The following is a 144,179-nucleotide window of genomic DNA, read 5'->3' on the forward strand; positions in this document are numbered from 1 at the left end:
TTAGAAAATTGAAATAGAAATACACACACACACACACACACACACACACACACACACACACACACACTTCAACTTCACCAGTCATCAAGTGAATTCACAGTATAACTCTTCTCAGACTATAACCAAATCAGATAGATGTTATAAAGAAACCAGATAAAAGCAAATCCTAGTGATTCTTCATGAAGAAAGCAACTGCAATTCACTGTGAGTAGGAATGTACATTGTTCCTGTTACTGGGGAAACTAGTCAAGAGCACCTTTGACAAACCTAAAAAGAACTACTGTATGATCCAGTTATGTCCCTCTTATACTGTACTCACTTTGTGCCCTAACTGCTTTTTTCAACAAAGTTTCTGATTATAAGACAATGTCACCTCAGAACATTGTAAATGTCTTCCTAAAGCCTATTTACCATCATTTCTCTAGGTGTATGAATGCTACTTTATTGCTAGTACAAAAAAACAAGACAGGAAGATCTGAGTTATTCCCACATTAAATAAAGACTAAGTTAAATTATTGTAAATGAGCTGACATCCTAATATTTGGACCTGTCAATTAGAATACTCCAAACTTTGTTTCTTACTAATGTAAACACTGTCATGGAGTTCCAACAGTGTGAATTAATTTTCTTTTTCAGGACACAGACACACACACAGACACAGACACACACAGACACAGACACACACACACACACACACACACACACACACACAACACACACACACACACACACACACACATACACACCGCCCTCTGCTGCAGGACTCTACTCTCTATTTTTGAGTCAAGCATTACTTTATACTCAGAGTTCACTGAATGACTTGTATCTAACCCATATTAAAAGATTGTTTCAAATGTTCGAGAAAATGTCACATTGACCTTGGAAAGCATTTATACAGTCTTATTCCCTGATGGAATAACAATAATGGATGAAAGATTTACCCTCAACTTTCTCCTGTACCTTATGTCAGTGCTTAATATATGCAAATCTATTAAACTTAGACTAGTGCCTAGGAAGGAGAAAACATACTCGTAAACTAGCATATCTTTGTATGGCAGACATTTATACTGCAGTAAATTTCTTTAGCTGGAGAGAACATAGCTGAAGCCTATTCTGAAACCTGACCTCCTCCTACTTCTTGGAGTTCTGTTACTATCAACTCTATTTAGAGCTTTAGAAAAAAAGTCAGATTTTGCTACAGTTCCTATTGAGTTAGAGGAGCTAAAGGACAAGCATTCTCAAGGCAAAATTCCTATGAAGCCTGGGTGGTTAATGTTTGAAAACAACCCTTCAAGAATCTCCAGTGTTCCCACTGTTCTTCAAAAGAAAGACATTGTTTTCTCAAATGTGTTTTCAAGGTTATCTGTATGAAAGACAATTTAGGTGTATAGCCAGTAGTCTACCCCACCAGAAGGAAAGTGGGCTCCTTTTCCGAGGAAGCTAACGAAGATAATGCTCCTTTCCTCGGAAATGGCAGGCAGCTCTTCTCATAGCTTATTTGTAAAATTTAGGGCTTCAAGGATAGGATTACGCAGGTCTGATGCAAACTTATGAGGTGAAAATTCCACCTAGGACATTCCATATCACCCTTGTTGAAATTGGAGTCAATGAGAAAAGACTGAACAATCATTTCACATTTTCTGTATTTAGTGCAGTAAATACCTCTATTAGAATAAGGAATATTTTTTCCAGTATTAAATATCACAGCTACCTTGGTTCCTTGTAAGAAGGTGTATTGTTCTGAATGAGAACTATCCTCCATAGGCTTATGCATTTGAATAGTTGGACTTTAATTGCTGGTATTATTTGGGGGAGATTTTGGAACTTTTAGAAGGTAGAGGCACGCAAGAGCAAGTATGTCATTGGGGTTTTGAGGTTTAATAGCCTGGTTCCACTTCTCGTTTCCTGTCTCAGTTTTCTGTGTGGGGATAAAATGTGACCATCCATCTTCCTTCTTCTGATACTTGATATCCCCTCCCAACTATTATGAACTCAAACCTTCAGCAACTCTACGATATATCCTTTCTTACTTAAGTTGCATTTGGTCATGTTATTTTCTCATGGCAACAGAAAAGCAAATGAGTTTAAATCCTCACAGGGCATTTACTGCTCTGTCATTCTGTCTTCGTTTTTAACAGGGCTTCATGTAGTCAAGTTCACTTTGAACTTGTATTAACGAAGATGGGCCTTGAGTCCTTTATCTCAAACCTTTGCATATCAAAGGAGGAGTGCAGTCCTTGCCATAATGTGTAGAATCTAGAAGTGTAGAAAACATACTTATGGTATATTTTCTTTTGGAAACAATTTCTCCAAAGGCATTCTGACTTAAAACTTAAGAAGCTTAGTTTTCTATGTCAGACTGAAACAGATAATGACCCACAGAACCAGGGCTGCAAGGGAACTAGCATGCTGAAATAAAGTACCATGGGACCTTGAAAAAGAAAGATATACTTTATTTCAAAATGTCTGTCCAACCTAAAGCATGTTTCCTGGGTGATAGATTAACAGTCTTCGGGCAAATGTCTTGAAAACCTGAAAAATTTTGAAAAGTGTTGAAACATTATATTAATGGAAAGCTGTATATTATAATATTAAGAGAATTTAGGATATAAAATTTATCATAAAACTCTGACTTAAATATTGTCTTTTAAATTTTGTAATGCTATATATGCAGTATATTATTATTGACTTTATGCCCAAGATTTTATTACTTATTTATAGTCATATAAGTATACAATATTTTTGATTTATATACAATAATTCATGTAAAAGTTTATTTGAAAATATAACATGTTCAGAGAAAATTAACTAGAGACAACTTTATTAAAACTAGCTGAATATATTTTATTTATGTGGGTAAAAAAGCCTAACTCAAATATGCATAAATTATAAATTCTTAAAAAGGATAAAAACCCCATATATACTAAGCAACTAAATTCAGCAAAGGATTGCTTCAGAGAAGTTTTCAAATTCCTAGTGTTGATTTCAGTGTGCAAAACTTTGATGTCTATATATTATATCTCATCACAAAAATTATAATAACTTCTGATTTAATATATCTGGTATATGAAGAAAGATATCCAATTACTTAATTCATTTTAAAATTATATTTCAATAGGCCATATTTAAAACTTTAAATGCAAATCTCTTATGATAAATACATTATGAACACACACATAATTTATTTGTTTTGCTCTTACTTAATTATATAATTATGTCTCATGTGCTAGGATGTCTGTGACATTTTGTAAGCTGTCAACTTCTCACTCTTTAAATCATCAGTCTTATTTTAATGCCTGATGTAGCAGTGGGACTTAATGCCCACCACCCCTCTCCATTCCAGGATTTGTCTGGCTTGTATTTATGTCTGAGCTTGGTTCTCTGAACTTATGTTATGGTTGTGTAACTTCCAACAATGGGAGTCAGAGATATCTCTGATCCATTTTTTCCTGTGCTTGGGGCATTTTTCCTCCTCCTGGATTGCCTCATCTACCCTTGATATGAGGGTCTGTGTCTAGTCTTACTGTATTTTCTTATTTCCATGTATGGTAGATAGCCCAGCCCTCAAAAGACCTGTTTGCTTATGTGTTTGTTTGTTTGTTTATTTGGCCAGGGCAGGGGGAGCAGAAGGGAAATTTATCTGGAGGAGAGGAGAGGTGGAGGGAGTGGCTGAGAGGAGTGGTCTTGGGATATAATGCATGAGAAAATGAGAGAAGAATAAAAGATAAGATGAAAAATTAAATAAAAATGTAGTGCATAGTCAGGTATGGTGGATCTTTCATCTCAGTCTTCAGGAGGCAGAGGCAAACAGATCTCTACAAGTTTGAGGCAAATCTGGTCTATATAGTGAGTTCTGGACCAGTGGTGGTTATACAATGAGACTGTCTCAAAAATAATAAATGATGAATAAAGTGGTGATTACTAGTAGGATAGTGACTAAGCAGTTGTTCTGAATTCTTTCCAGAACTTGACAGTTTGTCTTTTGTGTGGTTTATTTTCAGTTTCCCCAAATCACTGAAGTTGCTTGATCTCAACCCTAGCCAATTTATACCAAAATTAAATTAAGAGAAACATTAATAGTGTGCTGCTTGGGAATGTTAATAGCATTAAATATGTAACTCTTAGAAGAGTATTTCAAATATATCATGGACTAGTAAGGGAAATTTAATATAAACTAAACAGCAGGATATAAAGAAATTGTGTTTATTATACATTAACTAAGGTATGGTTTAATATTATGTTTGGTGTTGTAAATTGTTTTCAAAAGCAGTAATTAAAACAATGTTAATGACAATGTACCTGGACATTTTTCACACCTTTACACTGTTTCCTATACTCTTTCTTCCTTGGTTTTTGCTTGGTTTTTGACTGTGTGAGCCCCACAGATCACTTTAGAAATAATGGGTTTCATTCTCTGGTTGTCAAATTTTGAAAAGTAAATAGAGTTTTATTGTGACTTTCAAGATGACCTGTTGAATAAACACAATCAGAAGTTCCCAGGTACACCGTATATTTTACTTTCACATATAAGGAAACATATATAAAACATTAATATTCCATCTTTCAACTTTAACCAAGGAAGATAGGAGTGCTTATTCTTTCTCTATAGTCACTTTCTTCCTTCATATTGAACACTTGGCTTCACTGCTGATTCTCCCATAGATATCAATTGACAGATTACAAGCAGAAATATGCTTAACCTGGGAGTGTAATTAGGTCTTTATGAGTGGAACTTACTCTGAAAGCAAGTCATGCCTCTTCTTGTGGGCCCTTTGGCACAGTACTTAAATCTTGCAGGATTCTTGAACTCAAAAGAACAATAATACTTACACACATCTAACTATACCAAGGTGAGATCAAACTGTTAATAAATTCAAATAACTTATTGGTAGATACCTCTGTTGACAACCTCTGTTTGCCTCAATAAATTCAATCTTCTTGATATTGCTTTTGTTTTTACTTCTCATTTCTCTAGAAAATCCCTGTGTCCAAATATCAAATATAGATAGGGTGATCTACTTAATCAAAGCTTTATTATACAGAATAAAGGTGTGAATAATTGGTTATAAGCATCACCTGAGAAGTCATAAACATGTATTTTGGAAAATACAAATGAAGAGAAGGAAGGCTGTGTGAAATAAAAATATTAACTGAAGTTGTTTGGAATATAGTTTAAAGAAGCTTTGCAAGTGATCTCAATACATGTGAAAGATATTACTTGATAAGATGGGTAAAGGGACAATTGGAATAACCCTTAGGGATATCTATAAATGCTCAAATGTTGATGTAATTTTATTTAAATTTCATCTTTCCTGTTTTTGACTGATCAAAAATTCTTAGCAGATAAGGTAAATCTCTGAAGATTTCAAATAGACCCACGTCTGAAATGGACTCATCAGTATTTCTGTTTGGGAAATCTGTTTCAATCACAATTCTGAAAGTAGTTTAGAATTGCAACAGTAATGGAAAAAAACAAAAGTTTGTGTTTGGTTCTCTAAAAACTCTGTCATGGTTGCTTCATTCTGTTCTGGCATCATTACCTGACAGTGTGTTTTGTCAGACATAAGTTGTGTTTACATTTCACTGCACTCCTCAGTGACTCCTGAAGGTCAGTGACCACCCCCATGAATTTTTTTAAGAAAGGGAGAAAATTAATCTAGTACTCTAGTTTGCTGAGCCATATGTCTTTTGTGTATGCCTATTTTCTGTGGCATAAAAAATATCTACATGGGATTAAGCATAGAGCTGTTAAACTTAAGGGTTTTATTGGGTTACAACTGAAATAACAGTGTTGTTTAGGTTAGATTATTCACTCCTTCTTCCTTCTCCTGCTGGATATGCCTGTGTGTACCCAGACTTCTCTGTCTTAAACAAGGAAGACAGTGATAGTCTTTGAAAAAAGTATTTCTGTGTGCTACAACTCCTGTTGCAAAGCAAAAGAGTTACAGTAATACATTGTTTAAAATAGGCAAATTGCTAAACTCTCGTCTTAAAATATAGTATCAAAAATATTGTTTGCATGATATATATGTATATATTATATATTATTATTTTGTGTGTATGCAATAAAACAAAGAAGATAAATCTGATTTTGATATTTACAGACACCATGTATTAGCCATTAGATGTATGTTAATTTTTCATTTGCCAGTCTCTTAAAATATAAATACAGTCAACATAAGTAAATATACATTTTTGTATCACTCAAAAATCATGCCATGGCACTGGAAAGATGGATAGATGATTAAAAGCACTAACTGCTATTGCAGAGGACCTGAAATCAGTTCTTATCACCCATGTAGCAGCTTACAACCATCTGTAACTCTATGTCCAGGTGACCTGACAATTTTTTCACCTATGTGGACTAGTGAGAGAATGTGGTGTACTTATATTCAGGAACACACAGATAAAATTAACTTTAAAAAATCAGGTTATACACCTGAAATCCATCTTCTTCCTGAGCACTTGAGAAGGTAAAAGGTTTCATATAACAAAGGTTTTTAATGTCTTTCAACCTTATACACTTTATACCTCTGTAGTAAGTTTCTTTTCTGAGTCTGGAAAACAAGGAAAACTGCAAGTATCTAGTCTTGAACTCCCTCAGAGGCCAGGCAGTGGTGGCACACACCTTTAATCCAAGCACTTGGGAGGCTGAGGCAGGCAGATTTCTGTGAGTTCAAGATCACCTTGGCCACACAAGATTGACCCAGTCTAAAAGAGAAACAAAACCAGAGGTTGGTGGCTCACACCTTTAATCCCAGTACTTAGGAGTCCCATGCCATTGATTCCAGCACTAGGAAGGTGTAGACAGGAGTGATATGGCTGTGCAGAGAGAGGAATATAAGGCCGGAGGAGACAGGAGTTTGTTACATTCAGTCTGAGGAGTCCTAGAGGCAGGATTGTGCATTCAGTCTGAGGATTGGTAGGGAAAGGATTGCACTTTCAGTATGAGAATTACTAGTGACAGTATCATTCCTTTGGTCTGAGGATTCAGTAGAAGTAAGAATTGTAGTGGCTGGCTGCTCTGCTACTCTGATCTTTCAGCATTAACCCCTAAAAAAATACAATTATTGCACTCTTAGAAAATTTTGGTGTCATGTGGTAACTAAAGTCTTTGTTCTGTAGTTGAAGATCAAATAGCATTCATTTGGATATTGCTGCCAATCTAATCGCTAATATTGTAGGAGCTCAGCCCAGAAAACATGAGCAAAGGTTAATAGAAACCTCTGCTAAATCTGGTGGATAGATACCCTATGGTCAGTACACACACACACACACACACACACACACACACACACACACACACACACACACACACCCCACAAAATAACCCATTATTTAATTTGTTATTTCTATTACACTGTTACTAGCATGATGGTCCACAGCATTTAAATTAAGTACAGACATTTTATCACTGCAGTTGAGGAGTAGGAAAATGGAAGCAATAACAATGAAATGTAGTTCAATTACAAAAATTCAATAGATCTTAAAATATATATGGCCAAAGCTATCACTGAGAGGAACAATTTGAAAATTACAAAAAAATGTTATATACACTGTTTCTTTTTTGCCATCTAAAATAACTAACACAATTTTTAAAATTTTAACTTTATCAAGAAATTATCCAAACAATATATTACATATTATACACTATAAATTACACATGTAATGTTAGTTATGATTAAAATTACTGTAAACCAAATTTGGGGTTTTTGTTTTGAGAAGTATAGATTGGCATTAATTTGCTTTATTTATCTCCTTGAAAATATAAAAGAAAACTAGAGTTCTGGGTTAGTGATCTGGCCTCAGCTTCTCCCTATCAAAACCTACTTGTTTTGTGAACTGATCTTAAGTGAGCTCTTAATTGGCATTGCTCTTGACAATGTCCTGGTATCAAATGAAGTAGAAACATTGGCCTGAGGTTGGCTTGGATAGGGCTTGTTCTTTCTCCCAACTCCTCCTGTGCATGCCATAGTATGGGAAGCCCAACTTAGTCTTCTCGATGATCAGAGAGGGGTAGCCCAGCATTCACATCCTGTAGCTGACAGTCTATAGACATATAGGTAAGGGATCTCAGCTAGAGCATCCATCACCAGCTCACAGGGATGAAAGGATGAATTGTACCCAAATGAAACAAACTACCTCCAAATTATGACAACACCAAAAGAAACAGTGAAATAACAACATAATTTGATGTTTGCTGTTTTTAGCCTTCTTGACTGGGAGGGAACAATTTTCTTAACAGTAAAAGACACACACAGGCAGAATGCAATAAATTAAGTATCTTGTGGTAGAATGTGGCTGCATTACTCAATATACATAAAATAAAAAAATCATACAGCAGTCTCAATGTTAGAGGTGGTCATGAAATATTCTTGCAAGAATGGGTTATAAAAGAATGTGTTGGTTCATGACTCATCCCAATGCTTGTGAGGTTGAGGCAGAACTGCTGTGAGTTCTAGGCCACCATGGTTCACATATGATTCCAGTCCAACCATGACTATCAAGGGATAGCCTGTCTCTAAAGAAATAAAAGGAAAAGATAAGAAAGAAAAGAAGACCTAAGCAAATAAGAATGGATTATAAAACTGGAATGAAATGACTACTAGTTATCATTTAAATTACACTTCTAATTTACTCAGTTCTCATCCACTAACATTCTGTTCTTCTAGAAGAGCAGTACTATTTTTACCCACACAACACATTTTGTAATAGGAAGAAATGGGTCAGATCAGCAATACATATCACTGTTCTAAACTGAAAAAAATTTGATTCACAAGGTGTAGTTAAACTGATACTGTATTATTTCTATGACAGATAATCATAGTACAGCATTAGACAAATGAAACATCAAACACAATATTTAACTTTCAGCTTATAGCCTTATCCTAAAAATCAGAAACTTACCTGGAGTCAAATGGAAAACAGGAATTCGGCATGTATCCTAGCTTCTGATTGGTGCTATTTTCAAAATAGTACCAAAGGACATTGCTTGATAAGGTTGAATTTGATTACTTCCTCAATATAGAGTAACTTCTCTAGAACTCCTGTAAAAGCAGTGTGTTTTGACTGTTACGTGAATATTTATATTCATAAAACATTTGTTGAAAATACGTTTTGAAAAACTTTTCAGAAATAAAAATTAATTCTTCCTTTAAAATAACACTACATATAATTAATATTATTTTGATCTCAAGCTTGGCTATTATTTTACTTCTCTAGGTAAAATATTTTTGTCATATAAATAAATTTGCCTTGTCTTCACATCCAGTTACTATGGTTTCAATGGCACTTATCAAAAATAACTAAAATGGTAAAAATAGCAAGTTGTTGTTTATTTATATAATTTTTATACTTGAAATTAGACCAATTTTAAATTAGAAACAACCTTGTTTTACATGTCAATCCCAGTTCCCTCTCCCTCACCTCCTGTCCTGTGCCTCTACCACCACCTATCCCTTTTTGCTCCCCAGGAAGGGTCTGACCTTCCATGTGGAATCTTCAAAGTCTGTCATATCAATTGGAGCAGGGCAAAGACCCTCCCCCATGTGTCTAGGCTGAGAGAGTATCCCTCTTTTTGGAGTGGTATCCCAAAGTCCATTCATGTTCTAGGGATAAACACTGATCCAAAACCAGAGGCCCCATAGATTAACCAGACCTCCAAACTAACATCCTCCACAAGGGGGTCTGGATCAGTCCTATGCTGGTTTCCCAGCTATCAACCTGGGGTACATGAGCAACACTTTGTTCAGGTAAGATGTTTCTGTGGGTTTCTCCACCCTGGTCTTGACCCTTTTGCTCATCACTCCTCCCTCTCTGCAACTGGATTCCAGGAGTTCAGCTCAGTGTTTAGCTGTGGGTGTCTGCTTGTGCTTCCAGCAGCTACTAGATGAAGGCTCTAGGATGGCATATAGGTAGTCATCAGTCTCATTATTGGAGAAGGGCATTTAAGGTAGCCTCTCAGCAATTGCTTAGCTTATTAGCTGGTGTCAAACTTGTAGATCTCTCAATATTTCCCTAGTGCCAGAATTCTATTTAAACCTGCAATGGCTCCCTCTATTGTGGTATCTCTTTTCTTGCTCTCCTCAATACTCCCTTGACTAAATCTTTCTGCTCTTTCATGTCCTCCTCTCCCCTCCTTTTCTCCCCTTCTTTGTCTTCTAGCTCCCTCTCTCCTCCCCACATGCTCCCAATTAGCTCAGGAGACCTTGTCCCTTCCCCCTTCTGTGGAGGAATATTTATTTCTCTCTTAGGGTCTTCCTTATATCTTAGCTTCTCTGGAGATGTGGATTGTAGGCTGGTAATGCTTTTCTTTATTTCTAAAATCCATACATGAGTGGGTAAATACCATTTTTGTTTTTTGCAACTGGGTTACCACACTCAGGATGATTTCTTCTATTTCCATCCATTTTCCTTTGAAATTCAGGATTCCATTGCTTTTATCTGCAGAATAGTATTCCATTGTGTAAATGTGCCACATGTTTTCCATCCATTCTTCAGTGGAGGAGCAACTAGGTTCCTTCTAGGTTCTGGCTATTACAAATAATGCTTCTATGATCATGGTTGAACAGATGTCCTTGCTGTGTGAATGTGCATCCTAGGGCATGTGCCTAAGAGTAGAATTGCTGGATCTTATGGTAGACTGATTCCCATTTTCCTGAGGAACCTTCATACTGATTTCCAAAGTGGTAGTATGAGTTTGCACTTCCACCAGCAGTGGGAGAGTATTCCCCTTTCTCCACACCCTCTCCAGCATAATCTGTAATTGGTGTTTTTGATTTTAGCCATGATGATTGGAGTAAGATGGTATATCAGAGTTATTTTGATTTGCATTTCCCTGACGACTAAGGATGTTTAATACTTTCTTATGTGTCTTACAGCCATTTTAAATTCCTCCATTGGGAATTCTCTGTTTAGTTCTGTACCCCAGTTTTCAATTGGATTATTTGGTGTTTTGGTGGCTAGCTCTTGAGTTCATTGTATATTTTGGAAATCAGCCTGCTGTAAGATGTGGAGTTGGTGAATATATTTTCCCATTCTGTGGACTGCTGTTTTGTTTTGTTGACTGTTTCCTTTGCCTTACAAAGTCTTCTCAGTTTCAAGAAGTTCCATTTATTCATTGTTGATCTCATTGTCTGTGCTATTCGTGGTATATGCAAGAAGTGGTCTCCTGTAACAATTCATTCACGGTACCTCCCAATTTCTGTTCTAATAGGTTTGGTGTGGCTGGGTTTATGTTGAGGTCTTTGATCCATTTGGACTTAAGTTTTGTGCATGTTGATAGATATGGATCTATCTGTCATCTTCTACATGCCAGGATCCAGTTATGCCAGCACAATTTTTTGAATATGTGTTTTTCCCCACTGTATAAGTTTAGCTTCCTTGTTAAAAATCAGATGTTGGTTGGTGTCTGGGTAAATATCAGTGTTTTCAATTTGATTTCATTGGTCTACTTGTCTATTTTGTGCTAAACCCAAGCTGTTTTCAGGAGTATGGCTATATAATAGAGCTTGAAGTCAGGGATGGTGATGCCTCCAGACTTTCCTTTATTGTACAGGGTTGTTTTGGCTATCCTGGGTCTTGTTTTTCCACATAAATTTGAAAATTGTTCTTTAAATGTCTGTGAAGAATTGTACTGGGATTTTGATAGGGATCGCATTGAATCTGTAGATTGCTTTTGGCAAGATTACTATTTTTACTATGTTGATCCTACCTATCCAAGAGCGTGGGAGGGCTTTCCATTTTTGGGTATTCTTTAATTTCTTTCTTTAAAGACTCAAAATTCTGACAAAATATCTGCAAATAGTGAAAGTTTGACTTCTTCTTTTCCAATTTGTATCTTCTTGATCTACTTGTTTTGTCTAATTGTGCCAGCTACAACTTGAAGTACAATATTGAAGAGGTATGGAGACCATGGACAAGCTTGTCTTGTTCCTGATTTTAGAGAAATCACTTTAAGTTTCTGTCCATTTAGTTTGATGTTGGCTGTTGGTTTACTGTATATTGGTTTTATTATGTTTAGGTATGTTTCTTTTATTCCTGATCTCTAAGACCTTTATCATGAAGGGGTGTTGGATTTTGTCAAAGGCTTTTTCAGCATCTAATGAGATGATCATGTGATTTTTCATTCTCAGTTTGTTTATATGGTGGATTTCATTGATGGATTTTCATGTTGAACCATCCTTGTATCCCTGGGATGAAGCCTAATTGATCATGGTGGATGATTTTTCTGATGTGTTCTTATATTCAATTTGCCAGTATTTTAATGAGTATTTTTGCATCAATGTTCATGAGGGATATTCATCTGTGGTTCTCTTTCTTAGTTGTGTCTTCTTATGGCTTGGATACCAAGGTTATTGAAACCTGGTAAAAGGAGTTTGGCAATGACCTTTCTGCTTCTATTGTGTGGAACAATTTGAGGAGATTTGGTATTAGCTGTTCTTTGAATTTCTGGTAGAATTCTACACTGAACTATCTGGCCCTTGTGTTTTTTGTTTGTTTGTTTGTTTGTTTTGTTTTGTTTTGTTTTGTTCTTTTTGTTTTTTTGGTTGAAAGACTTTTGATGACTGCTTCTATTTTGTTAGGGCTCCTAGGTCTACTTAAATTGCTTATTTTTCTTTGTTTAATTTTGGTAAGTGATATCTATCCAGAAAATTGTTCATTTGCTTTAGATTTTTTTTTTAATTTTGAGGAGTAAAGGTTTTCAAAGCTTTACCTGTTGATTCTCTGGATTTCCTTAGTGTCTGTTGTTATGTCCCCCTTTTCATTTCTGATTTTGTTAATTTGTCATTCTCTGCTGTTTTGTAAGTTTGGGTAAAGGTTTGTCAATCTTGTTTATTTTCTCGAAGAACCAACTCTTTGTTAAATTGATTCTTTTTATTGTGTTCCTAGTTTCTACTTCATTGATTTCAGCCCTCAATTTGATTACTTCCTGGTGTCTACTCCTTCAGGGTGAGTTTGCTTCTTCTTCTTCTTTTTTAGAGCTTTCAGTTTGCTCAATTCTCTATTGTGACTATTCTCCAGTTTCTTCATGTGGGCACTTATTGCTATGAACTTTTAACACTGCTTTCAAAGTGTCCCATAAGTTTGACTATGTTGTGTCTTCATTCTCATTGAATTCTAGGAAGTCTTTAATTTCTTTCTTTGTTTCTTCCTTACCTAGGAATGGTGCAATTATGCATTGTTCAATTTCCATGAGTTTATAGGGTTTCTGCAATTTATGTTGTTGAATTCTAACTTTAAAGCATGATGGTATGATAAGATACAGGGGGTTATTCCAATTTTTTTTATACCTTTTGAGGTTTGCTATGTTGCAGAGTATGTGTTTTTTAGAGAACATTCCATGTGGCGCTGAGAAGAAGGTATGTTCTTTTGTGTTTGGATGGAATGTTAAACCCAATTGGGTCATAACTTCTGTTAGTTCCTTTATTTCTTTGCTAAGTTTCTGTCTGATAGTCCTGTCTATTGGTGAGATTGGGGTGTTTAAGTCTCCCATTATACCTATCTTTTTTGTGATTTTAGTTTTAGAATTGTTTCTTTTCCAAACATGGGTGCCTTTCTTATTTGGGGCATAGATGTTCAGAATTGAGATTTCTTCCTCATGGATTTTTCCTTTGATGAATATGAAATGACCTTCTTTATCTGTTTTGATTGATTTTAGTTTGAAGTCTATTTTTTTAGATATTAGAATAGCTACATCAGCTTGTTTCTTGGGTTCATATGATAAAAAAAAAAATTATCCCAACCCTTTACTCTGAGGTAATATCTGTCTTTGAAGGTGAGGTGCTTTTCTTGTATGTAGCAGAAGGATGAATTATGCCTTCATATCCATTTTATTAGCCTGTGTCTTTTTATAGGGAAGTTAAGACCATCAATATTGAGGGAAATTAAGGACCATTTAGTGTTAATTTTTGTTTGTTTTGGATTTGTTGTTGTTGGTGGTATTGTGTGTGGATTTACCCTGATTTTTCTTTTTGATAAATCAGATTATCTGTTGACTATGTTTTTTGAGTGTTGTTAACTTCCTTAGGTTGGAGTTTTCCTTCCAGTAATTTCAATAGGGATGGATTAATGGCTATGTGTTGTTTAAATCTGAGCTTGTCATAGAATATCTTGTTTTCTCCATCTATAGTGATTGAAGGGTTTGCTAGGTATAGTAGTTTGGAATGGCATCCATGGTCTCTTGGTGTTTGTAGAATATCTATTCAGGACCTTCTGGCTTTCAGGTTCCATGGAGAAGTCCAGTGTAATTTTGATAGGTTTGCCTTTATATATTACTTGGATTTTTTTCCTTTGATGCTCTTAATATTCTTTCTCTATTCTGTATGCTTGTTGTTTTGATTATCATGTGATTAGGGAACTTTTTTGTGGTCCTCTCTATTTGGTGTTCTGTAGACTTCTTGTACTTTCATTGGCATGTCTTTCTTTAGGTTGGGAAAGTTTTTTTCTATAATTTTCTTGAATATGTTTTCTGCACTTTTGTGTTGGGCTTCTTCACCTTCTTTTATACCTATTATTATTAGGTTTGACCTTTTCATGGTGTCTCATATTGCCTGGATATTTTGTATTAGGGATTTGTTGGACTAAAGATTTTCTTTGGTTGGTATATTTCTCCAAGTATATCTTCAACGCCTGAGATTCTCTCTTCCACCTCTTGTGTTATGCTGGTTATGCTTGTATCTGCAATTCCTGATCTTTTGCCCATCTTTTCTAATTCCAGCCTTCTCTCAGACTGTGTTTTTTTTTTAATTTTCTCTATTTCAGCTTTCAAACTTTGCACTGTTTGAATGGTTTCTTGCAATTTTTTTGTTTGTTTTCCATTTTTTAAAATGATTTCCTCATTTCCTCTTTTAGTGTCTTTATTATCATCATGAAGTTGTTTGTAAGATTATTCTCTTCTGCTTCATCTGTGTTGGGGTGTTCAGGTCTTGCTGGTGTAGAGTCCCTAGACTCTGTTGGTGTCATATTTGTTTTTCTATTGTTCTAAGTGTTCTTATATTGTCATCTTCCCTCCTTTGGTCCTGTGGGTGCAGGTGGGGTCTCTTCCTCTACTCATGGCTGTGGGTCCAAGGTTCTCTTCCAGTGGGTGCAGCAGGTCCAGTACTCTGATGGATCTCACGGTGGGTGCAGGGAGGTCTGAGGCACTCCCTCTCCTGCTGGGTGGGAGTGGTACAAGCATAGCAATATCAGCAGACTTGAGGTTGCTTGGTCCACTGTGGGTGAATTGACCTGCCTGCAGTCCCCAGGCCAGAAAATCCCAGAGTGGGCAAGCAGAAATAGGGCCTGAGACAGGCACTCATGCTCCCCTGACTGTATCTTAACTGGAAAAAAAGTCTTTTTTTTTTTGCTACCTGATGACAACATGCTAAAGACAGGTTTGTATAATTCTGGCTCTTTTGAGCAATTTACATGAGAGAATAAAAGTGATTTCTTATGTTTTGATGCAGGGGAGAAAAATTTACAGTGCTTGGAAATCCAGTATAGTTTCATCTGGGATGTGTTACAGTGCTTAGTCATCCATCATAGCTTTATCTGGGATGCATGTTTACAGTGCTTAGAGATCCAGCATGGCCTGGTCTAGGACATAAGTCCATTAATGATGTGTTTGCTCTTACCCTTCCCTTCCTTCCGTTGTTGCCTGTGCATCAACAACATGTAAAATCTTAGCATATATAAGTGGCAGATGTGACCAGAAAATGTGAAGAAAATGATCAGAAACTGACTGAAAAGCAAAAGCACAAGTGTGGAGGATATTTACAGTCCATGATAATGGTATACCACTAGAGAGAAAAAGTTGCAATGTCGGCAAAAGAGAGACTGTTTAAAAAATTTCTGATGAATCACACTGGAAATTTCACTAATCATGTTAGCAACCAATACCAACACACTGCCTGCTCTATTTCTTTAAAGGGAACATAGAGGGGCAAACTGTAGCTAGGGTATAATGTATGAGAGAGGAATAAAAGCAAAATGAAAGATGACTTATATATTTTTATTTTATACATATGAGTGTTTTGTCTGTGTGTATGTATTTGAGCCATGTGTGTGCCTGTTACCTGAATAAGGTTTTGTATTCCCTGCAATAGTATTACTGAAAACTGAATTGCTGCCATATGGGGTTTGACACTGAACCTGTGTCATCTGAAAGAGCAGCACATACTCTTAAGCACTAAGTCAAATTTTGTAACCTCTAGTTTGTTCATATATACATATTTTAAAAGGAAAATTCTTTAAGAATTCCATACAGAATGTTTTATCATATTCACCTTCCCACCTCAACACTTCCCCTGTAGTTTTCCAAATAACTTCTTTGAAAAGTGGTCAGTGTTATTTGTTGCTCCTGTTAATTCCCCCAATACTCTCCCCTTCACTTCACAACCCCAGTCCAAACCCTCTTGTTATTTTATGTTCTCTTTAACATTTAATAAGAGTATGTTGATGCCCCATCCCCAGCCCAGCAGTAATTTTTCCGACCTCCCTGGATATTCCAAATTAAACACTCATATTTAAAATTTCAAAGCTAATATGAACAAATGTGATGAGAAATGTGGTGTTTGTTTTTCTACATCCAGATTACCTCACCCACAGTGATTGTTTCTACTTCTATCCATTTCCCTGTGAATTTCAGAGTTGCAGTTTTTCTTAATTGCTGAATAAGATTCCATTGTGTAAATATACTTTATTTTCATGATCCATTCCACAGTTCATGAGCAACTTGTTTGTTTCCATTTCCTGGCTAATGTTGATAGAGTAGTAATGAATATGGATGGCCAGGTCTCTCTAGAGTAGGATCTATTTTCAGTCATTTGAGGAACCTCCAAACTGATTTCCATAGTGACTGCATCAATCTCTACTCCCACAAACAGTGAATAAGTGTTTCAATTTCCCATTGCCATGCCAGTATTTGTCCTCTTTTATTCACTCATTTTAGCTATTCTGACATTACTAAGATGGAATTCTAATATAGTTTTAAGTAACATTTTTTTCTGATGTCTACAAATATTACATTTTAAAAAAGAATGTTTCCCAGTTGTTTGTATTTAAAATTTGCAAACTATTTAGTTACACGTCCCACTTTTACATTGGTTAGTTAGCTTTCCTGATTCTTAGTTTTCTGAGTAAATATCTGTCTAGTTCTATAAGCTGCCTCTTCTCTTCCATGATGGTTTCCTTTACTGTACACTGACTTTTTCTTTTCATGAGGCCCCATTTATTCAATGTTATTCTCAATGCTTAAAGTACCAGAAGATGGGAAGAGGGTTCATGTTTGTGGATTGATGTGATTAAGATTGTAAAAATGGCAATCCTACTAAGAGTGGACTCCAAAGCCATCACAATCACCATTAAATTACAATGCAATTACTGAAATTTTTTTTAATTTTATAGAGAAATGAAAAGACTAAAGGTAGTCAAAACATCTCTGAACAAGCAAAAAACACTTGTCATGGTTTCACCATCTATTAAGGGTCTCTAGTGTAACATAATACATAGAATGAATCTGTTCTTTCTATATATAAATATACATATGTGTGTGTGAGAGAGAGTGTGTGTATATATGTAGAATGCATATTAATATATATGTGTGTATACATATGTATATAGCTTATTTGGATGACTTACTGGCTACAGTCCAGCTAATCCATTAGTGGATGTCTATGAATGGTTAATCCAGAAATCTAGTAGTTCCTCAGTTCACAGGCCTGAATGTCTCAGCTGGTCTTCAGTATATGCTGGAGTCTCGAAGAAGTTGACTCTAATGCCAGTGAAGGAATTGATGTGATCACAAGGCAAGAACCAACAGACTTCCATCAGAATGTATGGCTCAGATTAAAGGTGTACCTTCCTGCCTGGAAATCCAGATTAAAGATATGTTTTTTCACACCTCAACATCCAAATTCAAGGCATGTTGTTCCCAGTTCAAAAGATCTGAATTAAAGATATGTGTCTTAGTAACTCAAAGACCCAGATTAGAAGTGGATCTGCAAAATGAGCCAAAAGTCCCTCACATGTGTGCCTTTGAGTTTGGGGTTTTTGTTCCAGATGCAATCAATTAGACAACCAAGAAGAGTCATCACACCATCCTAAGCTTCAAGTTATACTACTGTACTATTGCTAAAAAAGATAAGATGTCACCTGAATAAAAACAGACCCATTGATTGATAGAATACAATTGAAAACTGACATAGACACTGGTCTCCTACATCAAACTCAATGTTGAGGCATCAGTAAATTAGTAAGGTTCTTGGTAAATTCCTATCTTCCAGTGGTCTCTGTAATAGGCTTGCAGACTTGTCTTACTCTGATTCATTGCATTCTTCCTTGGGCATCTCATTCACTTGAGATTTTCATGGAAAGGCATGCATGCTTCTGCATACAAAATTTCAGATCATGAAAAGATACTTCATACTTTTGCAAGGCACATCTACCCTTAAACTGATAAGACTGTGTGAGAGAGATGAAGAAGTGGAACCTGGTTTCTCTCTGTGTTGTGGCTGTTGATTCTTGCTTGGAATGTTGGAGTAGGGAAGTATTGTTGTTATTGCTACTTTCAATTGGCAAGATGTCCTAGTTAACCTTTTTTTTTTCTTCTGGGATCTAGCTTTTTTCTTACTTATAATTCTTTTAATTTTTTAAATTTAATTTTGTTTTACATATCATTCCCCCTGTTCCCTCTCCTTCTCATCCTCCCATGCTCCCCACAGACCCCCAACCCACCCTCCATCCATTTCCCAAGGATAGTGAGGCCTTCCATGTGGGAATCCTCAAAGTCTGTCACATAATTTGGGGGAGGGCCTAGGCCCTCCTCCATGTATCTGGTCTGAAATAGTATCCCTCCATAGGGAAAGGGCACCCAAAGTCCATTTGAGAACTAGAGATAAATACTGGTTCCACTGTTAGAGGTGTATCTTGGCTGAAATAGTATCCCTCCATAGGGAATGCGCTCCCAAAGTCCATTTGTGCACTAGGGATAAATGCTGGTTTCCACTGTTAGAGGTCCCATAGACTGCTCAGGCTTCCTAATTGTTCCTGAAAGAAGAGGAAAGGGAGAGGAACACCTGAGCAAATGGGGAGCACTGGGGGAGAGGGCTAGGAGATATGAAGAAGAGAAGCAGAGAAGAAGATGGGGGAGGAGAACAAGAGGGATCAGGAAAACTGAGTCAGGAGAGGAATAGAGAAGAGCAACAAAAGGGACACCTTAACTGATGGAATCAGTATATGTTTAAAGAGAAATCTGGCACTAGGGAAATGTTTAGAGATCCACAAAGATGACCCCAAATAAGAATCTAGGCAATAGTGGAGAAGCCACCTTTGATGTCCTTCCCCTATAATGAGATTCATGACTACCTTAATGGCCAACCTAGAGCCTTCATCCAGTAGATGATGGAAACAAAATACCCACAGCTAAGCACTGAGCCATACTCCCAGAATCCAGTTGTAGAGAAGGAGGCAGGATGAGCAAAGGAGTCAAGACCTTGCTGGTGAAACCTACTAGTGAGAGCACAGAGACCCTGGTAGTAAAGCTGGGGAACCAACATTGCAGGGAACCAAGCCCTCTGAATGCAGATCTTAGTTAACCTCTTAACACTTGTGTTAAGAGCATAAAGGAAAAAAAAATCTTAGGGCAGTGAATATAAGTGACCTAAGCTTTCATGTAGTTGGAATTTTCTTTGGGCCACCAATCAAATCCAAAATAAAGACAGAGACATATTATTATGGATGTTTGGCCCTAGCTTAGGCTTGTCCTATTAGCTCCTTAAGTTAATTTTATGTGCTTCTATTTGTCTAGATTTTGCCTCAGGGCTGTTTACCTTTCTTTCATTCTGTATTTCTTACTTTCCTGCTTCTTCCATGTCTGTCAGTCTGACCCCTGGCTTCTCCCTACCATTTCTGTTTCTTTCTTCTTCAAGCCTACATTCATCTTCAAACTTACATTTCCTGTCCTAAAGTCCTGCCTATACATTCTTCCGCATTACTAGCACTTCAGCTTATTATCAGACCAATCAGGTGCCTTAGGTAGATAAGGTAAAAACAGCAAAAATCTTTTCGTAATCACACAAATGCAACACATCTTTATATAGCTACACAAATGCAACACAGCTTTGCATAGTTAAACAAATATTCTGCAACAGTCTCAGGGTCACAAGAGTAACTTGATCTGCCAGTGAGGTGGCTCAGGAAGTAGTATACCAGATGAGTTGCATATGTCCTTTTGGTGTGTGTGACATTCCGATATGGATGTTAGAAAACGCTTTCAGCCTACTAGAACAAAAGTTGTATTATATACAAATTGTTTCTTCATAAAGTGTAGGATAATTCCAAAAATATCCTAATTAAATTAAATAACCACCAGTGTTACTAAATCAGGAATGTCACCACTCTGTTTATAAATATTACACCTGATAATCTTAGGAATTCTTAAAGTAAAATACAAATAAAGTTATAATTAGAGAAATCATGACCAAATTTTCCAGAAAAAGCTTTAGTTGATAATTTGGAAAAGGTAAATTTTGGTAAATATAAACTTGATATTATGTAATAACATATCAGTGAGTACCAATCTCTTCAGTTAATACCACATGGAAGTCCAGTGTATGAAAACCAAAAGTCACCAGATCCACAAAGAATATCTTGGTCATGCTACCCTTTTATTATTTTAATTTCTCTTTATTTTGAAGCTGAGTTACTATTAGTCTTCCAAAAATTTTATATTATTTCCAAATTCTTCAATAATCCACATTCTGAGGCATATCTTTTGAAACAGGAAGTATACCATTTTACTAGTTCTATGTAGTTAATATGGTCTGATAAACAAAATTCCCCTCATGAATTACATTCTTTAGAAAGTTGTATTACATAAATCTCTTGTGAAGCATCTGTGATTTATTTCTGAATTTTATGTTCTTCATTTCTTTATCTCGCCAATGTTAAATGATATCATCAGCAGAGAATATTACTTTCTGATCTAAGACAGAATATAGATATGGGCTTAGCATACCTCAAGATAATAATAAACAACTATGTAATTCAAAACACCATAAGCATTAGAGAATTTTAGGTACCAAGGATATTTCATGTTAGAGGGCTTCAAGGGTCTCAAGGTCTGTCCCCACTATTTTCCTGGTAATGACAGTAGCTGGGGTGTGCAGATTATTAGTGGAAAGGAATGCTCATGAGAGCTCAGGATAGACATATTATTTCTCCCTGTTAGGAGAGGAGCAGAGTAACATGCACTACTGCACTTAGTCTAAAATTCCCTCCCTTAATTGCATGTTCCCAGATAGAATTCAAAAACAAATGTGAAATTATTTCATCCATGCAAATGAAACACTCTCAAGGGTGGCACCAAATATAGTGGATAGAATATCCATCCAACCATGGTCATGTGAATCAGTCATTTCGCACTGAAATCATTACACATGGGAGATATAAACATGTAATTTTCATTACACCTCTGAAATATTCTGTCACACTATTATATCAACTGTGCAAGTGTAGCATAGACGTCTGCATAGACAATAAATGTTATGTGGCTGAAATAAAAGAATTTCATTTAAAATGAAGAATTTCATATTATTGGCAGAATGCAAAGACCCCTGTCTCTTTTATGCTCTATCAGAATGATACTTTAGGTTCGGTAAAGCTGGAAACAAAGCTTGTCAGCATGAGTTTTCTCTCCATTTAAATAAACCAAAATGCTCCTATTTTTGAGCCATTTTCCCCTCTCAAAACAATTTTGACCTAATATCCATCTTTCTTAAGATATTTTTCATTTTCACAACCTGCTTTCTCATCTTTTTGACTTTGTAAATAGTATTAAGTATTAAGTCCTATTTTAATTAAAACAAATATTTGCTTGTATTTTAGAAATACACTATAGATTTACAGAAGACGCTATATATTTGTTATGATAGCCTTCAATTTCAGAAAAATATTCTAAGTTTATAAGTGGTTAAAATGTAGAATACTTGTATATATGAACTTATAATATGTTATTGATATGTAATATAAAGTTTGGCTTTAACTAACTATATAGTTAGCAGAAATTATATATATAGAATTCAAAAAATATCTCTTTGCTTTATTATTAGGGTAAAATATAGATTTCTTTTCTTCTTAACTTTCTAAGTGAAATTATTGAAATTAATATTGCCCTTTTTTCTATTTGTCATGTTATTAATGTTTTTTTAATAATCACTTTTATTTCATATTGCTTCCTGTATATCCCTCATGGATCAGCAAATACAGTTTTATTAACAAATGTTCTTCAGACTTTTTCTTGGCTTAATTAAAATATTTTATACATTAATGCCTAGGTAAAATCCTGGGATCAGCATGAGTAGATACCTAAAGATGGTGATTACTCACAGTTTTAGAGACAGGTTAGATATTACAACTTGAAAAAAAACTGGAAAAACAAGCTATTCCCCCAAAATAGGCATCCTTCATCCTTAGGTAATAAGAGGGAAGAATAGTTGGTGAAAGACCATTGTCAATGCTTTTTTGATTCTGTATATCCTTCATCTTTGACATTATTTGTCTGCCAATGAAAATTTTAAGATGTGTAATGAGAGAGAGAGAGAGAGAGAGAGAGAGAGAGAGAGAGAGAGAGAGAGAGAGAGAAAGGAGAGCCTTTTAAACTGCTTCATATTCCTTCCTGTAAAAAGTCTATGAATCTCAACAATGACCATCATGACAAGATATTCTCCAAGGTGTAATAATGGCACTTAAATATTAGGGCTAACCAGTCACTCCCTACTTGGACTTAAGGTCCACTCAATCAAAAGGAATTCACGCTTGGTACTGTAAGCCTAACCAAACACCTTTGACTAGTGAGGTCATGTGCTCTAAAGAATAACATACTGCTGCCATGTCTCTATACCAGTATCACTTGTAATTTCATTCTAAACACTTATCCTTATACCTACAGATATGTGAAGATCTCAAACTCCATTAAAGAACTTTCTTTCTACAGTAGCCAGAGACCATTACAGAAATCTACAGTCAAAATGCAGAGAATGACAAATCATACATTGCCTTTCTCCAATTGATACATATACAACACAATAGCTACACTTAGGTGTCAGGAAACATTATAGAAGAGGGGACAGAAAGATTGTAAAAAACAATGTGAAGTAGTTTCTTCTATGTGTGAGGAAACTGAACCTATATAATCTCAGCAATAAGGTTACCTAAAAAATATTTGCATAATGACCACACCAGTTGACATGTCTACATTGATTGGGGGAAATCTCATAAGGCCCCTCCTTGGGAAGAAATGCTAAAAGCAATTAATGATTCCAAAGAGAGGGAGAATGGGTTTTAGCCCAGGATGATACACTTGTTTACCCAACATTACATTGATATAGCAGTTATAAACATAAGGAAGACTATATTCTTATATTAATAATATAGTGGCTATGTAGGAAGGTAAAAAATGCAAATTGGTTAGTCACAGAAAACACTTTTAGGAACTAAAAGTATATTGTCTCTACATATATTTCTAAGCCAAATGCCATTGTAAAGATGTATTTGTTTTAATTTTATATTTTGAGTGTTTTTCTGCATGAATGTATATGTACCACAAACATGACCTGTGTCTGCAGAGGCAAGGAGAGAGCAGTGGGTTTCCTGGAACTGAAATTATGAATGATTATGAGATACCATGTGACTGCTGGGGAAAAGTGATGATTGTTTTGGTGGGAGAGAGAGAAGATATATGAATTACTAAGCATTCTACCAATTAATTTTGGCTGTTTCACATGTTTTGCACAACTAAAAATGAGCAATAATACAGAGGCACATATGGAGATACAAAATTTAAAAATAAACATGAATCAGTAAATAATATTTTACCTTATATTTTCCAAGTTGCAGAATAGCATAATTAAGCCATTTTCATTAAGACTGTATACAGATACAAATTTTGTCCCATCTGTAAAAGCTGTATCCAAATAATATTATTATACAATAAAACAACAAAGATATCTCAAAATATTTTGCACAATCATTGGAGAGTACTGGAGACAAGGTGTCTATCACACAGATAGCAAACTGATCTCATTTATCATTATTGAAGAATCACATGGAGCAGCCAGCAAATGTGTCAGCTCACATATAAACATGATGATAGTCTTCACATGGCTGAATGCTGCTACCATGAAGTCAAGCATTTTATTTAGCTTGGAACAATTTTTCCTTTCCTGGATTATTAATGTTCTCTTAAGCCCAATTGTACTAGTTAACCTTAATTTTATAATAAAATAAATAGTTTCCTAAGATGAAAAGCAAATTGTAAAAATTGAGGAGTATTTCTATAAACATACTGTGTGTTGTATGGTTGAGAGATTGTATCACAAAAGAATTTGTTCCATTTGATCTTGTGTTTATTTTGTTCATGTAATGATAGCTGCTGTGAGTTCAAGAACATTTTAAATTGCATCTTGTAATCCACTGTATTTTACTTTCTTCATGTTTCCCCTGCCATGATCACTGAGTCTTGCCAGGAGGTTGATAAAGAGGTCATGCTTTTCACTAATTGGCTAATTGCAGTCAATGGCTGGTGATGTAAAGAGAATCATTCTTCTGTGGGTTCAGTAGATTGCCCATCCTCCTGTAAATAGCTTCTAACCTGTAAATAAATGAGCATCATTAACTGGAATGAGTCAGTTATTAAAAGGGAGAAAAGGCAGGACCAAGGTATCAAAGTGATATGCCAGACTTTGTTGACTCCTCATGGAAAGCCTTGCCTTCTATGAAGAGTGTTTTGGGGGTGGGGTGTGGGAAAGGTCGGGAAAGCAAGAGGATGGGAGGGAGTGGGAACTGGGATTATTATGCAAAACAAGACAAGATTGTTTTAAAATTAAAAAATGATAAAAAATAAAGAAAATAAAGGTTTAAAAAAAGCACAAAGGAAATGGAATAGGAAAGGGGAAGTTTTGGGTGAGAGAACCCAGGAGAGCTAAAGAAAGCATATGGGTATGATGGATCAGATCTTGTTTCATTGTATAGGTTTGAAATAATAAATGAAACTTAAATAATCAATTTAAAATGAAGAAATGGTTACATTCTCTATGCTATTCATCTTAAGATCTGAGAACATATGAAATGATAAATAAGTGTAGCATATTCCGTTTCTTAACAGAAGAAATAGAACAACGAATGTCCCTGATGGATACAAAGGCAAATGCTATGCTCCATTTTCACATACACACAAAAATGGCTTCTGAGAAGTTTCATATCTTGCACATGAACCACATTAATTTAAATGTTACAATAAATCAAAAAAGTTGCTGTAGCTCCTCCAAACGTGTTCTAGCCCATTGAGTAGCAAATGGAGCAAAAGTAGCTCTTAATTAAATTCATATGTGGTGGCTTTTTCCTAACTAGCAACAAATGAGGATATTCAATGTTTTCTCTCCATTTCCTAGGAATATGCAACTATTTTCTCTAAGTGTTATTTATCCTAAGCAAGTAATTATAATAATTAAAGTGTATATGATAGTGCATTTAAACATGAAATATTAAAATCATCCTCTGTAATCCAAAAAGTATAAATTCTGTGTAGTAGCTATACTCATCAAAGGGCTCATTATTTGACTATATTTCCTAGCAGTTTTTACTTTTTGAAATTCTTATTAGGTAATTTTGCCTATAAAGATTTATACTTAAATGAATAAGAATGTATCCATCTTTTAAATTACTGAAAATTTTAATGCATAAAACTAATATTTTCTATAGTTAGTGAATTGTAAAAGAAAGAAAGATATTTTGTGATAAGTACAACAAAAAGGAGATCAAGGGGATACATTTTGGAAAAGAAGTAGTCAGACTTTCACTATTTGCAGATGATATGATAGTTTACATAAGTGACCTGAAGAATTCTACCAGGGAACTCCTACAGTTGATAAACACCTTCATCAAAGTGGCAAGACACAAGATTTACTCAAAAAAATCAGTAGCCCTACTATATACAGACAACAAATGGTCTGAGAAAGAAATAAGAGAAACATCACCCTTTACAATTGCCACAAACAACATAAAATAGCTTGGGGTAATGCTAACCAAACAAGTGAAAGACCTATGTAGCAAGAAGTTTGAGTCTTTAAAGAAAGAAATTAAAGAAGATACCAGAAAAAGGAAAGGTCTCCCATGCTCTTGGATACATAGCATCAACATAGTAAGCATGGCAATCTTGTCAAAAGCAATCTACAGATTCAGTGCAATCCCTTTCAAAATCCCAGAACAGACATTGGAAGAACAATATTCAACTTTATATGGAAAAACAAAAGACCCAGGATAGCCTGATTTTTGACAAAGAAGCTAAAATTATACAATGGAAAAAAAGGAAAGCATCTTCAACAAATGGAGCTGGCATAACTAGATGCTGGTATGTAGAAGACCACAGACAGATCCATATCTAAAGCCATGCACATAAATGAAGCTCAAACGGATCAAAGACCTCAACTAAAATCCAGCCTCACTGAGCCTCTTAGATGGGAAAGTGGGAAGTACCCTTGAATGAATTGGAACAGAAGACTGCTTCCTGAACATTAGACAGGTAGCCCAGACACTCAGATCAACCATTAATTAATGAGACAGCCTGAAACCGAAAAGCTTCTATAAGGCAAAGGACACAGTCAACAAGACAAAACAGCAGCCCACAGAATGGGAAAAGATATTCACCCACCCCATATCTGACAGAAGGCTGAATCCAAAATTTACAAAAAACTCAAGAAGCTAGTCACCAAAACACCAAATAATCCAATTAAAAAGTGGGGTACAGAACTAAACAGAGAATTCTCAATAGAGGAATCTAAAATGGCTGAAAGACACATAAAGTGTTGACCATCCTTAGCCATCAGGGAAATACAAATCAAAACTACTCTGAAATACCATCTTTCTCCTCTCAGAATGGCTAAAATAAAAAATACCAATGACTGTTTATGCTGGAGAGGATGTGGATGAAGGGAAACACTCTTTCACTGCTGGTGGGAGTTCAAACTTGTACAGCCAGTTTGGAAATCAGTATGGTGGTTCATCACGAAAATGGGAATCAGTCTACCGCAAGATTCAGCAATTCCATAATGAGGGAATTACCAATACGGAGTCAGGTAAGATATAAGGGTATTTATTAGGGAGATGCCTTACTTACAGAACAACCTAGCCAGCCGGCTGGGCAAGGAGTAAGTACAGCAAGTTGATGATGAAAAGGAAGCAGGGGCTTCCATGTGCATGCCCCTCACTCTTAAAATTCCCCCACGTCACCCTGTCCAGGCCATCACAGAGAAGGGGAGAGGAGTTGGGGAGGAGAGGAGGACATGAGGGAGCAGGAAGTTTGAGTCAGGGCAGAATAAAGGAGAGCAAGAATAGAGATACAACAATAGAGGGAGATATTATAGGTTTAAAGAGAAATCTGGCACTAGGGAAATGTCCAGAGATCTATAAGGATGACTCCAAGTAACAATCTATACAATAATGGACAGGCTACCTTAAATGCCCTTTTCCCATAATAAGATTAATGACTACGTTATATGCCATCTTAGAGCCTTTATTCAGTAGCTGATGGAAGCAGAAGCAGACACCCACAGCTAAACACTGAGCTGAACTCTGTAATCCAGTTGCAGAGGGAGAGCAGTGATGTGAAAAGGGGTGAAGACAAGACTGGAGAAACCCACAGAAACAGCTGACCTGAACAAGGGAGCACTCATGTACTCCAGACTAATAACTGGAAACCAGCATAGGACTGTTGCAGACCCCCTGAACTTGTATGTTAGTTTGGAGGTCTGGTCAATCTATGGGGCCTCTGGTAGTGGATCAGTATTTATCCCTAGTACAGGAATGGACTTTTGGAGCCCATTCCACATAGAGGGATACTCTCTCAGCCTAGATAAAAGGGGGAGAGTCTAGGCCCTGCTCCAAATGATATGACAGACTTTGAAGATCACCCATGGAAGGACTCACCCTCCTTGGTGAGTAGAAAGTGGATGGGATAGGGAGTTGGTGGGGGGTAGGGGAGGAGGGGAGGGAGAGGGAACTGGGATTGACATGTAAAACAAGAGTGTTTCTAATTTAAATAAATAAATAAATAAATGGCTAAACAGTTTGAATAAATGTTTCCTTTAGATTATTATTTTAACAATGTTGCTCTAAATAAAGATACATTTTCAAAAAGTAAAAAACCTAAGTGACAAAATTATCTGTTTGCAGAAATAGTAGCTGTCTGACAGGATAGAAGAAAAAGAAGTAAGTATCTGGATATACTGGGAAGAGAGAAAGATTTTGTATAATCGAAAAGCATCAGACCTAGAGAATGGGTTATGGATACGCATTGAGCATGTGTTCAGTGCAGTAAGGCCTGCATGCAGTTGGTTGCCCCAAGCTCAAGTGTTGAAATCCTAACAAACAAGGCTTTATTAATAAAAGATGATGTCTTTGGAAAAATTTTATCTGTGTTAATGGAATCCTTATTTATGCTGTTCATGGCTTTCTAAAAGATATCCAGAAGGTTGTCCTTACTCTCAACTCTTACAGTGATATACCTGTAAGAAAGTGGCATAGGGCCCAAAACTGGCTCTATAACACCACTTCCTTCTCTTATCAGCATCAGGAACTATGAGAAACAAATGCATTTTATTTATGATCCATCCTCTCATGCTATTTTTCTAATGAGTAATGACTAGACTAAGACACCCCTCTTAGGTTTATATTTATATGAAGGGAATCTGTTCTTTAAGAATAGAGGATATTTACAGACATATTTATCTCTTGGGTTAAGGCATCAATAGAGACAAGAAGTTTGGGGCAGCCTGTGTGGACAGGTAATGTGGAGGGAAAACTTTTGTCCACTCACTAGGGAAGAATTCAGTACAACCGAAAAAAGGTTTTTTGAAAATATAGACAGTTGGTGCATTACAACCATTCTTCATATTAGAGGAAAAGAGGGGTGCTTATCAAGTTTGAACTTCCGTGTGTCATCCACAGAAAAGGAAGGAAGTCATGTCCAAAGAGCCAGAGGGAAGCCTGTTTGACATAATGAAGCCTCATTAGAATGAATTGACTCTAATCATCTTGTGACTTTACAAGAAAAAGAGTGTTTTTCGTTATATCCATATGTTACGCAGAAGTAACTTTCTTTGCTGTCTGAATTTATTTTTAAACATTCTGTGTTTGCTGCAGTAATTTGGCAGGGTTGGCAACCCCTGTGAACTCAGTCATTGCTCAGAAGGAGCAATTCATCTTTGTTGGAGTTTGCACCATGCAGGTCTGTTTGCCACTGCTGCTTCTCGGCTATCCACATCTTTGCCTCAGTGAATTCAGCTCTGCACAGTACATTGTGAGACTATTTCTTTTGCCTTCACTTAAAATGAAAAACACCAGCTGTTCAGATGTCTTGCTTTACATCTGCCCTCTCAGCCTGCTCAGCCTTCTGAATTCACAATTCTATCATCATCCTTAACATTCTTTCCAAAGTAATTGGGTCATGATGTTGGAATTAATTTGACTTTTACCATTGCTTAATCTTCTATCAGAGTCTTTTTCAATTTTTCTCTGTTAATGACTCTAAGGTTCATTTTCTTCTGTCTATTTGACCTGCCATGACAAGATTTTCCAATCTCTTTTTTATATTTGCATTTATCATACAAGAAATATCTATACTGTTCCTAGATGAATACTCTACACATTGCTTTCAGCACCTTATTCCCTTGATTAAAACCTTTGCTACAACTGAATGGGCAAGCATATTAAATTCAAATATCTGGACTTTGCAGGTAAAATTTGTGATTAGTAAAAAAAATTCTCATTATCCATCTTCTGACATATCTTAATACTTACATATGGATATGTATCCATATCTGAAGAGGCTTGAGATGTCTTGTCTGAAAGGCATGTGCTAAACCAGGCATACTGTCACAGACTTTGCATGTTGGGGCTGGAGGTTGATATGTTCAAGGCAAGCATTGTCTATATAACAAGTCCCAGACCAGCATGCTTCCATAAAATAGTTTCAAAATTTAAAATGAAAAAGTCATATTATTCTGTTATGTGTCTTTTACACTATATATGTTTGTTTTCACTGGTACATTCATTAAATTCTTTCTTATTGTTATTAATTAAATGTGTTGTTTGCCAGTTTTTCACATGAATTAAATGCATACTGATTGCACCAATCGTCAACCTTTTTTCATATTATTGAAAGTATGATATACAGAATGTCTTCCTTTCCATTTCCTTCCTCCAACCCTTCTCTTGCTCTCCCTTCAAATTCATGGCCTGTTTTTCTTTATAGCCTAAATAATAAATATAACGAGCCTCCTCTGAATAAAGTTTCCTCTGTGTATAAGATCTCAGGACTGGCTACTTGGAATTGGATAATCACTTTGTGTGTTCTTTCCTGGGAAAGATGGTGTCTCCCATTTGCAGTATGTCTAGTTGTCCAAGTCCAAAGGTCTTTGTCTAAGATTGAAGCCTGTTGAGCCATTCCCTCACATGTTAGCCTACTTATGCCTGTCATCCTTGTTCAGATTATTTAGGAAGCCATGCTAATGAGAATTCCTGGGTGTTGCCTCTCTGACATTCTAGAATATATAAACTTCTTGTTCCTCTGGATCTTAACAATCTTTCTGTATCTTTGTAGCAATGATTCCTGATTCCTTAGCATTAAGGGTAGGAATTGTGTTGCAAATGAATGTGCAATTTGGGAATGGAAACCACAATATCTCTTGTTCTCTGCATTTTGATAGGTTTTGGGTTTCTGTAATGGTCTCTGTGACAGAGAGTTTATTTGGTGAGGTGTGAGAACTATACAAACTTGTGGGTATAAGGATATATATTTAGTATGTAGTTAAGATTTATGCTGGTTTAGTAATATGTCAGTTATAAGTCCTCTATGATCTCTGACATCACTAGCCCCAGGGCTAGGTTTCCATCATGTTGATCAGGCTTATGTCCAATAAAGAGCTGTTGGTTATGCTGATGTATGTCTATTGCACTCTTAGGGTTATTGTGCCATGATGGTTAGTGCTGTGGCTCACAAGTTTCATAGCTTTGTAGTACTTTAGTTTGCCTCTTTACTTGAAGCTACCATGCACCTCCTGGTACCATGAAAGTTGATTTTCAGGAGGAGACTTTCAGGTCAGATTAACTTTTGGTCCTTTGAGTGCAGTGTCTGAAGTAAATGTTATCTTCAGCAATGATGACTTACCCTCTACCTGTATGAGACAACCAAGAGTGGGTGACATACAGTCTGTAATATTTTAAGAGTTTCTCAGATAACAATGACATACCAATAACTAAAAAGATGGCTTATATGCCTGGGGAATGGGACTTTTGATAGGTGGTATATGACTGTTTGTGGATGCATTGCCAGGCTAAATGGGGACATTTCTTTAAACTACATATGCTTATGCAGAATTTTGTGTATTTTATTTTAGGTAGATAGATAATACTACAATCTTTTTTTCTTTTTTTTTGGTTTTCAAGACAGGGTATCTCTGTGTAGCTTTGGAGCCTATCCCGGCACTCGCTCTGGAGACCAGGCTGACCTTGAACTCACAGAGATCCACCTGCCTCTGCCTCCCGAGTGCTGGGATTAAAGGCATGCGCCACCAACGCCCAGCCAATACTACAATCTTTATGACTTCATAGACATTCTTGTTATTTTAACCTTTTGTCCTTCTGCATTCATCTCCCTACCCAAATTAAACTCTCTCCACCATAATTAAATTCCCTCTCCCATTTTCCCATTTCCATCTTCTAATCACTTCTAATCACCTGTTATTTCCCTTTGCATTGGTCCTCCTGCTCTCATGATCCCTTTTTACTTTCCCATAACTCACAGGTACTACACTGATTATTCTTCATCTCTCCAACAACTCATATTTAACATTTCTATCTGTTTTGAAATCACCTGAATTCAGCCAGGGCCATCTCTGTAGCCACATGTTATGGTACTTAAAAAATTGTATTCTAAAAAGTTTCTGTGAGTACTTAATTAGTGCAATCAAACTATTTCTCTTCAAGTGATTCATCTATGTACTTATTTATGTTTAATTCTATATTAATACTCCAAGATGAATAAATATATTTTCATCTTAAATTATAAAACACCTCAAGTTTCCAGCTTAATAATTTTAAAGTAACTTTAAATTTTAATTCTCTCTCTCTCTCTCTCTCTCTCTCTCTCTCTCTCTCTCTCTCTGTGTGTGTGTGTGTGTGTGTGTGTGTGTGTGTTTATGTGTGTGTTTGTGTGTGCTGTGGTGTGCATGGATGTCAGCAGGGGCCAGAGGAATTGCATTTACTGGAATTTGAGACATAAGTGATTGTGAATTGCCTGACATTGGTGTTGGGATTCTAGTCTGGGTCACCCAGAAGAATAATTAATGTTCTTTACTACAGAACTATCTCTACCACCCATATCTTATTTCATGAAAGACAAATATGAGACTCTGAAATGGTAACTGACTTCTCTCAGACACTCTCTTCAGGTGCAGGATAGGGATTCAGAAATCCCTCAACTATATATACTTGGAAATACCACAAGGCACTCTAGTTCACTGATTTCTACTGTGTCCTCCCTATTGGCCTCACTGTTTAGATCTGAATCAGGAAGGTAGAGATGCCACTGCAGCATCTTCCAAGCTTGAGCAAGGACCTTCAGGTTACATCCTGTAATACCAAGAAACAAAGAATATATCCATAACACAAAACCTTGCTTGAGCCTATTTAGAAACGTGTACTCTGGACCACTGGAATCTTTTGCTTATCTGTACATATGGGAAAAAGAGCCAGGGGTGGTGGTGAAAATAGATCATTCAGAGTAGGAATTTGCTAATGAGAAGGATGTGTTCTATACACCTTTTATGTGATTTTTCTAAATTAATTTCTGAAAGAAAATTTAAAAATGCATTAACAGTAATTGTGTTTGGGAAACTTAATTTAAAGATTATGTAAGCATGGAAGTCACAGAGCAGGCTCCATAGTTAGGTCTCTTGACTGGGGAATCTGAGATGTACTCTCTGAGAATGAATAAGTCCACATATTGAGACTTTAATCTATATAAAATCAGGAAATGTCTTGTTAACAGATGCTGTCTTTAACACAAAGAAAGTAATTTGAATAATTTCAAAATTAGTATTGGTTGAGCAAAACAAAATCAAAATTCTCAAGAGTGTCACACAGTTTTAATTTACAGACATGGAAATCTAGAAACCGTGCCAAGCCATAAGCAAGGAAAAATTTATATAAACCTTACATGAAATCAACAAAGGTTTAAGATTATTGGGTAAAATAACTAGCAAAGATCCAGAGAGGAAATTAGGCCCTGAGACTTTGTCTACCTAGGACAAATATCATCTAAGAAGAAGAGTATGGATATATAATGAACACCTCTTGTGGGCTCAATAATTACAGAACTTTAGGAAATTTTGTGAAGGCAAAATATTAGTCACTAATTTGTGTGTGTGTGTGTGTGTGTGTGTGTGTGTGTGTGTGTAGCTCTATGTGTGTATCTCTCTCAATATATATACATACATATATATACATATAGATAGATAGATATAGATATAGATATAGATATAGATATAGATATAGATATACTTTTCTGTCCATATATAAATTGCAATTTTAAACAGACTAAAACAAGGACAATATAATTTTTTTAAGAAACTGTCTGCAGGTTTCACCAGCCTGGTCTGGACCCTTTTGCTCATCACTCGTTCTTCTCTGCAACTGGATTCCAGTTCAGTTCAGTGATTCAAAACCCACAGAAACAGTTGACCTGAACATCGGGGAGCTCTTGTTCCTCAGACGGATAGCTGGAATACCAGCATGGAACTAATCCAGACCCCAGGAACACAGGTTTCAATGAGGAGACCTTGGAAATCTACAGGATATCCTGTAATAGTTCAGTACTTATCCCTAGCATAGGTGTGGACTTTGGGAACCCAATCCACATTGAGGGATACTCCCTGAGCCAAGACACATGGGTGTGGGCCTAGGTCCTATCCCAAAGGATATGATAGACTCTGAAGACCCCCCTATGGAAGGCCTCACCCTCCCTGAGGAGCAGAAAGGATATGTGATAGGTAGGGTTTTAGTTGGGTGTGGTGGTAGTGGAGGAGGGGAGGGAGAGGGAACAGGGATTGACATGTAAAACAATCTTGTTTCTAATTAAAATAAAAAAAATTAAAAAAGAAACTGCATAAATGATGTAATACATTTGGCTAGTGAAAAAAACAAAAGACTATTATTATAATTTATTGTTAACAATAAAAACATCCCTCAAAGGTGGTGTTTTGGTCTTTATAAGAAGTGCTAAAAGAATTCCTTTGAGTAGAAAGAGTATATGGAATGTGTTTATACTCACTAATCCTAGTAAGACTACACATGAGAGACGAGATGGGGAAATATTTTCACATATTTAAGTTCCCTAAATTGATTAATAAGCAACAGAATGGGAAAAGGATTTTCTAGGTAGGGATTAAAAATACACCAGTGAAAATACATAACTGAAAGAAGCCATATCATGGAATTGTGATGATCATTACAGTACAAATACATTATAGAACTGGGACAAGATTAGGGAGCCAGAATAATAAGAGGAAATCAAAAAAGAAAGTGGGAAGATACTTCAGATAGAGTTGGAAGACAGTCTTGGAACATAGCAATTATCAATTTAGATATCATCCATGTTATGCTGGATATTCACACAAAAACCAATTGCCTTTCAGAATAAAAAATCACAAAGAACTGTCTGTACAAACTTGTGTGTCCATGTGTGTGGGGGGGGGTGGTTTTTTTCTGTGCTTGTGTAAGCCTAAAAATAAGACCAGTGACAGGTTCTAAAGAAAGAGCACACACACACACACACACACACACACACACACACACACACACACACACACACACACACACACACACTGCACAATTTAAAGCAGGGTTTGGGTGGATTGTGAAGGTGGCGTTTAAATGAGTCCAGCAGACCCAAGATAAATGATAAATAAGCACTTACACAGATAAGAGTAAAGAACTGCCAAGGTCTTCCTGCTCTAAAAGATGCAGTCTCTGTCCTCCCTATGTTCTCAAAAACCTAAGAAAGCATGAGCCAGACCCCACTTTACCTTAAAATGGGTTCTGTCTGCATCTGAAACCATGCCCAAAGGGTGTGGCCACCACTACAAGTTCATTGGCAAGGCAAGACTCTACTACAGGATTAGGCTCTCTGAGAAACCACAGCACTCCAGAAACCCAGTGTGTTTATAATATACAGTTGGAGAGGAATCACTGTTTTTCCATACAGAAGCAACAGGCAGCTCTACCTGATGTAGGTGTAAACAGTTTCTAGGGGAGCAATCTTCAGACTGTAAATATCTGAAGACAGAAAGCTATGGTGCACATTCTTTGTACACATTGTCAACATTGTCACTCACAACTGGGTTTTGCCAATCCCAAAGGACTGCAGCATTAGAGTTCTAGTCATGGCCATGCACCTTCACTGAGGACTTCACTGGTTTCCTACATTCCCCACTTTCTTATATCTTAAATGTTCAGAATGTGTATTTACAGTTAGTCTTAGTCCTATTGACTGTTGACACCAGAATATAAGGATGATCAGAAGAACATAATAGCCACTGTGCCCAATTGTTGTGTGATACTTTGATTGCACTCTGAAAATAAAGCTTGTTTTGAAACAGAGGGTAGAACTAGCCAGTAGCTGACCAAAATTAATCATGCAGCGTTTGGAGGACTGAGGAACTAGTGAGGCAGGGCTTATCAAAGATCTCAGCACTTTTGGAGGAAGGAATGGAAGAGATAGGAAGTCACTGATGGCTGCCCCCCTGCTTCTCAGAACTTCTCATTTCTTATCCTGATATCTCACTTCTGATTTTTTTGTTGATAAACGATATTTAGATTCACCCAACAAAATAAAAAAGAATGTTTTAGTATGTTTAAGGAATTGAAGTCCATAGATAATGTGATTTATTTTTCAGAGATAAGCAGAAGAAACCAAACTGGTCATAAACCTTTTGTTTTTTTAGGATATGCTGTTTCCATTGGGCCATGTCAACATTACTCATTGTAAAGACTACCACATAGATGCATTGGCAGACCATGAGACATATTAAATCCTTTCTAATTTAAAGGCTGTAACCTGCCTTGAAAACGTGAATGTAAGAAATGCTAACCATTGTAAAACAATACAGTTAGAAAAAGAAAATAACAAAAATTAATGAACCAAAAGTTTTTATGTGAATATATCAATATAACTGGTAAATTCCATACCAGGATTTTTTCAAGGACACACATTAACAATATGATAAAAATGTGTAAAGCTTAAATCGGTATTATCTTATATGCTCATATTTAAAAAGAAATAAGCCATTAGCTCATTTAATCTAACAAATGTTGATTAAAACAGTGGAAACTGCATTTAAAATGTAAGAAATGCTAATTATTGTAAAACAATACAGTTATAGAAAGAAAATAACAAAAATTAATGAACCAAAAGTTTTTATGTGAAGATATCAATATAATTGATAAATTCCATATCAGGATATTTTAAAGGGCACACATTAACAATATGATAATTGGAAAAAGAAAAATTGTTATTGATCTCAAAGACAAAAACATAAGTAAATTAATTAAAAAACTCCATAATCACAAATTCAGCAAAATAACTGGAACAGATGAATTAACAATGGAAAGATACAAAGCACCTGCAAAAAATATGCAATCTCAATGTTCCTGTATCTCCACACAGCCTAGAAGTAGAAGATATAATTCTTGGTCATGTTTTATATTCTACATATATTTTTGCAACAACAAAAATAAATTGAATCGAACAAAATTATAGACAAGGCCAAATAGTTATCCAAGACTGCAATGCTAAGCCACTACTTGAAAATCAATGTAATTTATAACATAAACAGGTTAAATAAGAAAGGTAATGAGGTTAACAGTCAGTGAAAGGAAATCACATAAGTAAAATGCATGATCAGTTTATAATTAAAATCTCTCAAATAAACAAAGACAAGATTCAAAGTCATGTATCCTAATAACAGACATCAATAAGGAAATTTAATTGTCATTAAGATGAATGTGATGAACAGAATGCTATTTCCTTAAGGCAAAGAACACAGCAGAAGGACCACTTTCACCACATTTATGTAACAATTTTTAGAACTTTTAGGAATTACAATAAATCCAAAGGAAATAAATACTTACATAAAAGAAAAACCTATCTCACCTTACCAGAAATTATTTGTTTATGAAACCCAAATACATTAGTAGGAAACTGGATATTTTCACAGCCTCACAGTACCTTTCCAACCAAACCTGTAGTAACTGATCGTTTTAAAATGTTTGCACAGTCATGTAATCTTTTTCTCTATAGGAGATGCAGCCTCACTATAGTCTAACTCAGTGTGCAAAACATCTAGTGTAAATTGTACCTAACCTCAGAGAAACCTCAAGCTAGCTTTAAATAAGAGCTCTAGGCTCAATTATCTTCAGTGAGCCAATGTTGTACAGGAGAATACGGCTTGTGTGGTAGCAGAAATGGCTTTTCATCAGTTAAAAAATTGCAGTTGTCTTTATTGTGTCTCCCAAATTTATGTGCTGAATCTTCAAATCACACAATTTACTTCTTTAGGAGACAAGGTCTATAAGAAGACTGAACATTCAGTAAGAGAAGGCAAGGTGATGTCATGTACAGCTTCCTGCCACAGTGTTTCATAACCTGAATTATTACAGATGCCCACACAGTGAAACAGAAAAACCTACAGCAAATTCTTCTCTGACTACCACATGTGAATGCCACCATACATACATACAGAATAAATAAATGTTATAAAAAATTAAATAAAGTGAGACCACTAGGGTGCATCCTTTCTTCAGTCTAGTTAGTGATGGTACAGAAATGTCTTCTAAGGAAGATCACATACTTTCTTTTCCTGCTTGACTAACAAGGGATTAAGGAGAATATGGCCAACCATCTGTAAGACTTGAGGCCTTCCTAAAAGCTGAACATGCTGTACCTTTGATCTAGGATTCCTTAGCCTTTAGAAGTAAAAGAAGATGAAATTCTGTTGTCCATTCCCCACTATCTCTCTCTCTCTCTCTCTCTCTCTAGATATATATATATATATATGATGTGTGTGTGTGTGTGTCCTGGAAAACTCCAAGTTCATGTCCACTCATTTCTATATGCTACTACTGTCACTTTTTCTATCACCTTGCTGGTGATCATAGCAGTGTGTCATACTCTGTCATGAATCCAAGACAAGTTGACTTGATCATGATGTTATTTTGGTTTTAAATTTTGAAAGACTTTTAGCAACCTGTGGCTTGAGTATAATTTTTAATTTAATATGCTAATTTAATTTTGAATTTGATATTTTGCAAAGATGTGTGTGTGTGTGTGTGTGTGTGTGTGTGTGTGTGTGTGTGTGTGTGTGTGTGTGTTACACATGCCCATGGAGGACAGAAGAGGGCACTGAAAGACCTGAACCACAACTTACATGTCGTTGCAAGGTGCCTTATGGGGTCCTCTTTCAAAGTATAATTCCAAATATGGGATGAGTTTTGCTCAATTTCACTGAGGATATTAATGTTGATTTTTGAAGCAAGGATTGAAATATTCCTCTGGAAAATCAGCAAGTGCTCTAATTTGCTGAGTCAGTTCTACAGTGCCCTTGCTTTTAATCTCTAGGGCTCCCTGAAATTTTCTTTCTTTTGTAATTCTAGTAGGTAAATGACTCAGTTTAAACAAAGTGTCTGTAAGCAGAGGTAGATTTTGGTATGTTTTTGCTTCTTTCAAGACACACTTTGTTATAGTTTAATTCACTTGAATCTCATGCAATGTTCATTTCTTTTAAATTTATTTAATGCCACTAATAGGTGGATCCGAGTAAATAGTGAGAATAGTAAATGGCTAATGACTTGTATTAAATCTAACTAACCAAATTTATCAAGTCTATCAAGTACAACTATAATATAGAATTATGCTAGGTACTCACTAGTAAACCATTTTTTTATCATTTCATTTTCAATAATGGGCCAGTGTTAAGAAAAGAATTAAATGTTCAAATTGCTATTTCACAACATATTTCCAATATGGATGTTCTATGCTCAACTTCCGTGAGTATATTGATGTTGATTTTCAAAGCAAGGATGCAAATTATCTGCTAAATGTCTAAAGAGACCAGGAAGATAACTCAGTAAAGTATTAACATTGGAAGCATGAAGATATGAGTTAGCTTTCCCAAAACCATTAAGAAAGTAATTAATGGTAGCTTTCTCTTGAAATCCCAGTGAGGTAAGACAAGCAGAATTCTATCACTTGTTAACCAATCAGCCTTAACTACATCTTGAAATTAAAAAAAAAATGCAATATAGATAACATCTGAAGAATGAAACTTGAAGTTATACAATGACATGCACAATCATGCACACACACACACACACACACACACACACACACACAGAGGAAGAGAGTGAGGGAGAGAGAGATACAGAGAGAGGAGGGAGGAAGGGAGGAAATTCACAGTTTATATATTTAAAGGTTCTCTAATACAATGTAGTCTACATTCTATATACTTATATTTGAGTTTTAATTGTAATACTTCAAGCATAGTAATTGTTTTTCCATTGTATTAGACACTTCAGGAATATGTTAATTCAATACTATATATATAGTTATGTTTTAGTTATAATATATATATATATATATATATATATATATATAATGTTTTCTGGCATGCCTAAAATGGATATATATATATATAATTTACATATATACATATATATATATGTAAATTAAATACTTTTTGTCCTTATGGCTTTGATTTTGGCCCTATAACTTGATTTTGGTGTTCTCATAAACAAGTCTGGTATTTCATATAGGATATTAACCAAATATAAATTATTGAGCACTCTTTAGTGAATCATTCCAGGATGAAGTTGAAAAAGTAAAGTAAGATGTAGTCATGCATTTATTATTTTTGTTATGTACTCTGCATTCCATCAAAAGGGAATCATAAGCACCAAACCAACCCTAAACTAGCTACAATGGTATACTACCTGTAAGATATGTTAAGGCAATGGTGGCAAAATGCTTGTGTGAGTAGCCAACCAACCTGTGATTTGACTTAAGGATTGTTCAGTGATATAGAACCCATACCCGACATTGCTTGATGACTAAGTACCTGAGAATAGATATCTCAAGAACATAGGGTAAAATCGAATAATACTGTTCTGGTCTAAATTAAAGAAAAAACTGTCACGAATAAATGACTCCTAAAGATATTCTTGATATAGTCATAGATCAGTGCCTTTTCAGCTATCAGTAGAGAAGCTTCCCCCTGAAGCAGATGGGAGCAAATGTAGAAAGTAACAACAATGAGAGAGTGAGAGACCTTGGAACACTTATCCTAAATAGATGTCTCCATCAAATCCCTCCCATCAGAGCTCAGGGAACCCTGAAGAAAAGGAAATGGAAAGAGTGTACAAGCCTAAGGGAATGGAGGACACCAAGACAACAAGGCCCTCTAGACAATCATGAGCAATGCTCATATGATCTCACAGAGATTAAAGCAGCATACACGGGGTCTGTAAAAGTCTTCATCAGGTCAACTACACATACAATATGGTTTCCAGTTTACTGTTCTTACAGGATTCCTGAGTGTGTGAATAAGTACATCTCTAAATTTTATGCCTTCTTCTGGCTCCTTTCCTTCTGCTAGTTTGTCTTCAAATTTGATAAGACAGTTTTGGTTTGACCTTATTATATTTTCTCTGGCTACATTTAAAAAAATGAATGAATGGATGGCTGAAAACTAGACACTACAGAAAAAGTTAACAACTAAACTGTCATTTATATCTCCTAGGAGACAGAAAAGCCAGTTTTCTCCAGTGGTCTGAAACTGGGTTACCAACCACTCCATGGCAGGCCTACTGTTCAGGAGCAGATGACCAATATATAATACACTCTGACCACTCCCACTTCTCACCCAATAAAAGAAAAGAAAATGCCCTGTTACGATAAATCTTTCCACCAAAAGCCTCCCTAGCCCCACTGCCACGTGTACGTTTTATGCCAGCCGCCTGCCCAAGTTAGGGCCCAAATGAACACACAGAAACTTGTATTAGGTTCAAAGCTGCTTGGCCAATGACTAGGACTTCTCATCTGCTAGCTCAGTCTTATATCATCATAAATATATATATATATATATATATATATGTGTGTGTGTGTGTGTGTGTGTGTGTGTGTGTGTGTGTGTGTGTGTGTGTGTGTGTGTGTTATAAGACTTATCTTTATAGAGAATGCCCTTTTGCTGGCACCCTCTCTTGCCAGTGACTCACATCCTGCCCTAGTGGAGGAGAAGGGGAAAGGGGGACACTTCCTGTTTCTCCTTGCTAAATATGAGTCTCCTTGCTATGTCACTTCTGGCCTGGATCACCACTTCTCTACTACATTTCCCAGAATCCTCTTTGGCTTCTAGTCCTGTCTAACTTGCTATTTCATTGGCCAAGCAGAACTTTATTTAAAAAAATCAATAAGATAAACACATACGTACTTCCTCCATCATCTCCTCTTTTCTGTCTAAATAAAAAGAAGGGTAACTTATCTTTTATAATAACTGAAGAAAACTGTAACCATAACTATCTGTTTTCAACTCTATCAAAGACCACAGAAGGATAATATATAAACTCTAGAATTGACAGGACATCTCCCTACCTGGACAGTCACCCAAAGTTCCTCTGTAACATTGGGCATCCATCTTCAGCCCAGAGGTCACAGTGTGTCTGGCACACTTCTCCATTTCAACAAGAACCTTTCGGTACTGCATTGCTTTGTAAGTTCAGCAGTCACTTTCTTGTGGGTCCTGCATGTCCAGTTTATACAGCAATAAAGAGTCCAGGCAAGAGCAGTTTCTTGCCCAAATGGCTAATCTGCCATGTTGAAAGCAAACTCCATAACGAGTTTCTTCGATGCCCATCCTCCTTTCTGACATAAATGGTGTGCCAGGAGCAGTTGTGTGTCATTGCCAAGAAATGCCCTAAATCATTTAAATGCCATATTTCTGTAGGTCTTTGAAAGGTTTGAAGAATACCTAACCATTTCAAATACATCTCTATATCTAGAAAACCTAACTAACATAATTATAAATTCTGACTATGATAGGTAAAAGATCTGTATAAACACAATATCTAAACAAGAGGAGACATACACATATCACAAAATTGACCTTAAAGTTGTGTCAATAAATGAAAATCTATACCAATTCAAAGTATTCATTCCTATATCCTATTCCCCTTTTTTTCTTAAAAAAAATTGACTATGCTCATTATCATTTATAACCATCCCAATTTAAATGAAAACAAACATTTATAAACAATATTTGGAATATGGGAGTTGTTCTTTCTAAACTGCTTCCTGCTGATTGGGGACGATGCTCATATACCATAGGGATCATGATAAAACATAGAATCCTGACCAAGTACTTCTTTTTGTAGTCTGTAAGGCTGTATCCTCTCAGCTTCAGGGTGGTCTTGCTTGATCAAACCATATTAGTCTGGAAGGAATCCACAGCTTTTCATTTTCTGTGTAAATATAACCAAAACCTTTATTTCTAAGTAGCCTGTCCTTAAACTTAAATTTTGAAATTAGAGCATTTTTAAAATTTATAAGTTGGATTAATTTAGCAGCATTTATATTCAAATGTTATGCTCCCATGGTTGCCTTCCCCAGCATATGTACATACACAAGCAAACATTTCTCTGCTAACTGTTTATGTCTGAGTACCACACAGCCAATGAATACCTGCCTGACAGCAATCCCTGGACACCCTGGAAAGAAAATGGGCCACACCTCCTTGACTGCCCTGGATCCAACTTGCTTCATTTCAACTGACACTCCTGCCAAAGCTTCGGTACTGACATCAATCAAGTTGAGGATTTCAAGCAAGTTCTTCAGTCAAGCGAATCCCATCTAACATGGACTGGATACAATCCATTCAAGACTTTCACTATACTAACATTTATTCCTACAGGACCTCACAAGGCTATCATCATCCCATTTCAGCAGGAAGTAACTTGGAGGATGCTACGCCTCCCTTTCCCCATTGTTGTCATTTAGGATAGTGTATATGCCTAGTTAGGGATAGCTTCCTATTGTTTATCCTAAGGTTGGGATTGGAAAGAAGTATTTAGGCTTGGACACCTCCTTAAGATGACTTTAGGGTATAGTTAAAATAGATAGGATGTGACATAAGCAGATTGTTGTATCTTCTTGTATTTCACCTTCATGATTGTTAATTTTGGATACTGTTCATTTTTACACTGTTAAGTCTTAGTCCTCTTTTAGACTAAAAGGGGAATTGTAGGGGAAGCTGTAGCCATGCCTACTTAGGGCCTGGCTACAGGTCTGCCTGACCAAATGCGAGGGCGTGGTCAGGGTGATGTAGAGTGGGTTTCGCTTTCAGTTTCACTTTTGGCTTGCTGTACAGAGTGCTGCTGCGCCAGCTGGCTAGGTTGCTCTGTAAGTAAGGCTTTTCCCTATTAAATACCCTTATATTTCTACTTGGCTCCATATTGGTAATTTCCCACTATAACGCCCTACAGGCTTTCCTGTCTCTAGGTTAATTTTATGGGAGCATTACTTTTTTCTTTCAGTTGATGTTCCCTTCTATCAGATGACTTTAGCTTGTGTCAGTTGACATAATACTAGCCAAGACATATATTAATAATAATTAAAGAATAGAGAAGATGAGTTTTTGAGTGAGTGGGACAGAAAAATGGAAGGCTTAGAGAGAGGAGTAGAAAAAATGATGTAAGTACACTCTAATTTTTTAAAATTGGAAAATTTAAAATAATTTGGATGGGGAAACAGGATCTCATAGTGAATATTAGCCTGGCACAGGAACTTATTATATAGTTCAGTCGTCCTCCTAGGAAAACTAGTGAACTTCTTAAGAATTTTATATTCAATGTGGCTTGCATAGTGATAAAAACACAATGATAATAAGGCTCATGTGTTAAGCATTGACAATGTTCCTTATAGCAGCTACTACATCCTTAGTTTATGACAGTAAGTTTGGCCACAATTTATCCTTCAGTTACAAACTAATTTTGTGAATATAGTAATGGCTACTACCTACTTACTTTGGCTTGCCTCAAGTTCAGCATCAAATTCTGTCTTTTGAAATTAAAATGCATCCTGACTGTGACTCTTAATCCTATTTTTCATTTTTCTGTCAACAAAATCTCTCATCTGAACAACAAAGTACCCACCCAAGTGTTATCTTTGCTTCTAATTATTCTCATTGCTTATTCACCATGTGGTTGCTGAATGGCACTTAATCCCATTTTATACCTTATGAGTATTGATAACACCTATCAGTCCTCATTTCATGATTTAAAGTAAGCCAAAGGCCAGATAGATTGGCTCAGTAGGTGAAGGCACTGACCACCAAGCCTGAACAATGGGGCTGAATCAACAAGACCCAGATGGTGTAAAGAAGGACCCAACACCACAGACCTGTTATATCGATTTATGGGATATATGCTCTCCCTGACTCCCAAAAACATGTAAAATAAAAGGTAATTTAAAATGAAGCATGTTTATCATCTTCATTTCTAGAGGTAATACATCTGAAATGGGATTTGATTAGTTAACATCAAAGCATCATCAGTCCCATGACTCTGGTGAAGCAGTCTCCTTGGATTTCCAGTCATCTGAATCTTTTTGTTTTTGAGATTCCATCTCCAAAGAAAGAAATGTTAAGAAAAGTCTTTTCTGTTGGTATAACTCTGATATTATTTCTGACTATGGTAAATTATTGGGTTGTTAAAATAATTCATAGCAATTTTATTTAAAACATACTATTACAAAAAATTCCTTGCTGTGTTCAGAAGCCACTGTTTCCTTGTAGTCCAACCACTGTCATTAGCTCTTACATTCTTGATGTCCTTTTTCCAGAATGATCTCCAAGACTTGAGAAGAAGGTATTTGGTATACATGTCTCATTTAGGTTTGAGCATCAAGCAGTGTTTTTATCTGTAACTTTGCCAGTTGTGGTTCATTATTTTGGTAGCTCTCAGCTACAAAAGAAGGATGGTGAACTGCATTAGTCTCTGGGCATAATGATAAACCAGTACTATGCTCATTCAATAAAATAATAGCAGGTTCTCCCCTTGAATCAATGACCTGTCTAGCTGTGGATTCTGGGCCCAATAATAGTGTCAGGTAGAGTTTCATCTTGTGGACCTTGACCTAAATACAATCAGAAAATGCTTGTTTATATTCATGATGCTACCACCACAATCACACATGTGGGCATGTCTTGCCACAACAGTTATCACTGTAGTATACAGGGTTGAGAGTTGATTAAGACTGGTTCTTCTTCAATAACATATCTAACATTATTTGTGATGGTTTCTTTCTTTTTTAATTTTAGCTGTTCAAATAGCATGTCTTTATAAGGCCTTGTCCCTATGCCTACTCTCCTGTTAACTCCAACTTTGCTTCAATGGATTTATTCAACCATACTCCCTTGCACACACACACAGCAAACTCCTTCACTGAGCAGCCATTTCACCTTGTCTTAATTATTTTCATGTGATTAATAATAATGCTTAATAACTAAAATGGCACTGCCATTTTCTGTTATAGAACTTAAGCAATGCAGTCCTTAATTTTGAAGTGTCACTTTTGCTAGATTAAGGAATACCTAGACAGATAGCATATAATTATTCCTAAGTATATCTGCAAGGGTATTTCCTGAAGAGACTGATGTTTGATCTCATGGACTGAAGGAGAAAGATTTTGCCTCAATGTGTACAGGCACCAATTACTCAACTGAGAGTCCTTTTCCCCAAAAGGGAAAGGGAAGCCAACCTCAGTCTTTTCCCTTCAGAACCCTCCCTGGGACATGAAACCTCCAGAGTTTTGGCATGAGGATTCTGGCTTTTATACTATTTACTCCTACATTCTCCTTTTGGAATGAGGCTGAGATTCACTATAAACTTTGGATTTTTTCTACTCTGTCCTGCTACCTGCCTGGCTGGATCTCTACTTTGAAGATAGTTTATCCTGAAATCCTACTTTGCCATGTGCACATGAGTCATTTCAGCTGAATTCTCACTCACTTATGTCTATGTAATACCAAACATGTTTCTCTGGAAAATCTAATAAAATCAACATAGGGGTTATATATATATATATATATATATATATATATATATATATATATATATATTTGCATATATATATGCAAAAGCATGGCTAAAATTGAGGGATTTTACATTTGAAATTCCATGTAATTTCATAGCTTTGAGTGTGGTAGTTTTTAAATACGTTTCCATGGATAAAAACAAATTGTAGATTTCACTGAAAATAATTTATATGAGTCTATGGCATAACAAGTGATACACTGAATAATATGTATATGATTCCAGATTCCATACTGCTCCACAGCAAAGATTAGACTTGCTGACATACCATACTACTTTACAGGCATGTATAATATTAACACACATACTAAGAGAAAATACAATCTTGTTGGGGATATGAACATAAATGTATTTTTACCAAAGTATAGTCAATTTAATGTAAGAAGTAACTATGCACCCACTAAAGAATATGTTCTATAAAACTTACTATTTGTTAGAACTAAGTTTCTCTGGTATTTCATTATAAAGAAAATGGCTGGAAGCTCTAACCTTATGGAGGAATGATTTTGAGCAACATAAGAACAAATTTGATGAATTTTACCCTACTGTCCTTACTTTAGACTTCCCCAATGACATGCTCAGTAGACAAAGATCTGCTTTGGATTAAGGTAGAGAAGAAAGACTTTGGTTATGATCCATTTAGGGCATTTTATAATACAGTAATTTTCTATTCTGGTTGCCTATTACAATCACCAGGGAAGCTTTCTAAACACTGCCTCATGGGTAATTTCCCCAAAGATAGAAATTTAATTAGTATCATGATTTTTAAGAGATCCCAGGGTGCTTATCATGTTCAGTCAAGGTTGAGAATCTTGGCCATAGTGAGTGTTCAGGCAAGAGTTCTGAGTAGAGTAAAGGACTGCATGCATATTCTTAGATTTAACAGAATAATTGTTAGTTCAAGATATGCTTTGTCAAGGAAAGAATATATAGTCATGCTGTTATTCTTCATTGTGATTTTTATATGTGATGAACATGTAAGTAATATATTTTATTAAAACTTTTTGTGTGGTCAAAGCTCATAAATTAGTATTAATCTAAATTAATGTATTTTATGTAACTCAAGTGATCTGGTCAAACACTCAAAAATATGGTATCACTTGTCAGTAAATTCTTAGAAGCAAATGTTCATTTGTTAACTTTCTTTGGGTTGAAGTTTTTTCAGATGCTTCACAAAGTATTACTGACTTCATCTGCAATCAGAGATAGGCTATTGACATGGTAGCCTGAAAAAACAAAACAGAGAACAGACAAAGCCCCCAGTACTGCAGATTATTTTGTTTATATCACTTATTTTCTTTGAAATAAACTTCTTTATCTAAAGGCGCAATGTATAAGGTATATAATGCAACATAATTTATTTTCTCTTGTTTTTATATGATAACTGTCATGAAAAGCTAGCTAAACTAATTGACATAGTACAGCTTAACTTTATTTTAAAATTTTGCAATTTTAGTAATTGCAGACAATAATACAATCATTACCACTGCACTAAGACAAGAGACTGAGAGGCTTAGAGAGCACAGCACAATGTGACTGCTTCATTCATAAATAATGTAACAAGAAATTTATTCATGATGTCAACTGGGATGTGTGAATGTACTTATAAATATTTGACCATATATATTTATCAAAAACACACAAATGGCACCTATTTGTCATTAAGTCTTGTGTTTCTACTCAACTCATAAGAATAAAACACAACTGAAGTAGATGATCCACACAAAAATATTTGTTCTTCTTTTTTCCTATTTGCCTATTGTACTGACAATTTTCATCAGTTTGTGTGTTTCGTTTTCGCCCCTCTGAACAGCTCTGAGCAATGCCAGTGTGTCTGAGCTTGGAAGTGAGGTACAATTTTGAATGCATACTAAAGCCACAAAGGAAAATTTCACTCAAAACAAAAAACCGAGAAAGGCAGGGCAACACCATGAGACATTTCCAAGCTTCTCCAGGTATTGGTTCTCTGGGAACTATTCAATTCATTTCCTATAACCTGTTTTTAAGCAGAAGACTTCCACCCATAAGAAAGCTGAAATTAAATTGCAATGGTCATGACTAAAATGTAAGAAACTAGGAAATGAAATAGGTAGAACAATATCTTTGAGTGTGTGACTACCCACTTATCAAAATAGTAGAATACTTTGTTGCTATGGTGAAAGAGTTGCAGAATGGACATTTTGAGATTAACTCGGCAGGCTTAGGGACCAGTCAATGCCAGCAAGCAGTGGCTCCGTGCAAGTCACTGGACCTGATGTTGATTTCACAAACACCTTAGAGAGGATGGAACATGTGATGAATACTCAACTCTTGTTTGCCCACCTGCTCACTTCCTCACATCTCCTCCTTAAGTAATAGGCAAACCACTTACTTTCAGTCTTTGTTTAATGCTGTTAGGCAACTCTGGCCTCACCATGGAATTGAATTTCCATTGAATTGACTGTGGACTTATTCTGAAATATAAAAGAAAATCATTTTAACATTGTTTTCTTGCTTGAATTTCATTTTCTAGCAAAATGTGTTAAACTTTGGTTTATTATCATTTTCAATCAATTACAAAATTATCACTAAAATAATTTGATGAGTAAGGAAAAGCTGTAATGGAGAAAATTAATATATCTTCCTTTCTGTTCCTTTTTCTGTCTCATTCCTATCCTGATTTTAATGTACTCATATCCTTCTTTTATCACCAAACATTTCCTTTACCAATTTATGTTCTACTTAATACTTCACATTTCATGGTTGCCCACAGGCAGAGTGACACAGGTTACAGGAAATGAAAGTGGCTTTGAGTGTTAGCTCTGGTCAGGGACAGAAGACATCCACTGGCATTGTATAGGCCAGTCTGGAGCTTAGTCCCTCCTAGGAGACTTGGAAATATCGAAACTACTGGCTTTAATGCTCCAACATCTTAAACTGAGGTCTATGGTTAGTCTATGATAATTCCAATACAGTTAGAAAGGGTATAAAATATAAAAGATGCAGAACAATAAAAATCATGAAGTAAGTTTTATTCAAAAATTTTCAATTAGCACACCTACATATATGCTAATTATTCAGTTTAATTATATATCTTTGGCCAGTTTACCTATCTTAGAACAAGCGCACAAGGAATAAAAAGATAAATACAATTATAGCAATTTCAGTAATTATACATTTTATAGAAAAAATATTCTTTTCACATTATTTCCTTGGTAACAACACTAAGACCAAATAATAAAGGCTAACATGAACATTTCCTTGTAAGAGGCATAAATGGAATTATTTTCCAAAATTACTATTGATTACCTCAAACCATTTTTCTATAAAGGTCATTTTAAATTGGCCATGCTCATTATTCAAGAGCCTATTATTCTGATTTGAATTGAAATGGGCATTTCTTATTATAGCCTATATAGAATGATACGTTATGTATTATTATAATTTCAACATCTGCATTTATGGAATACTGAAAAATAATATGAGTGACTCTGAGGCATTTTAACTGTATCAACGAACTCAAATTTTGCTTCCCAAAAACTTTAAGCAAAATTTTCCACTCACATATAACAATTTACAACTTATTAGAAATGTGAAAATAAAGCCAAATGAAAACAAAACCAAAGACTTCCTCTCTTGGCTCCTCTTTACAAGAGAAGTAATCAGACATAGACTGAAAAGTACTACTCATAGCCATGTTTTATTAAATGAGAAAACATTTTAAGTCTTTGCTGATGAATGCCATTATGAAGCACTGGTTGGTATCCTAACGCAGAACTTGTTAGGAAAATATCAGTTGACATGTTACTAGTGAGCAGATATGTGGGGGATGCTGGTAGCTGGTACATACTTTTGAAAAAACTGCAAAATGACCATTCATGCTCATCTTCCTTGAAGTCAAAACCACCATCCCTGACACTCAACCATTCCAAATTGTCCTATTTTACCATTTTTTTTGTCCCAAGGGCCAGAATTTCAGAAAACCTCTTAATTTATGGTATAGTAACTGTTCTTTCTATTCCATTATTTATCAAATACGAAAAATTATGAAAAAGCACTGAAAATTCCAGGAATAGGGAATTGAGGCTGAGGAAGAAGGCTTAATGTTACAGACTTGGATTTGAAATTAAATTATGCATATGAGTGAAAATTTTGAATTAAAACAAACACAAGATTAATAGTTGTATTTAAAGAATAATTTCTCCAGGACATTTTAATAATGTATTTCCATCCTTTACAGTTACCATATGTTTCTCCTTTTAAGGTTTCATCTTAGTTTGCTTTCTATTTCCATGATAAAATACAGAACAAAAACAATTTAGGAAGGAAAGGTTTGATTTGGCTTATGGATTACTCTATCATCAGGTAAAGCCAAAAAAGAAACCTGGAAGCAAGAACTGAAGCAGAGACCATGGAGGAACTTTGCTTATTGGCTTGCTCCATATTCCCTATGACTTGAGTAGTCGCCTTTCTCATACAACTTTGGATCATCTGCCCAGGGGTGGCACTAGCTGGGATGAATTGGGACCAATCACATCAATCATTAGGCAAGAAAATGACAGACTTGCTACCATCTGATAGAGGCATTTCTCTCAATTGAATTTTCTCTTCTCACAGGACTATAGGCTGTATTAAGCTAACAACAACAAAAATAATTAAGTTGGATAAGTTGCTACAACTTCTCAGCATGTAAGTTTCTTAGGGTAAACGAGATTTGCAGTTTTACAAATGTTCTGTTCTTTTATTCCTTATTTTGAATTCTCCCTGTCCCTACCTCCTTGTCTCCCTCCCTCCCTCTCCTTTCTCCCTACTTGCCCCTTTCTCTTCTGTTTTTCTCCTAGACATAATGAAACACCTTGGCAAGTAATCTAGTATTGAGTGGTATTGTTTCTCTCTATACTCAAGAGATGATCTTCTATAGCAACACTTGTGATTTTTAATGAACAAATGTTAAGCATTAAGCAAAAGCAAAAGCAAAAGCAAAAATAGCAAAGGGCATATAGACAGAAGCATCTAGTAGATAATACACATAATTTGTCAATGATTGAAAAGGCACTCATGACAAACACAAGTGGAATTAGTCTAATTGATTGTGCCAACAAAGGCAACATTGTCAACCTGAACAGCCAGCAAAAACTGACCATGGAAGCAATGTTGAGTCAGTTAGCTACAATTATCAGTTGAGAGCTTCCTGTATGTTGAGGAGCTCCTCAGTTCTTCCCACTGTAGGCATTTGTGTGGTGTGGGATAAACAATAGAGAAGCCTGTTGGAAATGGTTTACAGGTTTACTTTCTCCCTGTTCTCTAAGACACTATGCTTTCCAGACTCCCTGAACGAGGAGGTCAGTTTGGAGGTCTGGGAAATCTATGAGGCCACTGGTAGTGGATCAGTATTTACCCCTAGTACACAAATGGACTTTGGGAGCCCACTCCACATGGAGGTTTACTCTCTTAGCCTAGACACATGGGGAGGGTCTAGACCCTACAAATGATAAGACAGACTTTTAAGATCCCCCATGGAAGGCCTCACCCTTGCTGGGGAGTAGAAAGGGGTTGGGATAGGGGGTCTGTGGGAGACCAGAGGAGGAGGGGAGACGGGTGGGAGAGGGAACTGGGATTGACATGTAAAAAAAGATTGTTTCTAACTTAAATGAAAATGAACAAAAATAAAAAAGACACTATCTTTTCAATACACTTTGCTGATTGCTTGTTTTCTTTCTCCCTGGCAACCAGAGGACCATTAACTAGAGCTGGGTCTTTTCTTTTCATTAAGTGGGACCCAAGGACTGAACCTAGGTCCTCAAGCTTGACAGCAATTGCCTAGACAGGCTGAGCCAGTTCTCTTCTCATGGCACAAAAATTTGATTATCTTGTTTTCCTTACCCTTCAGTTCCCTTTCTTCCCTTTCCTGTTACCCCCCCTAGTGTCCTACCACCAGTAACCTTCCTTCTGCTTTGCACATGTGACCTGTTGCCTTCTCCTAGTTTTCTTCTCTGCATCTCTTCTTCCCTTGCCCTTACACTGACAAAACTAACCACAAATTCCTTTCACAATGTAAAGGTAAACTGCATATTGGACAGATGCTTCAGAAAAGGGAATGTTATACTTTCCATTGGCCACTGGAGTATCACTTGACTTCCTAAGTAACCGTTTTATGAAGCATTGTAACGTATGAAAACATCTATTGTCCTAACAAGGAGAACTCAATAGAAGTTTTTCAGCAACAGATCTGAAATCAGAAAGTCTATTTCTAACCTGTGTTCTGCTCACTTGTAAATGGACAGGATGTTCTCATCACGACAATCTTCTTTTGCAACTTTGTTTCCCTACACTTGCAGCTCTAACTATAGAGTAATCTCATGCACCTATTAATAGAGGGGTTTTGAAGTTGAGTATTTTGGTGCCACCTTCTGGCATGAATTATTGTGTAAACTATTTTAAAATATAATGAAGGCTCTGATGTTTAAATAATAAGTTAAATTAGATCCTTTTATGTTTTTTTTTTCAGTGTCCAAATTTCTGCTTTAATAGTAACTTTCTTGATCTGAAGTCAATATGGGGTAGAAAATGTGAAACTAACAGGACCATACTGTTTAATTTCAGTTCAATACTCAGTAATGCAGTAAATCTGCATTAAAAACAGAAGCTAGTGACAGGTTAGGGATGCTTAAATTTTAAATTATTTTACTATAAATTTTATTAGAAATATTACTAATTAATGTAGAATATAATTACTCTAGGCTGCAATGTGCTTTGGATTTATTGCATTTGACCTTTAATTTTACTCTCCACAAACTCTCTCATGAAACTTTCTCAGGTCATTTCTGTTTTATTAGAATGGTGTTTATTGCAAAGTTTATATTTGCTATTTTTCTTTATGACACATGCACAGATAAAAGTGTAACAACTCTTTCCACAGAGATAGTAAAGTAAGAAAGTTTTTCCTAATCATGGCACTTCCTTCCTATAACATTAATATTGCCCTTGCTAGATTTAAAATTGTAAGAAGTTGAGTCTAACAAGTGGCCATTGAGATTGCCACCATGCAGAACTTTGTCGAATGTAAGCATGTGTTAAAGTGTTCTCCTGGTCTGAGCCTCTTCTGGGCAGGTCAGCGTGTCTAAAGAGTGACATGATGATCAGTATCTTTCAGGCATGGAACCTGGGAAATGTAGTAAATATGCTCTGTTTCAAGGACTTCCTGGAGCTGCCTTGATTCCTTTACTTCCTGAGCTTATTGGCCTTCCCATTATAAAACATTTTCCTAAAACATCCTGTTGTTTCACTTCCTGCTAAACAGTTTCTTAAAGCATCTGGGTGTCTCATATCACTTTTCACTTCCTAAGTCTTATTGGGCTTCCCCTAAAAATGGGAGAATTTAATATGGCAGGAAACTGCTACAAAACACATACACATGTGCATATAATTTATCATGTTTTTAACAAATCAATGTATTCCAGCATATGTAACACTAATAAATACTTTGACAAATGTGTTTTCATAATCTAATATGTGAATCTGCAGTGTAAGAAAAATTAAAAACTGGGTTTGGGTTTCAGATCAGGGTTTCCATTCAAAGTAAAACAGCAACAACAAAGAACAGCAAAACATAGAACTAACTTCTACCAGTCCCTAGTAATATAAAGTCTCCTAAATTATTTGACATTTTACCAGTTGCTTTATCTACAAATTAAAAAAAGATTCAGCCATAATATGCCAAGGAAAAATGCTTCCAAATCACTTAATTTACTTTAACACTTAATCATATTATATAAATAAAATAAGTAAAACCCACTATTATTAACACTTCCTACTTTCTGCATGTATTAGTTTGGATAATTTCTACATTTAACCTAAAGCGGTGTTTTAGGCCATCTTTTAACATATTAAACTAGCTCTTCAGGCAAAAACAGATGTTTTCAATAATATGTCATCGTTTTAATTATTTGTATATTTTAAACATTAAGAAACTTTATTATCCATCTCAAAAACCCAAATTTAGTTATTGAGATTCATAGGGAATTCATTTTTAGAGCAATTGAAGGAGGCTTTGGTAGTAGGGATCTTATTCTTCAGTTACAGCTTAGTGGGAAGTTCCCATTTTATATTTCTGTACAAAAGACCCTCTCTGATTGGCTGTTTCAATAATAACATACAGAATCTCTCTGATTGGCTCTTTTAATTAAGCACCTCTTAATCATCACCTTTTAGACTGGATTATTTCCATCATATTCCTCATCTCCCTTAAATGACTGCCACCTACAGCAGTCCTGATTCTTCTAGTTGATTTTGTTTCTCTGTGGTTTCAGTAAAAACATAAACAAATAAATAAATGAAAAGTTTCTGAAATAAATGATTTGGAATTTGAAATTACCTTTATTGCAGTACAGTTGCAGAATTATCTGTCATTATCAGTGAAGATTGTTAGTCTCTTATACGTAGGAATATGTAAGTGATCCTAGAAACTTCATTGTAGGAAAAACACATTGTAGGGATAGGTCAGTGTTTGACAGTGCTTACTGTTCTAGAGGACCCAAGCTAGTTCCCAGCATCTATGTAGGGCAATATACAACTGTCTGTCACTCCATGTCCTGGAAAACCAATACACTTTTCTGTCCTTGATGGGCACATAAACATATGTGGAATTCACTCACACAGAAACACACACATTAAAAATTACATGTTAAGATGTATATGGATATATACATACAATTATACCAATAGATAAATAGATGATAGATAGAATTATATATATATATATATATATATATATATGATTGATTGATGATAGAAAGAAATAGCCCAGTGCATATGCAATCCATAACATGCCAAAATTCGGGCATTTGGGGACTATTCTCTGCAGATACGATGTGGAAGGGCACTGGACTCTTGCCATGAAAAACATTGTGACGTAACATCCATGATTTACCAATGATACCAGGTGTTATTTGAATTGCTGAAATGTTACTATATTCTGGTATGTCTTGAATATAACTGAAACATAAACTCTTTTCTGTTCTTTGTGAAATCAGTAAAACAACCCAAACAAGAGGAAATTAAACTGAATATTTGGAATTACGCTTTTAAACAATAATATAATCTGAAAATTAAGTTTTATGTGTCATAATAGTGTGGAATTTTATAAATATAACAAGTCATATAAAAACGGTCTTGTTACATTAATGCTACGTCTTATTTTGACTTATTGTAATTATTTGAATAATAAGAAATACCTACAGTTGATTTGACTGAATTATGTGATCATATTTGGTAAAAGAAATAAAAAAATATATAAGAGAAGTAACTCACTAGGAGAAAGTTCCTGGTGGAAATTTCTTTTGTGAACTTGAGAAGCCTTTTAACTTTTTTGAGGCTTTGTCTGTTCATGTGTGAAATAAGGGGTTTAGAGTCAATAACCCTTTCAATCTTATCAGCTTTGAAATTCTCCCAGCATAGGCCTCTGTTAGCCAGATGAATATGGATGTAATGGGACACTTGATTGAGTTAATTTCTTTTGTTCTCAGGGTTGGAAAAGAATTTCAGAAGTAAATAAAAATGAGCAGTGCTCCAATTATTATGCGAGCCACATTTGTTTTAATTGTGCTATTTATTATACAAGTAGATGTTTCCAATTTCAATAGTAACTTTGCCTAATTCTTGCCCAAAATTTTATGTAATATCTTGACCCATTAACAGGAAATCTATAAGAATGTGAAGGACAGGGGAACAGGAGCAGGTGTTTACAATTTAATAAAGAGCCGTCCCAAAGTGAATGTAGACAAGATTTAAAAAGTGAGTTCCATGATGGGAAGTTTTGTCATAAAACATTGTGTGTGTGTGTGTGTGTGTGTGTGTGTGTGTGTGTGTGTGTGTGTATCAGTGCAGTCACATGCATATGTATGGACACACATTTGCATGCTGATGGAGAATGAAGCCATGGAAATGCTCACTACTTAGAGTATAAGTGTCAGTGTGGGAATCCCTCCATTTGGATACTGGTAGAATAGGACATACTTATTCCTTTAAATGTGCACATAGACCATGGACAATAGGAATATCTAAAGTTGCTGTTACCTTAGTTTGCAATAAAAAACAAAGATCATTTCTTAAGTCTAATGTCACAGTAAGTCCACTAGTGCTGTTATACTACTACAGAAAGAGTAACTAATTTTTATGAAGATATTTTAATTATATTATGTGAGCTATTGAAGTTCAGATTTGGGTTTTAGTTTAAGAAATCCCACATTGGCCCACGGGGTGAAATTTATTCTGGATTATCTAGCCAAAGTGTAGTTTATTCTGTGCTTTGTTTCCACTGTGATTTACACAATGGTGACATATTTTCTAATGCTCTGTGAGTAAACTAATTTTCTGCTAATCTTTTATATATTCCTTTATGAAAATTAAATGAAAGTGCACGTGTAGAATTTTTACATTAATCAAGTATACATTTTCTGATCTTATATTTATTTATTTATTTATTTATTTATTTATTTATTTATTGTCAAAGCAGTCTAACACCTTTACTGCTCTTTTTTTTAAAAAAAAGATAGGTTTATTAATTTATTCATTGTGTATACCATGTTCTGTCTGCATGTATCCCTGCAGTCCAGAAGCGGGCATCAGACTACATTACAGATGGTTGGTAGCCACCATGTGGTTGCTGGGAATTGAACTTGGGACCTCTGGAAGAACGGGCAGTGCTCTTAACACCTGAGCCATCTCTCCAGCCCATGATCTTATATTTACGATTTTGTCTGTAACTTATTGTGTGACATTCTTAGCTCTTAATATGCAAATAAAATTTTATTTTGGCTCTTTCAGTTTTCTTCAGCTCATGTTCTAAGCATACATATGCTACATAGTATATGGTTACATACATTCATAATCTTAGCTTTTACATTCTCTTTTGATTCTATTTTTCCCTCTCAATTTCAGTTTAAGAAGTGTTTCTTGATGCAGTTCTTATTGACTGTGCTATATAATCTGACAGACTAATCAAATACACTCTTCATTTCTGTTGCATTGTTTTGATGTCTAGAATCTGCATTTGAGTCTTTCTTGGAGTTGTATTCTTCTTGTTTGTATTACTTGTTCCATATGCCATTTACTTTGTCTATTTGGATCTTTGACACATTAATTCATAGTTACTGACAATATGCTCAAAATAAAGTATTGAGAATTTCATCATTTTTCAGTTTCACAAATATTTGAGTACTTAATTAATATTCATTTTTGTGCTTAATTTATTATAGATATTTTTATTTAAAAAATTCTCAGTCTTAACTATATAGAATGCATGTTTCACTTAGCATCTTAATTTGTTTCCTACTTCTCAAATCCTTTGAGAGTTATCTTTGATTTAGCTTCTACTAGGACGGTAAGATCTAATGTTATCAGCTACTGATTTGCAGCTTAAGAAACAAAACAACAAAAGAAATGTCTTTCTCATATTGTTTGTCACTTGTTCCTTAGTGAGCATAATAGGTGATTAGTGGGGAACTTCTTGTCAGAGGGTAGAGGAGGTCTGGACAGCGGAGATCTAACAAGGCTCAGTGGCTTCCTATACTTACATAGATTTGGCTTGGTGGGAGATGGAAACAAAGCGACACACACTTGGATTGTCTATTATTCAAGGCACAGCAAGAACCAGATTTTTATGTTTACACTAGTGTTTCATGTCCCTCAGTGCTATGGGATGTTGTAGTTTTAGGCCACAGTGGATACATATAGCAATGTGTCTGTGTCTCTGACAAATAAAAGTGAGCTCCTCAGCCCCTATTACGAGGTCCAGGATATGCACAGGTTCATTCTCCCATATAGGTGGAGAGAGTATTTATATCACATGCTTAAAGACAAATAAATTCTGGTTGTAAGAGGAGAAATTAAAATAACATTTTAGAGATATTAAATAAATCTGGAAGGGCTGTTTGTTAATATTTATGCACTTAGAACTAAGAACTCTTAAAAACAGTGTAGAGTTTATTACTAAAAATACCTAACAAATAACAGGACACCATATAGGATGTTAACCATATTTGTATCACGCTAGACTTTGATATAGTTAGAATAGTTGATTGGAATGAAAAGACAGTCGCTTCAAGCTGTACTTTACATTTCACTATCAAGTGTATTTTTATTCAATTATCTGCTACTAAAAAATGTGAGAGCAGGCTGGGCGTTGGTGGCGCACACCTTTGATCCCAGCACTCAGGAGGCAGAGGCAGGCGGATCTCTGTGAGTTCAAGGCCAGTCTGGTCTCCAGAGAGAGTGCCAGGATAGGCTCCAAAGCTACACAGAGAAACCCTGTCTCAAAAAAACAAAACAAAAAAAAATGTGAGAGCATTAGAGTAAGGTAAGTAATTAGCTTTATACCTTCTTTCATAATTCATGTCTGTTAGTTGAATTCAGTTTTTCTCCATCACCTAATACTAAGTTTTTCTAGTTCTCATTTCTACATGTTGTATTGTACTCACATGTGTATTTGTGTTACTTGCCAGATTACACATATGAGAGAGAGCATATAATACTTTTATTTCTGAAATTGTGTAACCTCACTTAAGATTATGCATTGTAAATCCATCCATTTTCTAGGAAAAAAATAATTTTCTTTATAGCTAAATAAAATTGTATATATATATATATACATATATATACATATTAATATTCAGTAGTCTGTTGTTGGATAATGAGACTGATCTAGATTGATTCCAAGTCTTGCTATAGTGTATAAAGTAGCAGTAAACATGGGGATGTAAAAAGAAAAAAGAAATATGAGCTATTCATTCATTCATTCATTCATTCATTCCTTCAATAATTCAGGTATGAATACATACTTGTCTTTTTCATGCTTGTGATCTAGTGGACTTTGGTCTAGTCAGTGCTCAGTTAATATTTATTAACCAAATAAATGGATACCTGTTTTGGTATGTTATACTATTGAACCAATGTAAAGTAAATGTGCACAAATATACACAAATGTGTATTTGTGTCTAACTTATTAAATGGACAATTGTCCATGTTTTTATGCACTAATTCAGTGACAAACACAATGCTGTATCTCAATAAATATATATTTCAATAAACATCTGAAAACAAATATATTTATGGGCTAAATTAAGTGCTTTTCTATTGCTATATACAACCAGTGCAATTTACAAAAGAAAGAATTCATCTGGGGTTATGGTTATAGAAAGTTAAGAATCTGCTGTGGTGGGAAAGCATGGTACTATGTGGCTGGCATGGCACCTGGAACAGATGCTACAGGATGACATCTTGATCTGCAAGGTGAAAACGTAAAGGGCAAATCGGGAGAATGGTGAGGCCTCAAGTTCTTTGGTGTTTCCTCCAGGACAGACTTCCTCCACTAAGGCCATACCTCCTAAGCTCTCCACAGACTACCAAGAGCTGGCCACCAAGCATTCAAATACCCATACTATGGGGAATATATTTCATTCAAACAACAGGGACAGCATCTTAGTCAGATTTCTATTGCTATGATTAAAACACCAAGACCAAATTAAGTTGATAGGAAAGAGATTATTTCAATTTACAGTTTATAGTCCGTCATGAAGTGAAGTCAGAAGTATTCAAGCAGGTTCCTGAAGGCAGGAACTGAAGGAGAAACCCGAAGAGTGCTTCTACTTGGCTTGATCCTCTAGCATGCCTTTTGTTTTGTTGTTGTTGTTTGAGACTGGGTTTTTTGTGTGACCCTGGCTGTACTGGAAACTCACTCTGCAGACCAGGCTGGCCTTGAACTCAGAGATGTACCTGCCTCTGCCTCCCAAGTACTGGGATTAAATGCTTGTGCCACCAATGCCCTACTTATCCTGCCCTACTTAGCCTTCTTAAACACTCCAGGACCTCCATTCCAGGGGAGGAACTACTTACAGTGGGCTGGATTGTACAATATCAATTATTAATAAAAAATGTCTTTCATAATGGCTATCATGATGGACTTACTTTCTTATTTGAATCTCTCTATATGATTATAGGTTATATCAAATTCACACAAAGCTAACCATTTTAGTCAGCTTAATAAATTTTGATAGATTAATCTTGCTTTACTTTATACAAACCCACTAATGCCTAGACGGTCACAAATATTTGAAATTGTTTTTATTGAGAATAATCACTCATATTTCCTAGGAGACAAAAAATTGTTCACAATTAATACACAAGTAACATTAAGGTCCCTTAATTAATGATGAACAAACAGAAACTACCTATTTTATTCTGAGCATCTTTAGGTATTCTTCAACCAAATATCTTAAAGCTGAATTGTGTGTATATATTTGTTTTAATTAAGAGTTTCAGATGAAAATTTCTCACAATTTTACTTCCTCACATAGCTCTTGCTTCATTCATAAATTGAAACAAGATGGAAAACCATCATTAGTAAAACCTATCTTCTCAAAAGCTACCATATTGAATAAAGCACCTTTTTCTGCTTCAAACAAAGAAAAAAAGCTGCCATGAAGAAAACACTCTCTATTTGCTGTTGCTATTATTAATTATTCAAATATATATCAATAAAGTTTGTTTTCATACAATGATATTAAATATTTTTGCTGATGATATGGATGTGTGTTGGAAACCTTTTATGAATAATATATATGTATATATTAAATTATGAAGTAAATAATTCTTGTTAAACATATCCAAATGTGTGATATTTTCTCCTATTAGGGGAAACAGCATTGGACCAAACCAAGCCCTCTGAATGTGGGTGCCAGCTAGGAGGCCAAGACAGTCTTTGGGACCTCTAACAGTGGAGCCAGTCTTTATCCCTAGACCACAAATGGACTTTGGGAGTCCATTCCCTATGGAGGGATACTATTGCAGCCCAGGGACAGCAAGGAGGGCCTAGGCCCTCCCCAAATGATGTGATGGACTTTGTAGGTCCTCTGTAGAGGGCCTCACTATCCCTGGGGAAGAGTTGGGGGGTTGGTTGGTGGGGTAGGTGGGGAACATGGGAGGATGGGAGGGCAAAGGAATGGGGAGATGGATATGAAAATATGAGTAGTAATTAAAGAATTAAAAAAATAAAAGAAATCATCTTTTCCCCCAAAAGGGGTGGCCTGACATACTTGGCATCCATCCTGGCATCTATCTAGCACTTCCAGTCAACCCTAACACCTACTCCATCCACAAGCTGCTGGTCCCTGAGGGGGAGAAGGTACTGCAGATCTAGACCTGGGAGCACATCATCACCACTGAAGATGAAAACCTAAAGCATGATTGCAATCAAAGAAGTTTCTGTGGTTGTCTGGTATTCATGGTGTTTCAGAAACAAGAGGCCTTGAGCTGGACTAATGACTCCTGGTAATGAATAGTTGCACATAGAGCTGTGTAGTTTCCAGTGCCACAGTGACAAATGAATTTACAATGGAGTGGGGAGAAGGATATAGGAATTGAGCAGAGCATATGCAATGGGGAAACACTGAACCATGTCCATGCCAGAGGCCTGAGTACCACCAGAGACCTTGTTGATGTGCATGGCCTATACTGCTGCCTGAGGCTATGTCTGTGGTCCCTGTTGTCACTATATCTGAGTCTATGGTTTGCTGCAATGTCCATGGCATTATTTATCACACAGTTATCCATGGTTTGTGCTGTTGGTTAAGCCATGTTGTTGTCTACCAGTCTTGATGTCTCCAGGGGACATCAGACTGTGCTGCCACCTGAAGCCATGTTGATGTCCATGTGCTGGGATGCTGCTTAGGACTGTGTTGGCATCCATGACCCATACTGCTACAGAAGACCATGCTGAGGTCTGTGGCACTTAATGATGCTGGAGGCCTGGAGGATGTCAGTGGTCCAAGCTATTGCCAGCTTACATGCACAAGTCTATGATCTGAGCTCCTGTTGACTAAAAAGGACAGGGAAGCTTCTGCAGTGGTATCTGTTTACTTCAGACTCACAGTTGAGAAAGAAAGACATAGAAGGCTTTTGCAACAACCCCTTGTCTCTAGTCTCTAAAAATGTAACAACCCAGATATGAAGCCACAAAGAGAGCTCTTGAAATTGTGTAAAGATACTGAATTGCTGTTTGTTTTTTACTCTTAACACTATTTGGGGAGCCCACCACCAGCTCCCCAAAATTTCTTAATTATAAATGCCTGGACTTGGGTTATTTCTAGCCACCTTTTCTTAATTTAAATTATCCCATCTATCTTTTGCCTCTGGGCTTTTATCTTTATCCCATATACCTTTCTTTAGTTCTTACTCAGTGGCATGCTGTGTACCTGGCCCCTGGAATCCTCTGCTTTTCTCACTCCTTCTTTCCCAGATTTCTCCTTCTATTTATTCTCTCTGCCTGCCTGCCCTGCCTATCCTTTCTCCTGCCTTGCTATTGGGAATTCACCTCTTTATTAGCCCAATCAGGTATTTTAGACAGGCAGAGTAACACTGTAACATGAATGTTTCTCTTGCCCAGCTAGGTTCCCCCTTCTCTGCCCCAATTAAACACAAGGATACTTTATTACTATAAAGCTGTTGGCCTTTTGGCTAAGGTTACTTATTTGCTAGCTCAGTCTTAATTATTTACCCAATTTCTAATAATCCATGTATTTCCAAGTGGCCTTATCTTAAGGAAGAAAAGGTTTAGGCTTCTTACTCCATTGGGGTCTACATTGCATCTGTTCTGCATCTCTGCTTGTTCCTGCTTATATACTGATTCTGTCATGCTCTGTCACTTCCTGCCTGGATCACATGGGGACTTCTCTTTACTAGAGTCCCCATAATCCTCCATGACTCCTAGTCCCACCTGTCTTGCTTCCCTATTATCCAACAGTGCTTTATTCAACCAATAAGATAAACATATATAAAGAAGAACATTCCCCATCATAACACAGCTTCACAGAGTTAACAAATGCAACATAAAAGAAAGCAACACATCTTTGCATCTTTACAATAAATGTTCCACAGAATAAGCAAATGTAACACATCTTAAAATATTCCACAACAAATTATGGCTCTCCCCAGTTGATGGCTACTATCAGGTGTGGGGGTGGAGAAGGACTCACCAGGGATGACCACCTCTGGTGTGATCATGCTCCAATGACTATATGAACAATACTAATTGGACATTTTTACATCTTTTTTGGGGGGGAGCACAAAGGTTTGGGAGAAGACATGGGGGACTGGAAAGTAAGGGTGATCATGGTACATTATGTAAAATTACAAAATTATCAATAAAATATTATGTTAATATGACAAAATAAACAAACAAAAACCCAAAGTTAATACCTTAACTCAAGCACAATAGAGTAGACACCTGATGACCTGAGTTTGATTCTTTGGGGCCTACTTGGTGCAATGAAAGCACCAACTCCTGAGAGGTGCCTTATGAATTCTACTCCAATTATACCACTATATAATGCAGGTACAAAGTAAGTAAATAAATAAACAAATAACACTGTGGGATCGACAAGAGGTGTGGGTGGGTAAGCAAGGCTGCAATGGGTGTTCCATTGGAGAGTTAGGGATGACACTTGGGAAAGGATCAGTAGAAACAAAATGAGAGGACATATGCAGTCAGCCTACCTGCTTCTCTGACAGGAGTGGCCTGAGACTCAGAAGGGAGCACCTACTAGGGCTTGGGGCTTGGGGCTGGGTTGAAGCAATGAGTTGGGTGACAGAGGTTTGGAGATCTGTGGGATCCACAGGAGATGGAGAAGAGGATGGTGGGGAGGCTGTAGCAGGAGCGCTATTATACAGCTGTGGGTCAGTTTGGGGGATTTGGTCTGGAAGAACCATGAGAGAGGTGGCCCAAGTGACCTGTGCATTAGCCAGGGCTGACTATTTGAATTGGGGGTTGGAATAAAGCAGTAAGTGGAGGGACAGGTTTGGGGAGAGCAATGATCAGTTGGGCCTTGTAGAGATGGTGTGGGGAGAGGCTGCCTCTGGAGCTCTGCTGCTGAACTGGGGGTGAGGCTGAGGGGCATTGGATCTGAGGGAAAGAGGGAGACATGAGGATCTCCAGTAAGCCTACCTGCTTCCCTGGTAGGAGTGAGACTGTATTTGGTTTTCTTTTCTTTTTTTTTTTTTTTTTGACTTTAGATTTCACAAATTTGCTAGCATCAAATGTGTCTAGTGAACCAGAATAGAACATTCATTATTTTTTTCATATGCCCTTGAGGCTGAAATAATCAGTTTGATATCGAGAAGAATCTGAATGGAATGCACTGCATGGTGTTTTATTTGGCTATAAATGCTTCTTGAATATCTATGTGTATTTATGTGTGCTGTATATTTTATTGTTATTGCTTCTCTAGTGGCCACATTTTGATCCAATTTTTATCCATACTGTGAACATGGAAAGTGTGAACAATACCTTAAAAAAAACCCCAAAGCTCTAGTCATTCTACTGCAATACCACATTTGACAAATGCTGGGAAGCAGAAATTGCTCAAGCACAAATAAAATAATACTACATAATTGCTCAAGAAAAAGAATGATTGAATCTAACATTCCATAGGGTTCTTTGGAGAGTTTGCTACTTACTTTAAACAAACATTCAGAGCTAAAACATGCCTCAATGCTGCTCTTTTGTACTGGTTTCTGGAATGTCCTTCCAACTCTGACTTCCTTATCTTGAATGGCTTCTTGTCAACCTCTAACTAGAGGAAGATCTTTTGAAACTGGTGTGTAGTGAGAACTTTATGGTTAGGAGTAGCATTGCCTACCTGGAACTTCTGAGAAGGGAGATCCTGGAGAATCCCACATAAGATGGGAAAGAGCCTGCTACACTAAAGAGTTCCAGCAGAAGGCTGTATGTCTGCGGGCACTTGGAATGAAACCCCAAAGAGGCCAGGAGACCTGTGAGGTGAAGTAGAACTATCCCTCCAGAGTAGCTCAGAGAACTGAGCTCACAAACTAGATGTGATGCCTACAGGGTGTGAAGTAGCTGAGCCTACTGGTGGGGTAGGTGAGGGAAGATCAGTATTCATAGAAACAGGCCATGAAGGAGGCCATGTATTTAAAAAGTTATTGATTTAAACTAGACAAAAAAATTCTTTAAGAGTTAGTCTAGACCTATCCTCTTTTAGAACAATTTTATATGAAAGGCAAGAGCTAATATTCTATTTATAATGCCATTGGGAATTACACTGATTAGGAACATGGAAGCAGTAGTTTCTCCTCTAGGGTCTATGGCTTCATCAGCCACAGGAAGCTGGTAGGTTAACAGTGATGGGCAGGAATTCCCTCCAATTGAATAAGCCTTAAATTAAATTAGGTTGGTTATCCCTAAGATATGAAGTGCTACAATTTTTACATCAAATAGAGAACATCACAGAAACCATAATTGTTCACAATTCAGAGAACAACTTACTGCTCAGTATCCATAGTTAGGTGATTATATTTACAAGACAATCCATGCACTTTACACTCAGGAAAATCCCAAATCTCACAAGGCCCACCATTAGAAGAATTATAGGAAATTAATGGCTGCCAAGAGAGCCAGAAGCCCTTGAAAGATTATCCAATTTCAAGTTGTCATTCTAAGACATGTGAACATAAGAGCAATACTAAATGACATATTCTGGTATGTTCTCCACATATATATATATTTGTGTGTGTGTGTGTGTGTGTGTGTGTGTGTGTGTGTGTGTGTGTGTAACAATAATTATTAAAGAGGATGTCATGAAGTTGAGAGAGTTTGGAGAGATGATAATGTAAAAAAGAAATGGTGTCAATAGTTCCCATGCATGAAAAAATTAATAAAATGTTAAATAAGTGTTAAAAGAAGATTAATATCCAGGATACATAAAGACCCCTCCCCCCCAAAATAAACTGGAGTCAAGCACGCCAATGATCCATTCAAGAATTTGCTATGGATGACAAAAAGGAAGTTACTAAGAAAAATCTCAAAAATGTTTCTTGTCCACAGCAATTAGTGAAATACAAACCAAAACAAGCTTGAAATATCATCTTTGCCTAGTTAGAAAAACTAAGAAAACAAAGGCCAAGGGAACAACTGATAAATGCTGGATAGGATTGTACAAAAGGGAATACTCATTCACTGTTAATGAGATTGCACAGTGGCACAGCCTCTCTGGATGTAAGTGTGGGGAACTCTCAAAAAGCTAAAAGTAAATCTATCACATGACCCAGCTATACTACTCCTTGGTAAATGTCCAAAACACTCAGCATTCTACTTCACAGATATTTGCTCAGTCATATGTATTGTTGCTTATTCAAAATTCCTAGGAAAATAGAATGACTCCAAATGTTCCTTAACCAATGAATAGATAATGAAAACATGACACATATTTATAATAGGTATTATTCAGTTGTAAAGAAAAATAAAATAGTAGAATTTGCAAAGGAATGAATGAAACTGGATAAGAATAGCTTTAAGTGAAATCCAAGAAAAAATAAGCTTCACATGTTTTCTTTCATCTTTGATTCCTAGATCTAAATATTCAAATCTGAGTATATAACCTGGAATAACTGCAAACACAGAAAAGTTGAAAGGGACCATGGTGGTAGCAGAAGGCAAAGAGCAATAGAGTGGGGAATAAAATTATACACGTGAATCAAAGGAATCAATGAGTTAAAGAGCGAGCGGATAATTGGAAAATGTGAAGGAGGTCAATAAAAAGATGGTAAGGGAGGGTAAAATTATTAAGGGTGTCTGAAAATGCTGTAATTAGTAATATTTGTTTACTTAAAAGTACTTATGGAACATATATCTATGCATAAACATATATTCTCAGTTCAAATTAAGTCATCCCCCTTGGGCTTCAAATGCTCATCAAGGAACCAAAGATTATCAAACAAGATCCAATTGCAGGCATGAGAATCATCCCTCCCCTTCATGAGTTGTTGGTCATGGGAGTCAAAGAGACTCCTAAAACATAGGATATCACTGTTGACTTTGGGTCCTAAAGGTTGACGGGAAATTCCTATTGCTGGAAATTTCAGACACTCTGGACAAAAGGTCCAGAGAGCTTGAGCTGGATGTGACTTGAAAGCCTCCTCCTAAGGTTTGACTGTCATAGTAGCAGGAGATGCTTCCATGACACATATCAGTCTATAATCCTACCAGGGTTGGAAGCCAGTGAATCACGATGATGACAACAATACAAGATAAACTTAAGGATGTGATAGGTCAATATAAATGGTGGTAAACAACAGCTCTTTAATTGGAATCAAGGTCTCTTCCATTGGAGGAAAATCCCACCTGTCAGGAGAAATTTACCCAGGTTCCGAGCACTAGTGAGGCATGGATATTTTAAGGGAATCTACTATGGCCACGTTGCTAAACCAGTGTTGCAATTACATTCTGAGTATTTATCTTTATATCTGCACATAGGTGTTGCTTTCACCCAAATCACAGACACTTCTTGTTGCAACAGATGGGGACAATAACAGAAAAACACTATTCATTCAAAATGAAGAGAAAAAGTGATGATGGGGTCCATGCTCTCAGTTGATACAATTACAATGCAACTTTAGCATATAACACTCAGTGATCACAATGATGGGACAGAAAGATCGTAAGAGACACAGTACCTGAAAATCAGTTGTAGGGTTGTGTCTCACAGAAGTAACAGCTTCATCCATCATAATTTAACAAGGGGCATGTCAAAACAAAAGCTGAAGAAGTACAATAGCAATGAGATGCCAATGTAGAAGAGGGAAATTTCATGGGCTCCTACCCATACACAAAGAACGACAGGCACCTAAGGAATGCTGAGAGGGAGAAGTAGCTCATTGTGATATATGTAATATGATTGTTTTAACAGACAATAACCAAGCTTCAGTGGGAAAATTAATATAGTTATTACATTCTGAAAATAAAAATTAATCTGTATTTAGAAGAATGTTTTTAGTCTTTATTACTGATATCAATCTATACTCTTAAATACACTGATATTTGAATTGGAAATAGCTTTTTCTGGTTGATGACACATTTTCTTTACTGAGAAGAAAACTTGTTCTTTAGGTTATTGAGACAAAAGTGCAGTGAGTTCATGCATGTGTCATTCATTATTTTATGTTTATATGAAATTTGCTTCCCATTGTAATTTGAATCCCATGAGAGATGGCACCCTTTTCTCATCTGTCACCATTTAGTTTTGCAATATTTATTAATGAAATTTTCTCTTGGAAGAGTTCATAACTGTGCAAAATGAACTCTAATTTTTCTCATCCCTTCTTCCTTCATACCCTCCCATCCTGTCAACTGCTCCAGGTTATTTCTTTGCCACCTTCTCACAACCATATCTTTTTGACAGCAATTGTATAACCCTGCCTTTTAGCTTCTTTGAGGAAGGAAGACTGTTTCCATTAGAATTCTTTAATAATATTAAATCTACACTTAAAACATGTTAAAATGTGAATTGCTAAAACATTTTATATGTCTTTACTAAATTAAAAATAAATGATACTTTGTTTCATAAAAATTGTGTTTGTTTATAATAAATAGTGGGTAAAGGTTTTATTAACCCATTAAAAAATCAACTTAAATGTATATATTCCTGTCCTGAAATATTGCTTTCATTTACCTAGAATGTATACTTGCAGCAAATTCTAAAACTAAAATGGTCAAAAAATAAATTTGCAATTGTCATTTAAAATCTCTTAATAAGACTGGTGTAGGGGTAAGCAGCCCTCCTCAGAGGCATCTGATGCCAAGGTTTTACCGGCTGGATCCAAGATCCACAGTGGGACACGAAACACCTGGACAGTGTCGAGGTCCCAGTGGCAGTTCCACCTCCATCCACAGGCCCAGTCCTGTCTCCATCTACCAGCCCGGGTGGGCCAGGGGCTGTTTCCAGTTCTGGTTCAGCAACCCTGCTCAGAGGCATCTGATACCAAGAGTTTGCTCACCAGATCTGAGATAGGCAGCAGGATCCGACACTCCTGGACACTGCCTAGGTGGGAGTTCTGCCTCTATCCACGAAAAGAGGAGAGACATCAGAGTATTGGAACTCTTTGCATCTACCAGAAGGGAATCTTGGGCCCATAACTAAGCAAGAGACTCTTGCTACACCCACCAGAAGAAAAGATAAGAAGAGATCAATGTAAAAGCACATTCAACAACAGAAAATCCAATATGAGCCCACCAGAGACTAGGAACCATACACCAGCAAGAATTGAACATCACAATGCAGATGAAGCAGAAGAGAATGACCTTAAAAACATCTTCATGAAAATGATAGAGGGCCTCAAAGAAGTTATGAGAAAAGTCCTTTAAAGAAATGGAAGAAAAAACAAATCAAAAATTACAAGATATCAACAAATCACTCAAGGAAACAGTTCAAGACCTAAAAACTGAAATAGAGACAATAAAGAAAGCACAATCTGAGGGAATGCTGGAAATAGAAAAACTGGGTAAACAATCAGGAACAACAGACGTAAGCATAACGAACAGAATACAAGAGATGAAAGAGAGAATCTCAGGAGTTGAAGACACACTAGCGGAAATAGAATCATCAACCAAAGAAAAACTTAGTCCAACAAATCCCTAACACAAAATATCCAGGAAATATGGGATACCATGAAAAGACCAAACCTAAGAATAGTAGGTATAGAAGAAGGTGAAAAAAAATACAACTCAAAGGCACCAAAAACATATTCAACAAAATGATAGAAGAAAACTTTCCCAACCTAAAGAAAGACATGCCAATAAAAATACAAGAAGCCTACACAACACCAAATAGACTGAACCAAAATAAAAGTTCTCCTTGCCACATAACAATCAAAACACCAACCATGCAGAAAAAAAGAGAAAATATTAACAGCAGCAAAGGAAAAAGGTCAAGTAGCTTATAAAGGAAAACCTCTCAGAATTACACCTGATTTTCTATGGAAACTCTGAAAGCCAGAAGGTCTTGGATAGATATTCTCCCTACACTAAGAGACCATAGATGCCAGCCCAGACTACTATACCCAGCAAAGCTTTCAATCAATATAGAGGGAGAAAAAAAGATATTCCAAAACAAAAACCATATTCAAACAATACATGCCCACCAATCCAGCCCTACAGAAAGTTCTGGAAGGAATCCTGCAACCAAATGAAGTTAATTACAACCAGAAAAATATAGGCAATAGATAATCCCACTTTATCGACAGCCAAAAGGAAAAAAAAAAGGGATAGAATCCCACACATATTTTTTCCACCATCAACAAATCAAAAACAAAAAAGAATGAACAATCAATGGTTATTAATATCCATCATCATTAATGGTCTTAGCTCACCTATAAAAAGACAAAGGTTAGCAGAATGGATAAGAAGACAAAATCCATCCTTCTGCTACATACAAGACACACACCTCAACTTCAAAGACAGATGGTACCTAAGAATTAAAGGTTGGGCCAGGCGTTGGTGCCTCAGTCCTTAATCCCAGCACTCACGTGGCAGAGGCAGGTGGATCCTTGTGAGTTTGAGGCCAGCCTGGTCTACAGAGATAGTGCCAGGACAGGCTCCAAAGCTACACAAAGAAACTCTGTCTTTAAAATGCAAAAAAAAAAAAGAGAAGAAGAAGAAGAATTAAAGGTTGGGGAAAGATTTTCTAATAAAATGGACTGAAGAAACAAGCAGGGGTAGCAATCCTAATATCCAAAAACTGGATTTTAAACTAAAATCAATCAAAAGAGATGAAAGAGGTCACTTCCTATTCATCACAGGAGAAATCCATCAGGATGAAGTCTCAATTCTGAACATTTGTGATCCAAATACAAAGGCATTCACATTTGTAAAAGAAACATTACTAAAATTCAAATCACACATAAAACCACAAAAACTTATAGTGGGAGACTCTTACCACTGGACAGGAACACCAGACAGAAACTTAACAAAGAAACAAATGAACTAATCGAAGTTATGGCCCAATTGAACTTAACAGATATCTATAGAACATTGCATTCAAATACAAAACAATTTACATTCTTCTCAGTACCACATGGAACCTTCTCTAAAATTGACCACATACTTGGCAACATAGAAAACCTCAACAGGTACAAAAAAATTGAAATAACCCCCTGTTTATCAGACCATCATGATTTAAAGTTAGAATTCAACAAGAGGAATTATAGAAAACCTACAAACACATGGAAATTAAGTAACACCCAATTGAACAATTCCCGGGTCAAGGAAGAAATAAAAAAAAATTAAAGATTTCCTAGAATACAATGAGAATGTAGACACAACATACCCAAACCTATGGGACACTTTGAAAGCAGTGCTAAGAGGAAAATTCATAGCTCTAAGTGCCCACATGAAGAAACTGGATTATAATCATACAAGAGAATTAACAGGACAACTGAAAGCTTTAGAAAACAAAGAAGCCAATACACCCCAGAGGAGCAGATCCAGGAAATAATCAAATTGAGGGCTGAAATTGATAAAATGGAAACTAGGAGAACAATACAAAGAATCAATATAATGAAGAATTGGTTCTTCAAGAAAATCAACAAGATAGACAAACCTTTATCCAAACTTACCAAACAGCAGAGACTGAACATGCAAATGAATACAATCAGGAATGAAAAGGGGGACATAACAACAGACACAGAGGAAATCCAGAGAATCATCAGGTCATACTTTGAAAACCTATATTCCTCAAAATTTGAAAATCTGAAGGAAATGGAAAATTTTCTGGACAGATTTCACTTACCAAAATTAAACCAAGAACAGATAAGCAACTTAAATAGACCAAGAACCCCTAATGAAATTGAAGCAGTCATCAGAAGTCTCCCAACAACAAAAAAAAAAAGCCCAGGGCCAGATGGCTTCAGTGCAGAATTCTACCAGAAATCCAAGGTTACAGCTAATACCAATTCTCCTAAAAGTATTCCACACAATAAAATCAGAAGGGTCATTGCCAAACTCTTTTTATGATGCTTCAATAACCTTGATACACAAGCCACACAAATGAGAAGGGAAGAAGAAGGAAGATGCAGAGGTCATGAGGGAGCAGAGAGTTTGAGTCAGGGGAAGAATAGAAGAAAGGATATGTGATAGGTAGGGTTTTAGTTGGGAGTGGTTTTGGGGGAATGGGAGGGAGAAGGGAACTAGAATTATCATGTAAAACAATGTTGTTTATAATTCAAATAAAAAATGATTTAAAAAGACTGTTGTAATTAATAGCAAATTCATACAGAGGAACAAAGCAATGGAGCATCAAACATTTGAATTTTATTTTTCTTTTCTGTGTTTCATTAATTATTCATCATGAAGAATTTACTTTCAGATTAGCCATAATTTCTTATATAAAATAAAGTTGTTCATGAATGTAAAGTATGACATTTTAAACACTTAATGAATTAACAGCACATTAAGTATAAAATCACATTATATGGTGAACTGATTAATTTTATAAAGCAAACCCTCTGAAAATGTGTTACCTTGTAAAATGTCACCAAAGTAAATTAGGAGAGTTTCTGAAGCATCATTTATGAACTACTGTAAATATAGAATAACAATGGTGCTGTAATACCATAAGTAGAGGGAAACAATAGTAACTAACTCTATTTTCACAAAGGCCTTGGACCTCTCATTGACACACAACACTTTAACAGTGTGTATGTTCATTGAGGAATGGTTTTGTCTACTACACACAAATCACACTCCATCGGTGCTTGAACAAGCAGCTAATATGTCTGTTGTTTACAGGAAATTAACATCTCTTCCTGGATTTTGACAAAAACACACAGAAACCACAATTTACAAAATGGAGTAAATGTTATTTTTCACCAACAGACTAGGAAGATAAGCATTTTCAGCGGCTCCCAAATACAGAATTATTTACCTTCACATGACATTAATGATAACACTATAAGAATTTTATATCATCAGTATGAATTACAATTATAAATTCTACACTGAGCTTATAGTGTTGAAGGCCATGTAAGAATATCAGTTATTCAGGAGAGCAAGGTACTCATTAATCAATTTCACTGTGAAGAAATCATATGGCAAAGAACACAAAGAATTTTATCCAAATGAAATTGAAAGTATTTTAAAGTAACTATATTTACCTCTTTTGTAATTTTTATTTTTCATAAAACAAAGAAACAAACAAATACAACAATAAAAAACAAACAAAACAATACTATAAAGTTACAAAGTAACTTTTGGATGCCTCTACACTCACTCCCCTGATAGAAGAATTTGTCTGGAGAAATTAAGAATTGGTGGAAAGAACATTTTAATCACAGCTTCACATTTACATTTTCTGCCTTGATTTTTCCTGTGGTTTTTACCTCTGTACAGAAGTTGAAAAAGACACTCAAGATTAAAATGTGCATAATTGAGCCTAAGATATTTTTTCTTGAACTTTATATAAAGCCTCTTGTCTCACAAAATTTTCAGTCCCTTTTTCTTATTTGCCCTTTACAATGACCCTGGATGTTTGTCTTTCTCTTCACCATGCAGTGCCTCATCTAACATGGCTTGTTCTGGAAACCTGACTAGAGCCAATGAGGGATTGAAGGAACAATATACACTGAAGAGATTATAGGCACAAAGATGCACAATAGCTCAGGTCAAATGGGATGAACACACACAGATGGAGTGGCACCAGCTGCTGCAACAGTGAGGACACACACACACACACACACACACACAGAGAGAGAGAGAGAGAGAGAGAGAGAGAGAGAAAGACAGACAGAGACAGAGAGAGACAGAGAGAGACAGAGACAGAGAGACTCTGAGAGACTGAGACAGAAAGAGAAAGAGAGCACAGGATAGACATAGTCTTAGTAGGAGGTCTTTTTAGGACAGTAGGTTCCAGCTGCAAACATCTGGGAGGAGGCATCTGGAGTTTCAAACTTTCCCATCCACTGACAAATCATTTATAAATATTAGTGCTTGAACCAAATTTAGGCTTTGGCAATTTCCTCTGATCCTCACTGCTGGATGTAGCTTTTGTTATTTTTCCATGGTCTTGAGGCACTGATCTTCGACATGGCCATGCACACGTCACCAACACACATTACTCAGAACGTATCTTCTCTTTACTCATTCATGCAGGGCTTCCTTGATCCTGTTTATCCAATCCTTAGAGCAACTCTGATTTCCTTCACTTTCCACATCATGCATGTGCTACTCACTCTGATCCAAATTAATATCATCTATATAGTCAGTATTCAATATCTTCTTTTGTTCTAGCCACCTGCGGTTTAGTCAATACAGATAGAGATCTATTATGATGTTAAGATCTCATCATGACAATTTCTGTTTTGAAACCATTCAAAGTATAATTTGCATCAAATTAGAAGTCTACTGTATGAAATACCTGACATATTTTACTTCATTTCCATCCACTTCTCCCAAGCTCACACTTTAAACTACAGTTTCTTTCTCTGCTTACAACACAGTCATCTATCTTGTCATTGGGTTCTCATCTTGATATTCTGTTTAATTCAAGTTATCAAGCAAATCCCCTACATGCTAATGTCATCCCAGGGGATTCAACCAACATCTGCCCCTTTCCAGTGGATGTCTGTCTTGAAGCCCAAATCTATTAATTGATTCAAGCACCAACCACTAGGATAAACCACAAATAGCTTTTTTTCAGTATAAATCTCAGTTCTATAGCCCTTTAAACTCTCAACTTTCTCCTTTTTATTGCTTGGGAACTGCATAATGCATAGAATGTGTTTTGACCAAATTCACCCCATTTTCCTTCCCATTCATTTCTTCTCCTATTCTATTTTCACCCTGGCTTTTCTTTCCAAATTTCATGTGCTTTTTTATTTTAAATTAACTCACAGAGTTTACTTTATGAAATGGGAGTGATCACAAATAGAGAAGTTTCTACTAGAGAATACACACAGACACATACAGGAATGTATACACAGAGTCATAAATAGAAGTTAAATACAGCCTTTAATCCCTCCAAAATAGAATTAATGCTGAATTACTTTAGATCAAATTCACACTTAGCAGCCATGCTTGTCTAGTTTTCAACCTGCCATAAAATATGTCTGAACTCTTCTTGGTGATAAGAGTGCAAAATTCTAAGCTAAATTCTTCTATGAGAGACAAAGTAGATCTATTTGTCTTGGCTGAGATTTGAAAGTTTTACTTAACGAAGTCAATTGAGAAAAGAATCATTCTGCCTGGATCCTGTGCTTAAGAATCATCTTAGAAACACTATAAGTAAATGGCTCTTACCACCTTATAAAAGTTCATCACCTCTGAGTTTCAAAGGGAAATTTGTAAATAATAATTGTGGGCATAATATTATTCTAAAAGAAATAAAACAACATCTGTTAGTAAACATGTATGTTTTTAAAAGTCTATCAAATTATTGAATTTTTCCATCAGGATTTAAAACATTCTGTTACTGAGGCTTACCTTTTATCTTTTGCTAATAAGCATTCCAAATAACTAAAGAAAGCTAAACAATAATAAATAATAGGCTTTATGTTGTTTAATATTCTTTTTGAAGATGCTTTATTCTGGTATCCTTGTTGTCCTCACAAAACATATCTCTCTCTCTATTATATATATATATATATATATATTATATATAATACATATATATATTTATATATAATTTTGAATTCTAATGACTGGCCTACTCTAATCACACATATCCTTAAAAACAGGGTATTTTCCAAGGCAGGAAGACAAAATGTGACAAAATGAATAAAAGATGCTAACGGCATGGGAGATTCATTGTGTGCAGGTGCTGATGTGAAGCAGGAATTGGCAAGAAGTGTGACAAGTTACACAGGCCATCTAAAGACACTGAGAGAAGCTGCTTAATTCTGCTGTGGATGGAAATTGTGCCAGAAATCTGAAGCAGAGTGTCCCCAAAGAAAAATCCAGGTTCATAGAAATACTAAATTTTGATTTCAAACAAAGTCCCAAAATGCATCCATCTGATCTGTATTACTGTGAGATAACAAATTTGCATGCTTTAATCTACTACGTGTTATTCAGTACTAATCCCTAGATTGGTGTGGACTTTGGGAGCCCAATCCACCTACAGGGATACTCCCTGAGCCAAGATACACAGGGGTGGGCCTAGGCCCTATCCCAAACGATATGATAGACTCTGATGACCCCCTATGGAAGGCCTCACATTCCCTGGGGAGCAGAAAGGATATGTGACAGGTAGGGTTTTAGTTGGGGGGGAGGGGGTGGCAGGTGAGGAGGGGAGGGAGTAGGAACTGGAAATGACATGTAAAACAATCTCGTTTCTAATTCAAATAAAAAATAAAGCATAAAAATCTACTACATGTTGATTTCTTAAGAAACCAACCAAAACAATACATGCTTAGTGAAATACTACATGAAAATCAACTCCTGTTTACAAACTGTAATCAATAGAAACATTGCAACCTAAACACATGTTGTAACAAAGCACACCAATAAATGTATTTTTCTTACAACAAAATCCAACCAACTGAATACTCCATAAGAAAATAATGTGTAGCTGGAGAAATGGCTATTTTTGGGAGTTCTTTCCCTTATACAAGACTCTGATTTAGTTTACAAAACCCTTCTTGGTAGGCTTACAAGCACTTTAAACTCTAGACCATGTTATCTGATGCCCTCTTCTAGCCTTTGCCAATATTGACACATCTATGAGCATGCATACATACAAGATATTTACATATTCACATAATTAAAATAAAAATACTAAGATCCTAAAACATAAAGAAGATAATGGTGTATGTAATACATGTTTTTTTGTCAAGGGCACACAGACTAATTCTAGATGATACACAAAAAAGAAAGCGCCAGGTATTTGAGTAGATTTTTCCTTGTTGATGTTTGTGTGTCCGAGCACATGTGTGCCAATGTGTGTGGGAATGTGTATGCTAGTGCATGCTTCCACAGAAGTCAGAAAAGAGCATCCATCTTCTGCATCTGAGGCTATGGGAGTTTGTGAGCTGCCCGATATGGTGCTGAGAGGTGAACTCAGGTCCTCTGCAAGAAGAGTAGTTGCTCTTAACAACTACTGAGCCTTATCTCTAGACCTAGTGTAGATTTTTTTTTAACTTAACATATTGTTGGTACCAGAATTGTGGCCATTTCAAAAAGAAAATATACTCTCATTTTAATAAATGTTCTCAGGAAGCATTGGTTTAGTATATACTACCAACTATGAAGAGCGCTTACAGAGCAAAACCAAGAATTTATTTAAAATGGATAGAATAACAAAAACAGTGTAATGAACTTAAGAGAAACTTAGCAGAACTTAGCAGAAAATTCATATAGTTATGGTGATGTGATTTATGCCTAGTGAATATAATTGAACAATAAAAGTATATTTTCCATAAATGTAGATTTTTCAATTATATATCCATTTTAAACTGAATCTTGACCTTTATCTCATATGATCTGAAATAATTAATTTCAGATGAAATATAGATATAGAAATGGTGAATCCTTTGCATAAAAAGTATGTTGTAGGCAAAGATCTTTTAAACAGTAGCACACACACAAATGAAAAGAAACCAACTGGAAAAACAGTATATTAAAATGAAAATTTCTGGCAATTGTAAAATTAAATCTTAAAGGAGTGAAAATACAATATGTCATCAAAACTTTGTATGGATACACATATTAGAGAAAGCAATCTGTCCTATTCATCATATATTTATCTCATATTACCCTGGTGTGTGGTGAATAATATCTGAATAATTCTGATAAGATGTTAGAAAAATGTAAAAATATTTATTTGATAGGCAAAGAGTAGAAGAGCTGGAAATTTTCCTTATTTCATTAGCTTTCAGGAGATGTAATTAATGACACAGCAGTAGACACAGTAGTATATGTGGAGTAAATGGCTAAACTTCAAAGAGAGAAACAAAGTCCAGAGTCGCTGAGGTTTTACTGATGTTGTGAAGAGATTGGCACTCATGTGGATGCCTTCCAGGCTGCAAAGAGAAACACCTACTTTGGAAACCAATGCAGAAAACAAGCCTAGTCCTACTTTACCTACTTTTAAAATTAATGCTCTTTGATTTTGACAGTCTTTTCATGCTGAATCTATATTCACTTGTATATTTTCTTCTTCAATAATGAATATACATGAATATTAGATTTTTAGGGAGGCGCATCAATTATGAATGGCGCACCACTATGGGGTAGCTTTATACTATGGGATGTTGAACATATATGGGAAATCTCTGCATCCTATACCAAGTTTTGCTAAGAACACAGAAATTTGTAACTGTAGTCTATATTAGACACACACACACACACACACACACACACACACACACACACACAGACACACCAAAATTGTATTGAGATGATTTTAAGGTTAATTTTTCCTAATTTTGAATTTAGTGTAGTCATTATTTTGGTATATATTTTTACTTTTAAAGGTCATTATTTTATAATTTAATACAGATTTGCAGGAAAATATAATCATATATGTCCCACATTTTCCTTTCTCTCACAACTTCCTTAACACATACCCCATACAACACACACACACACACACACACACACACACACACACACACACACACACACACATATATATATATATTATATATATATATATATATATATATATATTACTAATACAATCCATCTAAATGTTGTTGCCCATATATACAATGTGGTTTCATCCAATGGAGCATGGGAATCTTATTAATGGGAACAACCACAAAGAAGAAATTGTTGTCTTCTGCAAGAAACTATCAATGTAAGTAGCTCCTCCATCAGGGATAGGGTCTCTTATTTTCCTTTGCAATCCATGTTAGAAATTTGGTGGCTTGATCATGTGCAGGTAACCTGAGGATATTCTGAACTAATGAGTGAAAGAGCAATGCTATATCCAGTATATACCTGTCTTACTTTTCTATTTCTATTGATAAACTCCATGACCAAGGCAAGTTATAAAAGTTAGTGTTGAATTAGGGAATTGCTGTCCCAAAGGTTTAGAATCCAGGAACATAATGTCAGGAAGCATGGTAGCAGACATACATGCTTGTTGCTGGAACCGTAGCAGAAAACTTACATTTTGATTAACAGGCGTCAGGCAAAAAGTACAAAGTGGGAATTTGTGGAACTTTTGAAACCTCAAAGCCCACCCTGTAGACAGAGATTTCTGTTCAGCATGGTCCCACAGCACTTTAGTTTCAAATAAACACAAAGAGGCTTATATTAATTATAAAATGTTTGGCTGAAGGCAGATGTTTCTTATTGACTAGTTCTCACATAATTATTAACCCATTTCTATTAAACTATGCATTGCCAGGAGTCTGTAGCTCACCCGCAGTGCTCTGGCACATTACTCCTTTGGCCACAAAATAGCATCTCCCTCTGGACTCTCTCTCTCTCTCTCTCTCTCTCTCTCTCTCTCTCTCTCTCTCTCTCTCTCTCTCTCTCTGTGTGTGTGTGTGTGTGTGTGTGTGTGTGTGTGTGTTCCTCTTCCCAGCCTTCCTAGTCTGGCAATGCCACCTATACTTCCTGCCTGGCTACTGGCCAATCAGCATTTATTCACCAAACAATAATAGAAACAGTACACAGAAGGACATACCCCATCACCACCCCAGTGACACATCTCTAACAGTTCCACCAACTTAGGACCAGGTATTTAAATATATGAGACTATGGGAGTCATTCATAATCAAACAATCTCAACAGCACTTTCAAGTACTCTGTCCTTTCTTTGACTATTGCAATCTTTAAATCTCGTCTTCTACATTGAAAGGTATATAAATACTTTCTTAAAGAACTTTAGGAGAAAAGGACCACAACCAAATCAGTTTTCCTTTGATGAACAGCTATCTATCCAGCAGTACTGTGCAATGAGTCACTGTGGATGGCATGCTAACATTGTAGAATTTGTTGAGCTCATCCCTGTGTCTCAGGGGACAGAAATGTAAGAGAATTCTATATTTTCGATGAAAATAATGTATAACATAGTTTTTATATCTGCTTTTGTTTGTTTCTGAGAAAGGATCTAAATATGTGTCTATTAGCTGACCTGAAACTTGCTTTGTAGGTCTGGATGCTTGAATTCTGCCTTTCAAGAACTGGTATTTAAAAGAGTATATCACCAATCCCAGTAAAATTTTCATGTTTAAAGAGGTAGATGCAATTCTCAGAAATCAACACAAGGGTCTTCTGTAAGATTCTATACCTATGAAAAACAGGCCATCAAAGAATTATAATAACTTTATAGATTCACATAATTTTAGCATGTATATGTTTTGAAACAACATTATTAGTTGTTACTATATGGTTTGATATCGTCCATAAAGGCTCAGCTGTTTCTGGCTTTCCTGTCAGTTGCTAGACCTTGTGGAAGTAATGATGTGACAAAGTTTTCACCCAGATTGACACAGTAATGGTGATTCATGAATGGATTTATTATTACAAAGCACTGATGTGGTGGATGAAGACTATAGAGCCTAGTTGTAGTTAGTGTATCTTTGGGTGTGGCCTGGAAAGTTATGTTTTCTCTCCCATCCTCTTTCTTTCTTTACTATTGTGAGTTGAACAGTTTCCTCTACTGCAGGCTGCCTTTCTCATGTCTCACCCTGGTCCATAGCAAAGGGTCTGATGGATTGTGTCCTGATAGCTTTATTCATAATATAGACAATTTTCCCATTTATTCAATGTTTTTTCTTTTATTTCTTTTTATACATATTTGCATGTATAAAATTCTTAATTCTATTAGTGTTTTGAGAGATAGCCTAGAAAGATATCTCTTCAAATCTAGTAAGCATATTTATTCCCTAGCCGTGACATGTAGAGAGTGACCATCAAATATAATACTGGCCACTTGCTCACAAAGCAATATTTTATTTAATACTAATATTGTTAAGACAAGAAAATATTAAATGAGAAATACAATTGAAGTAACTGGCATATTATTTTTTATGATCTCATTTCTTAAAGAATCATAGTTCATAATATAGTAATCACAAAAATAATACTAATTCATATGGTATCAAGTAAAGTTTGAATGTGACTCTAAATAGCTTACCTATAATGATAGTAACACAGTAATGCTCCAATGTCCCAATATCTCATGTTCTATTACTTGGTCTCCAAATTGGACTCATCAGGAAGTGATAGAACTCACGCTAGTAATGCCCAATGGGAGATCATAAGAGACAATAAAGATATTATTTTGAACATGAATTGTTCTTATTATCTACTTTTTATAATCCCTTGACCATGAGGTGATCAGCATACTTTGTCACAAAATCTCTTCCATATCACAAAGCAGTGGTCTGCCCTATATTTTTACTAAATTATGGAAAACCACAAGATACAATAGCAATTTTGTTGTAATTTGATTATTTTAGGTTTTTCATTAGAGTGACAGAAAGCACACAAATAGAGGTCATATTTAATAAGATTATGAGAAATTAAGTTGGTAATTAATCCAATAAATTAATAATTTGAAAGCAGACCTGTCCACTATTGGTAGGGGTCTTAGATGGGATCATCCTTGTGAATTGCTGGGAATTTCCCCTTAGCATCAGGTTTCTCCCAAGCCTTGCAATGATTCCTTCTTTGCAGATATCTCTTTACTTGCTCTCCCACCTGATGTCCCTCACGACTTGACTATCCTGTTCCTTCATGTTCTCATGATCCTGCATGGGACCAAACCAGGCTCTCTGCATGTGGGTGACAGTTTAGCCTTGTATGTTTGGGGGACCCCTACCATTAGGACCAGGATTTATCATTAGTACACGAGCTGACTTTTTGAAGCCCATTTCATATTTTAGGATGCCTTGCTCAACCTTGATGTGGGGAGAGGGGCTTGGTCCTGCCTCAATTGAATGTGCAAGGCTTTGTGGACTCACCATGGGAGACCTTACCCTTTCTAAATAGTAGATGGGTGAAGATGGGAGGAGGTGGAGGAGAAGGCTGTGCAGGTGAAGGAGGAGGAACTGTGGTTGGTATGAAAATGAATACAAAATGAATAAAACATATTTAAAAAGAAAGCAGACCTGATAGATGGCCACAGTGACACATGAGTACCACAGTGTAGGAGACAGAAGATGGAGGATAGTGAATGACAATATAGCCTGGGACACACAAGAATAATTTCTTAAAAAGAAACATCAATGTGGGGATGAATATGATCAAAACACATTTCACATATGTATGAAAATATCATAATAAGCCCTACTGATGTGTACAACTTATATATACTTATAAGATAAGCAATAAAATCACATTATTTACTGTATGTTTATGTATAATTAATGAATTTGCACTAATGTACACATACAATCATAAATGTAGCAAAATCATTATATATATGTAATTTATAGAATACATAAAATATTGTATATATCTGCTTGTTAAAAACACATTTTCTTCATTTTTTATTACAAACAAGCTTCTTTTATATGTCAATGCCAGTTCACTTTCCCTCACCTCCTCCCCTGACCTCAACCCCTTTCTGCTCCCCAGGGAGGGCAAGGCCTATCATGGGGGATCTTCAAGGTCTGTCATATCATTTGGAGCAGTGCCTAATCCTCCCCTATGTCCCTAGGTTGAGAGAGTATCCCCCATGTGGAGAGGACCCCCAAAAGTCCATTCATATACTAGGGATAAATACTGATCCACTACCAGAGGCCACATAGATTGCCCAGACCTACTCACACTGACATCCTCACACATGGGATCTGAAATAGTCCTATGTTGGTTTCCCAAATATCAGTCTGGGGTCCATGAGCTCCCCCTTGTTAAGGTCAGCTGTTTCTGTGGGTTTCTCCAGCCTTCTCTTGACCCATTTACTCATCACTCCTTCCTCTCTGCAACTGGATTCCATAGTTCAGCTCAGTGTTTAGCTGTGAGGGTGTATGTCTGCTTCTATCATCTACTGGATGAAGGCAATAGGATGGCATGTAAGGTAGTCATCAATCTTATTATCGGAGAAGGGCTTTTAAGGTAGCCTCTCAACTATTGCTAAGACTGTTACTTGGGGTCCACCTTGTAGATCTCTGGATGTATCCCTAGTGCCAGAATTTCTCTTTAAAACTATAATGGCTCCCTCTATTGTGGTATCTCTTTTCTTGCTCTCCTCAATTCTTCCCCGACTCAACCTTCCTGCTCCCGCATGTCCTCCTCTCCCTTCCTGTTCTCCCCCTCTCTTTCTTCAAACTCCCTCTCCCCTCCCCTCATGCTCCCAATTGGCTCAGGAGATCTTGTCTCTTTCCCCTTCTCTGGGGGACCATTCATGTCTCTCTTAGGGTCCTGCTTGATTCCTAGCTTCTCTAGCAGTGTGGATTAGACAACAAAAGGAGATCAAGGAGATACAGATTGGAAAAGAAGAAGTCAAACTTTCACTTTTTGCAGATGATATATTAGTTTACATAAGTGATCCAAAAAACTGTACGAAGGATCTCCTACAGCTGATAAACACCTTCAGCAAAGTGGCAGGATACAAGATTAACTAAAAAAAAATCAGTAGCCCTATTATAAACAGACAATAAATGGGCTGAGAAAGAAATCATCCTTTACCATTGCCTCAAACAACATAAAATACCTTGGGGTAATGCTTATCCAACAAGTGAAAAATCTATATTGGAAGAACTTTGAGTCTTTAAAGAAAGAAATTAAAGAAGATACCAGAAAATGGAAAGATCTCCCATGTTCTTGGATAGGAAGGATCAACATGGTAAAAATGGCAATCTTGCTAAAAGCAATTTACAGATTCAATGCCATCCCCATCAATATACCAACACAGTTATTCACAGGCCTTAGAAAAACAATTCTCAAATTTTTTTGGAAAAACAGAAGACTCAGGATAACCAAAATAACCCTGTACAATAAAGGAAGTTCCCAGGGCATAACCATTCCTGACTTCAAGCTCTATTATAGAACTCTAGTACTGAAAACAGATTGGTATTGGCACAAAAATAGTCTAGTAGATGAATGGAATTGAATTGAAAACCAAGATATTAACCCGCACATCTAGGAATATCTGATTTTTGACAAAGAAGATAAAATTAGATAATGGAATAACGAAAATAAAGAAAGTATCTTCAACAAATGGTGCTGGCATAACTGGATGCTGGCATCTAGAAGACTGAAGATAGATCCATATATATTGCCACACACAAAACTTAAATCCAAGTGGATGAAAGACCTCAGCATAATTCCAGCCACACTGAACCTCTTAGAAGAAAAAGTAGGTGGTACTCTCAAACTAATTGGTACAAGAGACCACTTCTTGAACATGATACCAGTAGCACAGACACACTGAGATGAATAGTTAATAAATGGCTCCTTCAGAAACTGAGAAGCTTTTGTAAGGCAAAGGACACAATAAACAAAACAAAATGGCAGCCCACAGAATGGGAAAAGATATTAACTAATCCCATGTATGACAGAGGGTTGATTTCCAAAATATACAAAGAACTTAAGAAGCTAGCCACCAAAAAACAACTAACCAATTAAAAAGTGGGGTACAGACCTAAATAATGAATTCTCAATGGAGGATCTAAAATGGCTGAAAAACACATAAGAAAGTGTTCAACATCCTTATCCATCAGGGAAATGCAAATCAAAACAACTCTGAGATAACATCTTACTCCTGTCAGAATGGCCAAAATCAAAAACACCAATGACAGTTTATGCTGGAGAGGATGTTGAGAAAGTGGAACACTTCTCCACTGCTGGTGGGAGTGCCAACTCGTACAGCCACTTTTGAAATCAGTATGGCTGTTTCTCAGGAAAATGGGAATCAGTCTATCATAAGATCCAGCAATTACACTGTTAGTCATATACCCAAAAGATGCACAATCATACAGCAAGGGCATCTGCTCAACCATGTTCATAGCAGCATTTTTGTAATAACAACTAAAACCTGGAAGCAACCTAGATGATCCTCAAATGAAGGATGGATAGAGAAAAGTGGTACATTTAAACAATGGAGTATTAAGTGGAAAAAAATCAATGGAATCTTGAAAATCATAGGCAAATGGATATAACTAGAAGAAATCATCCTGAGTGAGGTAACCCAGTAACAAAAATACATACATGGTATGTACTCACTCATATATGTATTTTAGACATAGAGTAAAAATACAGTTTTATAGCCACATTCATATATGTGTCTTTCTAATTCTGTGAGATATAGGAAGAAATACAATAGTAGAAACTGTATCAATCTTGTACATAAAAACTGTTTCCATCTTGTATATTCCCCTATAGACATAAAAACAGAGAGAATTTGGACATATTCCCTTTCAACTTCAAGTTTTTGTTTCTTTATTCCAGGACTCTACTAATCAGGGATGTGGTGGCCCTTCTCATAGGTAAACAATCAGTAAAACACAAATATTCTTCTTTCTGATAGTTAGGGAACAGCCATTACCACTGCCTCTATGTTTCCACTGGCCTTGATATTTAGAGTGTTCCAAGGACCACTTCTACTGGTTTCACCGCAGAGCTTGTTTAAAATGTAGAATGGCACACATCTCCAATACTAATAGAATCTGAATCAGCACTTAAAATATAACAAATCCATAGGCAATTAGGCCATGGAAAAGTTTAAGGGATTTTGTTCTTTGTGACCTAAAGAACAGTTAAGCAGTCAATAACAAAACCATTAAAATGCATGAAATCAAGATTTAGCAATTGCAGAGTTAGTCTGGATTTTGGGGATGAAGGTTCTTATGATAAATCTTTTTACCAAAAGCTGCCCAAGCCCTACCACCATGTGGGCAGTCTCCACCAGCTGCCTGGGTTCTGCTTTCCATGTGGATAGACAAAATAATACACAGGCTGATATTAGGTAAAAATGCTGCTTGGTCAATGACTAAGATTCCTCATCTGCTAGCTCAGTCTTAATTATCTTAAATCTATATATTTTGTAAGACTTATCTTATCGGACGCCTTCTGCTGGCGCCCTCTCTTGCTGGTGGATCACATTGCACTGCTGGAGGAAGAGTGGAGGGGAAAAGGATGCACTTCCTACTTCTCCTTCATTAATTATGAGTCTCCTTGCTATGTCACTTCCTGCCTGGATCACCACATCTCTACTACATTTCCCAGAATCCTCCTCGATTTCTAGTCCTGCCTAACTTGCTGCCTCATTGACCATAGTTACTTTATCATCCAGTAAGACAAACACATACATAGAAGCACTTCCCCCATCATCTCCTCTTTTCTGTCTAAATAAAAAGAAGGATAAGTTATCTTTTATAATAACTGAAGAAAACTATAACCATAACTATCTGTCTTCAACTCTATCAAAGACCATAGAAGGATAATATATAAACTCTAGAATTGACAGAGACATCTCGCTACCTGGACAGTCACCCAAAGTTCCTCTGTAATGTTGGAGCATCCACCTTCAGCCCATAGGCCACAGTGTGGCTGGCACACTTCTCCATTTCAACAGGAACCCTTCAGTGCTGTCTTCTTTTGTAAGTTTAGCAGTCACTTTCTTGAGGGTCCTGTATGTCCAGTTTATACAGCAATAAACTGTCCAGAGAAGAGCAGTTTCTTGCCCAAATGGCTAATCTTGCTATGTTGAAAGCAAACTCCATAACGAGTTTCTTCTATGCCAATCCTCCTTTCTGATATAATTGGTGTGCTAGGAGCAGTTGTGTCTCACTGCCCAAAACCCTAAACCATTTAAATGCCACATTTCTGTAGATCTTTGAAAGGTTTGAAGAATACCTATCCATCTCAGATACAACTCTGTATATCTAGAAAATCTACCTAGCCTAATTATAAAGTTCTAACTATCATAGGTGATAATATAACCTATATTTAATTATGCATATCATTTTAAAAGATCTGTATAAACACAATACCTAAACGAGAGGAGACATATACATATCACAAAATTGACCTTAAAGTTGTATCAATAAATGAAAATCCATACCAATGCAAAGTATTCATTCCTATATCTAATTCCCCCTTAAAAAAAGAGATTGACTATGCTCATTGTCATTTATAACCATCCCCATTTAAATGAAAACAAACATTTATAAACAGTATTTGGGAAGATGGGCATCGTTCATTCTAATCTGCTTCCTGCTGATTCAGGGTGATGTCCATGCCATGGGGATCATGATAAAACATAGAAATCTGACCAACTCCTTGTTTTTGTTATCTGTAAGGCTGTATCGTCTCAGCTTCTTTGGATGTAGGATGAGTTGGGTCACTGCTTCAGGGGGTCTTGCTTGATCAAACCATATAAGTCGGGAAGGAATCCACAGTTTTTCATATTTTGTGGGAACACAAGCAAAAACTTTTTTTCCAAGTATCCTGTCCTTAGCTTAAATTTTGAAGGCAAAGAATTTTTAAAATGTGTAAGTGGATTAATTTATCAGCATTTGTAATCAAATGTATTTTAGCAGCAGTAAGTCTTTCCTCAGCAATCAAAAAATTTAAAGACAACAATATAGAGAATACACAGATTCTCTGTGTATTTTCCTTTATGTGGCTTTTCTACTATTTTATTTTTACTTCCTTTTCTTTCTTTTTTCCTGAGACAGGGTTTCTCTGTGGAAATCTGCCTGCCTCTGCTTTGGGAGTGCTGGGATTAAAGGTGTGTGCCACCAAACCTAGCTACTCTATTTCCTCCTGTTACTTTTTTCTCTCACAAGCCTACATATATTTTTAAATGCAGTGTAAACCTTTAGAGGTTTTTCTTTATCTGGATCTGTCTTTATCATCTCGGAAGTGCCGAGTTCAAACCCCAAGGGATGGCATGAGCATAGGGAAGCTGCTCCTATGACTCTCAGCGGGCCAACAAGGCAGGCTGTGGCGGCAGGTTTCCCTCTTTCTCTGGGAACCTTGGGGCACGGGGTCATCCCGCTCATTGACACCATTCTGTTATGATAAATCTTTCCACCAAAAGCCACTTAGCCCCACTGCCACATGGGCAGTCTCTACCAGCCACCTGAGTTCTGCCTGCTGCATTTATGGACAAAATAATACACAGACTTATTTTAGGTACAAATGCTGCTTGGCCAATGACTAAGATTCCTTATCTGTTAGTTCAGTTTAAATTATCTTTTTTTATATAAATCAGAAGTTCTTTATAATTTTATTTTTAGTTCATGTTTCCTGAGTATGAATGAAATTTCGCTATTTGTTTTATGAAAAAAACTATTCAACAGACCTTATAAACATCTATTCCATTCTCTCAAGTCATGTAAAGCATTGACATATCTAATTCATTTCTCAGTTACCTCTTTCATAAATATCTCTCTGTGTCTTTCCATGTTTCCAGCCCCCTCTGCCTCTATCTCCCTTTCTGTCAGTCCCTTCTTTCTTTTCTGTCTATCTCCTTTCCTTTCTCCATCCTTCCTGCTTTCTATTTTAGGTATCTCTGTGCATTTTAGAATTAAATGTTATTTTTTCCAACTTTTTTTATTTGAATTAGAAACAGGATTGCTTTACATGACAATCCCATTTCTCTTCTCCCTCCCGTCCTCCCCTACCCCCCCACTAAAACCTTATCTGTCACATATCTTTTCTGCTCCTCCTGGATGGTGAGGCCTTCCATAGGGTGTCATCAGAGTATTTTGTTTCCTTTGGGGTAGGGCCTAGGCCCACCCCCGTGTGTCTTGGCTCAGGGAGTATTCCTCTATATGGACTGGGCTCCCAAAGTCCACACCTATGCTGGTGGAAGTAGAAGCAGACACTCATAACTAATCACCGATCTGAAATGGAACCCAGATGCAGAGAAGGACCAGTGAAGAGCACAGAGGTCCAGACCACGCTGGTGAAACACACATAAACAGCTGACCAGTCTGCTCCCCAGTCTGATAGCTGGAATACCAGCATGGGACTGATCCAGACCCAAGGAACATGGGTTTCTGTGAGGAAACCTCAGAAAACTATGGGACCTCATATAGAAGCCCAGTATTTATCAGTTTAAATTATCTTAAATCTATATATTTTATAAGATTTATCTTATTGGATGCCTTCTGCTGATGCCCTCTCTTGCCGGTGGATCACAGAAGGTACTCTGTGTTCTACTATCCGACTTAAATTGTATTTCAGTATTGTGTAAAGATTTATCCCAAGAATGTTACAGAATAATCTTAGTGAATTCAATAAAAAACAAAACCATAACCAAAACCAAAACTCTTAGATTTCATTTTGTTATTAACTTAATGGAAAGAATTAAAGTGAAAAATGAAAACTTACTTTGTTTCTGAAACATTAGAAAGCAAAAATATTCTATTCAAGTTTGTAACTAGAATAATATCAAGTTAGCTCTTGGGTGAGTCCTGTAAACATTATCTGAAGACCACAATGAATAGAAGTTGTAGTATTTCTTTCATTTCCTCCATTGTATTTATATAAATTTCTTGTCATACTTTGCAAATAATCAAAAATATATTCATGTATAACAAAATTTTAGGGGGAAATATAACACACTCACAATAATTTTGAATAATTTGAAAATTAGTAAAGTTTATTATTTAAAAGAAGAATGGTACAGAGGCTAAGCATGTGAAAATTAGAAAATTTTATTTTCCTCTATGAAATAATGCCTGTGGGTCAGGCACAAAATATACAGTCATTATTTTAGTAGATTTGATACTATTCTAATTTAAAAAAAATGGTATTGTCACCAACATAATATTGTCAATATTATGCTATTCAACATTAATTGTAGAAAGTGGATGAGCTATTAATGAGATACACACAATAAGATGTACATCCACATGTGTTTGTTGGTATATGATCTATTTGTATACACATGTTAACATTTCACATAAATATGAGGGTGATTTTCATGACTTGAAATCTATTGATTGGGAATCAGCATACTCTCTATATTTATTGCAGAGTAGAAGAATCAGTGAACTCTGGGTTTAGTGAGGGACCCTGACTCAAAAATTAAGGCTAAAAGGGATTAAAGAAGTTATCTTATGCTAACTTCTCCCTTCAGCTTCCCACTTAATAAAATCTTTATAGAGATTTGGAAATTGATTTGGTATTTTCCAAGTAAAGAAGAACAATTTTTGAAGGATCAAGGGTGATTGCAATTCACAGTAAATTCTCTAAGAAACAAAGAAAGATGTAAGTGGTTGTAATTTAAAGGAATAAGCAACTGAAAGAAAATAAAAACAGATGTACACACACATGAAAACACTTGCATCAGTGTGGTGAAATGCAAATAAGGGAAACAGATGTGTCATTTTAGTGGAAAAGTAGAGTTTAATGAATAAAGACATATACAAGTTAAAAATAATACGTAGCTATTTTTAACTCCTTATGAAGAACATGATACAAAATATGCATTACTGCAGATATCATGTGAAAGACGCTATTAAGATCTGCCACATTTAAAAATTTAAATTATAAACAAGTTTCTTTTACATGTCAATCCCAGTTCCCTCTCTCTCCTCTCCTCTTTTACCCCCCACCAAGCCCCATCCCAATTCCTTTCTGCTCCCCAGGGAGTTTAGGCTTTCCTTGGGGGATCTTCAAAGTCTGTCATACCATTTGGAGCAGGGACTAGACCCTCCCCAGTGTGTCTAGGCTGCAAAAGTATCCCTCTATGAGGAGAGGGCTCCCAAAGTTCATTTATGTACTAGTGGTAAATACTAATCCACTACCAGTGGCCCCATAGATTGTCCAGATCTCCAAACTATCTTCCTCCTTCAGGGGTCTGGAACAGTCCTACGCTGGTTTCCCAGCTATCAGTCTAGGGCCCATGAGCTCCACCTTGTTCAGGTCAGCTGTGTCTATGGGTTTATTCAGCCTGATCTTGAACCCTATAGTCATCACTCCTTCCTCTCTGCAACTGGATTTTAGAGTTCAGCTCAGTGGTTAGCTGTTTCTGCTTCTGGCTCCATCAGCTATGGTATGAAGGCTCTAGGATGGCATATAAGGTAGTCATCAGTCTCATTGGAGAAGGGCTTTTAAGGTAGCCTCTCTACTATTGCTTAGATTGTCAGTTGGGATCGACCTTGTATATCTCTGGACATTTCCCTAGTGCCAGAATTCTCTTTAAAGCTTTAAAGGTTCCCTCTATGATGGTATCCATTTTCTTGCTCTCCATTCCTCCCCTGACTAGATTTTCCTGCTCCTCTCTCCCCCCTTCCCTTCTCCCCTTCTCTTTTTTCTAACTCCCTCTCCCCTCCCCCAATGATTCCCATTAGCTTAGGAGATCTTGTCCCTTTCCCCTTTTCTGGGAGACCATGTGTGTCTTCGTTAGGGATCTCTTTTCCTAGCTTCTCTGGCTGTGTGGATTGTAAGATGCTACTTCTTTGCTCTAAATCTAAAATCCATATATGAGTGAGCACATTCTATTTTTGTCTTTTTTTGACTGGGTTACCTCACTCAGGTTGGTTTCTTCTAGTTCCATCCATTTTCCTGTGAATTTCCAGATTCCATTGTTTTTTTCTATCGAGTATTACTCCATTGTGTAAATGTACCACATTTTCTCCATCCATTCCTCAGTTGAGGGGCATCTAGGTTGCTTCCAGTTTCTGGCTATTGCATAATGCTGTTATGAACATGGACACTGAGTAGACACCTAGGGCATTGAGTAGATGCCCTAGGTGTATGAATGTGCATTTTTTTGGGTATATGCCTAAGAGAGGAATTTGGTGGATCTCATGGCAGATTGATTCCCATTTTCCTGAGGAGCTGACCATATTTAACAAGTGAAAAACTACTTCCACAGCATCTACATGGCAAGTGAAGGGAATTAGATAGGATTTGAAGCCATTTGATGGGAATATTTTGAAGTACATATACAGAGACAGTTTATCTAGTTAGAGAAGTATGTATGATCCAAGTAGTTCAGAAATTTAAAGTCGGAATCTCTGAATGCATTTGTCAAGAGTACTGGTTGGTATATGAAGGAGATCCATATTAATAGGCATATTAAGTGACAACAGGAGCAACATGCTCTCCTGGTTTGACATTAGGATATTGTCACTGTAGTGGATAAATATATAATAAAATGACTCTCAACAGAATTTGCTAATCAATGAAGACATTGTCACATTAAGAATCAATGCATCAACACCTTGTGGAGTGGAAATTTAAAGAAAATAATATATATGTCTAAATTAATGATGTATGTCATGACCAACACTTTCACAATCTTAAAACCTCAACCATTTTTAGATACACATTTTAGGTTTTCAAGTGATGAATCTTGGCCAAGTGAGTTGCTCAGCATGTAATGACTCTTGTCAACAAGGCTGATATTGTCAGTCCAATCTCAAAGATTCACATGGAATGAGAGAATCAATTTCCTCAAGTTGTCCTTTTACCACCCTGTACAACACCCACACCTATCACTGACAAATAGTATATGTGATATTTTGTTTCAAATGATGCATCTGAAGTATTATCATACTAATTTTCCAAAATAACAACCAAATATAATATGTAGCTAAAATTAATACTTAGTAGTATGTCTTCCACAAATGTATTTACTAATGTTTTCCAATGTGTAAGACTCTTAAGAGAATAAAGCTTCTTAATGTCCTTGTTTTGGTGTTCGCATAAACAAATGCTATTCATGTCCATAATCCCTCAAATAAAGGCAAGAAGCTCACATTCCCAGAGTCTTCAACATTTGGACATCTGGTTATATAATTTAAAAAAAGGAAGCACTCTTATATCTTAATAAAGAGATTGGTGTTATTATTATTATTGATAAATGAAGGAAACACATTCAACAGAACAGAGCAATAATGCAACATATCGTATCCTAACTTAGAGTTCCAATTATGTGGAATGCATAGTCATAATTTAAAGTACAAGGTCTAACACACACACACACACACACACACACACACACACACACAGAGAGAGAGAGAGAGAGAGAGAGAGAGAGAGAGAGAGACAGAGAGAGAGACAGAGAGAGAGAGTAGGGAAACAGACACAAACTTGAAATAAAATCAAAGAAGTTGGCTTGCCTTGATCATATTTGTTTAGACATCTGTTAGATTAATTCAACAGCACAGAAGGCTCTCTCTCTCTCTCTCTCGCTCTCTCTCTTTCTCTCTGTCTCTCTTTCCTTACTAAACATTTGATGTAAATAAAATCTCTTCCTGGTAGTAAAAGCACTCTGTTATAGCTTCAAGGGTTGAATGAAATATTTAACACTTCGAAATTATTTTCTGTAATGTAAAAGGTGATAATATTTAATAATATCATTGAGGGATAAGTGGGTAAGTAAGCTCCAGCAGCACAAATACTAGGAAAGTTGAAAGATAGGTTCACTGTGCCAGTGAATCTCTAAAACACAAATAAGAACTAGTAAAGGTTGTAACAGATAAAAATGAAAGAAAAGTCAGAATGGAGAGCTCCCCTTATTCTCTTCTAGAGGTTATTGTCATTTATACAGGTATATCCTTTCATATTACACTGCTAAATTAACTTTATGCAACACAAATATTATTTGACAGTCTTGTTTTCATCTATCATGAAGACATTTCTTTGAATAATAAGAAATTATTTATATGAAGGTTAGCTTAATTTTCAGTTTTGAAATCTTTCTGTTTTTTACTATGTAGGTATGAGACCTTGGGTCTGAAGGTATTGACAGTTGTGACCAGCTAGACATGGGTGCTGAGAAGAAAACTTATGTCCTCAGGAAGCATGATGCATAATCCTAGCTACTATGCCTCCCTAGATACATTTTCCTATTTTTAGTAAAATTATTCCCTTCTTAATAGTACAGAATTTCATGTTGATGATTGGAAAGCATATAGTTAGTGTAAATATGTTGTGATTTGTCTACATTAGGTAGTTCTTATTTTTCCTAGAGAAAAACTTGACTTCTTTTAAGCCCAATCAACAACATCTATTTAAGACATATTGTAAAAAAATATGTAATAGTGCCAGTTCTGTGGCTACTAAGGAAGTGATAATTATATTTTAATGTAGGATTTTTATTATTTGTAGAGTAATTATAACTGAACACAAATATACGGCACATCATTAGTATTGCAATCATTAAGAATTTTTTTTTTGAGTCTGGAGACATAGCTCTGTTGGGACAGTACTTTCCTAACATACATCAGCCCTGGGTTCAATGCCAAGAACCACACAGACCAGGTCATATTTTTTCCACCTGTTCCAGGAATGAAAAACAAGATGATTTGAAGTTCAAAGCATTCTCAGTGTAGTAGCTTGTGGTCAGTCTGGCTATATGAAACCTAGTTGTGGGAGGGGTCTTCCAAATAAAAGGATGAGAAATGGTGATTTCTGAATTTAGTTATAATCTGTCATCAAATCTTGGTCTGTCTCTCTACGAATAGCTCTTACAAGTTCAAACCCTCTTAAAGCCACAATTTATTGATCACTTAGTATAAGTGTGTGTGTGTGTGTGTGTGTGTGTGTGTGTGTGTCTGTGTGTGTGTGTGTGTGTATGTGTCTGTGTGTGTGTATGAGAGAGAGAGAGAGAGAGAGAGAGAGAGAGAGAGAGAGAATATGAAAGTATGTATTTAACATTTAAGGCCTATCCAATTTCTTATTTTATTCCTATTAGGGACACAAATACACATACATAATTAAAGACAAGATTTGTTTTAAAAAAATGTGTTCACCAAAGCATCACAGAATTATTTTATGTGAGGCTTCTCTGATGAGAGATGGTTGCTGCATTTATTGTATATTTAAGAATACACATTAAATGTAGTCAAGAATAATGCTGATGGAGGAAAAATGACATTAATAGATTCTTTGCTAATGTGAGTGACTTCATTGGACCCAAGAATATGGCGATGTTCTCAGTACCAGGTGTGAAGACTATTCCTTCCTGTCAACTTGACTAAATCTGGAACTAACCAAAACATAAGTGTCTGGGTACATCTGTGAAGGATTTTTTTTAATAATTCATTTGAAGTGGGAAGACTAACTTTTAATCCAGAGTTTTTGAGATGAGCAGAGCTTCCATTACTCTGGGCCACATCTTCTGGTGGCAGCCTATATTTAGGTCACAGAGGCAAGATACTTTTGCTCTTTGGCTGCTCGTTCTTGCACTGGTAAGTTGATTTCTTCTCTGCCATCAGAGCATACTTCTTTAGGATTCTGGCATTTAATGAAGGCCAGCTGAGACACCCCAGCCTCAAAGCTGAACAACCACTGAATTCCTGGATCTTCTGTTGGTAGATAGCCATTATTGAACCAGCCTATAAACTACTCTAATAAACTCCCTGTATATACTTATTAAATTCTATATTTTACATTCCTCTACAGAACTGTGAATAATAATAGACCACACATGACTTTCATCAGTTGAGTGGGACTTTAAATCTAATTAGACAGCTCTTAGTTACCCATGACAGTTGAATGATGATTTTTGTACCTTCATGGATATCTTGCCATGTTAGTCATTGCCTTGCTTTATAACTGTTGAAAGGGGACAGGGCTGCTTAGTTGCATTTCTCCCTTAGCTACTTGTGTACTGTTTTTCAGTACCATGGTGGCTATACTACAGATAAGAAGTTATCATGGCAGATCCGGCTCCAATCATCCAAGACCTGTGTCCAACGTATGCCATGTTTGCCAAAATAGGGATCACACTCAATTCCTGAGAGGAAACCAAAGATGTCCGCTATAGTCTAGAATGTTTTGAAGAAACTTGGAATACCATGACAAATCATTTGAAAGATTTCTTATGCTTGGTACTGGATTTTGGTTAGTCTGTGTTTCTTGTGGGGAGCAATATCAGCCCACATGACTTAACTTCCCTGTGTGTGTGTGTGTGTGTGTGTGTGTGTGTGTGTGTGTGTGTAGTATCTAATTTAGGCACTTGTAAAATAATATGCTTCCTTGAAGCTTTATCAGACTATCTTAATGTTATTTTTCCCTCAACACACTTTCTTCATCTATATCAAATACCATCTGTCCTCTGTGATAAGATATCCCTTCCCATTTTTTCTGTTTCCCACACCATTTTACCTGTATTCTTCTAGTTTCTTCTCAAGCCCCCTTCCCCTTATATCCTCTTCCTTTACAATTTCCTGGTTTCTGTGATGACTCTATGTCATAAACTCACATCTGAGGATTTGAAGTTAGAAGCCACAGAGGAGTGAGAAATGTGACTTTTATCTTTTGGGAATTTGATAACTCACTCAATACATCCATTTACCTGCAAATTGCATCATGTTCCACTCATCATCAAAGAAGCCTGTCTTTAAAGCAAATAGAAACCATCACAGAAGACCACAACTGGACACAGAACAGAAATCAATGGATCACAGGGTGTCCAATCCCCAAAATGCATCTACATCCCAGATACTACCTCTGTGGCTAAGGGAATATTTCATAAGAGATACAGAAAAACTGTAAGAACCAGGAAACCGGGAAGTAGGCTATGAAATAGTCTCTCTTAGAAATGGCTGCCTAAAGAAGCCTGAAGCCAAGTAAATATCAATGTACTTATTAATATGGTAGGGTGAAAAATCATGGGATCATATTCATAGACAAAGTACTACAGGCAAATGCTGACTGCTGGGAGAAATAGTTTCTCCAGAGGATGGGCCTTTTGTTGCTTATACAGTGAAGAGTGCTCAGTCATGAAAAAATCATATACACACAAACAACAGCAGATTTTTTATATATCTGTGGACATGTGTAGACACACACACAAGGTTTCACATACTCACACATACATGTAAAAGTAATAATCAAAGTAAAGTTGCTATCAACTTGAGAAGGTGGAATCTTGGGAAGTGGCTCAAGGGTGGATTTCTTGTAGGGTCTAGAGAGAGGAAAGAGTGAAATGAAAATGATTTAATTCTGTTTCACCTAAAAATATATTTAGGTGAAATATTTTAAATATTTTCATAACTTTCTTACTTCATATATTTATTTAAAATGTGTGTTGACTAATACAAGAATAACTTTACATAATGACATCATTTGTTTTCAACTTAAGAATCATGGAAAAAATCAGCTTTTAACTTCTATCAATTTTATCTACTTTAAATAAACCAATGTTGAAAGTTTTCTAGAACATTTATATCTTTTCAATGGGCATACATTTAAAATTTTCACTGTCTATTCAGTCTTTGTTTTGGTTCTCATTGCCCTTTGAAGACATAGGATGCAATCCTTTTTATGCCCCTAGCATTCAGAACATCATAGTTCTGTCTTCTAAATGATAGAGATAAACAGACAATTAAAAAATAAAATGAAAAGTCCCTTTTGATTTCTGGTAATTGAAGCTATTTACAGGGATTCAGATGGCAGACGAATAGTTAATATATACTTAAGGATCTGTGATGTATGTACACTTAAAAAAACTAATAAAATTATTTCTAAATTGTAGGGAGTCACCCTAGCCCCGCCCAATAGTCCTGGGACAGGTACCAGGTGGATCCGGGACTGGCCCATAAGGTCGTGGTGAAAGAAAGCCGGGGTGACATAAGGGAGCTTCTTAAAGGGCTGCACGTGGGGACCCTGGCCCCTTTTGTTCTGGCCGCGCTGGCTGGGTTCTATAACCTAGCTCTGGCCTGTGTTTTACCTTGTTGTCTTCTGGAATAAAGAGACCATAATCCTATACTTGGCGCCCAACGGAATTTCACGACCCTGAAGAGCCAACGGGCACCCAGGATAGCAAGGGTTTAAAGAAGGGCTTCTCCATCACTTGGCAACAAGCCAAGGAGATAGTGAGAAACTGTCCTACTTGTTCCTTTTATAACCAAACTCCACTGCCAGCAGGATGCAATCCTAAATGCCTTCGGAGGAATGAGATCTGGCAAATGGATGTCTTTCACTTTGCAGAATTTGGAAATTTGAAATATGTGCATCATACCATTGACGCATTCTCAGGTTTCCAATGGGCTACTGCTCTCAACTCTGAAAAGGCTGATTCCGTTATTACACACCTACTGGAGGTGATGGCAGTTATGGGCATACCGGCGCAGATAAAAACTGACAATGCTCCAGCATATGTCTCCACAAAAATGGAACAGTTTTTCAAATATTATAACATTAAGCATGTCACAGGTATACCACACAACCCTACAGGACAAGCAGTCGTCGAAAGGTCTAACAGGACACTTAAGGAGATGCTCCATAGGCAAGCTGGTAAGTCGAAACCCCCCAAACATAGATTGCATAATGCCTTATTAACGCTAAACTTTCTTAATGCCAATGACAGTGGGCAGACAGCTGCGGAAAGACACTGGACTACGGAAAAAACTGCTTAACTGAACCAACCAGTGTATTACAAAGATGTGCTGACCTCGGTATGGAAACCTGGACATGTATTACGTTGGGGTAGGGGTTTTGCATTTGTCTCCACAGGAGAAGAAAATCTTTGGATACCATCAAAATTGATCAAGATTCGAGTTGAGGGAGACAACCCCCTCGACAAGGATGACTGACAGGTATTTTCTGAGGAACCCCCCTCTATAAGTCAAAGGACACTACATGTATGGATACTCAAGGAAAGAACGTAGCTATAACCATCGAACAAAAGGAACGTGCTATACGGTAAAATTTACAGCTGTCTCTCGAATAACTCTATGTCTATTCATTTCCTAGTCCCTATTCAACTAAATCGAGACTGGATTTAGAGTTGGATTTGGCTTTCCTACTCTAAAATCCAAGCATGTTATTTAACAACATTTAAAAGTTTCTGTGTTATATCAAGAAGCCAATTGCTATAATACAGAATAAATGAAGAATAAGAGGACTATCTTTGTTTTTTCTTGGCTTTTTCTTTCACACCCTCTCATAATCGTTGTTCGTCAAGGTTCGTCAAGGTACCTTTCCCGGTACACATACATAAACAAGCGAACATTTCTCTGATGACACTTATGTTTGAGTCCCATACAGCCAACAAGACCCAACCTGACAGCAATCCCTGCATGCTCCGGAAAAGGAATTGGACTACACCTCCCCGACTACACTGGATTCAACTCACTCCGTTTCGACTGACACTCCAACCAGAACCTCGAGTAACGACTTCAAGCAAGTTGAGGATTTCAACGTAGATCTTCAATCAAACAAATCTCATCTAACATGGACTAGACATAACTCATTAGAGACTTTCCCTGTACTGGCATTTTTTTTCCCACAGGGCCCCCACATGACTACCATCGTCCCATTTCAGCAGGAAGTAACCTAGAAGATGCTACGCCCCCATTCCCCATTATTGTGTATTAGGATAGTGTAAGTCTAATTAAGAATGACCTTCTTATTGTTTAGAGTTGGGATTGGGAGAAGGTGTTCAAGTTAGACACTTTTTCCACATGACTTTAAGACTTAGCTAGAATAGACATAGGATGTACCATAGCAGATTATTGTGTCTTCTTGTATTTCACCCTTATGATTGTTAGTTTTGGATATTTTACACTATTAAGCTTTAATCCTCTCTTAGACTAAAAGGGGAATTGTAGGGAGTCACCCTAGCCCCCCCCCAATAGTCGTGGGACAGGTACCAGGTGGATCCGGGACTCGCCCATAAGGGCGTGGTGAAGGAAAGCCGGGGTGACATAAGGGAGCTTCTTAAGGGGCTGCACGTGGGGACCCTGGCCCCTTTTGTTCTGGCCGCGCTGGCTGGGTTCCATAACCTAGCTCTGGCCTGTGTTTTACTTTGGTGTCTTCTGGAATAAAGAAACCATAATCCTGTACTAAATAATGCAGAAGAGGGCACAAAACACAGAACAGCCTTATACAGTGGTATATGTCTTCTCCTTGTGTTCTCATGTGAGACATGGAAGTTTGCATCTTCTGCTCTGTGAATATCAAGCAATAATTTCTAAGTTTCAGTTATGAAGCCAGAAACTTAGCAATAATAAAGACATTTTAAACTTTTTTTCTCAATTCTAGGATAATGTTATATCATAGGAGTTTACTGAAGGGACCTGTTATTTCTAAGAGATTTTAAAGAGAGTAAAAATGAGTGTGCTTAGATTTATAAACTGGAAGCGAGCACAGAGACATAATGACACATCTCAATGGGTGGGGAGGTACAAAGATGGAAGCACTTCAGTCTGTGGAGGCAAATACACACATGGAATGATACATCTTAGAGGGTGGAGGCAAGTACACACATGGAATGATGCATCACTTTGTTTTGTTTTTTCTAGACAGGGTTTCTCTGCGCTTTGGAGGCTGTCCTGGAACTAACTCTTGTAGACCAGGCTGGTCTAGACCTCACAGAGATCTACCTGCCTCTGCCTCCCGAGTGCTGGGATTAAAGGTGTGCACCACCAATGCCCTGCCTGGAGTGATACATCTTAGTGGGGGGAGGCAAGTACACACATGGAAGGATGCAGCTCAGTGGGCAGAAAACATACAAAGATGGAGTCAAACATCTCAGTGTGAGGAGGCAAATACACCCACAGAGTGGGGTATCTCAGTGAGTGGAGGCAGCTACATACATGAAAGGATGCCTCTTACTAGGTAGAGGTAGAAAGATGAATCTCAGTGGGTGGATGTAAATGCAGACAGGGAAGAACACTTGTGACTGAGTGGAGGCAAATACACAAATGGAAGAGAGTATCTCATGGCTAGAAGCATGTATACAGACAATTGCCCTGGGATCCAACATGCTTCTTTCTGTTTGCAAATTTCCTTCCATAATTTTTCTTCAACTCTCATAAAAACAGACAAATAACAAATGAACTAAGATTACTTTTTTTTTATTTTGGTGGGAATATGATTGAGATAAAAATACATGCAAACATATTACAGGAAAAATAAGAACAGCCAATAATGATTATTAGAGTTAAGCCTAAAACTTGGAATGATGTTTATTTATACTTAGGACAACACATATTAATCAAAAGCAACTATTAGTAAAATAATATTTGTATTTCAAGGTGTCACTTGCTTTTATGATTAATAGTCATAGTAAAAAATGAAAGTTTATCTGGAATAATGAGATAGTAAAATTAACATTTCATAAGTATTTCAAACATGTTTTATAATACACACAACTCTGCCTCTGATCCCCACAGCACAGTGCAATTTTGGAAACTTGCAGAGGGCAAGGTGATGTTTGTTACAACCGCATTCAGCTAAAGTTCACCAAATGCAATGCCTTGGGTGTTATAAATTACTCACTTTTGCAAACATTTTTTATGTCACCAGATGCCTTATTTTCATATAAATCAATTTTCCATAATCTCTGGGATGATTAAATTACAAGTATGAATTTGTGAAATGCATGTAAAAATCACTAAGTTGTGAAATACTTAAGTCTAATTATTTTCAAGTGTGTCCCTTTTGGGAGAAAAATATGAGTGACAGTAATGTTAAATGATGGAATATTAAACAATTCTGTTTAAAATAGTGTGGTTAATTTGCCTTTGCGTGTAATTTGTACACTGTATGTATCGACTCCTAGGAGAAATGAATCATGCCCTGTCCTTCTTAATTGCGAAACTGTCAACCTCTTACCTTGGCAAGCCATGCCCCATTTCGATGGCTGCTCAAAGAAATCGGTGCTGATGAGAAGGCTCATGCCAGGAAGTTTAGCAATTAATTTCTACATTGATCTCTGGAATCCATCCAAAGTTTTCAAAACTGAAAAGAACTTGCTATACTGCCATTCAATGAATGCAATTCAAACCAAGGTAATGGCTTGACTAAGAAAAGGTAATATCAACTAAACTTAGCCTTATGCCATGCAATTCCTGTTGTAATGTGTGTTATATAATGTATGTTTTTAATAGTGAAGGATATTTTAGAAATAAATGAATAAGATTGGTGCTTGTTATATTGTTATGTACCTTGGATCAGGAAATAACCTTATTTTCAACTGGACTCAAAAATGAAACATGGGCATAACTCTTTGGGATTTTTCTTGAGAGTTCTTGTTTCATGAACCATATATACATTATTGGTACATGTTAACTAATATTTCTCATTATTTACTGCAACTATTTTAGTCTATGTCATCATTCAGATATAGTTTCTAAAACATCCATCTTCATATTTATGCTTCATATACCTCTTTGTGTTTTTACATTAGTTTTCCAGGGCTTCCATGACAAATACAACAGACTGAATAGCTCAAGTGCAAAGAAATTTTATTAACTACTGGGCTTCAAGATTGAAGCTTCAGAAGATTTTATTTCTTCTGATACCTTGATGATCGGTTGGCTTATGGCTGTCTTCCTTCTGTGCCATATGTGACCTCTTCTCTGTTCATATGTATTCCAACTGTCTATGTACCCATATTTCTTCTTGTCATTATGTCAATGACCAGATTGGACCGTGGTCAATTTCTGAACATTGATTTTATTTTAAACATCTTGCCTTCAGTAAATGTTAAATACTGAATTTCTTGTCTTCCCACTAGGAATTTACAGAAAGCACATTTCAGCTCATAACTACTATTTTTCTATCAGAAGAAATACTTGCCATACTTTCACTCAGACCTCCACTGTAAATTTCAAAGACACAATCTATCAAAGCTGGAGAGATGGATCAGTGCTTACGAATATATGCTGCTGCTGAGTAGTACTCCATTGTGTAAATATACCATATTTTCTGCAGCCATTCTTCAGTTGAGGGGCAACAGGTTCTGGCTGTTACAAATAATGCTGCTATGAACATAGTTGAACAGATGTGCTTCTTTTGAGTATATGGCTAAGATTGGAATTGCTGGATCTTGTGGTAAACAGATTCCCATTTCTGAGGAATCACCATACTGATTTCTAAAGTGGCTGTATAAGTTTGTACTCCCACCAGCAGTGGAGGAGTGTTCCCTTTTCTCCACATCCTCTCCAGTATAAGTGACTCAGCAGAAAAAACAATGGAATCTTGGAATTTGCAGGCAAATGGATGGAACTAGAATAAACCATCCTGCGTGAGGTAACCCAGTCACAAAAAGACAAACATGGTATGCACTCACTCACATATGGATTTTATACATAGAGAAAAGGATTCCTAGCCTACAACCCATACCACTAGAGAAGATGAGCAATAAGGACTCTCAGAGAGACATACATGTCCCCTGTTGAAGGGGAAAGGGACAAGATCTCCTGAGCAAATTGAGAGTGTGGTGGAGAGGGGAGAGGGATCTAGGAGAATGAAAGGGAGAGAGGAGGAGGGTGAGGAGGATATAAGGTAGCAGGAAGTTTGTGTAGGGGGAAGAAGAGAGGAGAGTAAAATAAGAGATGAGAAGTTTATAGAGAAATCAGGAACTAGTTCAATGTCCAGAGACCTACAAGGATGACACTAACTAACCATCTAAGTGACAACGGAGAGGCTATCTTGAATGCTCTTCCCTGATAATGAGATTGATGACTAATTTATATGCCATCCTGGAGCCTTTATCCAGTGACTGATGGAAGTAGAAGCTGACAGTCACAGCTAAACACTGAGCTGAACTGGAATCCAGTTGCATAGAAGAGGAGTGATGAGCAAAGGGTTCAAGACCAGACTGGTGAAACCCACAGGTTCAGCTGATCCGAACAAGGGGGAGCTCTTGGCCTCCAGACCGATCACTGGGAAAACAGCATGGAACTGATCCAGACCCATGAATGTGGATGTCAGTGTAGAGGCCTCGGAAATCTGTGGGGCCTCTTGTAGTAGATCCGTACTTTTGCCTGGGATAGGAATGGACTTTGGGAGCCCATTTCACATGGAGGGATGCTTCCTCAGCCTGGACACATGGGGGAGGGCCTAGGCCCTATCCCAGGGGACGTGACAGACTCTGAGGACCCTCCAAGGAAGACCTCACTCTCTCTGGGAAGCAGAATTGGTATAGGATGGGTAGGGTGTTGGTGGGTGGAGGGGGAGGTGAGAGGATGAGGGAGCTCAGATTGACATGTAAGGCAATCTTGTTTCTAATATGAATAAAAAAATGGAGAAAAAAGAATACATGCTGCTCCTGCATAGGATTGAGTCCAGTACTTAGCACCATTGTCAGCACCAACTGCTTGTAATTCTGACTCCAGGAGAATCTGTCATCTTTGGCCACCATTGGCACAAGCATTCATGTACACACACACACACACACACACACACACACACACACACACACACACACACGCACACACACACTTCAAAAGTTTTAAAATGTTTAAGAAACTTTGAGAGTTTCCAGTTCCCATAGAAAAACAAACCAATTGATTGTCCAAGGCCAAATAATCAGCTGTTGAAGCTAATAAAAGCTCATGACCCTGTCCCCTAATTTCATTCTCTGGCACCCACCTTAATGATACTTATCTATTAGTCCCTATTGATTAACCTGTTGCTGTCAATGCAAAATCTTTATGAAGCTAAGGAATTTCAGTTCAACTCCTACGGTTTTTAGAATAGTACCCACTACTTTAGATAAAGTCATTGTTGGAACAAATAACTGAATTACTGATAAAATGTTACTTATATTTTTTAAATTAATTTTAAATAGAATACCCATATGCAATAATATTATTTGGTCAGTTGGCTCCCTGGTGAACACAGTGACTTCTCATAGACTTTGACAATTGCTGAACTCATCTTTTTAAGAAATTCTTTATCTTTAGGGTTCTCCTTTCACAATCTTTCATTTCAGGCTTATGTTTGCAAGTGGTTTCGATATCAGAGTGTGGTGAATACAATTAAGTAAGAAGAAGATTAATTTCCCCCCATATTAAGGATGAAAAGTGATGGTAGATAAGATATCACACACTAGAAGTGGGGTGACTCATACAGGTTTGGTGGTAACTGCATGCCTTCCTCTGTGAAGAGGACAGAGCAGAGAATCTATGTCCCCCCTTTCCCCTTTGCCTCCTCCAGTGGCGGGATGTGAGCCACCGGCAAGGAGGGATGCCAATAAGGCGTCCGATAAGTTTTATGAAATATATAGATTTATGATAATTAAGACTGAGCTAACAGATGAGAATCCTAGTCATTGGCCAAGTTTCGTTTGAACCTAATACAAGTCTTTCTGTGTATTAATTTGGGCCCTAATTCGGGCGGGTGGCTGGTGTAAAGCACACACGTGGCAGTGGGGATTGGCAGCTTATGGCAGAAAGATTTATCATAACAAATCTAGTTCAGTGGTTCCCAACCTTCCTAATTCTGTGACCCTTTAATGGAATTCCTCATGTTGTGGTGACCCCCAACTATGAAATTATTTTTGTTGCTACTTACAAATTATAATTTTGCTACTGTTATGAATCATAATGTAAATATCTGATATGTAGGATATCTGATATGTGACCCCTGTGAAAAGATCATTTAACCCCCAAAGGGTGCAGGACTCAGAGGTTGACCACTGATCTAGTTGATCGATACTTGAATTTCTCTGATGAAGAATACAGGAACCAAGGCTGACTCAACCCAAACTTTGGTACGTGGTTCTTGCATACTTAAGATTCATATGGAAGGTGGTTTTGTTCAGCTGAACATGAAGGGCATACTCTCTGGCTATGATAGCATTGTTTAGCAGGGTTTATAATAGAGGTGTGAATTTGGGTGCCGGATTTCAGTTAAAATGGCCATAAAGAGAATTGCATGTATGCCATCAATTTCCATTAATTGTTAAGCCTAGAAGATGGTGTTATGGAAAGGCAACTCAAGGATTCCTATAGTTTGGTACTGAAAGGGAGTAAATGTTATCCTACCCACGTGAGTAACAGCCCTAAAACTGTTTGATAAATCTAGACTTTACCCAATGTATACATGTTATTTTTATTTTTTACTTTCTCCTCCTTTTTGCTTGCTGTTCACTTATTTACTTATTTATTTTGGAACATAGTTGAGCAATGTGTTATCTTGATATTGGTCACTGTGAGTACTTTTTAAAAAATTGCAGAACTTGGAAAATACTCGAACATTGACCCTGTTCACCTTGCCATAAAATGAAATGTATATGTATATAAAGATAAATAGCGTATTTAGAACTCTAGACCTTGGTCTACTTTATCCAAGTATCAAGTCAGATGTTATGAGAATCTGTCATTGCAATTTCATTTTAACTAGGTAATAGAAGTTTTAAAATGAGAACTTTTTATAGGTTATGAATAATTTTTCATTATATAAATCAGATATTTTTGTCTTACTTAGCATTGTTTTGCTGTGATAAAACACCATTACCAAAATAACTTAGGGAGGACAGAGTTTAATTGGCTTATGCTCCATAGCACTGTTCAACACTGAAGGAAGTTAAGACAGCTATACCAACAGGGCAGGAACCTGGATGCAGGAGCAGATGCAGAGCCCATGGGTATGGGAGTACTGCTCACTGGCTTGCTCCCCATGGCTCACTCAGCCTACTTTCTTATAGAACCCAGGACTACCTTCCAAGGGTAGCACCATCCATAATAAACTAATTCCTCCCCTTCAATCACTAATGTAAAAAATGTCCTGCAGTCTTGTTTACAACCCCATCTTATGGAAGCATTTTTTTAAATTGAGATTTCATCTTCTTAGATGACTTTAGCTTGTATCAAGTTGACATAAAATTATCAAGCAAATTTTCCCTCCATGTAGCATATTCACAATGGGGATGACTTCATGACTATACAGCTCAGATTAGGAGGCTTCTGAGTTTAAGTGCTTTGAAATTCTCTTCCATGTCCCATTAGTTTTATTTGAATTTTGTCTTAGATTTTTATTCAGAAGTATTTGCTTTCCAAAAATAAAAAAAATCACAAATTAAGTTGAGAGGATGTTAATCCTATGAAGTCTTCTCCAATATCAGCTTAATCTTGTAAGCTCACTGTATTCTTGAAGTGATACCAAATTGAGAATACCACACACACAAACTTTCTTTTTATATCTCTTTTGAGAAGTTTTGTTTTCTTTGAATTAAATTCACCATTTTATTGTTCTCTTACTAATGTCATTATGAAGGTTCACTTTCTGATTGGTTCATTGTTCTTTCAATGTGCAAACGCTAAACACATTTCCATGTAGTATAATTTGACAAAATCACTGAAATTATTGTAATAACATATTTCATTTATATGCTTGTGGTTTAGCTATTTTTAACTTCACTAGCATGTTGTTTTTCTCATTTTATTTTGATTATATAATTTAATGACATTGAATTTATTGTCATAACAAACTTGTGGGAATTAAACTGTTATCCTGGGTCATACTGTTTTCATCCATAACATGCTATTTACTTCTGTCTTATTAAAAACCCTCCTAATGGGCTGGAGAGATGGTTGAGAGGTTAGGAGCACTGACTGCTTTTCCAAATGACCTAATTTCAATTCCCAGCACTTACATTGTGGCTCATAGTCATCTGTAATGAGATCTGGTGTGCAGGCATCCATTGCAGGCAGAACACTGTGTACATAATAAATAAATAAATCTTAAAAAAAACTTCCCAACTTTTGAACTGCATTGTTTATGAGTGTATGCAAATTTCATTTATTTGACATACTATTGTTACTTTAGTTGACATAATATATATACATATATATAATTAAACACAGTGATCAAATCAATCATTACATCACTAATTGACGTGTTTGAAAAAAATTGAACTTCTGTTATTTTTATACATGTTATATATTACATTCATCATGTAACAAATCTCAAGTTTTGTTATTATTTGTTTCACAAGGTTTACACACAAGTAACTCATCATCATGGTAGCATTACTGGCTACATATCTGTTTTCCATGCTTTTACAGTTTAAACCAAAGAAGGAGTAAAATGAAGACAGGATGTCTATATACAACTTTTGCTACTCTGACCCCAGGAAAATAAGTTTTACTAATTTTCTATTTCTTTCTTATGATAATTTTGCCTAATGGAGTATACTCTTCCCTAAGTGTCTGTATTATTTACAGTGAGTTTATTATGACATTATTTGTTTTCTTTATGACACATATGACAATGTAAGGAAAACTTCTAGACAGTTGTATTCTCCAAAATCATTATCTAATTTTACCTAATTTTAAATATGAATAAAACATTTGCAAAGATTTAATTCACATATCTAACATGTCTTTTCTTATTTATCATGTTGCTTTCTTTATTTCTTAAATTTACAGTATCATATCCCTGCCTTCTCCCTTCCTTTAGGAATATATTATACATTTTTACTATTCAATATCAGACTTTGGGTTATTATTACCTTCAATTCCTGAGTATACAATGAGAAGGTAAAAAAAATATAATAAACTAGAACAGTTGACATGGCATTTGTGTTATCTAGAAAATAAAGAGAAATACAAATAAAAGTGATAAATTTCAGACCCCTAGGGAATAGAGTACTATTTAGTGATTCATTCTCAACACATTGTCTTTTCTGCACTTTGAATTTGTAGCAGAATTTGACATCAGCAGTTAAGGAGAACTAATATAATATTGGTCACATGATTATTAACATGCTCATTTGCTTTGGTCAAGAGTTCAAAGCCTCTGGAAATAAGTGCACCAGTTCTTGCTTTGTGCTCCTTTTAGAAACCGTATTTCAGGTATTTCTGTATTAGTGGATAGGAGACAGAGACTCCCCATGTAATCTAAATATTTATTGAATCTTTTTTTTTCTTAACCCTATTTCCTCGTATCTTGTCTGAAGACAGACATAAGAACCTTTTCTGGTTCAAAGACTTCATAGTAATTTTGGAGGCAATTACCTACTTAGCTCATTTGTTTTCATTAATTGTCCATTCCTGTGGAAACTAAGGACAGAGGTCTTTTTAACCCGGGTCCCTTGCATCTTAAGGGATTCTTTGATCCCAGAAAGATCCAAATCTTCCTTGCTATGTGCTTGTCACATTACTCACCACTCCCTCAGGTGGTGTTCATGAACCCCAAGAACCTGAGTGCTGGTTAAGGCTGCCGGGTGTCTTCCCCTCGAGGCCTCAATCAACCATGGCGAGCCGCCTCAATGCATAGATGGGCCTGTCTCTCTAATGAACACTGAAATTCTCTCCTGGAACAGACAAGCCCTACGTCGGGGGCGCCAGTTGTAGTTGTCCCGACCTGCAGTAAAGCAACCTAGAGCAAGAAGTCCACGGAGGGAAATGGGGACAAGAGACATGAGAGAATGACCACAAGACACGATTCTGATCAAGTGGCATTTTTTTTTTTCCGGGCTAGCTTATATAGTTAGTAGTATGGGGTAAAGAGGAGAGGGAGAAGAGGCCAAGAGCCAGGTGTTAGTTTAAGTAGGCTGTTAGAAAACTATAGAAAAAGGATGTTGGCAGGGTAAAAAGTTCATGGGTGGTGGGGAGAGGGAGGGTTACCTAGGTAAGTGGGCCTGTGGTTAGAACAAAGGACTGACGTCTGGGTCATATTGTTCCTTCTGGATGCTCATGCTTCTAGAAGCCATTTATAATCAAAAGACAGTTCTATAACCCTGTGGCTTGCCAAGTTTGGCCTAAAGGTTCATGCCAAGCTGTATGGCTCCCAACACAGCTTCTTATTCCTGAGTTTCCATTGTTTTCCTTAATTCATTAAGAACTAAAATGTATATCTTATACTGGGATTGAAGTGATGTAATGATAAGATGTTGGAGAAAAGGTTTTTCAACTTTAGTTGTATCGATTTCAGACCATATAAACTTAATAAGCTTTCTTTTTATGAGCTGTTAGTTTGAAGGGTGATATACAATTTGCAGATATTTAATGTATATTTGAATGTGAATATTTATTGATAAAATACATAGCAAAATGGTTTTAGTCTATTTTCTCTGTATGAAATGTTAACATTAAATGGCTTATTTCATTCATAACCATTATATCATAGAATTAAGGAAGTAGATGCTTTTCTTATTCCTAGTTTAGTGACCTTTTGCTATAAGAATGATTTAGTTCATTATCTTCTTGCTTAGTAATTGCTAAAAGTGAATCATAAGGTCTCATTGAGCAAAGGATATAGGAACAGTTAGACATATTAGGGTTTACTGACATTTTGGGCTTATTAGTAAGCAAAACATTCTTTTATAAAAGTTTTGTAAAGCAACTGTTATTGCCATGCTGGAAATTTTATACACTTACATATATTCAAGTGAGTAGTGATCTTATTAAATTCCTATTTCCTAGTTTCTGTTCCAAAATAATTAATTCATGGGGAGAATGCAAATTTTGTTCTTTCCTATACTTTGCCTTAACATTACTAGCTATTGAAATTCAAGCTCCAGCAATAAAATTATAAAATTGTTATGTAAATTGACATACTCATTTTCTAGGCACATGTTTTTGATTCATGTGATATACTTAATAAACAGAACATAGTTGTGTTATGTAAAAATATAATCATATTGTTTTCCTCATAGGAGATTTTGTATCTTCTGTTTAATTTTGTCTTTTTAGATGGAAGCAATAGTTCATTATGTAATTAGGAATCTTTTGGGAATGTATCTCTACAGGTGATGAACTGTTTGTAAGTTACTTATTCCATTTTAAAACTATCACAGTTAATATTCTGTGTAAAGTGTTTGATATTGTTTAAAACCATTGAAAGTTTTGTATGGTGTTTGATTCTATTTAAAATCCCAAGAGATATTATATTTTGAGTTTCCTTCTCATGTTGTTCCAGAAAAGTGTTAAACAGATATGATTTTAGTTTTATTTTGAACCCAGGAAAATTTGGGTAAAATGCTTTTTGAATATCAGTATAATGTATTGTTTTGCTTGATAAGAAGTACTCAAAACATAAATTGTCTTATTTATTCATTTTCTATAGTGCACTGTTCTGAAGAAATTGAGTACAGGCTCTTTTTATCTCAAGCACACATTTGAATATTTCACCTTGGAATAGAGCTGTGGGAAACAGATGCTGGCACTCTTTGCCGAATGCCTTCAAAGGGTTGCATACATGATCTCAGCATCATAGAAGCATCTTTACAGTCCCAGGTAGTCTGGAGTTCTCACTCTGGTTAAATGTGAAACTTGCAAAGATCATTGGGAACCAGCTTGCTGTGACTAGCAACTAGCTTCCTTTGTTCAGAATCAAATTTTATGCCACCCCAATACATTTTTTAACAGCTCCATCACAGATGGAGTTTGACTTTGTTTTCTTAAACACACCTAAAAAATGTTAAATGTCTAATCATAAAATCAATTCAGAGAATCAGTGTAAATAAAGCACATGAAATTAAATATATCAATCAGAAAAAGAAGATTAAAACATGTGCTCAAAGCTAAAATTACATGATAGAGGGTTATAGTGGTGCGATGACTTGTTCCTTCACTTTCTTGGTGGCAATTAATTAACAATAACAAAAAAAAAACATTTTTGCTGTTACTTTGATGAGGTGAAATTTATACTGTATATTGTCCCTGAACTTAGAAGTCACATTTGACCCATCATTTTAAACCAGCAGGAAAATTTCCACATAATTTTAATGAAAAAGTCACCAGAATATATTCTCTAGTGGTTAAATGTTGGACTATTTGTATAATTCGTTTTCAATTGTTTTAGGATGGAACATATTAAACATAATTTATCAGTGATTTTTTTTTGTATGCCATAGTCACTTTTTTCTTTGTACATAGCCGAGTAAGACAAGATTAATGACTGGACATCAAAGGAATTGCCTTAAAGCTATGCGACAGATATCTTATTTTCATATCTCTGCCCAAATGTTAAGTCTGTTTTTAGTCTGTCTCTTAATCAAGAAGATGCAATGGAAAACAGAATAAATTATTTCCAGTACCTTAGCATGCAAAAGAATTCAGCAAAGATAAAGGTTATGAAAGCCTAGTGTATAGATCCGAAGACCGAGTTTCTGGACTATCCACCCAGACAGCCTGTATCTGTTTTCCTAGAATAGGCTGCAAGCTTTTCTTGGAGTACACAGAAGGGGCAAAATGTTTCAGAAAGGCAATTGACAAGTGCTGTTTTTAAAAAAGAGAAATAAGGATTCTGATATAAGCGGGATAGCTTGGGTTAAACAAAACAAAAAGCAAAACAAAACAAAACACAAAAAGTAGCAATAGTTCGAGAAGATGAGACCAGGAAAGGACAATTTAAATTGTCACACAAATCTGGCCCTCCTCTATTCAGGGAAGGTCGTTCTCTTCTACCAAGCACACAGCTTCAGGAGAGACACACACGGAGCAATGAGGGTGACAGATGTTGCAGCCAGATCGCCCTCACATCCACTTGGAACTAATTCTTATTTCACACCCTTGCAGTAGAATCTTTTAACAACGTCACTCTGATGAGCAGAAATGAGAAAAACGATTTCTTTTAACCTCGTAGGAGATTGGATCTGAAGACACAAGCTGAACCATAGGAAGGCTGTCTGGATGTCTTTCCTGTGGAGAGAGGGAGAGAATGGCTTTTGTTGGAACCCACATAGCTTGAACAATCTGGTGATAGCTTGAAAAGGATTCAGTTAGGAGAAAAGAAGGGAGGGGAAACTGCATTCAGGAGGCAATATACAAGAGAAGAAAAGGGGGAAAAGTAAAAAAGAAAAAAATAGGAAAGAAGAGATGAATGAAGTAAGGAGAGAAATCAGAGGAGAGAAAATCCACGCAGAATCCTGTGAGGTGAGCAAGGGGAAGGTCTGCCGTCTCAAGGCGTACTTCCTTTAGGTGCTGATGTCTCTCATAGCATAGGAAAGGCTATGGGAGTAATGATCACAGACAACATGTGTCTAATGAGACGCTTCGTGTGAACTGGCACTTGCTATTCCTTCTTCCATATAAGATCAGGCAGGAAGAATCCATGAAGAGATTGACTCTTGTTGAGTTTTAAAGTATGCAGAATGTACTATAAAAAGAAAATCCTAGACACTAGAATTAAACAAATGTTTCTGTTGTCCAACATATATTTTGTTCTAAGTATTATGCAAGGATGTGTTTTAGTTGATACACAACTGAAGGCTAAAGCTTCGACCACAGTGTAACATATTGATTGAAATTGGTAAGTCCTCATATGCACAGATAGAAATCAGAAAATATAGGAATATTATTGAAACCTCCAGATGACACACCCAGGTTTGAAAATATTTCTGCTATACACTTCAGCATGGGGCAATGTCACCATCATTATTATTGAGATATAATCCTGTGATATAGTTCTGCTTCTCTTTTGAATTTTAGTTCCTCTTGCCTCAGCTTCCCTAGTGCTGGGAATATGAGCTGTTATCATCACCAGCTTTATTTCCCTTTCCTACTCTTCGCTTTTATTTCTTATCAGTGCACTTTCTGTTCCACCATCTTGCACAGGCCTGATGACATCGTTTCAATGACTGTATATATTTCTTATGTAGTGCTCATTGTGGAGTATTATGCTTGAGTGTGCAATATGACAACAAAAGCACTAAAGAAACCTCTTACTGTTGAATTTCTGAATTTCTTCCAAATCAACAGAAATGGACACTGCTCGTATATAAACACATTACTTAGTAAGTGTGATGTTATTGATACTACTCCTGGAATCTGTCTCTGTGAGCCTCATTCTTTTCAGTTTGCATACAAAGACTTATATTTTCACCTTCAGCCTGGGACCTTTTTCTCTTTAGCTCTCTATTGGACAATCTTGTACTGTTTCTGCTAGGGTCCTCTATTTTTTGATAGCTCTACCACAAAGTATACAATTTCTATTTGAGCATATCTAATTTCTAACCCTCTTCTGACAAGCCAAATGTCTTTAAAAAGCTATAACACATTTTTTCTATTTTCAAAATCATTTTAATGGACCTTTATTCATTAATCACATTTCCTTGTTGGTATTATTATATGGCAAATGTACTATTGTCCAGGGGAACACAGTTGTCAACAAAACTGATCAAAGGCTTGGATTTTAATAGCTAGAATTATCATCTATATGTCAAATGTATTATTCTGCACTTCAGCCTGCTTGTCTTCCTCAGATAATGTGGCCTGCTGGTTTTGTCTGTCCTAGAGATTAAATTGCCATTCATTCACATGACACAATCTTGCAGCACATCATTTAATTACAATTCTGATCATAGCAATAAATGTGTGGACCATTCTCTCTCACAAAAAAAAAAATGTTTTTCTAAATCGACTCCCACAGTCTTACTTTTGATTTTCTTCTCAGCATGAGCTCTACAGCTCTGGCTTCATAAATACTTCTACTTAGCCTCGGCCTCCTGTGTAATCTATTTTCCACACTAATTCTAGAATGACCTTTCTAAACAGTGCATTTGATCAAGACACTCTCCTGCTCAGAGGCCCTGTGTGCATTTCCAGAGCATCCAATCTAAAGTTCAAGTAGATTAGCATATAAAGCTTTATCTTATTTTCTCATTTTAGGATGTTTTTTTAACTTACATACAATCAGTCATGCAATCCATAAAATAAATAATGCAATTTATGACATCTCTGTATTCTGTCATACAAGTCTTTATTGAAATATTAAGACTTTGCAACATTTTCTGGACTTATGTTAACAAATTTGAATAATTTTAGCTAGCATTTTTTGTAATCTGTGCATGTCTAAAATCACATTTACATTACACTACAACTGATGTTTTCAACTATTTTGTAATTTAAATAATTAGTGAAGTTATTATATTTGACCTTTTCTCTTACTGACAGTGGAAAGTATGCTGTACAATGGGATGTTGTAATGAATGTGTGTATGATCAAGGGTATCTGTTGTCATTCAAATGTCTTAAGTAAGTATAGATCTCCTAAGCATTAAAGTACATGTAGCTTTGGAAAGATACAGCAAAAGTATGGACTAATCACACAGAAACAGTTATGTTTGAAAGATGAGTTCAGATATTAGATGGCTGGAAAGCACATTAGGATGATAGGTGAGACCCAGTATGATAAAATCCACAGGCATGTGTCTCTCCAGTTTCCTTCATTCTTTCTTTCTCCTTAATTTTCTTGTATTATTTTAAGATACCAAATTAAGAAAATTTGACCTTCACTGCTAAGCACTGAACCAAACTCCTGGTATCCAGTTGTAGAGAGGGAGGAGTGATGAACAAGGGGGTCAAGACCATGCTGGGGAACCCACAGCCTTTATCCACTGTGGTCATTGTATGCAGTATTTTGTTTTGCTCTTCTTCTTTTCAATCATGAGTCAATATTTAGCCACTTTCTGAATTAAATCATAGATGTAATTGTACATAGATGTAAATTGTACAAAGAAACTCAAGTATGAGGCTTATACTCAACTATCAATGATTCTTCTCCATGGCATTGTTTGAGTAACTAGATCTTGAACTCTGGCTCCATGACTCCTATTTTAATTTATTTCCTCTTTCCTGGTATATGTTTTATAACTTTAACTTGCTTATTAGAGTTATCGGTTTGTATTTCTAATAGCTGTATATTGCAGTTCTGTATATTTAAATTGCACATGATCTCATAACCCCAGTTTATATCCTCCTCTCTTTTGCAGTATACCTTATGAACTTGCAGAGGGAAATATTGCATGGAAGCTCAAAGCACCATATGAGGGGATTCTATGTTTTTGGGTTAGAATGATGATGCTACTCTTTACAAACTATTATGTGCTCTCTCCCAAGGTGAGTGTACCCTCTGCTCCTGCCCAACTCCTGCCAAAAGCCCCAATCAAACCACCTATCTCTCTGGGCCTGCTTCGGCCATAGGGTAGACCCACTCAGACAGGGTGGATCTCCCTGAGTCTGGAAATACCTCACTCTTCCTTCCCCCTCCGCCAGCCTGACCTCTCCTGACCTTCTGCCCCTGACCGATTCCTGCCCAATGCCCCTATCACCCTGGATCTCTCTGGACCTGAGCCTGAAATACAGTGGACCCACATAGACAGGGAGAATCTACCTGAGTCTGGAAACACCTCACTCTTACTTCCCCCTCCCCTGAACTGACCCCTACTGTGTGAGGAGACTTCCAGGAGAAGCAATACCATCCAGAGCAGCAGACACTGAAGTCTTGGCCCACACACACCACCAGGTGACAAGAGGAAATAGAGACTCCACATGCAACCACTGGAAGAAGAGATGGTAAGAAGACAGAATAAGAACACACTCAACAACCAAAAGACCAATATGACTCCACCAAAATCTAGGGACTCCACACCAGCTTGATCTGAAAAGCACAACACAGAGGAAAAAGAAGACACAGACCTAAAATATACTTTATGAAGATGTTCTAGACACTTAAAGAAGAAACAAGAAAATCTCTTAAAGAAATAGAAGAAAAATGAAAAAAAATTCAAGAAATAAGTAACTCTCTTAAAGAATCTAAAGAAAGCCAAGAAAAAAACAAACAAGTGAAGGAAGCACTCAAAGCAGTTCAAGGCATGAAAGCTGAAATAGAAACAATAAAGAAAACACAGAATGAGGGGATACTGGAAATAGAAAGGCTGGATACATGATTAGGAAATAAGGAAGTGAGTATAACCAATAGAATACAAGAGGTGGAAGAGAGGTTCTCAGTTGTTGGAGACTCGTTAGAAAATATACAGTCATAGACCAAAGAAAATCTGAAGTCCAACAAATCAGTAACACAAAATATCCAGGAAATATGGGATACCTGAAAAGGCCAAACCTAAGAATAATAGGTATAGAAGAAGGTGAAGAAAAACAGCTCAAAGGTACTGAAAACATGTTCAACAAAATTATAGAAGAAAACTTCTGCAACCTACAGAAGGATATGACTATGAAAGTACAAGAAGCTTACAGAACACCAAATAGACTGGACCACAAAAAGAAGTCCCCTCACCAAATAATAATCAAAATACCAAACTTACAGAATAAAGAGAAAATATCAAGAGCAGCAAAGTAAAAAGGCCAAGTATCATAAAGGGAGACCTAGCAGAATTACACTTCTCAATGGAAACTATGAAAGGTCCTGGATAGATGTCCTACAAACTCTAAGGGAACATGAATGCCAAAAGAGACTTCTGTACCCATAAAGCTTTCAATCACTATAGATGGAGAAAACAAGATATTCCATGACAATACCAGATTTAAGCAATACATATCCACAAATCCAACCCTACAGAAAGTTCTGGAAGGAAAACTCCAACCCAACAAACATAACTACACTATTAAAAACATAGGCAACAGATAATCCAAATTACCAAACACAAAAAGAAACAGGAGGGCGAAATCCACACACAATTACACCACCACCAAGAAATCCAAAATAAACAAAAATCAACAATAAATGGACATTAATAACCCCCAATGTCAATGGTCTTAGCCTGCCCATAAAAAGATACAGGCTAACAGAATGGAAATGAAGAACAAATCCATTCTTCTGCTGTATACAAGAAACACACCTCAACTTCAAAGACAGGCGTTACCTCGGAGAAAAGGGTTGGGAAATATTTTCCAACCAATTGGACCCAAGAAACAATCTGGTGTAGCAATCAAAATATCTAAAAAATTAGACATCAAACTAAAATCAATCAAAAACAATGAAGAAGGGCATTTCATAATGATCACATGAAAAGTCCATCAGGATGAAGTCTCAATCCTGAACATCTTTGACCCAAATATGAAGGAACCCACATTTGTAAAAGAAACATTACTAAAGCTCAAACCACACATAAAACCCCACACACTTATAGTAGGAGACTTCAACACCCCACTTTCACCACTAGACAGGACCACCAGACAGAAACTGAACAAAGAAACAAAGGATCTAACAGAAGTTATGACCCAATTGTTATTAACTGAGATCTATAGAACATTCCATTGAAACACAAAAGAATTTATCTTCTTCTCAGTGCCACATGGAACCTTCTCTAAAATTGACCACATTACTTGGCAACATAGCAAACATCCACATTACAAAAGAATTGAAATAATCCCCTATATCTTATCAGATCTCCATGCTTTAAAGTTAGAATTCAACAGCAATACAAATTGCAGAAAACCTACAAACTCATGTAAATAGAATAACACCCAATTGCACCATTCCTGGGTTCAGGAAGAAATAGAAAAAGAAATTAAAGACTCTTAGAATTTAGAATTTAATGACATTGTGGACACAACTTATGGGACACTTTGAAAGTAGTGCTATAAGGAAGGTTCATAGCACTAAGTGCCCACATGAAGAAACGGGAGAATACTCACAAAAGAGAACTGACCGAACAACTGAAAGCTTTAGTACAAAAAGGAAAAAAACTCACCACAGAGGTGTAGATGCCAGGTAATAATCAAACTGAGGGCTGAAATCAATAGAGTAGAAACTAGGAAAACATTACAAAGAATCAATGAAACAAAGAGTTGGTTCTTTGAGAAGATCAACAAGATAGACAAACCTCTATACAAACTAACCAAAAAGCAGAGAGAGAGAGCATGTTAATTAACAAAATCAGAAATGAAAAGGGGATATAACAAGTCACTGAGGAAATCCAGAGAATCATCAGGTCATACTTTGAAAACCTGTATTCCTCAAAATTCAAAAATATAAAGGAAATGGATAATTTTCTGGATTGATATCACTTACAAAAATTAAACCAAGAACAAATAAGAAGCATAAATCTACCTAAAACCCCTAATGAAATAGAAGCAGTCATTAAAAGCCTCCCAACCCAAAACATCACAGAGCCATATGGCTTCACTGCAGAATTCTACCAGAAATTCAAACAAGAGCTAATAACAGTACTGCTCAAACTGTTACACACAATAGAAGCAGAAGGAACACTGCCAAACTCTTTTAACTAGGCTAAAATTACTTTGATAACTAATCCACACAAAGATACAAGTAAAAAAGAGAACTACAGACTAATATCCCTCATGAACATTGACGCAACAATATTCGACAAAATATTGGTGATTCAAAACCAAGAACACATCAGATATATCATCTACCATGATCAAGTAGCCTTCATCCCAGGGATGCAAGGATGGTTCAACATATGAAAATCCATTGATGTATTCGACCATATAAACACTCTGAAAAGAAAAAAAAAATATGTTCATCTCTCTAGATGCTGTAAAAGCCTTTGACAGAATCCATCATCCTTTCATGATAAAGATCTTCGAGAAAACAAGAACAGGAACATACGTAAACATGATAAAAGCAATATACAGCAAACAAACAGCCAACATCAAACTAAATGGAGATAAACTCAAAGTGATTCCTCTAACATCAGGAACAAGACAAGGCTGTCCACTCTCTCCATATCTCTTCAATATTGTACTTGAAGTGCTAGCTAGAGCAATAAGACAACAAAAGGAGATCAAGGGGATACAAATTGGAAAGGAATAGGTCAAACTCACTGTTTGCAGATGATAAGATAGTCTACATAAGTGACCCTAAAAACTCTACCAGGGAACTCCTACAACTGATAAATCTTTCAGCAACATGGCAGGATACAAATTAACTCAAAAAAATCTGTATCCCTACTATATTCAGATGATAAATGCAATGAGAAATAAATCCGAGAAACATCACCCTTTTCAATATCCACAAACAACATAAAGTATCATGGGTTAATGCTAACCAAAAAGTGAAAGACCTGTACAGTAAGAACTTTGAGTCTTTAAAGAAAGAAGTTAAAGAAAATACCAGAAAATGGAAAGATCTCCCATGCTCTTGGGTAGCTAAGATCAACATAATAAATATGACAATCTTGCCAAAAGCAATCTACAGATTCAATGCAATCCCCATCACAATCCCCACACAGTTCTTCACAAAACTTGTAAGAACAATACTCAACTTTATATGGAAAAACAAAAAACCCCGGATGACCAAAACCACCCTGAACAATAAAGGAACTTCCAGAAGCATCAGCATCCATGACTTCAAGCTCTACTATAGAGCCATGGTTCTGAAAATAGCTTGGTATTGGCACAAAAATAGACAGGTACACAATGGAATTGAGTTCAAACCCCTGATATTAACCCACACTCCTATGAACACCTGATTTTTGACAAAGAAGCTAAATCTATACAATGGAAAAAAGAATCCATCTTCAACAAATGGTGCTGGCACAACTGAATTCAGACATGCAAACTATTGCAGATAAATCCATATCTATCACCATGCACAAAACTTAAGTTCAAATGGATCAAAGATCTCAACATAAATCTAACCACACTGAACCTTCCAGAAGAGAAAGTTTGAGATACCCTTGAGAGAATTGGTGCAGAACACTTCCTGAACATAACTTCAGTAGCACAGACATTGAGATCTACAATTAATAAATGGGACCTCCTGAAACTGAGAAGCTTCTGTAAGGCTAGGACACAATCAGTAAGACAAAATGACAGCCCAGAGAATGGGAAAAGATCTTCACCAACCCCACATCTGACAGAAGGCTGATTTACAAAATATACAATGAACTCAAGAAGCTAGCCACCAAAACACCAATTAATGAAATTAAAAAGTGGGGTTCAGTACTAAATAGAGAATTCTCAACAGATGAATCTAAAATGGCTGAAAGACACTTAAGAAAATGCTCAAAATCCATTGCCATCAGAGAAATGCAACTCAAAGAAACTCTGAGATTCTGTGTTACACCAGCCAGAATGGCTATAATAAAATAAAACACCAATGACAGTCTATGCTGGAGAGGATGTGGAGAAAAAGCAAGACTCCTCCATTGCTGGTGGGAGTGCAAACTTGAAAGCCCACTTTGTAAGTCAGTATGGTGATTGCTCAGGAAAATGGGAATCAGTCTAACTTAAGATCCAGCAATTCCTCTCTTGGGCATATACCCAAATAATACATGTTCATACAACAAGGACATATGTTCAACATCGCAGCATTGTTTGTAATAGCCAGAAATTGGAAGCAGCCTAGATGCCTGTCAACTGAAGAATGGATAGAGAAAATATGGTACATTTACACAATGGAGTACTACTCAGCAGAAAAAGCAATGGAATCTTGAAATCAACAGGCAAATGGATGGAACTAGAAAAGCCATCCTGAGTGAGGTAACCCAGTCACAAAAAGACAAACCTGGTATGTACTCACTCATATATGAATATGAGACATAGCACAAAGGATTAGCAGCCTACAATCCTCATCCCCATAGGAACTAGGAATCAAGAAGGACTCTAAGAGAAAAATGCATGGACCCCAGAGAATGGGAAAGGGCAAGATCTCCTGAGCTAATGAGGAACATGAGGAGCCCTCATCCAGTGTCTGATGGAAGCAGAGGCAGACACCCACAGTTATACAGTCTGGAACCCAGTTGCAGAGAGGGGGAAATGAAGATCAAATGGGTCGGGACCAAACTGGTGAAACCCACATAAACAGCTAACCTGAACAAGGGGGAGCACATGGACCACCAGACTGCTGTCTTGGAGGCCTGAAGGAGAATGATCCAGACCCCTGAACGTGGATGTCAATGAGGAGGTCTTGGCACTCTATGTGCCCCCTGGTATTGCATCCGTATTTTTTCCCTGGTGTAAGAAGGGACTTCGAGAGCCCATCCCACATGAAGGGATGCTCTCTTGGTCAGGACACATGGGCTAGGGCCCAGGACAGACCCAGGATGATGACTTTGGGGAGCCCCCATGGAGGGCCCTACCCTCCCTGGGGAGTGGAGGGGGTATGTGGTAGGGAGTTGGTGGGAGTTGGGAGGGGGAGGGATGGGAGAGGGAGAGGGAGAAGTGATTGACATGTGAAGCAAGCTTATTCTTAATTTGAACTAATAAAAACAACAATAAAAATCTATTATGTGAAACTTGCCCCAGAAAACATAATTTGAACATTTGGTTCCCAGCTGTTTTAGTTGGAGATACACCTATAGATTTGGGTCCTTGCTGGAAGACAAACACTAGGTGTGTCTTGAGGGTTATTAGGTAGCCTCACTTTTCATCTAAAGGTCTCTTCTTCTTGGCTAGCCTCATAAACATTTTTCACTTGCAAGCTCTCTGCATAGATCAAGTCACTACCTTGCCTTCCCATCACAATGTACTCTATCCTCAACGTCATGCTAAATCCTTTCTCAGATAAGTAGTTTTTAATTCGTTCTTTTGTCTCTTATTTAATACATCTGTTTTATCAGTAGGTAGAAAAAATATGGTTTTTGAAGGGTAGCTATAAGGTTAATAATACTCAATTCACTTAAGTTTAGGATAGCTTTAGAAATAAAATAAGAACAATAAATTTTACATTGTATTATTCTCCATGATTTATATTACAATTGTTTTCTTAAACACATGTAAGTTTGTGTACTTGTATTTCTGGTTTTCCTTTTACTTGTCTTCTACATAGATCATCTACCAATGTTTAGATATTTTAAGTGGTCTTTAAATTCCATTGCTCATTAGTTGATTGCTGTGCACTTGCACTTTCTGTTCATCACCATGAGTGACAGGATGTCAAGTGGAGGTATTTTAATAGCAATAAAAATGGTAAATTATTATATATATATATTCTATATACATATAATGCATTATTTTAGATATAATTGCCTATAGAAATCCATTTTATCACTTTGGATTTTTTGTATTTTCTGGGTAGTAAATAGAGCTTATTATACTTTAATTGTTAATATATTTTCAAATACTATGAAGACCTTAGCAATATTTCTATTTGAAATAAAATTCTCACACAGTAAAACATTCATCCAGTGGAAGCAGCATTAGAATAGCTACAAGATTAATCACAAAATTGATCCTGTCACCTGTAAATGGTCAGCATGTTCCCATTTGTTAATAACAAATTAGGGCCTGTGCTATTGGTGTCCACTGAGAAAACCTTTTCCTCTGCCAATGAGTTCAGAAGTCACTACCCACTTTCTCTTCTAACAGATTCAGTGCATCTTACCTTATGTTGCAGTCCTTGATCCATTTGGAGTTGAATTCTGTGCAGGATGATAAGTACAAATTTATTCGCATTCTTCTATATGCAACCATTGTCTTTGACTAGCAACAGCACAATTTGCTAAAGATATTGTTTTTTTCAATTCATATTTCCCATTTCTTAATAAAAACCACACCTTTGTAGGTGTGTGGGCTTATGTCTGGTTCTTTTTCAAATCCATTGATCATGTCTGTTTTTATTCCAATACTATGCTGTTTTTATTTCTATACCTTAGTAGTACAGTCTGATATTGGGTACAGTGATACCTCCAGAAGTACTTTTAGTATTCAGAATTGTCTTAGCTATATCATTTTTGTGTTCCTGAATGAAGCTTAAAATCATCCTTCCTGTCCTCCATTTCCAGTTTCCCAGTTTCTTCATGAGACCTGTAATGGCTTGTTCTTCCTCAATATGGCCACCCTTTCTGGAGTTCTCAGACCCCGGGAGTGGCAGGACAGACCAGGATGGGACAGGACAGATGATACAACAACCTTCCTCCCTCAGCCATTCCCTATGTGTCAGACAACAATGCCTGGATGAATTTGTTTTATATTTATCATATATATATATATGATATGATATATATATATGATATGATATATATATATATGATAAAGCAAATTAATCTTTACTTTTGTATTTCTGTTTCCCAAAGATATATACACTTAAATTAGCTGGTATTTTATTCATTTATTTGTTTTACTAACCATACACTCTATACCCAGAGAAAGTAAATCCCTTATAGCTTTAATGAATGGACTAATGGTGTGTTAAGGAAGAGTCTTAGAAAATCTACAAGATAGATTCCCAGTGATGTCACAGAAAGTTAACACATTCTCAAGCCATAAAATTCATACATCTTGTAATTTAAGACCTCACTAATGTGCATGAAATTCCATAAACTTCACATATAAACTTGATGTATTTTTCTGGGCCAGATGTGCATGCCCAATGTAAAAGGACAAAGAAAATCAAGTTTGATGCATCACACTTCTCCTAGCTTATTCTGAATGTTTTAGTCAGTTAAGATCTCTAATTAATATCGAAGTAATTCAACAAACTTGTACCTTGACTATGCAGTTAGTTTTGTGAGTATGTCTGGCATTGTAGATTAAATAGATTTTAGAATATGCCTAATTTTATCCATATTTACACAAATTGACCAAAATACAATGTAACAAAAGTCTCAAAATCAACATTTAATTAAAATTGTTGTTTAAGTCAATATACTGTGGTTAAAACAAATTTTAAATCAAGAAGTATATTCACATTAAAAAACCTGTCTTTTGTGTAATTTTTTTTAATTTCATATCAAGGATTTGGAAGAAGTGATGTTTGGAAAGAATTGGATCTGTTACTATTTGGTAAAAGTTGTATGCTTTATTATATATTCAAGATATTTGCTATCTTGTTTGTTCCTTCAGTATTCATGTTCAAAATATTTATACTTTTCTTCAGTTTTTTAATTTATTACATGATAATGAAACTTGGTGTTATGGTCAAAATATAAATGACAACTGATTTATGAACATATAATAACATATTTTTCACAAGTGATTATACTATGCCAATCTGCATTATATCATCTTCGATAAACTTAAGTTTATGTAGATGGGCTGTCTTTTCTGCCACCAGCCCCAAACCTCAACACTGAGACTTACTAATTAAGACCACTAGTTCTTATAACTTAAATTAATCCTGTATATTATTCTGGTTTTTGTCTCGTGGCTTTTTACCTCTCTTCCATCTTGAACCTCCTGTTTCTTCTCCATGCCCTGTGGTCTCTCTTCCATGATTGCATTCATCTCCTCTTCCTCTCTGTCTTCCAGAAGTCCTGCCTAACCTCTTTCTGCCTAGCTATTAACCATTCAGCTCTTTATGAAACCAATCAGAAGGCACCTTCATAAAGACACATATTCACAGTATACAAAAAGATTGTTCCACAACAACATTCACTGTTAGTTTACAATTTTCCAACTCTTTTAAAATGTAAATGTACCTCCACTGAGTAAGAAAAGGATGAATATTTCTTATTTATAATCATTCAATAGAGAAATCACTTTAGTAACACTACTGGTCTAAAAATGATAAAGTGGGGTACAGAACTAAATAGACAATTCTCAATAGAGGAATCTAAAATGGCTGAAAGGCACATAAGAAAGTATTCAACATCCTTAGCCATCAGGGAAATGCAAATCAAAGCAACTCTAAGATACCATCTTACTCCTGTCAGAATGGCTAAAATCAAAAACACCAATGACAGTTTATGCTGGAGAGGATGTGGAGAAATAAGAACACTCCTCCAGTGCTGGTGGGAGTGCCAACTCATACAGCCACTTTGGAAATCAGTATGGCAATTCCTCAGGAAAATGGGAATCAGTCTACCACAAGATCCAGCAATTCCACTCTTAGGCACATAACCAAAAGTGTCCCATTAATATCAGTTTAATGCTTGCTTTTTAGCTTTTTGAGAAATCTTAAAATTTGCTTTAGTACATTTTTAACCTAAAATAATTAGCTTGAATGACACAAAAGTAATAGCAACTAAAATCAAGTTGCCTTTTAATTTTGATTTTATATAAGAAAGAGAATTATGAGTGAAATGCATAAAGAAAATGAATTATACATCATAGATATTTAATCATATTTCATTAAAAAGTGATATAATAATTAACCATAAGAAAGTAATTCATATTTTGCATTGAGAAAGAAGACAGGAAGATGCAAAGATATTTCAGGTAATGCTGAGTTTGAAGTACTGATAATAATTTATTTGGAAATGCCCTAATAAAATTTCTCTGGTGCTTCAAAACACTGAAAGAAAGAAAATGTCCTATAGCATAAAACAAATATTTGAGATAGAAAATTGAGGCTCAAAGTCAATGAGTTTTTTTCAAATAAGATAGCTGCTGTAAACGCCTCTGAATCTCTTGATCTGTATGAATTATAGCTTAGGATTCCAAAGAAATAGCAGTTGATCTAAAACCTTTTTGATATATATGCTGTAGTTACTAAAGTACCACACATTTACATAGAGCATATAAAAGTTTTAGTCTACAAACCTGAAAAACATAGTTAGTGAAACAATTTATCAGAAGGCAGACTAGGACACATTGTTGGAAAGTCTTCACACTCCTCCACAGACCTGCCCCTTAAATTCACCTCACAGAAAATGCCTATGTACCTTTCTGTACTGCCATACCTGGTATCCTCTAGGACATCTTGTTCTGTCTGGCTGCTATAGCAATTGAAATCCCACTTATGTTTTAATAACGCTATCAAACATAGGAAACACAAGCTAGAACTTCCTTTTTCTCTGAACTTGTGTGTGGCAATTCTCCTCTTACCCTTGATTTTAGTCACTGTAGTCATGAGGAACTGACTAGGTCAGATTACATAGGCTGTAATGTGTCACTAGAAAGACATCTAAAAATGTTTCTATATGGCATTTACTTCCTGTTTTATATGTGTTGGTGGCAAAATGGAAGCAGGTAGAAAATTCCTAATTTTCACCAAAACTAAATAAACTTGCTATTGCAATACATACATTGTTTTGCTTTAAATAAACTGTATTCTGCTATTTTATATTTATTTTTATACTTACTAACTTATCGTGTGTGTGTGTGTGGTGTGTGTGTGTGTGTGTGTGTGTGTGTATTTGTATGTGTATGGGAATTCTTTTGTCACAGTACATGAGCAATCGTCAGTGGTCTCTTTCACACTATGTGAGTTCCATGAATGAAACTGTGTCGTTAAGCTTGGTGGCAAGTGCTTTACACACTGAACCATCTCACAATCCTGTCTTTATTTTTGCTTTAGTTCTGCTTTGGTTTGGTTTGTTTGTTTGCTCGTTTGTTTTCTTAATGGGCAGGCATGTAAAATCAGAGCCAGTCTTTATAACTAAGTACTCAGGAAAACATCGAGAATAGTGTGCTACTGTGTAAAAGCAAAAGAGCAAAACAAAGGCAAACAAAACAAAACATGCTCCAAGTATTGCGTGGGGTGCCCAGCACACTGAGTCCCGATATTTATATAGGACATGCTGCCCAGCAAACCAGAAGCCCTAGTTATTTCCGGTAGGAGGTGGAAGCAGCTCTTTATACTTGGAATGGATATAGCAATTCCAGTGGCTGAAGAAAAACAAAATAAAGAAGAGAAATAAGCTTGCTCCATCAACTATCCCATCTCTCCAGTCACCTCCTCAATGGGAAGGGCATAAAATCCCAGTTGTTCCCACTCATGTCATAGCGGCTCACATATAGGCTGTTGTAGCAGTCTGTAGCCTTCAGAGGCACTGATCCTCGATGCTGTTTCTGGTGGTTTACATCTGCTTCACACTGGAGACACAGCTACCAATTCAGTGCCTTCTTGGCTCATATATTTGTAACCTCAAGCATCTTGAGACTCTATTCAACTAAATCTTGAAAAACAACTGGGCAGGTCTTCTAGGATGCATCTTGGCTCCCCAATATGGGGAGGTTGAAAGATCATCAAAATAGTTGGGCTGTCCTACCCTCTATTTTCTTACCTTGAAATCAGTCAGATGCCCTTCCACACGTTTGACCACAGGACACAACAAGACCGACTGTCCTGTGTAGAGAACATGGGAATCAGATAGGAAGTATGGCCATGCATTCTCAGCCTTAGAAAATATATCTAACATCCCATAGGCATGGTGATACCCCCTTTTACTGCTTTTAAATACTGACAACTATCTCTATTCAATCTCTGGGACTCAAACAATGGGGACATTATACCTAGATCTTCTAGTGACTTCACAAGAGTGAAGAAAGCTGCGTGTTAACTGGCAGTGCAGTTGTTTTCAGCCTGAAGCCTAGTGCACTGAGACACACCGAAATACTGTTGATGCTGAGAAAGCTCATGGACACTTAGCTAACAGTGGCTTTTATAATAGAAATAACTTTGAAATGTTCATATTCACCTTGTAAAAGATTCTAAGTAAAAGATTAAAAACAAAATAACAGTAAAATAATTCAACATTATATATTGCCCGTAAACTCACCTTATCATTTATTTTCAAGGACAAAAATGACAATATTTACTATTTTTCTGAAGTAAAAATACATTGACTGTTCAGAGAAAGAAATTATATTTAAGGATAAGCATCAATTTAGTATTATAACTTAAAAAGTATTTTATGGCTTGGGATATAAAAGACATCTGTTACTTAATTAAGATGTGATTATATTTGAGAGTACAACAATCAGATCTCTTATTATACATAATTTGTTGTAATCTTAGTCTATTTATGTTAAAAATTATCTTTTATCCTATGAGTCTACTCAATACATTGATCATTTCTCTTTGAGAAACAAATGACGACTGACTAACTTTTTGAAGTCTCAAGCAATTTGGTAAATAATTAGAGGAATGAGAATAAAAAAAACCAAAAAGGGAAAAAGTGGGTCATAGGTGAATCACTGTATTATAATTGAGCATAAAGTTCTTCATATATGGTTTATCCTTTTCTCTTTAATCTTTTTTAGTTGTGAATGATTTATACTTATCAAATAATCTTATATCTGTCCCCTAAGCAGGGATTGCAAATGACTGCTAATAGTAGCAGGGGAGTGAGTCACACTCTCCTGATGTAGTTACCACACTTAAGAGGCTCTTGCTAGTCATGTAAAATCCAGCCTCTGCCAAAGTTTCTAGGTTGGAAGATCTGTAACATCTTTTATAATTATGTAATTTTTGTAAGCTTGCCAACCCCACCATTATAAGATGCCTACTCTCTTAATTTACTCTGGAAATTGGTTGGCATGAGTTCCTCTTCTCTATTTTAATTTTCTATTTTTTTTTCAGATTCATTGCGTTTCATCAGTACTGGATTAATGTTCGTTCACTCAACTTTTTCTTTTGGTTTTCATAAATTTGAGTAGTTTTCTGTAAAATTTCACATATGCAATCATAACCTCTTAATATAAATGCAAATTCATTATGGAAGAGTAATATAATAGAATTAGTTTTTATATTTTTTTCCTTTTTGAAATTTTTTCATACATTATGCTTTGCACCCTGATCCTGACCACCTCCCTATCTAACCAAGTTCATATTCTCTATCTCAAAGAGAAACAAAAAGACAAAAATCAGGTTCCAAACAAACAAAACAAATAATAAAAATAAAACAAACTTACACATATCAACTACTCCTGGGGATGGTGCCTTCCTTGAAGTGTAGTTGATAAATTCTGTGACACTCCACTGGAGAAAGTTGATTTTTCCTTTGCCAGCAGGTATCTGTAGCTAATTGCTTACTGGGTAGGGCTGGGAATATGAATCATTTTAAGTAGTAAAAGTATAGAAAAAGTTATTCTAAACAAATGGACCAAAGAAGAAAGCAGGCACAATTATTTTTAATATCTGAAAGCTAGACATTAAACCAAAACTCATCAGAAGAGATAAGGAAGGAGATGACATATTTAGTAAAGGAGCAATCCACCAAAAGGATATTACATTTTTTTTGCAGATTTTTCTTTGAATTAGAAACAAGATTGTTTTACACATCAATCCTAGTTCCCTCTCTCTCCCCTTCGCCCCTACTACCCCCTCTCAAACTAAAACCCTACCTATCATATATCCTTTCTGCTCCCCAGGGAGGGTGAGGCCTTCCATAGGGGGGGTCATAAGAATTTATCATATGCTTTGGGATAGGGCCTAGGCCCACCCCCGTGTGTCTCGGCTCAGGGAGTATCCCTCTATATGGAATGGCTTCCCAAAGTCCACACATATGCTGGGGATAAGTACTGATCTACTACAGGAGGTCCCATAGATTTCCAAGGTCTCCTCATTGAAACCCATGTTCCTGGGGTCAGGATCAGACCCATGCTAGTTTCCCAGCTCTTGGTCTAGTGACCAAGAGCTCCCTGTTGATCAGGTCAGCTGTTTCTGTGGGTTTCACCAGCCTGGTCTTGACCCATTTGCTCATTACTTGTCCTTCTCTGCAACTGGATTCCAGTTCAGTTCAGTGATTAGTTGTGGGTGTCTGCTTCTACTTCCACCAGCTACTAGATGAAGGCTATAGGATGGCATATAAGTCAGTCATCAATCTCATTATCGGGGAGGGCATTTAAGGCAGCCTCTCTGTTGCTTAGATTGTTAGTTGGTGTTAGTTGGTGTCATCTTTGTAGATCTCCAGACATTTCCCTAGTTCCTGATTTCTCTTTAAACCTAAAATGTCTCCCTCGATTATGGTATCTCCTTTATTGTTTTCTTCTATTCTTCCCCTGACTCAACCTTTCTGCTCCCTAATGTCCTCCTCTCCCCTCCTCATCTCCTCCCCTTCTCATTCTCCTAGCTCCCTCCCCCCTCCTTCCATGCTTCCAAATTGCTCAGCCGATAAAAACAATAGAATATTGAAATTTGCAGGAAAATAGATGGAACTAGAAGAAACCATTCTGAGAGGTAACCCAATCACAAAAAGACAAACATGGTATGTACTCACTCATATGTGGATTTTAGACATAGAGTAAAGGATTACCAGCTACAATCCACACTGCCAGAGAAGTTAGTAAACAAGGAGGACCCTAAGATAGACATACAATTTTTTATTACTACTCATATTTACATATCCATCTCCCCATTCCCTTGCCCTCCCATCCTCCCATGTCCCCCACAACCTCCCTCAACCCATCCCCCAACTCCTCCCCAGGGATAGTGAGGCTTTCTACAGGGGGCCTTCAAAGTCCATCATATCATTTGAGGGAATTCCTAGGTGATCCTTGTTGTATCTGGGCTTCAATAGTATCTCTCCATAAGGAATGTTCTCCCAAAGACCATTTGTGCTGTAGGGTTAAAGACTGGCCCCACTGTTAGAGGTCCCATAGACTGTCTTGGCCTCCTAGCTGGCACTCACATTCAGAGTGCTTGGTTTGGTCCAATGCTGTTTCCTCAGCTGTATGATTCGGGTCTCCATGCTCTCACTAGGTCATGTCAACTGCCAACATGGTGATGCAAAAACCCACAGAAACAGTTGACTTGAACTACTGAGAGGATATTACAATTTTAAAGATTCATGCACCAAATTCAGGGGTACTTAAATTCATAAAAAAGCACTACTACAGCTAAAGTCACTCACTGACCACAATACAGTAATAGTGATTGACGTCAACTCTTGCAAATTGAAATATCATCTAAACAAATGTTAATCACAGAAATGATGGAGTTAAATAATATTATTCAAATGGATTCTGTAAATAATTAAATTTAATAATATTTCATCCACTTCATGTGGTTCTATACAATAGTTTGTGCAATATCAGCTTTGAATTCCTTTAAGTGGCATAAATACATGCATTTTATATATAATGCATGATGTACAATGCAATGCAGCAAATGATTGTATGTATGCATATTTAGAATACACTTATGAATAAAGTAATTGTCCTTGTGTCACATTTGATTTTTTTATTAATTAACAACACTAGGTGCTAATTATTGTATCAAATACTTCCAATTAACTTATTTTAAAATATTTATCATATTTAAACACTAATATAATATTTCCTCTTTTAAATTTCTTATGAACACCTGCTATATAAGAGTAATTCTTTCAAATTGTATGTAATATTTGTGAGTTTAAACTTATTTTTCATTGTATTGATTACCCATCAGAGAAACATATCAAATTCATCTGATGGAGAAAGCATTAGACATGTAAATTTAGCATCTTTTTGTAATGTTTGTCATTTATCACAAACTAAAGCTAATCTCTCCACAATCATCTTTATAGTTCTATTTCATTGTTGACTGCCAACTTTTTTTCATTAGTTGACAATAGTAGTTATATAGAGATACAGCATATTTTACCAGTATAAACTATGAGAGGAAAGCAAAATTACCAAAATATATTAACCAAGAAAACAGAGAATATCTCGGCAAATGGAACTCCACTGAGTTTTCATTATAGACATCCCTGACATAATGCCCTTGACAATCCAGTACCCTCTTGTGCCAATTACGTGCATATACTTTTCTCCTAATAATTGCCCCAGTGATTTAGAACTCTCCCTCCAAGGACCCTGTATCCAAATGTAATGTAGGAAAAACAAAATATGAAAATAGAAGACAGATATGGCATATGCCTGTCTGGGAAACATGTGCAGTAAAGCAAGCTGTGTCCTCTGAGTCAACGTTTTTGGGCAAAACTCTTATTTGCCACTATATGTCTATTTATAAATTTATAATCAGGCATTCATGTGGTTTTGCTCACATGCAACCATCCAAAGGGCGCACACAGTAGGATAAAAGGGGACTTTATAATTCAAAGCTGTCAATCTAAATAGAAAAAAAAATTACACCTCCAAAAACTAGCCTCTCCTTGCTCTAGGCAGTGGTTCTCAACTTGTGGGTCATGACCCCTTTGGGAGTAAAATAGTCCTTTCACATAGGTTTCCTAAGACGATTGGGAAACAGAGATATTTACATTAAAATTCATAACACTAGCAAAATGACAGTTATGAAGTAGCAACAAAATTAATTTTATGGTTGGAGGCCATCACAACATGAGGAATTAAAGGGCCATAGCATTAAGAAGGTTAAGAACCACTGCTCTAGACTCATAAAGACAGCTGCCACTGTTAATTGTGGCCCTAAATACTCATTCACCCAGCTAAATCCGTTGCTCTCTTGGTAGATGCTCTGAACTGTATTATTGCTTTATTTCTGAATTAAGTTTTTTTGTCACTTAGAAATGTGTCCACTCCTCCAACTCCTACTTAAGCTCTTTGAATAAGATACACAAACCTAGAAACAACTAGTCTAGTACTGATCTCTCTGCTAGGATTATAAGGGCTTACATTTGTCATGCCAATGCTTCTGAGCTAGGTTAGGGCCCAAAAGAAGTAACAGGCTAGCCAGTGTTATATAGCAAGACCCCATCTCATAAGTAAGCAATGACAATATTCCCTTCTTTACTATATTAGTTAATTTTATTAACTTTGAATTTATCAAAATTTCTCACAATTTTATATGTTTTGTAAATTTCATAACCTTCTGAATTAGTTACATCTGCTTAAGACTGACCTTGCACTTGCTACAGGAACTAAAACTACCAGGCCCTGTGTCAGAAAGGATGGTTTTTAAAACCCGGATGCCATTATTTTTGAAGATTCCAAACATGATGTGCCTTTGTTTTCTAATAGTGAGGATAAGATAGCAACAGAATTCCCTGGGGTTTGTTATCAAAGTCTTAGGAGACACTGCAGGTAAAGCACTTATGTTGATACTAGTACCTAGTTAGTATCCATAGAATCCTTTATTCAGATAAACAAGACTACAAATGACTTCCCTTCCTTGTTAAGAATTGGGGCAAAAATATTTGTCAAAATGCAGATGTTAAACTTCAACATGTTCAGGTAATCAGAGATGTTTACCAGGCTAAAGAATAGGCAAGAAGGAATTATTGGTTTGATATCATTAAAAATAATTTCCTCAATAGAAAATTCAACAAATATCACATTCAGATAATGTTGGTTGTTGTTTCTTGTAGTATACACTGCAACTCCATGTGATTGTCATGCTTGCCAACTGCTGTTTTCTCATTGCGTCAGAAATAATTGAGATAAACATTTACAAATGTTGATTGAATTTGGCTCACAGTTTTAGAGGGTTCAATGCATAATCATATAACCACTTTGTCCAGGCCTTTGACAGGACAGTCCTTCAGAGAGAAAGCATGTGGTGGAGGAGGATTTCAAACTCATGTCCACCAAACAGTGGGATAGGGATGGATCCAGTACAACAATATCCCTTTAAACTCAGTGACCCCAGTGATCCAGATCCTCACTCCTAAAGGTTTTACAATGTTTCAACAGCAACACAAGCTGGTGACCTTGCCTTCAGCAAAGGAGCCTTTGTAGGATGTTAAGTCTAAACTATAAGACATTTCCTAAACCCATGTCTTTCAAAGTTTTATTATAAATTTGCTTCCTAGACTTGTAAATTTATTCATTTGTATTCTAGTCAAACTTTGGGTGCCTGAGAAAAATTTGGTTTTATATCACTTGATTTGTGCTTCACCATATATAGCATTTCAAGTTGAGTATGTGGTTTAAGTTTTGGAGAATATTACATATGTTTATTCAATTTCTAGAGCACTTTCAAAAAAAAGTCTGGTGAACAGTACAGTAATCTCATACCTCCTAGCTACAGAGCCTTTGGATCAAGTCAGAATTTATATACAATAGGAATTATAAACTTATAGTCACAAAATAACTCCTCCTTCACTGTATTTCCTGAAAAAAAATCAATATTTCTGTTTGTAAACTAAGTGCTGAATTTATAGTAATATTCTGCTAGCTCAAACTAATCTGCACTGGCATTCATCTACTTCAGTTATGATTAGCAAAACTGTTTTTTTTTTTTCCTGGCTAAATGCTTGCTTTCCCCCAGTATACTTCAGTACTTCTCCAGAATCTTCATATGTCCTTCCTAAAACATTCATTTCATATATATTTTTCCTAAGATGACATAGTTACATGATTTACTATAATACTGATAGAACTACTTTTTCAATTTCCTACTATTAAATATAAAGAAAATATTGTCTTAGAGAGGCATTCTTTTCCTGTGCTTGACTTTATTAGAATCTTTTAGTGACCCAAATGGCAGTGATAACTAAATTTCTACAGCAAGTATATCCTTCACTCATTTGTCAGCGACTAATAAATTTAATGACACTTTTAGGGTAGCTGATGAGTATTTTCTAACTGATTAATTTCCTGAGAATGTGACCCTGTATCTGTGACCTTACATCTAGTCAACATCAAAAAAATTGCCACTGTGCCAATTTTCTTATAATCTGAAGATTAAAACAGTTTACATATAGTTCATTCAAGTATACAAATGCAGACAATCAGGAGTGATGCAGCCAAGTCCTGGTAGGAGAAGTGTAGGTGGTGCTAAGGTGACATGCTCAAACCAGTGTCGCCACAAGATGGTGTTGATCTCATTGCAAGGCTTTGGAGACACTGGATTAGGCATAGTTGGAGATCTCAAAGCCACAGTCTTTGAGACAATTCTACAAATATTAAAGAAATAATATGATCTCAAAATCAGTAATAAAATTTAATACTTTACAAAATAAAGTTTGATAGCAAGATACCATCAGGACTAATTCCCAATATTATATATTATGAGCATTAAAATAATCCTCAAGTCCAATGAACTTTTAAATTCTTCAAGTGCCTTTTTAAAGATTCATTTGAATGCTGAACTATTTTCAAGCTTTCTCAGTTTGGCTTGGCTTCTTTTTTTCTTCAGCATATCTCTGTAACTCTGCTGTAAATCTTTATTTCAGAAATATAAATGAAATTTCAGTAGATTTACCTTTTTATATTTAATTTAAGCAAAATTTACATCAATATTTAGGTTTTGAGTTTATTTCTTTATTATTGTATCATTCAGCTTTTAAATTTAGCAATATACCTAAGAAATTTTAAGTATAAAATACTTTTCCCTTTATTTTTTTCACTGATTAGTATAAAGTTCATTATTTTGTTAAATAATAAAATCGCCCTAGAGAGTTAAGGCATCAGGTTTTCTTAGAAATACTCTTTTCTTTAGTTTGTGACAAATTATACTTTATATTTTTTGAAACAAAATAACTATCTAAATTATACTATTGCTTTCTATGTGATTCTCTTTTGTGTTTACAAATGTATGTTGTAGTTTGTGTTTACAAAATGTTTTGTGTATGGTCCCAAATAGGAAAGTATATGTATAATTAGATTTCTTTAATTTGAGTTACATCTCTATGGCTTTGTTGTTTCTCTCTCCCTCTTTGTTTGCCCTATATCTTTACTTTGTAACACAGGGGATTTTGTGAGTCTAGGGGTATAGCTCAGGGGTAAATAAGAAACACAAATAATTTATCTGGGTCATAATAAATTATGTTGCATTTTACATGTAGAATTTCGTAACAATGGTGTAAATACTTGTATAACACATAGTGAGATCCTAGAAATTTATTCTTATTTCTATAACTCTTTTCAACTACTTATTAGCAAACTATTAAGGAATTCCTCAGTTATTTGGTTTATTATTGTTTGAGTATTTCAAGAACAATTTCGTCAGATCAATAAGCAAGAACCTTAATTGTTTTCATATTCACATATATTTTAATTTCATTATTATATGGGAATATTATCCAGGCTGCTCTGTATCTTAGGCATTAATATTCATATATATCTCTTTATTTTGTTAAAATGCAAATTCTGATGTATAAAGTTTGATAATCTGCATTTTAAGCAGGCCCACAGGTAATGCTAGAGGATCTACTGAGTGCATCACAGGTAATTTTGGGATGTTCACTGTGCTTTGTTATGCTTATCTTTTACAGAACCTATACATGAAGCCCTATAGCTCTGAGTTTTGGATAAATATGCCAATGAATGTTCGTTATGTTCTTTCTACTACTTAAATGTTTTAGGATGTTTAGGAATATTCTTTCCTTATACTTTCAAGTTAAGAAGTTTTCCAAATTAATTCTGCATTTCTGTTTGATATATAATGAAGATTTTTCCATAATTGATTTATTAATATTATTATTTACTTTTTGCTACTTATCTACTTTCGTCTTATCTTTACTGAATGTATAATGAATGAATAAAATCTGCAAATTGCATTTCATCTTTCCACTGCCTTGAAACATCCCAAGACATTTTATGTATAGTTTTTTTTTCTTATGTGTGTGTTTTTTCATGTGTAGATTAACACATTTGTTGCTTTACACATTTATAGAGGTTAAAGCTACTTTAGGTGTCTTCCTCAATAACTCTTCATGTTATTTTGGGAGCCAGGACATTTTATGAACCAGAAGCTTACTAGCTGCTTGGCTTGTTAACCACCTGAATCATATGTAATTATTTATATGTAATAGCTTATATGTAATTATTTCTCTTCTGCAAGTTGTTGTTTCTATTCTTGCCCTTCTTTTTGTTTTTATTTTATTTATTTACTTATTTTTCGTGAAGCAGCTGATTTAGATGTAATTTGGTTTTGTTTTATTTTCCTGCTTGATAACATGGAAACTGTAGATATAAGATGAAGATTACCATTCACTGGGTAGGGATGTCACAGGTTATTTTATATGAGAGAAACCACTTACATGAGAAATGGATAACCCAGGGTCAGCTCTCTGAGTATCCAGTCTCTGCTGGTCTGGGAGATTTACCAGAACCCCAAGAGAGTCTTTTCTCCTGAGGCCTATATCCCAAATGCTCTGTGCACACCTGTGGCCACCCCAAATGGGCATAGTAAGCGCCCCAGGTACTTATTAAGATCTCCCCTTACAGGAAACTACTATGGTCTTTGTACACTTGGATTAAATGGTACTATTTTCTTTGTTGTAGCACTTTCTAAGTATCATAAAAGACATTGTTTTTTGTTCTTATTTAATCACAGATTCAGAGATAAAGAAAATTTAATTCATATTTTATCATCTACTTAGCTTCCTAGTGCCGAAGATTATCAGCAATTTCTACCCTCCCTGACCTTGAATCCAAAGATAGTATTGACAACACATTTCAAATGTGCCAATACATTCAAGCTCTGTCTATAGTCTTCCACTTTTAGGTAAAATGGAAACATGTCTTAACACTCTCTTCTGTGTTTCAAGAGCTCCGAGTGGGGAAATGGGATGATATGCTGTTTGCTGGATTATATATTTGGGGTACATATGGAGTGAAAGCATCTTAGATTTGTAAAATGATATCTCTTTATATATAATGACTTAGAGCATCATGAGTATAGTTTTTAAACTATCATTGTAAGTAAGGAATCCTGAGGAAATCTTTTGGATTATTTTACATGTATTGGACTAGTTTATGTTCACAATATTATTCCTGTAAATTGTTTTAACTTTGTGTTTGCTCTGTTATGACAGACTGTTATAGCCATATCTTTGACTGTATCTCTGGGTTTCTCTCTTGTACATTGTTAAAATGTATCCTATTCTTTTTGTTTTTAACTGTGATACTCATGTGGAATGTTAAAAATATGTCACTTATAGGAATGACATTTGGTTGTTGAATGACATAGGAAAAATGGCATATTAGCATTATGTGCCTTCCAGTGTGTAGATCTTCAGGGAAATGAAGGCTGAGATTAATGTGTTTACAGTTTCTTTCTAATTCAAGATTTCTTTAATAATGCCTAAGAGAATTGAGCAAAGAGATTAAATTCAGAACACTAAATTTTATTTGGTTTGAAATCCCCAAATTATAAAATTGAAATTACCTTTGTTCTAATGTTGCTATTAACACTGAGGTAAAAAATAATAATAACACTCGTTTAGCAATGTTAGTGTGGAGGTAAAACACAGAGTTTAAGCATTTGTCTAGTATAAAGGATACACAAATTCCAAAACAATGTAAATATGTCATTCATAGTTTACATAAAATTGCAATATATTTTACCCTTGTGTACTGAATTTCATCATTGCTGTTCATATAGGTATATACTCATGCAGTCACACAGTGTCTGTTAATAGTAACTTGAAGATTAGTTTTAGGGTTGGTATCAACATTTTATTTTACTGCTTCAATGATTCTAGATTTCGGAGTATTCTCTCAGACACATTATTTTTATGTTTCTAGTCAAAGGCATTTGCATTTTGTAGGTATGTTCACTTAAATGCATTGAACAAATGCACATAACTTAAATGTGTGTTCCAACAGATAGATCTAAAGTCATTATTTCCTAACCCAGGTGGGGAAAATTGCCAAGCCCACAGACATTCTCATGCCAGGCATTGTCTTTGACAATATTTAGACATTTAAACAATATTGATGAGATATTTTATGGACTGTCTCTCTTGGGATTGTCTGTTTTTCATGGTTGTTCTAGTGTTAGGAGATTGGAGAGGTAAAGACCACAGACATAAATTGCTATTCCTATCACATCCCATCAATAACACACACACACACACACACAAAAAAAAAAAAAAAAAAAAAAAAAAACACTCAAAATAGCAGCATTTCTGAAACTAATCTTGGCTCACCTGGCCTTCACCATGTTTGGTCATATATAATATATATATATATATATATATATATATATTATATATATATATATATTTTCTCCTTTTTTTTTTTTTTTGGTTTTTCGAGACAGAGTTTCACTGTGTAGCTTTGGCGCCTATCCTGGCACTCGCTCTGGAGACCAGGCTGGCCTGGAACTCACAGAGATCCGCTTGCCTCTGCCTCCCTAGTGCTGGGATTAAAGGTGTGTGCCACCAACGCCTGGCAGTTTCTCCTTTTTACAGTATGCCATTTAGGCAGAAGCACCTTTGCAAACCATTGTGAAAAAGGTGACAGGTTATGCTCTAGGGCATAATTAGTAGGAATTCTTCAGCACCAGAGGGTGGCTTCCTATCAATCATTTTTTGGCTTAATGAACTTGCTAATCTTGTCTCCATGAATCCTCAGAGGCAAAGGGCTCTGAATTCCTGTCCCGTCTTCCTTTTATTCCTTTCTCTGTCCAGCCACGTCACTCCTGTCTCCAGTTCCCTAGTGCTGGAATTAAAGTCCTGTGATCACAAGTGCTGGGATCAAAGGTGCAAGATCTGTTACTCTTCACTCTTGTGTAGGTCAGGGTGGCCTAGAACTCAGAGAGATCCATCAGAGTGTCTCCTGAGTCCTTGGATTAAACGTGTGTGCTACCACTACCTAGTTTCTATAGCTAACTAGTGTGGCTGTTTCTATAGCTAACTATGTGGCTCACTTTGCAAACTGATATCCAGTGGCTTTATTAGGTCATAAATAATATATCACGACAGTTATATTGTCATGTCACTTTACCTATTTATCCTCAACTTTGAACCATAAGAGAAAACAACTTGATTGACTTGTCCATATTGTGTCAGTTTCTGAGAGCATGCCCAGCTGCATCTTCGGTCCCCTTGATCAAACCTGACCACTGTGGGGATTTTTGTGAGACTCCTTTTCTGGCAAAAGGTGTGCCAGAATGATTTTGTAAATTTTATGCTCTGCAACTTATCACTTCTCCACAGAGCCTTGCATCTTTAATTGGAGATGTCTGAAAGCAATGGATGAACATGAATGTCATTGTTTCTTGGTATTCTGGGAAACCACAGTGTGCACACAGGTGTATGTTTATGAGTACCACATCAGGATTCATCCATATTAATGGCTCTAGGATGTAATATCGCAACATCTTTACTTGATGGGCTTGGATAGGCTTAAATGTCTTCTCCCCACAGTGGTAAGGGCTAGAAGTATGGTTAAAAGTCAAAGTAACAGCATGGTCATGTTCTGTCAGTAAGGGGAGACTTTTCTTGACTATTTCTTGTTTTTGGTGATTTGTTAGAAATTTTGAGCCTGCATCAACTGTCACTTCAGTATTTTCCTGTGGTGACACCAGGTGCATAGATGTGTGCATAGATGTGTGTGTGCTTGCATGCATGTGTGCATGCCTCTGTGTGTGTGTGTGTTTGTGTGCGTGTGTGTGTGTGTGTCTGTCTGTCTGTCTGTCTGTCTGTCTGTCTATTCTCTCTCTGTGTCTTCTGCCTGCTCTTTCCAGGTTACCACTATGATAGTTTAAATGAGAATATCAGCCTTAGGCAAATACAATTGAGCACATGGTCTATGGTGGGTGGAAGATATGGATCCTTTAAGGGGTACAGTGTTGCTGAAGGAAGTACATCACTGGGTCATGCTTAGAGTGCCCTACAACCAGTTCACTTTCTCTGATTCCAGACGGGATCTCTCAGGTTCTTACTATGATCAACTCCTGGTATCCCCTTACATCTCACACCCATCATTCTAGGATGTTTTTGCTTTGTTTTGACTTGATTTGTGTTTTCTTTCTTTCTTTCTTTCTTTCTTTCTTTCTTTCTTTCTTTCTTTCTTCCTTCTTCCTCCCTCCCTCCATCCCATTCTCTCTCTCTCTCTCTCTCTCTCTCTCTCTCTCTCTCTTTCTTTGAGATAGAGTCTTTCCATGTAGCATAGTCTATCTGCAAATTTGGGATTTTTCTTCTCTTTCTCCTGAGTGATAGAATTATATTAAGTTCCTACAATGCCTAGCTTATTGTGATGTTTAATCATTAAATGTTTTAAATACCCATCAATATTGTTTTGGTAAGAATATCAATGCAGTAGCTACAGTCATGACCTAGCAGTTGAGAGCAGGCACTGCTCTTGAAGAGGACTCGAGTTTGGCTCTCAATTCCTATACTAAGAGGTTCAAATCACCTGTAATTTTTGCTCTAGAGTAACCAATGTCTCTGGCTTCTGGTGGTACCTGTGCAAATGTGGTACACACACAATTAAAATAATAAATCTTTTAAAAATATTCTTGAATTTTGAGATTATGATTTCATCAATTTTGTTTTCTATGTCCTCTCTCTAAACTGTCTTATATACCCCTCCTTTGAAATTTATGCTCTCTTTTTTAATTAGGTTTTGTTTTGTGTGTGTATATGTTTGTGTTTATATAACTAAATACATAAATATAAGCTAATCAGTCTATATAATATTACTTGGATGTATATGATTTTAGAACAATTTAATATTGAATAACAAATTGATATATTCTTCCATGGGGAAGAGTATTTAACTACTCTCAGCATTGCTTAGTTGTTTATGGTCTTTGTGTAGAGTTGAAACATTGTGGGTCCTCCTCCTGCTGTCCACCTTATCATTTCTGTTGGTGTCTTATATATTCAACTAATGTTTAGGCAGTCATGTTGATTAGCATTTCTGAGTGTAGCTTCTGGAATTACTAGGAAAGACAATCTCACAGCAAATGTGTTTTTGCAGTGGTTCTTACACTCTTCCAGTTTGTAAATTCATTTTAAGAAGAACATTAATACACTGTCAAGGCTACTGCAGATGACTCAACTGGAAGCAATGAGAGATTAAGAAAAACAAAAAAAGGTAGCAGGAAAGCTGAGATGGCTGCATGTCTAAATGGAGACCTTGCAGCCCCTGGAATATTCAGCATGTTTACTATATTCAGAGGCAATCAAGGCAGTGGACAGCTAATTTCGGTAGGGGCTTTTAACACTGGGGAGAGCTCTTACTCATTCAATCCCTGGAACAAGGTAACTGTGGTCAGACCTTCTTCTGCACATAGTGCTTTCTTTCCAAATATTATCTGGTAGATGAATATCCTGTTTCAACAATCATCCCAGTCTCAGGCATGGAGGACACCATTAGACCTCTAAAACATGGCTTTATTTATGTCAATAATGCACTACACACAGGACTATATTATTCCCTGTAATACATTTTGTACTTTAAGACTATATGATATTTTATTTATAGATTTAAGATATACTACAATTTGTTCATCCATTCATTTGCCAATAGAAATTTGTTTATTTCTACCTTTAGTTCTATGGGAATTAATTTGTAAGTCATCTCTTGGCTTCCTATCAACCTGAAGTCTAGCTTAGTAGCCACTGCCAATTCACTTCTCAGGATCAAGACTACAGGAATATGGTGCCATAGAAAGTTGATTGTAGATGCAATATATCTATTTTTAAGCTTACATTTAAGAAGGTGGTTTTCTATCTAAGAGTGAGTAATTAGAAATCCTGATTAAGAGAAAAGATAGGAACATAGTCAGACTTTCTTTATGTCATCAGCTCCCTAATAACAACAGAGATTTCTTGTTAATTACAAAAGCTTGGCCTTAGCTTAGGCTTGCTCCCAATGAGCTCTTAAAACTTAAATTAACCCATTTATATGAATCTACATTTTACCTTGTGGCTCATTACCTCTCCTTATTACTATATGTCTGAATCCTGCGATGTCTGTCCAGCGAATCCCTCACCTCAGATTCTTTTCCAGAGTTCCTGTCTCTGCCCCAAAGTCTCACCTAGCCCCTCCTTCCCAGTTATTGACAATTCAGCACTTTATTAAACCTGTCAGAAGGTATCTTAAGTACATATGATATAGGCACATATTCACACAGTATTATCCCTACATAAGAACTGAAATATTTCGATTTTATGCTCAGCTTTGATTGGTTTGTATTCACCTAGTCTGGGTCCGTGCTCAGAGGCTCATTGCCCTCGTTTCCTCAGGAAGTTCATTTTAAGGCTAAAGGATGACATTGGCAATCTCTCTGGATTCTTTCCACATCCTTAATTACTCCCATTATTCCCAGTTTTTGCCTCCTTGTAACATGTTAAATCACCCTCTTATGTCTCTAATGTTTGCATATGTCAATTATAGGTGCATTATTGTAGAGTGAAATGGGCATTGTGGCCTCAGAAGCCCACGAGTGATGCAGAAATGCAATATATTTCTCATGATACATGTACAGGGTTCATACACTACAAAAGCAAATCAAAAAGTCACTCAGATGAGAACATTAGGGAATATGGGCCTGACTGTCAGTTAGCGGATAACCATGTTTCAGAGATAGCACTTAGTTTATTGCTATTTCCCTGATGCGAAATTGGCAAGCATGAGATCATAGCATTTAAATCTACTCATATTGGCAAAACTATCTAACAACATATAGAATTACACACAAAACATTTACCTCCGAGTGCATGACTTAGCCCACACTGCAATATTTTAAGACAGAGAAAAGCTAATGTGCCTGTAAATTTTCTCCATATCATCTTGAATTTATTAGCTCTTTAGATACTTTTAATGTGTGACTTGATGCTATTATAGGCTTGCACATGAATTTTTAATTCTAGAACATTTATATTTGATTAAAATAGAAACCATCATGAAATCAAATAAACATAAACACACATTTTTTTCTTTCATCTATGTGATGAGGCAAAGATTTCAGTGTAAATATGCTTAGCTTTAAACAAACTAAATATTGAAAAGTATTATGAAAGATATTTCAATTAGTTATTGACACTAGTTAGACCAATTATCATTAATTACAAATTAATAACTTTATTTATTCCCAATCCCCAAACTTACCAACTTATAAATACAAAAATGAATTAATTTTAAGCCTATAAAGAACACAACATAAGCACTAACTTGACAGACATAGAATATTGCTTTTTGTCTCTCAGTATTCATATATGTTTTCATCTTTCTCTTAGTAGCTGAATTCCCATTATAACCAGCCAGGCAATGTCATAATAAAATACTGCCGCACCCAATCAGGCTGGAGCATTGGTGCTTGTAATATGAAGTTATGTTATAAGGAAGAAGTTTTTAAAGTTGAGGTAAATTCTGTTCTACAAATAGAATTCCTAGTGCTATTTGTTTCAGGTCACTTCCTTGTCTCATGAGCTTTCAGTTAATGATCTTTATCTTTAATATTTTCTTTTCTCAGCTCTAGGAGCTGTGCCCATGTCTTCTCCTTTTGCCCTCTTACTCTGACTGCACTAGATGGTGCCTAACTTTTTCATCCTCCTGCTGTTTACGATCCCTTATCTCTCTAGACACCAGCTGTTTGATCTATTATGCTCAAATATACCTAGTTCTATTATTTCATTTGCCATTACAAAGCATTCCCTAATTGTTTATGATCAACTTTATATAAAA

At 36.2% G+C, this 144,179-nt stretch overlaps 1 long non-coding RNA gene across 2 annotated transcripts; it reads right to left on the bottom strand.

The window, feature by feature from the left end:
- Positions 1-44,599: 44,599 nt before the first annotated feature.
- On the bottom strand, positions 44,600-86,486 carry LOC103160010. Of its 2 annotated transcripts, none has more exons than XR_003481245.2 (5): positions 86,426-86,486; positions 67,732-67,911; positions 64,717-64,832; positions 48,602-48,683; positions 44,600-45,099 (listed from the first exon to the last, which is right to left on the bottom strand). It is a non-coding gene; the product is annotated as an uncharacterized LOC103160010 (long non-coding RNA). The 2 variants fall into 2 exon arrangements; XR_004771690.1 differs by lacking the exon at positions 86,426-86,486 and adding an exon at positions 81,135-82,408.
- Between the last annotated feature and the right edge of the window lie 57,693 nt (positions 86,487-144,179).

This window comes from Cricetulus griseus, assembly GCF_003668045.3.
Source record: "Cricetulus griseus strain 17A/GY chromosome 1 unlocalized genomic scaffold, alternate assembly CriGri-PICRH-1.0 chr1_0, whole genome shotgun sequence".
NCBI classification, from domain to species: domain Eukaryota; kingdom Metazoa; phylum Chordata; class Mammalia; order Rodentia; family Cricetidae; genus Cricetulus; species Cricetulus griseus.